The sequence below is a fragment of the Dryobates pubescens genome, chromosome 11 (assembly GCF_014839835.1).
Source record: "Dryobates pubescens isolate bDryPub1 chromosome 11, bDryPub1.pri, whole genome shotgun sequence".
NCBI lineage: Eukaryota > Metazoa > Chordata > Aves > Piciformes > Picidae > Dryobates > Dryobates pubescens.
In genome coordinates this window covers 25580791-25692061 of record NC_071622.1, presented here as the reverse complement: position 1 = coordinate 25692061, position 111271 = coordinate 25580791, and the positions used below count along the sequence as shown (strand labels likewise).

The window sequence follows — 111271 nt, the reverse complement described above, 5'->3', positions numbered from 1 at the left end:
TTGGGCGCCCTTCCAACCTCTAATGATACTGTGATACTGTGAGCAGGATGATGCTGTCAGAGCTCCCAGCCTGCAGCAGCAGTGAGCTCACTCCCTGATGGGGAAGGGAGAAATTTCTTTCCCTTGGTCTGAACTGATCTCCTGGGAAGGACATGGTGACCACAAGCAGGAGCCTGAGGGGCTGGATCAGGCCTGGCATGTCCCCACCTGCCCCTTCTCCTGCCCCACCTCTCACTTCTGTGGTTGGGACATTGCCTGAAGAGTTGTAGTTGCTGAAGGAGTGAAGAAAGCAGGAGGGGATTCAAGCCTTGCTGCAGGACAGGAAAGCTAAGCAAAGTCTTGTGAGAGGCAAAAGCAGAGCTGGAGACCATGACATATGGCAGTGTTGAAGCTAAGAGCTACAGAGGGCAGTAAAATACATTATGAGCAGTTTATTTATGTGAGATGGCAAAGACAGTAAGGGAGAACAGTGGCTTAAGACAGGTGTCTTATTAGGCTGGGAATTATATCCTTTATTTACCATTCTTCAGAAAAACTTTCCAGTAGCAATGCTTATCTCTTCAGCAAGGCGTCTTGCTTTTGTAAAGGCCCAGGCTGTTTGACACTGGACATTCTCCAGACTGCCTCCAGAGGAGTATCAGGAATTCCCCTCTAGGACTCTACACAGCTGTACCACAGCTATTTTTTTTCCACACGTAAAGCAACTGTTTGCCAAGAACCAGCATGCTTTTAGACTAGTGAAAACCAAAATAGAAGAAAAGGAAAGTTTCAGTTACAGAGCACAGCATGTCTCCATATGCATCAACTGTACTTCAGAAAAGATGTAACTCTTCTGAAGATGAACAGAATCCAATCATTTTAAAGATACAGCAATGCATAAATAGGGCTTTTTACAAAAGCTTTTAAAGTCAGTCTTTCAATGCAGTTGAAAGGCAGATGTCAGCTACAAAAGGACTATGCAAGTTTATTCTAAAAGATCTCCTCTCTAGAGACAGAATCTTGATTATTTAGGAAAGATACCTAGTGCAACTTACTGTAAAATAATGGTCTCATTTTAACTGTATTGAAACCCAGAGTTTTATTAAATGGCTGTGTCTTCAGGATTATCACCATCAGCAATGCATAGTGCTACTGAATTATCATAAACATTTTTCAGAGGAACAGGCAGGTAACTACAGCTGGGTTGTTTCTTGACTCCCACAGCTGCACACCACCATGCAGTTATAAGTGTCACTGTCTAAATTAGAGGAAAAATAAAAAGAACTTTAATTCAGAGAAATTCCAGTACTCAGCATCAAATTTTTGGTCTCAGAGATGAAATTTTGTGGCTGCCTGACCTTGCCTGGCAGTTAGCTCGCTAGCATCAATACTCCATGTATGGAGTCCTTGGTGTCTTTTCATTGCTTACCCACCAGGCTGTGCTGAAACTCTTCAAATGCCTCTTGCTCTGCTCAGAGCCTCCTGCAATGCATTCAGCTTGCTCCATTTCAGTGCTGTGGAGCCATTTGAGGTAATGAAGATGACACTTGTTTATACAGCACTGCAGAGATTGTGTCTATCCAAGACCAAGAGTGCCTGTGTGCGTCATTCATAGCTCTAAGTGTGAGATTGCATTCCCAACCAAAAATCGATGAGTTGTTGCCTTGGCAGCTGCTTGGCTTTGAAAAGGAAAATAGGAGAAACACAGATGATGTGGTGGGGGTCTGCTAACTTCTTTGTGGGACCATGCAGCAGTGAGAAGGTATTGGAATGGGTAGCCGAAGGGCTTTATAAGAGTGGTTTTAAAAGATGAATTGCAAAAAATAAACTGCAGATGAGGTACAGGAGACTGTGTGCATGCAGAGTGCTCCTGTTGTCAAGACTAAATTGGTGCTGGCATCAGTGGCTACTAAAAAAGTGATTTGTCAGCTCTCCTGGTGTTTCAATAGAAGTCAACGTGCATGTCATTCATCTGCAGAGAAAAATCCCAAGAAAATAACAATAGAAAGTTGCCACTGGAAGGTGGAGCTTGTGCCAAATGCAGACAGTTGGACAGGAATGTCCATTAAAAAAAATAAAAGTTAAGAAAGTAATAATGAAGACTTTTCATCCCATTTTTCCAATGCTAATATGTCATTTTCAGAATAACAATATCTTGTTCTAAGTTTAGCACTGTATTTCCTTTTACTGCTGTTCTGAAATATTTAGATATATTATTTTTAATATATCATTATGCCACTGAAACCACTTCAAGACTAGAACAGTTCAGTATCATTAAGTGTTTCCTTTTTGCCATGCTGCTCTCTTAATATAATTTCTATTCAGCAACAAAATGAAATTCTGACTTCATGTATTGATTTAGCATAAATAAAATTCCCACAGAACAGGAATTCAATTTCTTAAATGGCATTAATAAATTATTCCATAAAGAGCTTTGTCTCCTTACAAGAGAGTGAAACGTTTCCACTAGCAGGTAATGCCTTGCTCTGCTCCAGTCACAATAGAAAGATGTTTTTGGTGACTGTGCAGGGTGGACAAGGCTCACAGCTCCCTTTTGCCCAGCAGACAGCCCTACTCTTCTCTCCACAGCCCAAGTAGTTGAACCCTGTGTCTTTTTCTTCTGTAGATTTTGCTTCAGTCCCAGGTGGCAGCCTCTTCCTATGTGGCTATTCATATCAACTTTCTAGGTTTTCTCCTTATTTGGGATATTCAGCATTTCATCAATTTGAAGATCTATCTGTTTTCTGCAACAGTCTTGCTCTCCCATCCCAGTCCAGTTCCTCACCATTTTGGGTGACAGGAAGCAGCAAGAGTCCTGGCTGCTTTGTCAGAGAAGTGGAGCCCTGCTCAAGAGTGAGGAAAGGCAGTCAGAGAAGATGCAGTCCCACAGTGCCCAGACAAGGTGAGCACAGCAGATCTGGTGACGGTAACCATGATCAGACAGCAGCCCACTGAACATCAGGCAAGTACAAAGTGATGGAGCAAGTCTGAGGCCCAGGAGTCATGGTGGTGAGTCAGTCTCAACCACGAACATGGCCAGGTGCAGGCAGACCTACACTTTGAGTCCAGGGCCTTAATACCTCTTGTTTCCTGTCTGATGCCACAGTACATGTTTTTCTCATGGTCTTGGTTTCCACATTGGAGCTGCTGGTGATATAAAGTGCCCATGCCACCTGGCAAGACATTGTGGAGGTTGAATATATGTCATTGGCACTTATTGGAGCCTGTGACATGCTGCTGGCTCATACCAGAATCATGGAATTAACCAGGTTGGAAAAGACTTTTGAGATCATCAAGTCCAGCCTCATGAAGACCTCATACCAGGTTGGTAAGGTAGGAGATCTCAGCAGGTGAGTTTTTGTATTATGAGGCAGAATTCCATGGGTTCTACTTTATTGTTTCTGAAGACTGCTGGTGTTTTAGGTCTTTTATGTTTAGATTATAAGAAAACCACTGACCCTTATGTAATCAATGCCACAAGCTGAGTGTCAATCGAATATTTGGACTGAAACTGGAAATTTTGTTAATTAAAAGTGTTAGTTTATAATGCTCTATATGGATTTTAGCATTGAGTCAAATATACAGAGGTAAGAGAAGAGCAGGTTAGATCAGTTCATTGACTTACAGATAGGATGTTCGTGTATATTTTCATTCAAGACCCATTTCTGCTCTGCAAGCTACATCTGCATCTTCTGCATCCTAAGTGAATCCTCTTGTCATCTGATTAGCTGAGGGTTTATTCTGAAATTTTATCCTAGACAAGACAGGAAAGAAGCAGCCAAAGCCAGGTATCTTGTTCTCAACATTTCCAACTTGCAAGAGCAACTTTCTGACAGTGGTTTGTCAGAATCACAGGTTCAAGCTTGCTGATTTTGCATTCCAAATTCAGTACTCCTTGAAGTCATGAACTGTGTGCTGCTGCACAGAAATAGACAAGCAACACATCTCATTTTCTTGTCCCTTGTAGGACAAATGTGTAAAATGGCTGGATAATTACTGTTGTTTTCTGAGACAGCTGTCTCTCCGTTTTTAATAAATGAGAGAATTGGGATTTATTTATTTGTTTCCTCCCAAAAAGGAAGAAAACTCTCCTTGTCCCAGTAATGTATGCATCCAAGCGGCATTGCAGCTCATGACAGGCTACAGTACAAAGAGATGCTTAAGTTTTGGTTACAGTAATTTTTTCCATCTTAGTCACTTTGAGCTTTAAAGACCTTGAATCCCAGGCCACAGTTCTAGTCTAATACATAGATGGCTGCATGATTATGAGCTCGGTGTGTGAAATGGTGGTCTGAGTTTTATTCATAGGTGGGAAGGGTCAGTTTTAGTGTTAGGGCAATGGCAGCGCTCTGCAAGCTTAACTGCTTGCTGTTGGTGTAATTGGATCAAATGAGTGTGGATTGGTTTCATCAGGCCCATTTACTAGCTTTTGCATTCTTGTAAATGTTTTATTTGGGGGATACACCACATAGTTTTCCTGTATGATACTCTTCATAGTGAGGAGCTTTGTTAAGCCAAAATAGCTCGAAGCCAGAGGTAGAACTAGCTGCATGACAGGATGCTTCTATTAAGAGGCGCAGTTGGAGGACTAAGGCAGCTTGAACTGATATGGCCCACACTCATATGCTCTTTTTATAAGAAATGCTCAGGAGTCATCAAACAGATGTTGTTCATCAGCCATTTCAATCTCTTTTCTCCTCCAGAGTGTTTGGATGGAGCAGGTGGTCTTCTTCCCCTCCCCCCCGCCCCTTACATTTATGGGGTTTTCTTTTGCTGCAGTTCCTTTCTGCATTGCATTTGTTTTAATTGCATGTAGTACTCTATTAACTTAACTTCAAGCTTTTACTTGTAGCCAAGAATGTAAATAAACCAAGAGTTTGTTTAGTTTGATTCCTGGTGCTGCGATTTTTTTTTTTCATCCAACTGTCATTATGAATTAGTCGTTTCTTTGCTCAAAACCATCAAGTACAACAGCATCCAAGGTAAATACTCCAGTAAATCAAGTTTGATAAATGATATAGTTCAAGTTTTAAAAATCTAAGATAAATAGGAAGGAGAGAATATTTTTATAAGGTTTATTCAGGTTGCCTTGGCAAGAGATTGATCTACAGTAGACATCCCAGCCAGTACTTTCCCCTGCAACCTGACACTCTTGGCTGAGAGACATCACAAACACAAACGAGTGACCATGTGATGGTAACTGCTCTGAACAGCTACAACTGTGTGTGGAAGGCTCCTCTGAAGTGGTTCACAGGCAGAGATCACATAGAAAGGGCTGTTAGAAGGTAGCATGAGTAACCCAGCCCAGAAGCTAGAACAGGATATGCCTGCACGGCAGGGAAGTGGGCTGTATGCAAGAAATAACTGCAGGTGTCTGGCTGTTCTCTTGGACTTCTAAACTGGAAAAGGGCACATCAGATTCAGTGAGGAAGAATTAATTACCATTTTTTTTTAGACAATTATATAATTTTATAGCAGCATGCAAGGGAAAAATTGCTGCGCACACTAAACATTTCTATGGCAAATAAAATTGTGTAATTGGAAAGAAAATGTTCACTCCCTTTGCTCCCTCATGCTGGTTCTGTATTTGTCCTGTAAAACTGAAGCATGTGTATTTTGTAAGGTTGCCCTCTGATCCTCAAAAGATCAAGGCAGCTTCCTCATAGAGGACTGAACTGTGTAGGGCCAGCAGCAAATATCTGAGCATCCATTGTTTATCAATGACTGAATAAAACAGAAGGTTATACTAAGGAAGAAAAGAGCAAATTACAGTATGTCAGAGTTCAGCACTGGGAAGGAGAGCTCTGGAAACTGCAGATTACTTTTTCTGTCCAAAGAAGGGATGCTGCAAAATGAAGTGTGTCATCTTAGTCCTCTGTTAAAGAGCATTTTTGATGACGTTAACCAGGCTTTGGAGGACAGCTGTTATGAAGTGTAGCTCAAGAAACTGCACTGCCTCAAGGCCTTGGAGCAGCCTTTTTCACTTTTATGTCTTGGCTAATGAATAGGCTGCCCTTTGGCATCTGTTATATAAGCCAAAAGCTTTTTAAGGCCAATGCATTTCACATTCTCTTGAAAAACAAAATTTTTGACCCAGTAGGATAATATGTAAGCAATTCCCTGAGTTATAGCCTTCCCTGACTTTTCCTAGTTTGGATTTGTGCTCCACAACGCATGTTTTGAGCACAGGGAAAGCAGTTCCATGGACTGACTGCTTTTGCAATGCTACTTTAAAGTGTCCAGTGATGTCAATACAATCATACCATTCTTCTGAGCCAGGACTCTGTCCTATATGAACTGAAATTAGTGGGATTATTTCCAATGGTTTTGCTCTGCAGTAAGATGGGGATTCAATAAGAAAAGCAAGTATGAACAGAATACATTTTCCTTTTTTCCCTTATTCTTCATTACCAGAGAAATTGATGCTCACAAATACTTTTACTGCACAGAAATTTTCTCTCCTGTAATAAGCTCTTTCTTCTCTCCCAAAACAAGGGAAAAAAGCGAGGTCATCTACATAAAAATGTGCATTTGGCATACTGCTGTGCCTTGCAACAATTCAGTTCTTGGATTCTGGACTCAATATTTAACTTTCACATTCTGTTTCTTTGAGGAAAAAAAGATACAAATAATAATCTGTTGAAGTTTTACCTGGAACCCTCTGTTAAACTGGTCCTCAGCCAACAGAAATCTAAGAATATACTTTCCTTCTAATTTGGCTCTGAGATAAGATCCCTGCCAGCAGCATATAGTGAGGAAACTGTGTGGTTAGCTTTGATTCCTTGGCAATCAGGCACACAATTTGAACAGCAAGTGGGAAATTCCTACTGACCTGTTTTTCAGAAGTTTACACCTGTTTCTTTTTCAACGCTCTATTCCTCTGCCTCTGTTTTTTTCTCAGGTTTTCTTTTCATTTTGGTGCTTTGGTGTGGGTTTGTTTGTTTGTTTGTGGGGTTTGTGTGTCTATGCGTGCAAAAGATTAAAGCAGCAAGAGAAAGCATGAGTTTTCTCTTCAAAGTGGCCTCTGTTATACCAAGATTGAGTCCAGTAAATTAAAAATTGGCACATCATAAAAAATAATCCTGAAACCCATCATCACAGATACCACTTCTGCTACCTCATGACTTATTTTTGGATAGGGCCAATTACATGAGCATAGTTGGAGGACACACAAGTACCTGTTACAGTGTCAGAGTTAAGCAACAGGGAAGTGTAATTAAATGTGCTGTTCTGGTGGGCTTGAAACTTATTTGCAATCAAGCAAACCATTGAGCTTTTCAGCAGATTTGGCACTCTCCCCTCAGAAGAGGTCCAGTCCTGGGACTGCAGCCATGTTTCTCTGGCACTCCTGACTTAGGTGCTTTGCCAGAGACATGTGTGAGAGAATATGCAGGATCTGCTGCACCAAACCTTGCCTTGGCCAGGGTTGGTCTCTCAACTTTATTAGCACTAAATTTCACCTACGTTTACCCCCAAATTAGAAAACTAACAAGAGTGTATTACTAAGACAAACAGACTTTGCTTTTTCTGCATAAATAAAGTGGAATCATATTTGATCTTTGTTGCCTTGGATGAGGAGAACATGGTATGAAATGCCAAACCTTCCCTGGCCTCCTGTATGTGCCTGAAATGAACTCATTGAAAGGGAAGTGGAAGTGATGAGTCAAACACAGGTTTGCAAATTCTATTTATCTTCCATACAGCTAGGGCAAAAGTGTCAAAATCTTGAATATTATTAAGAGTCTAGGTACAATATGTTCACTGAAATGCAGGTATCTGAAGCTGCTGTGCAGTAGAGTGCAGCTTAGGAGCTCCTCAGCCAATGCAGAACCAGTGAGTTTGCAGCCATGAATCAGATGCAGCATAGCAATGTTATTCCAGCAGTCTCATCAACATTAATTAGCCTGGCTGAGAGGCAGGACAGATTTGCCTGGGTAGATTGAAAAGACAGAGCAGCTACAGAGTCTAGTACCTGAAAAAGTTTATTTGAAGAAGCATGGAAGTGCCTTCAGTGATGAGAAAATTGTACTGACTTCAGTGGTTGCCAGATCACACTATTTATTAGATCATTTGTCTCAAGACATATGCATAAAGTTGTACCTAAACCAGTTTTGCTCCTGTGTTTTTCCTTTTTGGTGCAGCTTCAAGAGAAGCGGGAGCCTCAGTGTGCTTGCTTGAAAAGCCTTTATCTATGACATTAGCAAAAAAAAGGTTAAGTTGCAGTAAAAAGGCTCCCTTTCCCATCTCATTTGCATGTACAAATATTAAGAATGGAAACAGAAGTAGGAACAGAGATGTGTATCAAAGTACAGCTCTCTAAGGTGGATTTGTACCCTCACCAATCTATAACAATTAGATTTTACTTTAATGCAATCCTGTAAACACACGTCTGCCAAACTATCTATTTTAGTTCAGATGTCTATATAGCTAAGTAACAGTGAGCTAAGTCAAGTTAAGCATATAAGATCACATGCATTAGCTTCCAGGAGAAAGGAATTTGGGAACATAATCTGATGCCAAGACCTTTCCAGGTAATGTGAGCCTCATATCTAATGGGGTTCTCTTGGATCAGAGCTGTTATTGCTGGGCACTTCAAGGAAAGAAGGCTAACCTGGAAGGACATATATCCTTTAGGGAACACTGATGGATGCTTAGCATCTTCCTTTGCCCTAGTCTTCATCTGTGATTCTAGGCAGGTAATTCTGGGAAATAAGACACAAAGGCTGTTTGGAAAGTGAGGAATATAATACTTTGAAATAGTGTTATTGTGAGCGTGTTGGCCTTGAAAGAGTGTGAAGTTATCTTCAACAATGGGGAACAAACAAGCATTTTAGCAAAAATACTGTTATGTGCTTGTTGTTGTGGGGATCAAAGAGGAAACAGTATATAAATGTGAGTAAGAAAAAGTGTTTTGTATACACATGCCTGTAACTGATGGGATCAGTAAAGAGCGAGATGTCCCTCTCTTATACCCTGCACATTGCACAATTCTATCTTGATCCCACAACAAAGTCTGTGTTTCACAGGTGAGAATCCTTCATAGCTATAGAGAATTCTTCACGGCTGTAGATGCCATGCAGCTGCTGCTGTATTATAAAGCACTCAGGGCTAGGTGCTGTGGTAGTTTGGCAGTATGAGTGCAGAATTAGGACTTTCAGTGCTGTCCATTAAATTTTCATGTCTGTTTCAGTTCAGTTAGTGGAACAAAAATCCAGGACTGAAGATCTCAACCAGGAATCTCTGGAAAAATACAGGGTAAGGTGTATAAGTAGCTCAGAAAGTAGCAGATAATGTGCACACTTTTGTGTGCAAAACCGTGCTGGATACATTCTGTGTTTAAAAAAAAAAAAAACCAAAACACAAACAACACCAAAAACCAAACCAAAACCAAAAGAAGTCAAAAAACCCAAACAGCCACACTAATAGGCAGACACATGAACAGGAGTGCTGATTCATGTCATTAATATGGGCAGGCAGGAGCTGTTGGAACATGCTTTTCTTGAAAACACACCTAAATGAAGAGGCTGTCACAGACATGTGCTTCATAGTGCTGGCAAGCCAGGTGTAACAAATTTCCAAGATGACTATTAGTGAGTACTAACAGCTAAGAAAAACATCTCTAATGTCTTGCTGAATATAGAGACTTAAGTGTCAGGAAGAACTGGAGACTGGTAAACAGAAGTGAAGGGCAGTTGGGATACAGGTGTGAAGCAATGCCCATTAGCAGGGAAACCATAAATGGCTTCCAGATGTAATGAGGTCCCAATTAAGTCATCTAAGAATCAGGAGTGGAGAGAGTGGAAAGATCATCTCATACTTCTTAGTGCAGAAGGGTTTTTTTGTTTCAATGTCAAGCTTTTTGTCTTGGACCCTGGTTATGTGAGATATGGCATTCCTGTCTTCCTGTGTTTGCTTGTCTGTGGATACATTGTACAATAATGTTAATTGCACTGGGAAAACACACCCACACTCTCCTGTAATTTTTTTTTCTTTTTTTTCTGAGTGCTACATTGTTCTTCATTTATGGATCAGTTGTAATGTAAATGGAACCACAGAGATGATGATAGGATTTTATTTCCTGCATGCAAGTGATCAGTGCCTGAGAAAATTGCTTTATTTCACTGGGGCTGCTTTGCAGAGCAGAAGTGGGAATTAATCAGGGCTGTTAAGAATTTTTGTGTACTTTACTACTCTGCTCCTTTCCAATTATCCAGAAACATTAGGCACATGATATAAAGGAAACTAGGCCTTTGAGCATTTTTAATAACTTTGAGTTATTTCGCTAGTAAGTCATTCATTTGTTTCATATTTGATTATTTTTTTTTTCCTTATTCCATTTTTCCACCTGAAAGTTCTCTCTGAATTCTAAGGGTTAAGGAAAAAAGGTAGATCTTCTGATGCTAAAGATTAAGACAAAGTTCAAAGATGTATAATTCACGTGGTGACTTATTATTTACAATGTTTATCATGGAAAGGTTAAAATGGTGGTCAGTTTAGCTACTTTCTGTTAGTCAGTTCATATAGGACTGCAGCCCTTGGTTAGGTGGTTAGTTTAGCTACTTACTGTTTAGTCTAGAGAAGAGAAGACTGAGAGGGGATCTGATTGATGTCTATCAATATCTGAGTGGTAGGTGTCAAGTGGAGAGGGCCAAGCTCTTTTTGGTGCTGTACAGTGATACAAACTTGAATATAGAAGACTTCACCTCAACTGGAGGAAAAGTTCATTACAGTGAGGGTGACAGAACACTGGAACAGGCTGCCCTAGGAGGTTGTGAAGGCTCCTTCTCTGGAGACTTTCAAAACCCACCTGGATGCATTTCTGTGAGGACTACCCTAAGTGATCCTGCTTTGGCAGGGGGGTTGGACTCGATGATCTCTGGAGGTCCCTTCCAACCTCTAATGTTCTATGAATTTTTTTTGTTTGTTTTTTTCCCCAGCAGGTAGCCCCACTCCCAGCTTCACCTATGGCATATAAAGATATGAGGTTCATGGTACTGATTTTTGAAAAACATTTTCTTGCACATTTAATAAGTTGGGTGTTTTTGGCTGATGATCATAAAGCGCTAAGGTGGTGGAGTTACCATCACTGGAGGTGTTTAGGAAGGGACTGGATGAGGCACTTGGTGTCATGGTTTAGTTGATTAGATGGTGTTGGGTGAGAGGTTGGGCTCGATGATCTCAAAGGTCTTTTCCAACCTGGTCTGGTCTATTCTATTCTATCCCATTCATGAAGCACGGAATCCAGGCCAGTGAATATGGTGACACTCAGACCTCCAGATAACATCTGAAACGTGGAGTACTTTTCCCAGAAAGCACTCTGCAAATCGTTGTTGCTGGTACCAGAACTCTGGCCAGTCAGGCACATCAGGTAATGTAGCTCCAGGTTAATAAGGCTTGAATACTTGTGGGTGGGGTGTGGTGGGTTTTGGGTTTGGGTGTTTTGTTTTTTTAAATCATTCTGTACTCCACACTTATGTAATTCTACAAGTTTTATTTATTTATGCAATTGATTTATAGTGTTAACTAAAATTGTGCCTGGGAACACTTTGGAAATGTCATGTTATTTAGGACCTGTGTGTAAAACCTCTGAAGGATAAGGGAATGTTCATTCTCATGAGTTTTCCGTCTGTCTTTCACGTGATGGTTTGCAATGTGCAGTAATTTTGAGTAGGTATTTGAGCAGTACTTGGAATCTCTGTCTGCAGTGTTTTCTGTGGAAGAAACAGCATCAGAAATGACATTATAATTTATTATGTTGTATTGGGTTTGTGTAGCAAGGTTTGGGTAGCAAGGAGACTACAAGAATGGCTTCTGTGAGAAGCTGCCAGAAGCTCCCTCTCTGTCCAATAAAGCCATTGCCAGCTGATTGCAAGATGGACCCACCTCTGACCAAGGGCAAGGCTATCATTGGCAGTGGCAGTGCCTCTGCATAGCTTATTTAAGAAAGGGGGGAAAACTTGCACAACAGAAACTGCAGCCAGAGAGAGGAATGAGAATATGAGAAACTCTGCAGACACCAAGGTCAGTGAAGAAGGAGTGGAAGGAGGTGCTCCAGGCACTAGGTGGAGGTGCTCCCCTGTAACCTATGGTGAAGACCATGCTGAGGCAGGCTGTCCCCATGCAGCCCATGGGGTTAACACTGGACCAGGTTTGCACCTGCAGCCCATGGAGAACCCCACACCAGAGCAGGTGAATGCCTGAAGGAGGCTGTGATCCTGTAGGAAGCCCATGCTGAAGCTGGTTTGCTGGCAGGATTGTGACCCTGTGGGGAACCCATACTGGAGCAGGTTTTTATAGGAATGCAGCTCATGGGAAGGGGTTACACTGGGGAATTTGTCTCCTGTGGGACACACCCCACACTGGAGCAGAGAAAGTCTGAGGAGTCCTCTCCCTGAGGAGGAAGAAAGGCAGGAAGCACGGTTTCTTCCTCACTGCTTAGGCAGAGAAGGTAGAGAATTTGGGAGTGAAGAAAGGAGAGGCAGAAAAGTTTTTTAAGATTTGAGTTCACTTCTCACTACCCAACTCTGATTCGATACTAAGTTAATTCCCCTGAGCTGAGTCTGGTTTGCCTGTGACAGTAAATTGCTGAGCGGTCTCCTTGTCCTTATCTAGACTTATGAGCCTTTCATCATACTTTCTCCCCTGTTCAGCTGAGGAGAGGGAGTGGTAGAACACACCTGATGGGCACCTGACATCCAGCCAAAGTCAAACCACCACATGTTCTGGGTTTCTGTGACCATTTCAGAGTTTGCTAATGTTGTCTCAACTGGGCAGACAGTAGAGGACTTCTGGGTTCTAGTGTTCCCTATAATATACTTTCTAGATAGTGCTTGTCATAAGTGACTGTTTCTGGTGTCTGTATCAGGCTCACAGAACCCCATGATCCCGTGGAGGTTCTTTTAGATTTGTGCACAAATGATGGTGTGACAAAATAACTTTATTTTCTGCTCTAGGAAACAGTTTTTTGCTGCGTCTGTCCTGCCCCTCTCACTGAAGCTTTCTTCAAACATAGCCTTTGTTATTCATGGTGCTTTGAACTTGAAATGCTGTTGGGCACAGCAAGAATAATCATCTGGAAAAGGAAGCAAAAGGTACATAGAGTAATAAATGCATTGCAGACTCCCAAGAAGCATGGGTAGTCCTCACCTGCTTGTGAGTAAGGAGAGTAGAAGTATATGGTCCTAGACAACAGTAAAAGATTTTGCCTTTTCCCAGGAAGCTTATATCACTTCCTGATTCATGTTACATCTTTTCACTGTTTGTCCTAGGACTTTAGCTCCAGGTTTTATCCCTTACATGGAGACAACAGCTTCCAAGTAGCTGTACCAGCCTCTGCAGCATTCACCTCTGCTGCAGACAGAAGAGCGCCCTTGTTCCTGGGCAAAAAGGGGTCAGCAGGCAACATTTAAGTCAGGCAGGGGTCAGGAGATGAGTCAGAATCAAGCCAAAGCCTATAAAAGCTTGTGCAGGCTGACTGTGGAGCAAACACTGTGCCTAATGTTCCCAGTGTGAATGTGCTTCAGATGCCCCCAGGCTTTAGACTCAAAAGTATTTTAAAGGGATTGTGTGATATATCCCTTCTAGTACTTTATGAAGCTATTTATAATAGTTGAATGTCAGGAGCTTGGGAGGGTTTTTTTTAAAAACAAAGACATTCTAGAAGTACTCTCTCTTCTCTTCAATCTTGTGGGGTTTTGGCAGATGGATAACCTGGAGTAGTCATATTACTATTTCAAATTGGCAGTCTCTATTAAAAATTAGTCAGGAGCTACCCTGCAATGTCTCCTGAGTCCAAGAGAGCTAACACAGATTTACACTAACATTACTGAGAAGAGAAATTGGCCATTTTTGGACATCAGCATTTCCTAAGCAAAGGGATATGTTGTGTCTCCAGTAAGACTTTATAACTTGAGGAGAAAATTAACTGCTGGGCAACAACTTTATTCTGTGCAGTCTGTGCAAGCTAATGCTATGTATCTTTTCTATTTAGTTACAACATACCTGCCTGGGGCACCTTTTACACTTTTGCTTGTATGCGCATTGTGTCTGAGCATTTTGTTTTTATTTATATCGGAGAGCTCTGCTGTCTGTTATATAATACATTACACATGAAGAGGTTTTTACAGTGCTTAGTAAAGTTCTGTTTCACCAAAATTGGATTCTGGAATTCTCAAGTAGGGCATTCTCTGCAATAACTTTCCATCATCCCTTCCAACATTCTTTGTCTCCTTTGAAAATCATGGATGATTAAAGGTCTGATGAAACAGCTGTTTGTGATCATATGATAGATATGTTTTCTAGACAGATGCTGAGCATTAGAAGCAGAAACTTTCTGAATTCTTTGCAGTGCTTAAAAAAGATAAAACTGAATTAATACTTTCTAAACTCTCAGTAGAGTAGAGCTGCTAAGCAATGTAGCCTTCACATATTTAAGTAAGAATTGGTGCAACTCTAAAGACTGATCACATGGCAAAAAAAAAAAAAGAAAAATAAAAAGCATGACTAGGAGGTGAAATTCTTTGTGTGAATCCAAAATTGCTCTAAAACCATTTAACAACTTACTGTACCTATAGACTACTGTGCAATTTATTTATTTTTTATCTCTGTTTGATTGCAGAAGTGAAGTCCCCTTGTGAAAAAGCATACACCTTAGCTGACTGCTACACAGCAGCTAGATGAAGGGTGGTGAATCCAGCACAAGTAGTCATGACATAGAGCTGATTTGCAGTATTGAAGACGTTAGACTTTGCAATTGCCTTAAAAATAAAATAAAATAATCAAAGCCCTTGCAGTCAATCAAGGGCAGAAACATCCCTGGTATCTGTTTTATGCAGTACCTGAAGAATAAACAAAGCTGCATCTCTCTGCTCACACCCCTTCAGGTAACATGCACAGACTCATCCCAAAGTCTGGCAGAGCCATCTGCTTTGTCCAAGGCCTGGCCTGGGCATTTCCACATCTCAGCTGGCTGTAGGTTTAGAAGCCTGCTGGCTCCTTTGGGTTCCTGCAGACACCTCAAGCAAATAGCCTAATTCTGCTCTCTCCATTTCCTGCCCCTTTTGCTGCTTTTGTTGCAGTTGTATGCTTCTGAAAACTCCTCCATGGAAATACAATCTCTGCTCTCTTGTTCCCCAGCTCTGTTTCACTCAGCTTTTGTTGTTTGAGGATGCTCTGGCTATGCACATGCACTGTGATGTATAGAGGAGGCTTGCGCCCTTAAATGGTGTATGTAGGAAAACTAAGGAAAGGTTTTGATCTTGTATGTGCTCTTGGTATCACTGATTGGCTCACAAGGGTTTGGTTTTTGTTGTTGCCACAGACCATGAGATAGAGTAAAATTTTGCTCCTATGCCAAACTAGGCTCTGAAAATAGCTGCAGGTGTTCAGTGCTTAAGGAGGAGAAATCTTCAGTGCTGTGGCTTGCTTTCTAGAAGGTGTATAAAGTTAATAGTCCAATTGTATAGGTAATTTGTCTCGGTAGATCTTCCTTTCTTTTTCTTTCCTTAGCAATAGGACCATGCAATATACAAGACAAACAGTCTATGAGTGGCAAATCTGTGGCTCTTTAATACAGACCTTGAAGAAAATTTCCTTTCATAGGAATCTACTTACATTTCATCTTCAGCCCAGTTTGGCAGTGAGGACTTTAAAAGTCTGACTGAAATGCAAAACCAAATAAAATTGTTTCCTGCTTAGGAGAAATGAAAAGAAAATAAAACAGGACTCAGCACCTAAAGAGGAACAGAAAAGTGTTCTGAAAAAAAAGAAAAAAGAGGGGATGGGGATAAAAAAATCAGATATGTAACCTGAGTATTCCTGTTTCTGAAAACATACTTCTGGGAGGAAAAGGGCTGTTTCTTCCATAACTATTTTAAATTTCCCTAAATATTTTAAATTTCCCTTCAACTAGAAACTTGTTATCTACAGAGATTTTTGTGTGTTTCTGTTTATAAAGGGGTATGCATTCAGTTTGTGTTCTAGCCCCTTATAGTAAAGGATGGTAAAAAGAAAAATTTAACCAGGAAGTGGAAACTATATCACAACACCTGCAAAAATAACCTTAACCAAACATTAATTATATATTCATATTGTTATTTTCTACAAAATAATAGCATTGGATCAGTTTAGATATAAGCTAGTAAATGTGTATGAACTGCATGTGTATGAACCCATGTATCTACCAGCTCTTCACATATCTGTTTATTAAGCTGCCTGCTTCATTACACAGGGCCTAAAGGATTCTTTTAATGGAAGCACTTGTAGTAAACCTAAGCATATGTATTGTAGATTTGCTTAGCTGATATTGTTTCTTTGTGTTTTCTTCAGGTATTTAATAATGAGCCACAATTTTCAATTCATTATATCACATACTTAGATTTGCCTTTAATAGGAGAGACAAAGAAAATGGGCAGCTGTGTAAGCCAAATGGTGAATTTCACTGAATTCAAGACATGTGAGTAAACCAGGGTATACTATGCAATTGTAGTCCTTGCAAAGCCATTAGTGCACCCCTGGCTTGGTGTTTAGAAAACGCTTTGGGAAATAGAAGGTCAAGTTACACAACCACTTGCATAAAGCATAGCTTCCCTGAGAAAGTTTCAATGGCTTTGTTTCAGTTTGGCTTCTTCCATGTTGAATCAGTATAATTTCTCCCAAGCTTGATGCAATTGTAATTGTCATAAAATCAGGAGGCTACTGTGGAGAGATGAAATACAATAGGTTTAGGAGTTGTTTTCCGTGTGAAGTATCCTTTAATTGTAAGAATCTCATACCACAATCATAGCTGATTAGCTGGTTGATTAGTTATCTTCTAAAGGATCATGTAAACATCTGGGGAAACAGGTGGTGCCTCTCCTCAATGCATCTGCAAGAAGTGGAAAGCTGCATTGAATGTCTGCCCTGCTTGAATCCAGAGACTTTATCTTTGACTGCCCATTAGCATTTTCCTGTAGCTCATCCTAGCTTCTGACTCAAATGGGATTGTGTCCTTATCTGGCGTAAATACTTCATATGCCACCCATATTCCTGGAACCACAGTTAGCTTGCCAACTGTTAAAATTTGAAAGATCTCTTCCTAAGATCTTTCTTAGCCCCTTGTGGATTAGATTTTAAAAGTTTCAAGCAGATATTTGATTTAGAACCTGGATGGACAAGCTCAAGATAACCGTGATCCCTTAAAGGCAGATAGCTGATGTGCTGTGAAAATAAGCATTATAGCAGAAGGCATCTTCGTGACTGTGCATTTACAGTAGTCTCTAATATATCTATGTATATTCTGGCAATATGGATGCCAATGTATTCTGCTACATAACCTTCTTTAGTAAGGAAATGGGTTTTGGGGGGGGATGCTGTGGTGATTTGGCCCTGGCTAGGGGCTAAATGCCCACCAAAGCCACTCTATCACTTCCATTCTTAGATGGACTGGGGGGAGGGGAAAAAATATAACAAAACCTAGTAATAAGAAAGAAGTAATGTAATAATAATGATAAGCACAAGCAAAGGCCATGTGCAGAAAGCAAAAGTGAAGAGAGAGGTTATTCTCTACTGCCCATCAGCAGATGGTGGTTGGTCTCAGTGAAGGACAGATGCCACCAACGAATATCTACCCCACTTCCTTCTTTCACTTAGTTCTTATATCTGAGCTGACATCATATGGCATGGAATACCCATTTGGCCAGGATGGGTCAGCTGGCTTGCCTGTGTCCTCTCCCAAGATCTTGCCCACCCCTCAGCATACTCTTGGGGTGGGGAAATGTTGGAAAAGCACAGCCTGGGTGCTTGCCCAGCAGTAGCCAAAACACTAGTGTGCTATCAACACCCAACTAGCAGCATTGCAAAGCACAGCACTAGAAAGATACTTTGAGAAGAATTAACTCCAGCTCAGTTAAAACCAATACAGAGACCTAACAGAAGCTGGGGCTGTTTAGTTTGGAAAAGAGAAGGCTGAGGGGAGACCTCATTGCTCTCTACAACTACCTGAAAGGGTGTTGTGAAGAGGCTGGTGCTGTTCTCTTCTCACAGATAATGAATGATGGAAGAGGGAATGGCCTCAGGCTATGACTGGGTAGGTTTAGATTGGACATTAAGAAAAAAATTTTCACAGAAAGAATGAATGTGCTGCCCAGGGAGGTGGTTGAGTCACCAACCCTGGATGTGTTTATAGGTGGTTTGGATGTGGTGGCTGGGGATATGGTTTAGAGATGAACTTTGTAGAATAGGGTTATTGGTTGGACTTGATGATCATAAGGATCTTTTCCAATCTGAATGTTTCTGTCATTCTGTGATTATGTTCATTAAGACACCTTTACTATAAAGTTGACTGGGAACCATAGAATCACAGAGTGTTAGGAGTCCATCTCCCTTCCAGAGTGGAATCAGCTATACCAGATCACACAGGAATGCATCCAGGTGGGTTTTGATTATCTCTAGGAACTCAGGGCATATGCTTCTTTATTAATGGTGTACTTTGTACTATGTATATAAATAAACCCCATCAAAAAGTCCATTTCTGATTTGTAGCTTGAAATTCACATCTTTAATAAAGTTCATTTCTGTGCCAAATATTTGCTTGTAAAAATATACAGGTTTGTGTGCAGCTTAGAGATTCTGAGATTCAGACGGTATAAAAGAAGCAGGCTTGGTTGCTTTGCTTACTAATGGGCAAAAGCACTGTCAGAACATTTTACAATAGAAGTTCAAGACAGACAGCAAGGCACCACTGTGGAAGCTGAGCTGATTGCTCATTATATTTATAGATAAGCATAAAGCAATGTGTGAAAGATTGCTTTAAGGGGTGAAGTATATGATATGAAGTACCAATCACTGTTCCCGAGAGCTGTTGAGAATACAGATTTAGAAATGAGACCCTGTCTTTAACAACTGCTTAAAGTACCAAGTGAGAATTCTCTCTTTTTTAAAGACTTCCTTTTTTTTTAAAGTTGTACCAGCCCCTATTGTGTGAGGTCTTTCTTAATTAATACCTACTTCTGATGAGTGATGAGGAACTCATGAGCTCTTGAGTAAAAGTTTATCGTAATGTTGCATAATCTGGTACCTGGAGTTGATAATAATTGGCAGTGCTGTGACTTCACCTAATTTATTATTTGACTGACTTTAAATAATGTTCATCTGAGGCCTGGTGTGCACTTCAATAAAGAGATGGCTTCCCAGTCAACCAGTTCAGTGCACCATGTGTTTAGATAATACTTGAAAGCTGGGTGATCCCTATTATAGCTATGTTTTAACATCGTCGTTTTCTGTCCTTGAGAAGTTCTTAGGCTTGTCTAAGAGTAGGAATTTGTTTTTTAAGAGGAAGTCTTATACAGCATTAATTATGATTTTGAGACTTTGGACTCCCTCTCTACTTTGCCTTGGTGAGACCACACCTGCAATATTGTGTCCAGTTTTGGGCTCCCCAGTTCAAGAGGGGCAGGGATCTACTGGAGAGTCCAATGGAGGCCTACAAGGATGATGAAGGGACTGGAGCACTGCCCCATGAGGAGAGACTGAGAGACCTGGGGCTGTTTATGCTGGAGAAGAGAAGACTAAGAGGGGATTTAATAAATGTTTATAAACACCTGAGGGATGGGGGTCAAGAGGGAGGGGACAGGCTCTGCTCAGTTGCATCTGTGATAGGACAACAAGTAATGGATATAAACTATAGCACAAGAGATTCCACCTCAACATGAGGAGGAACTTCTTCACTGTGAGGGTCCCAGAGCAGTGGAACAGGCTCCCCAGAGAGGTTGTGGAGTCTCCTTCATTGGAGACTTTCAAGACCCATCTGGATGCATTCCTGTGTGATCTATGCCAAATTCTATCATCCTGCTCTGGCAAGGCGGGGTGGACTTGATGATCTCCTGAGGTCCCTTCCAACCCCTGACATCCTGTGATTCTGTGACTTTAATTTTCATACTGTATTGAACCTAACATAATGTTTATAAGGCAAATGGACATCTACTTCCTTTTCCTCAACTGCAGCCTTTAGATATTATGAAACAGCTATCCCCACAGAATGTTTGATTTGTCTAAGTGAAAATAGTTCTGCCTTTCAACATGGATGTTGATTCTTGTGCTTTAGGAGGTATCACACAATTTGGGGTTTAGAACTGTTATGGGCCTCTTCCTGACAACAGTGGCAAAGTCTACTGAGTGGCAGGACTGTAAAAGGAGCAAGAAAGTGACTTAGTTTTTTTCTGGATTTATTGTGCAACAGGTTCCCTGAATTGATGGTTTATCCACTGCCAAATTTCCTTGTTAGTGGTACACAGAGAAAACTACGATGGATTCTGCCCCCAGCCTACCAGTTTGTTATACGACCTCTGATGTCTAATAAAATCCTTAAAAAAGGTAAAGATGTTCCTTGCACTACAACTACACACTGCTTAGCAAAAGGCTTTGCAGTCTTCTGGTCATACGTATGTGCATCAAAGCACAGCTGTTCAATAAAGCTGGACTTTTTCAGTTCAGTGATTGAATTAATGCATTTGAAAGGAAGAGAGGGGAAATGGTTTAAGGACAAACCAAACCAGATGGGAGAAGCTGCGGGTTAGGTTTCCCATCAGTTTCTTTTGGGTAAACCCAAATATGTAGTCTTAAATTTATGTTTTAACTTAGGAATTATTTTATGCTTATTTAATCTATAATTAAAAAGTTTTGTTTTGTTGGGGTTTATTGTTGGGTTGTGGGTTTTTTTAATGAATACTGTTCAATGTTTGTTTCCTTGAAAATGCTGAAACAAATCAATCTCCCAATTTTTCTCCTGTGTTTTGGTTCACATTGATCATGAATGTTGAATGAAATTCACAAAATGCTTATTCTTTTGAGCAAGTGTATTTTATGGTTAATCCTGGGAAATCCAGTTCTTGTACTGAATGCTTTGGCTTGTTTATTTCATGTTTAACTGCTGTTGCATGGCCAAGATCTGAGGGAAGAACGTTTTCTAAACTTGAGTTGTACTGGCCATAGAGTCACAGAATGATAGAATCATAGAACATTAGAGATTGGAAGTGGCCTCCAGAGATCAAGTCCAACACCCCTGCCGAAACAGAATCACCTAGGGCAGTCCATACAGGAATGCACAACCTCTCTGGGCAGCTTGCTCCAGAGCTCTGGCACCCTCACTGTAAAGAAGATTCTCCTCATGTTGAGGTGAAACCTTCTGCATTCATTTGTATCCATTGTTCCTTGTCTTATTACTGTGCACCACTGAAAAGAGCTTGTCCTCCTCTGCTTGACATCCACCCCTCAAATATTTATAGACATTGTTGAGATCCCCTCTGTCTTCTCTTCTCAATACTAAACAGCCCCAGGTCCCTCAGTCTCTCTTCATAAGGGGCTCTAGTCCCCTAATCATCCTCATGCCCATCAGCTATGTCCATATCAACTGATACAGAACAGAATCTGTCATACAACTTGATCTTAATTTCCCCCAAAATCTCATTGGTTTTTTGTGGCTCAATTTTATTTTTAAAAGTGTATTGAGATACCAATTTAGTCTCTTCCCCATATTGTGTACTAGATTTGGAAACATCCTTTTTTAATTTCAAATAGAATTTTTTATGAGAAAAGAGATGTTAAGTCTTTTGGATCAGCAGAAATACCCCTGTAATTCTAATTTTGGATTCTCAGTTGGTTAGATGATAAAAGCAGTATTTGCATGTGTTAGTTGATGGAGCTATTTTGATCCCAGTTGTAAAAGGCTTCACAGTCTGATGCTATATATTGCTCTGTTTACCTAGGGGATGATGCGTGTGGACAGTTGGAAAGGTTAGCGCTGTGGTTACTGTACTGAATTTTGTAGGGGACTCTAAATAGGGATGTAAAAGAGCTACACAGATTGTTTCAAACAGCAGTGCATACTGTGGTTTTGGCTCAACACATCCATGCCTTTCTAGATGAAAGCAGAACATAAGTTTGCTGGAAGCCAGAAGATTCATATATATATATATATATATATATATATATATATATATGTATATAATGAACTCTGACAGTCTGGAAAAAGAAAATTGGCTCAAAGCAAAGAAAAATGAGATTAAAAAAATTAACTCCTAGAAAAGCGATTTTGTCACTTGCAAGAATATCACACATGCCTTCATTGTTCCTATGTTCTTGCTAAGTTTTGAAGTAGAAAGTAAGAGCAGTCTGACTTCTAATGCCATAGGACAGAGAAATTTCAAGATATTACTACAAGAATTTAGCCAGGTACTGCTGCAGCTTGCTGCCTAAAACCAGTGAGCTTTCACAGGCTATGCTCTCTGGATGAGGTCAATCTTCTTGTGCATATAACAGCCTAAATTGAAGAGCTGCTATAAGAGAAGTGTTGGGAATGTTAATTCTTACAATCAACAGCCCCAGAAGGTAGTTCTTTCTTAAAACAAAATAATCAAGAAAATATTGATTAAACAAATTGGGGAACCAAATAAAAATCTGGATTATATGTTTTGATGTGGCAGTGCAGACAACTGCACTGAGAGACATTGAATCAGCAGCTGTGCATGGGCATAGCTGTCTCAGTGTACTGGCAGGAAATGAGTGTTTTGAAAAATCCACCCAGAAACAAAGTGTTTCAATAAATAAAAAGAACAACTAAATGCTTAAAGATTTTATCCTGGGTCTGACTACAAATGGATTAATATTTATTTGCCAGAATTCACAATGAATTTATGAGACACTTTTTCCTTCAAAACAGCTAAACACTTCTATTTGAAAAATACACAGAGGAGCAAAAAAAGAAAAACAATAGTTACACAAGCAAACTTTAATTATTTTTTTTTTTTGATCCATCTAACTCTCAATTCTTATTTAAATTGTAGAAACAGGAAAGCTTATTTCATGGGGCAAAGGGAGTAGGACAGACCTTGGAGTCCTAGTGGACAGCAAGTTCTCCATGGGACAGCAAAGTGCCCTTTTGGCCAAGACAGCCGATGGTATCTTGGGGTGTGTCACCTCAACATGAGGAGAAACTTTACAGTGAGGGTGATGGAGCACTGGAGCAGGCTGCCCAGACAGGTTGTGGAGTTTCCTTCTCTGGATACATTCAGAACCTACCTGGATGCATTTCTGTGAGGGCTACCCTGGGTGATCTTGTTTTGACAGGGGGGGTGGTCTTGATGATCTCTGGAGGTCCCTTCCAACCTCTAATGTACCATGATACTGTGACCTTTATTGCTGGTAGGGTACTAAGTCAAATAACATGTTAGATGTCACCAGTTCGTTTCAGCATATGCCTTGTAAAATTTCAGCAAAAGTGCTTGGCCAGATTGCTAACCTGGAAAACAAGGAGGGCTGGAAAAGGCAGATATCTAGATTTGTAGAACTATCCATGCAGAGGTAAGCCCAGCTGGATATCAGTAGATGATCTTTTTCTGAACTGTTAAAGGAATTTGTGATTGGAAAGAGCTGTTATCCAATACGGAAGTGAGTAAGAGGGGCATAGCAGCTGCATGCTATTTATGGCCTGTCCCTCCATGGGTCTTTTCCTGATACATTTGTTGACTTGTTGTCGCCATTCCTGCAAAATGTCTTTCCAGCATTCGCTGAATTATATTTTGATCTATACTGAGACACCATCTGATGCTTCTGTATTCTCACTCGTATGACTTTTAAGAAGATTTAATTTCACATAACCTTTCCAAAATTTTTCTCTCTGGAATCTGTCTACAGAGAGCTCTTTTCTTATCTGTCAGTGTTACACTTCCTTCATCTTGATCACATCTCCTCCTTCTCCTGTTCCTACCTGATCTAAACCCTGCTGTCATTCAACTGTGTCATCAGTGTCCACAGGACCTAAGTTTCTCAATCAGACCTGTGCTGTCCCAGAGCAAGGCTACCTGAGACCAACTTCCCTTCAGGCTTGCATCACACTAAATGTCACTTGTTCCATTTTATTATTGGTCTGTAGGGAGAAACTGGGTCATGTATTTTTGTCTGCAAGTTTTTCTTAGTTCTGGTATACTTCTGCTCAAGTAATTTTTCTCTTTAACTGCCAAGTGTCCTGTGCTTACAGTGTCAATCATATGTAAAACTCTTTCATTTCTCTTCTACATTTATTTTTTTTTCCTGAAAAAAATGCCCAAAAAATGTGCTTCCAAGGAAAGATCCAAAAGCTTTGTAGAGGACAGATGATAGATAGAAAGGAAAAAAAAAAAATCTTTCTCATCTTTAAGAGTTGTGAACATGTTAAGAGTTGTCACAGGATTGTTGGTCTGCTGGCTGAAGTTAAATTCCTGGAATTAATACTGGAATAAATGGTCCAGCCTTCAAAAAAGTTGAAATGTGAGGAGAATGGCAGTCATAATGGATATTTAATGAGCAAATTGTCAAATTAATTTCCTTTACAATTGGATAAGAGGACTGGGAGAAAACAGAGAAACAATAACTCTTATCCCTGTATCAGTGAAGTTCAAGGCAGTTGTCAGTTATTCACTCTTACAATGAAAAGCTACTGAATGGTGGTGTCCAGGTGGTACTCTAGACCCAAGTCCAGGACTATTCAGCAGCTTCCCTAAGAAACTAGTGCTGAACTTGAGCATCTTCATTAGCTTTACAAAGAGGAATTACATTGGGAAAAGAGGGGCTGCAAGTATGTTGGGGGAATTGAGGAAATGGTTGGAAGGTCTATCCACTATAGTTAGCAGTAGTAAAGCATCATCCAAATTACTTTGATGTGTTCTAATTGACAAGCAGCTGAATATGAGCAATCATTGTGTCCAGGTGGCCAAGAAAGCCAATGGCATCCTGGCTTGTATCAGAAATGCTGTGTCCAACAGGAGCAGGGAGGTGATTGCCCTCTGGTACTCCTCTCTGGTGAGGCCACATCTCTAGTATTGTGTTTAGTTCTGGGCATCTCAATACAAGACAGACATTGAGGTGCTGCAGCCAGTACAGAGGAGGGCAAGGAAGCTGGGGAAGGGCCTTGAGAATAAATCTTATGAAGAGCAACTGAAGGAGCTGGGGTGGTTAGTTTGAAAAAGAAGAGGTTGAGGGGAAGCCTCATCGCTGTCTGCAACTACCTGAAAGGACATTGTAGAGATGTTGGTGCTGGTCTCTTCTCCCAGGTAATTAGTGATAGAACAAGATGGAATGGCCTCAAGCTATGACTGGGTAGGTTTAGACTGGACAATATGAAAAAAGTTTTCCCAGCAAGCGTGTTCAGGTGTTGGAATGTGCTGCCCAGGGAGGTGGTGGAGTCACCAGCCCTGGATGTGTTTAAAGGTGGTTCGGATGTGGTGGCTGGGGATATGGTTTAAGGGGAAACCTTGTAGAGTAGGGTTATTGGTTGGACTTGGTGATCGTAAGGGTCTTTTCCAATCTGAATGTTTCCGTGATTCCCTGATTCTATTTCCATATCTGTCAAGAAGCGACAAATGTTCATTGAAAATTATCAGGTACCTACACTAGAAAAATCTGAATGCTTTGACGTAAGACAAGGAATGTGGGAGGGGAGTGTCTTAGGATATAAAAACTTCCTCCATATAGGAAGAGGAAGAACTTGTTCTTGGAATGATATTACAGGCTTAATCATAGCATGAGAAATGAGATGGACTTGGAGAGACTTCTCAAGTTCCCTTGCATTTCAAAATGTCATATGCTTTTAATGTAGGGTAAAATAGAATCATTTCAGAGGAAAACACAACTATATACATTGTATACATATAGAATAAAGAGAAAACTGTTATGAGATCTTTAAAAGAATAATTTATTTTCAGAGATGATTTCTTGTACAATTTCTGATATAATATTTCAGATATAGTATTGGACCACACATCCTTAACAATGTTGAACCTTTGTGAGTGAGGAGTATAGCTGGACATGCTTATTGCAGTTGATGATTTGCTGCTTAGAGATAAGAGGAAACAGACTTAGTCTTAAGCAGCTGAATTAATATTTGAAGCACACACATAAGTTGATTATCTACTATAGAATATATGTGGATCTGAAAAGACAACTCAGGTCTGTAGACAAATACTTCTTTCCTTCCCGCTGAAAGCATATATGCTTACATAGTCTATAAATGTCTGCAAATATCTATAAATAAATATCTATAAATTCTATCAATATCTGAGGGGTTGGTGTCAAGTGATGGGACCAATTGGAGGTGCACAGCAATACATAGAAGATTTCACCTCAACATGAGGAGAAACTTCTTTACAGTGAGGGTGATGGAGCACTGGAACAGGCTGCCCAGTGAGGTTGTGGAGTCTCCTCTGGAGACTTTCAAAACCCACCTGGATGCATTCCTGTGCAGACTACCCTAAGTGATCCTGCTTTGGCAGGGTGGTTGGGCTCAATCTCTTGAGGTCCCTTCCAACCTATAACATTCTATGATTATAAAGCAGATGGACTGATCCAAATCTATAGTCTGACTACCTTGAACGTTTGGAGTGGAAGACCAGATTGTTATGGGTGTTTTTCCTAAATCTTTCATGCAATGACAAAAAAGCCTTCTGAACTTCTGAATGTATATTTGAAGCTGTCCCAGTCCCATGCAATTAAACATCAGAAATCTGGTACTGCTGATTTATGCATTGTATAACTAACTGTTTAATTCTACACCACACCAAAGCACCTGCATCTGAAAATCATAATTTCTTCCCGTGGGCCCAGGAAGTTTTCATAAATTTAATTATCCCAGACTAATATTATCTTAATAGTACTGTTTTTGCTTTAAAGAAAAATCCTGAAGAATGGTGAGACGATGTAATGTTTAAAGAGACAGTAGAAGAAGAATTGATACTAGTGGTTGTTCCACTAGGAGTACATTTCCCATCTGTTATTTATGACATGAAGTGCCTCTGGGGACAGATCCGCTAACTATGTACATAGTAATACCTTTAATTAGACTAACAGAATAAATATTGCACATAGGCTTTGGGGATCTCATAAAAGCTTTACCCTGATGAAGAGGAAATTAGTGCAACTGTAGAGTGACAACTCAAACAGGATAAACTGGGAAGATCGATATCTCCCAACTTTTGTGCATTGCAGAGCTTTTGGATAAACTTATGACTCCTTTACAAGGTTTCAGGAAAAAAAACCTTCCTGTGAAATTGAGAAGCTTGAGAATGAAACTTACTTGTCAGTCAAATGACAAATGTCAGATGACCTTCTGCTATCATTGTGTCTATATCAAGATTTTATAAAGTCAAATCTGATCTCTTTTGTAAGCATTACAGAGACTAAGTTATTGGAGCAGAAAAATATCTGTACCTGAGACTATACTGCCTCTCTTCTAGGCTGCTCTGCCTGAGGTACAGAGCTGAAGCTTCGGGTTATGAAAGCTTTGAAGTTAAAGCATAACAGCCTCTTTGTTTTCTCTGTTTTCCTTGCCATAAAGAACACATAACAAGGAATGACAGAGCTCAGTGAATAGATGCTTTACATGGCTGCCCACTGCAACACCTGCTGGCAGCTGCTTGTGACACTACTGCAAATCTCTACTCATGTTAAAGGAAGGGACACAGAAGATCATTATTGAGTCTTATGTTTGACAATAGTCAGAAATACACAAGTGATGGTTGTGTTTTTCTCATTCTTGAACCTAGTTTTTCCATGCAGTTCAGCTAAAGCAATGTCTGCAAACATTAAGTCTAATTTTCCAGATCAGTACTTTGGAAGTAACCATGGCAATCCTACAATCTTGTCATCTTTAGCTTGTGTGGCTGGATTGGATGTTAGGAACAAGTTCTTTACCACGAGGGTAGTGGAACACTGGAACGGGTTGCCCAGGGAGGTGGTTGGGGCCCTATTCCTGAATATATTCAAAGTGAGGCTCAATGAGACCCTGGGCAACCTGATCTAGTTGAGGATGTCCCTGCTGACTGCAGAGGTGGTTGGACTAGATGACCTTCAGAGGTCCCTTCCAGCCCAGCCCATTCTACGATACAGTGCCCTTACGCTGATATTTCAGGCACAGTTAGGTGGGCAAGGATATTTTAATAATCTGTGGCTGTTGGTTATGCTTTGTAGCTTGTGTCTGTGTTGAAATATAAGACCACTTGGTCAGGCTCTAGAAGAAAAGACAACATGGAATTTTAAATTTTGAATATTTTTTATTATTTTCTTTTTTTTTGCCTGTTTGTGCCAAATTGAGGACTTCACCTCAGAAGAAGGTGGCAGGGGAATTCAGCTAGCAAAACCTCTGAGATTAATGTTTTGGGTGGGCTGAAGAAAGTATGCCCAAAGCAGTGGAGTCTCAATAACCTCTGCTGTGGAACCACTTCCATGATTTCCCAGACTGCCAGCTTGAAGCTGTGTTCTTTCTGCGTTCTGTTATCATTTGTATGTCTTGATCTATTAACATCATTCCTTAAACATGCACAAAATGGAGGACAAATGTTTGGTTTTTTGTTTGGTTTGTTTGTTTAAATAGTATCTCTCTAAAATGCTTTATTTTGTTTGTTTATAAAAGATCTACTTATCCCTTGATTTGTGGGAACTGGTCTTAGAACATATAGCACCCATCAGATGTCTTTCTGACTTCTGAAATGTTCATTTCAAAATGCAAGGCTTGAAAAAAAATAGCAAACCAACACACTTGTTTACACCGTAGTTAGAATACAATTAACCAGGTTGGAAAAGACCCTCAAGATCTAGTCCAACCCATCACCCAACACCATCTAATCAAACCACAGCACCAAGTGTCTCATCCAGTCTCTTCTTAAACACCTCCAGTGATGGTGACTTCACTACCTCCCTGGGCAGCCCATTCCAATGGCCAATCAATCTTTCTGTGAAGAACTTCCTAAAATCCATCCTAAACTTTTTCTGGTGCAGCTTGTGACTGTGTCCTCATGTTCTGGTGCTGCTTGCCTGCCTGGGAGAAGAGGCCAACCCCCACCTGGCTACAACCTCCCTTCAGGTAGACAGCAATAAGGTCTCCCCTGAGCCTCTTCTTCAGGCTAAGCAACCCCATCTCCCTCAGCCTCTCCTCACAGGGCTTGTGTTCCAAACCCCTCACTAGCTTTGTTGCCCTTCTCTGAGCATGATATGAAATAGTTGTGGTGCTTGTTTGTTTTTTAATTCCAAGAATTAATATCCTACTTTACCCACAAAAATGTCTCACAAAAATGTGAAAATGGCTCAGTTTTGTTGTTTAAAGCTTTATCTGCAACACCACTAGTGACTATTTGCATGAGATGCAGTCTAAAGCCTTATTAAAAGTAAAAGCTGAGCACTCACTGCAGTATTTCATTCTCTGTTTAGTTTTATTAATAGTTGAGGGCTTTCTTGGTAAAAGGTATTTTGATATTCATTACACAAGAAAAAAATTCTCCACACATATAAATAAAACTTGATGATGAAAAGTAGGTCAGTCCTTCAGTCTGGCTTTTAGCTACATCTTAAAAGATTTTTCTCTGCAGTGATTTGCTGATCCACTTATTCTTAATATCATAATCCTTAAATTTATAATCCTCAGTGATAGTTAATGATTGCTAACATCTATAATTTTCCTCATGCAGTGTCAACAGCACTGGGGATACATTTGGCCATGTGTTTGTATGTGGCTGTCTGTTTCAGAATCTGAGTATTTAAAGTGTATCTAATTTAATTACCAAACAGCAAATACACTGTCTGCAAAAGTCACTGACCTAGAATGTTGCCTCTAAGCTTTTGAGCACGGCTGATAGTGGAATGATGTAAAATGACATGAAAGCTGAAGACATAATTGCTCATTGTGAATCTTTTTTCTTTTTCTTCTTTTTTTTTTTTTCTTTTCAGTAGCTAACATTATTCCTAAGATGAAAAGTGACAGTTATATATTTTTGGCAACGTTTCCCTGTAGGAAAGGAACAAGCAACCTACTTATTTTTGCTACTGTTAGGGCTGACTCCAAATTATAGTCATAAAATGTTTATTTAATGACATTATGGAGTGAATTTTTGATCAGTCTCTACTCAAGTACTAATTTAGAGGTCTTATAGTCTAGGTATGTAGTCACGCAAAATGAGCTGTTAGAAGTTTATCCACAAAATAGCATGAGAGTTATTTCTAGGAGCAAAATGCTGTGTTTTGAGAGTATTCAGAAAAAACAAAGGGGGGGTGGGGAGAAAAAAACAGTGAAGCATCCAATATTCAGATGCTGCTTCTGAATATCTGGCCACACAAAACTTAAAAATGCCATCTGGTGACAGCTTTACCTTCTACACAGATTCCATCAGACTGTGTGCATGTGTGTGTCTTACCATTGCTTGCAAATTTACACTTGTAGCTGATGGGAGTGATGCATATGTGAAAGCTGGGAAAGCAGTTAGTGAGCAACCTCATTTTTATAAGAACTGATAAAATGTAGCAGCCAACAATCTTAAAGTGAACACAGAGCCTGAGCACATATTGCGGTATTTGGTGCTTGTACGGATGCAGGCTCTGTGTTGATTCCAACGCTGACTTTTAACAGTTTCTGATGACAATAAAGGTACATAAGCTGCAGTCAGCTCAGAAATCTAGGAGTCTCATCCATGTGAAATGCAGAAATATCAGCTTTAATGCTCAACAAGCTAGGAGTGCTTGTTAAAACTGGCTTCTGGTGTTATGAAGAGGGTGGTGGCATCAGCACCCTGTGAGGTCAAGCACAACAAATAGCTTATGTAATCTTATTGATCTGGGCATCCAAATCAGAATTTCTTTGTAGGTATGACCTATACCCATTCATTTGTGATAAAAAGATGGGGGAAAAAACCCAAACACTTCGACATAGAAGGTTTCACCTCAATGTGAGGAGAACCTTTTTTACAGTGAGGGTGACAGAACACTGGAACAGGTTGGAGGATGTGTGTATGTGTAGTCTCCTTCTCTAGAGGTTCTCTAGAGGTTTTCGAAATTTGTTTGTTTGTTTGTTTTTTAAGAATTTACTCCTAACAGTCATATTATGGTATTCATTTAACTAGCCCTGTGGTTTTGTTATCTTCCTCTTGATGCATGCCATCTGGATCCACAAGGCACTCCCAGTTAGAAGTTACAATCATTTGTACGTGTACCTGCAGAGTCTAAAATTGTGCAGAATATAAATCATCTCTTGTAAAGGCTGATAAAAATCTGAAGTAAGTACATAGTTCTAGGCCAGAGAAAAAAGTCCTGGGTGTTGTGAGAGAAGGTACCTTAAGTGATGTAATCATATTCTGCCTCTACTTTTTATGTGTGTGTGTTTTGTTTTGTTTTACTTTTCCTGTCAAATGCTACCAGTGAATGACTTTGTTTTACTAGCTCTGTGTTAAAATAATAAGAGATTCTGTGAAGAGCACAACCTGAAGGGAGAGATGGGAAACAAGCTGCCATTGCTTCAAGTCTGTATACTTGTGCTGTGGGAGCCATCCTCAGACAAAAATATGCTATGAGCTCTTTCCCACCCACGCACCTCAAGCTTCATGAAGCAAAGGAGACTGTCATGTGGTGGCAAGGGCCAGATTATCATAATGTGGGTGTGACATTTCTACCCCAAAATACTCTCCCGCCTGTTGTTTCGAAACTCCTTATTTGCACCTGCAAAGCAGTAATCTGAACAAATCAAATAGTTAGGCTTCCAAATGCTGTGTCCAGAGCCACCCACAGCTTGTCTGTGGGCACAAATGCTCTCTATGTAGGTAGGAAATTGCCTTTTTCAAATACATGTTCTTTTGTTCCTCTCTTTCCCCTCCCCCAAGTGTGTCATCCACCTTTGACTTAATTTTTTAATGTAGGATGTGCAGGGCCATACTTTTTTTTTTTTACATTTCTCTTGTGTGTTGGCTTGCCAAATCCTCAGCTTGCACAAATTGGCATGAGTCCACAGAAATCAAGAAAAGTATGTCAACTAAAACAAGCAGAAAATCTGAATTCATTAGTTAGCAGACCACAATATGTGGGAACTTCTGGAACAATCTCTTGTAATTGCCTTGAGGAGGTACAGAGATCTTCCTAGAGCAACTACAAAGACTCCCTTCAGATATTCCACAGGCAACAGATGGGTGATGTCTTTAAAGTACTGTCATTATTCTTCTTTAGCTGGGGTTGTTCAACCTGGAGAAGAAAAGACTTAGAGGGGACCTTATCACTCTGTACAACTACCTAAAAGGAGGTTGTAGTCAGGTGGGGGTTGATCTCCCCTCCCAGGCAACCAGTGACAGGACAAGAAGACATGGCCTGAAGCTGCACCAGGGGAGGTTGAGGTTATATATTAGGAAGCACTTCCTCGCTGAAAGGCTGATTAGGCACTGGGAGGGACTGCCCAGGGAAGTGGTGGAGTCACTGTCACTGGAGGTGTTTAAAAAAAGACTGGATGTGGCACTTGGCGGCATGGTTTAGCTGATGTCATGGTGTTAAGTCATAGGCTGGACTTGATGATCTCAGAGATCTTTTCCAGCTTCAATAATTCTGTGATTTTGTGATTCTTGTCTTCTACAGTTATATCCTGAATGTCTGTCTGAATGTTCTATTAGTTTTGATATCTCTCTAGTAGTTTGTGGCCTGCCTGTTCCACAGGGCAGTGGATGAAGCAATTTCCTCATGCCTTTCAGCGTGGTACCCAGCGGCAGACTGCTGCTCAGTGAACTGCATGGTATTTAAATGTAAATCTATTGTCATGAATGCTAGACTTATAATGACTCATTATTTTGAGGCAAATACAGTAATTAGCATGGGGTGTACTTTATGATAATTAGGAATGTTTTACACATCAGATGGTGATGTTGATTTTTGAGGGCAACCACCTGGATTCAGTTTTCACTAGCTAAAATTAATTTTTTTATATTCCTTTTTTTTTTTTTTTTTTAAATTCACTGTTTCAAAATGCCTATGGTAAAATATTTTAACTGTTCAATCTTTAAATAATAGATCCATGCAATCAATTAGCTTAAAAGAATGATTATTGGAATAACATACCATTAGCCATAGGTGATACTGCAGGTTAGATAGCGTATGTATCCTGTAGTTTATCTTGGGTCCAAAGTGAAACCTCCATTATCTGAATGTCCAGGTTAATGCTACTTTCCAGCTTTCTTACATCTGTCTGACCTTGTATCTGACCCTTTTGAGCCCACAATTGTGATGCCTAGTCCATTATAGACTTGTTTTTCATCATAAAGACCTAGTGTGACATTTTTAACACAAAACGAAACCAACCAAACTAAAATATTAAAAAACCTCTAAACCACCAAACAAAAATAACACAAGGACTTATATCCTCAAGTCTCATGATAATCTATTTACAACCTAAGATAGGTTTAAAGTGGTTTTGTTAGAACATACCATTTTTCAGGCTAGCTTGGAAGCAGCTGTTTCTTCTGGAACAAAGGCAGCAGAAAAGGTCAGAATATGGTGTCTAAGCTAGCTGCAGAGCTCAGGATCTTTTATTTCTGATTTACTGAGAAGTATAGACAAAGTTTCTATTGTAATTCATGGCTTAGTGTGAATTAGTTTCTGTACCTAAAGCTTTCCCCGAATATTTTTGTACCAGTTCAGATCCAAACCTGGTGGAAGAGAGACTAATTTTTGTTCCAGTGATAATGTGAAGGTAGTGCCATAACCAGCAGATGGAGAAATTGGCCAGTTCTAACAGTTTTATTATGAGAGCCATACTGGAAGCTGTGCAAGAGTCCAAGAACATCTAGACACTGCTTCCAGTTGAACTACTTACTACTTCTATATTTAACTCTTTCACTTACTGTATGTCACTTCACCATCTGGAAAGCAAGAGATGTTAGTGTGGTGTGAGCCTGTGCCAAAAAGTGAGTCTAACATATTCATCCTACCATGATCCTGAATATCACGTATTATTTCTATCACAGCAGTTCTTTGACTTGCAGTTCTAGAGGGTAAACCAAGGGTCCTTCTGTACTTGTTAAGCAGAAGTTATAGACTTGATGCAGAAACTGTTAGGTTAGATGTTTTGACCCATTTTATACCAGAAGGCAAGGGAGGAAAACAAGGACATTTGGAGGTAAAAAAATAAAAAAATAAAAAAAGGAAACCCAGCAACTACTCTAAAGCTTAGAACAAGCCCTTACAACTACCTTTGCTATCTTCAAGTGGAGTATTGTGTGCACTGGGGAAAAAGAACTGCTCTCGCACATACGGAAAGTGTATTCCTTCTCCTCCTCTGCTGCTGTAAAAGCAGTGCTCCTATTATGTCAAGGTCCATCGTGTTTGCTGCAACTTTGATATGCTTGACCTAAAAATATTGCAGTGCGTGAATTATTTACAATGACACTGTGGACTAATTTTTTAGACTGTCTCTGTTGCCTGTGGGCATTGCACTGGGTACATATGTATCATATTAATAAGAAAACATGAAAATTACCATGAAGCCTTTGCAGAGGATTTTGCAGCTTTTGCTACTAAAATAGGTGTGTTCTGTGGTTTACAGTGCAAGGAAAGACGTGTGCCACCCAGCATCTCCTGTGAGACATAGAATAATGGTACTTTTTTGCCAATGAACATTCTGTAAAGTTTGCAGAAGCTGACTTTCAGTTAAGTTGTATGAAATACTGCATATCTGTATGCTGAGAAGACATTTTTCTCTTTACATGAAAACCTGATGCCACTAAAATTACTTATTTTAATGCCCCATTGCTGCAGAGTCTGTTCTTCAGAGAAGTGTGGCCAGCAGGTTGAGAGAGGTGATTCTCCCCCTCTGCTCCACTGTGGTGAGACCCCATCTGGAGTACTGCATCCAGTTATGGAGCCCCTATTACAAGAAGGATCTGGACATGCTGGAATGTGTCCAGAGAAGGGCCAGAGGATGATCAGAGGGCTGGAACTCTGCTCCTGTGGAGAGAGACTGAGAGAGTTGGGGCTATTCAGTCTGGAGAAGAGAAGGCTCTGAGGTAACCTTCTTGTGCTGTTTATAAACTGCAAATAAGTGTAAATACTGTATGTTTTGTATACGTTCATTGCATTTCATATTTCTAGATTTCAGTGTGCTTCATTTGCTTCCAACTGAGCTGGTCTGGCAATTTTATTTTGGGGCAATTCTCCAAATTTGTCGGGGGGGGGGGGGGGGGGACACACACTAATTTCAGCCCACCACAACTGCAGAAACAAGTCCTGATTTTCAGAGTCCACCAAGGAACCTTGGTGTATTGCAAGAGTCTCTCCTAGACAGAATGCATACCATTGAGTCCTTTTTTAATATGATCTTTATCTGTCTGTAATATGTATGTTGCTAGTAACCCAAGCTCCCATTTTTGTAGAAATGAGTAAACTTAAAGATATGGGCTTATCTCTGAACAGTGGTGATGAGAAGTCATACATGTATAGCAGAACAAAGTATTAAAAAAGGGTTGCTGTCTCTGACCACTGTAGTATTCAGCCAACAATAGGCCTTGTCGCTTATTCTCTAATAAATATAATATAATCTTCCCAAACATCAATTTAAAATAATGCCCATACAAGTCCAGAATTTAATGTCATTGTGGTGGTTTGGTTCTGCATCACCTTACAACTTAGAATTTACCCCAAGGAGTGAATTACCACACTACTCAGAATTTGGAAGTTAAATGAAATTATTCACAAAAACAGGTGAAATCTAAAAGGTAATAAACATATACAAATAGATATATGTATATACAACTGGACAATAGCTCAGTTACCCCCCTGGACACAATGGTCCGGAGATCTGTTACCAGGTAACAAGTTCTCTCTTTTGTCCCCACCAATTTCTTTCCAATAACCCAAACAAGAATGATCAGACCAAACAAGCAAGGTCAGAAGCAGAGACAAGAGGGACCAGAAGCAAGAGAGAGAAAAGGAGCTGTGCTGCAAACCATATAGAAACTCTGCAGACCAATGAAATGAGATATACATATCTATGTTCTTGTCTAGCCCCTTGGGACTGTCCATCCCTTGGACTGTCTCTCAAATTCTCTGGAAAAACTTTTTCTTTATCATTTAATATTCAAACTATAATAGTGTGGTTATGTCTTTTGAGGAACTGATTTTTTAAATTATTTTTTATTAATTTTGCCTTATAAAAATCAGTCTCACTTAGAACTGAGGACTCATCCATTGCATGACTGAAATATTTTTATCATTTAAGTAGACTGATAAGACAAAGTTCAAGAAGCAACCAAAGGCTCCCATGGCAGCCTTGATGTCTGTATCCTGTTCAGTAGCTACATGGTGGAAGATGGATCAAACCAGAAAATACAGTATAGAAGACAAGTATGTTATGCAACTGATGTGCTAAGGAAACTTTGTAAATAAGCAGATTAAAGTATTATTAATGAGGAGGAACGATGTGAATACTGTGCAATCGCCTAACCTTTGGAAGCAGTTCTTACTGCAGAGTAACTGAATGGCATTAAGTCTAAAGGGTGTACTTACCTTGCATGACTGTGATGTGAGAAATATAGACTAGTCCTTCTGTGTATCTGACCAGGTTAATTAAGGGTTGGGAGGAAATGATGACAAAGTTGTGAGCTTTATTTACACTTTTATTTTCTTATTGCTGTCAGCAATCCTGAGAGTGTGACATAGGTACCCAAAGTTTACAATAATTTTACAATAATTTTACAATTCAACTACATTTCCATTATTATTTCTGAATATGCATTTCTCTGTCATCTTTCAAATCTCTAAAAGGGCAAATATAGTACTATTCATTGTCTAATAGTGTTTATTTAGGTACTTAATATCAGTTTTACGGAAAGTTAATCCACTTTTAGATATTACATTCGATCTGTTTCTTTGAATTCTGGCTCCCATTTGTATTTGTTATGACAAAGATAGAAGAAATCTTTGAACTACTCCACGGCACTTAGTTAAAATGAAATGTAAGTGTTCTTTACCCCTTAAGAGGGGATATACATGGTGTTCCCCTCATTGTTATTTATTTCCACAGATATACTGAATGAGAATTATGCTCTCAATGATGCTAGACTATGGGACAACAATATTCCAGAAAAGGCAACGATGATTTTTTTTTCTAGACAGCTAAGTTAAACACACTTTAAAACAAGCCAGTAAACTTGACCACCCCCAACTATATCTTTGACCAGAAAAATGCAATGTCTATATAAGAAGTGCTCGCTTCTCACTACTGCATTCAGAGCTGGTGTTCCTCTCAACAGCAACCGTAAAATGTGGGGCCACAGTTGCATTCATTGTTCAGTGAGCTTGTCCACATAGTTAAACCCACCGACAGCAATGAATGTTGATTGTGACCTTTTTGTAAAGCTTGGCAGGGTAGGGGAGAAACATCATGTGATGATTAGGTTGCTATCTTCGGTGTTAAGGCCTGAAAGCATGAAGTAAGGAGGAGGATGGTTAGCTGGAGGGTACAATCAACGGTCGATGGTTTTCACTTTAATTCCAAACTCACCGACAGCGTTGAATGTTCACTGAAGCAACCACTACAACAGAACTCCATTGACTTGACAGAATCCTCAAATGTCTGAAAGGAGTGGGGGGAAATAAAAAATTCACACAATTATTTAATCATACAGATGGTGCAACTTCAGTCTTTTCTCTCTTACCAACGCCCTTCTCTGCCCATCCTATTTCAGTCTTTGTGCAAGGAGCTGGCAGTTCCACAAACTTCTTTCTATGAAAAAGAAAAGATTATTAAGGCTTCAACAATATAGGAGGGGGATCCTGACACAAGTGAATTAATGTTGTCTGTTATGTCAAGAAACTGAACTTCATAGCAACCCAAAACATAAGATCCCATACATGTACAGAGCTGGCTAAAAGTGGTGTGAACAGTGCTGCCATTTGTAGATTGCAAAATTGAGTCAAATTTCCTCCACTGACATAGTTCATTTGGATTTAAATTTGCTTAGGACTGATGAAAACTACATTTTCATTTGAAAAACTTGAATTTCTCAATAAATGTCTTAGAGACAAAAGGCCTTTTTTTAATTATTTTTTTTTTGTTTCTCCCTTACAAGTTGTTGTACTTACAGAACCTATTCTGAGAGTTTCCAGGAGGAAAAAAGGCAAATGTACATCAAAGCTTGATGACCTAAATTTCTTTTCACGTGCTCTTTCAGGTGGCCATATCTAGAACTTGATTATAGTGCTTATATAGTGCTTATTCTTAAAAATTTCCTTTTCCCAACCTTCTGAGCTCTCCAACTCAATTGTCCTATTTTCTAATATAAATAAATAGAAAGTAAAGAAAAAAATGTGTAGGGTTGCAATTTTCATGTTGTAGGCGGAGGGTTTTAGAGGCTGAATCAGCAGGCAAAGCACTGTAACCCAGGAATTTTACCTTATTTGTACTTGTGAGCAGTTTCCCTGCAGAAATGTGGTCTTGAAGCTCAGCTGGCCTGAATTCATTTTTGCTAGGTTCACCCCTAGCTTGTTGCAGTGAAACTATGTGGCTGATTCATTGGCTTCTATGAATTGCTGATTTACCTTGTCCTTTGATAAAAGATGTCGTACCCTTTCTGATCCATTTATGACTATCTTTAAAATCTTAACCAAACCTCCCAAGATTTATAAAATTTGTACTTGTGTAAAAGGAAGCAACACTGAGAGTGCAGGTTGTAAGTGTGCTGCCTGTACCTATTTTGTAAACAAACACATACCAAGGACTTGTTTCTTTTCAGTAGTGGTTTTGCATGTAGAGGTATTTAACCCAACTGTACTTCTATCAAATATATCTAAAGGACAGAGTAATTAATATAGCCTACTGGAGAGCTAGATAATGGAATCAACTAATTTTTTTCTTTTACAGTAGATTAGATATGCTGTGTTTCAGAAGGCAGCTGTGATTATGAAGGCATCTAAATTATGACGGTGGTAGAAGCCCCATCCCTGGATGTTTTTAAGGCCAGGATGGACGTGATTCTGGGCAGCCTGATCTAGTGGAGAGTGTCCCTGCCCATGGCAGGGGGGTTGGAACTGGATGATCCTAGAGGTCCCTTCCAACTCTAATAATTCTGTGATAATGTAAATTCTAACCAACTGTGGCAGTCAACCCTCTGATACACCATCACAAGATATTTGCTGCCAATTCTTTAGCTCTGAAGTTTGGTGGGTTTGGAGTTTTTCTTAATTATTAGTTTTTTCGTCCATTGGCTTTTCTGTAGTTCAATTTCAAGGATGTTACAAAAGGAGTTCCTTACATCAGCATGAGTGATGAGGAAATAAGGCTCTCCAGCTCAGTAGTCTTTTGTGCATCTGCAACTGTTCAATATTGTTCTAGCCAAATGAATAGACTTTACAGTTTAGGGGGCTCTTACTTAACATCTGCCCTATTATAAGCTTGATTTCTGTATGATATTTCCTTCAGCCTTTATTCCTACACTCTTATTCCCTCCTTCCCTGTGTCACTTCATGTTTCAATATGAGGTCTCACTTAGCTGATACCTGATAGTTAGGATGGGGTGTAGGGGAAGGAGGGGGAGCTCTGTAGAACTGACAGCTAGGTAGACTGCATCTTAGAAGGAATTACTTCCACAGGTGCTGGCTATTCCCTCCCTACTTCCTGTAATGGAAAAACGTCAGTATGCCCTTGCTTACCTCGCCTCTGATGAAACAGGCTGAAACTTGTAAGTACAAAAACATAAAAAAAGTATTTCTGAGCTCCAGCCCTGACTCCTGATGTGTGCAGGGTAAAAATGCTTTCATCTTCTCTCATCTGGTTTTCATTTTAAAAAGAAATTTTACTGGTCTTAGCTAGCTGTTACAAATGCCAGCTTGATTTTCAATTTTATTTCAGATCTGCAGGCTTATGTGAGCATTCAGATTGCATGTGTGGGTTGTTTGGGGTTTTTTCATTGTTGTTTTTATTTAAGGTTAGTAGGTCATAAATAAACCAAAGCACTTTCCTTGCTGTGAGCAATAGGGTCATGGTGTACATGAAATACCGCTTTAAAAATATTGGAACCTAACTTGAATTGACAGAGGTACATGAGGAAGTAGTTCATTGTGCTGTTGTAAAGGCCATAGGGATTTGGACTGCTAGAGCTGCCTGTTTTAGGAATAGATTAGATATCTCGTCTGATGACCTGTACTTAATTTAAGTGACTGCCTTTGCCAGCTCTTCCAGAGGGCAACTGTGTGAAGTAGAGCATCTCATCTTCAGTCTTCAGTGCTTTTCCTCCTCTTGATGGCCTGACCCAAATTGAAGATATGGGTGTTGTGCTGCACAAACAATTACTTCCATCCTATGTGAACTGCATCTTTGGTTCTAATTAGTTAGCTTTTCCATTTTGATCTTGGTACCTTGAATCAAAAGACTTGTGTTCAACTTCATGGTAGTGGTTAATACTGGCGACTGTTACACAGTACATTCACGTTTAACAGCTGCTTTATGTAAAGCAATGAAAAAATCTCCCTACTTAGAAATGGTGGACAGAATTATGAAGTACTATTCTGCTCTGCTTATTGCCCCACCTCTTCCTTCTCCCTTCCCCACATAAATGCTTGATTATACATCCACGATAGATGTCAGACAAATCTGGCTTGCAGGCTACTTCAAACAGCTGCTTTAGTACTTGTAACAATCTTCTTGCATGTATAGCAGTGAGATTGTTTAGGGACAAATACTTAGATGAATCCATAGATCTCTGGTTTGGGAGGATTTTTACCCTTTTAGCCAATTTCACAGATCACAGAAAATTTATTGAGGCTGGAAAAGACCTCTGAGATCATCAAGTCCAGCCTATGACCTAACACCACGACATCAGCTAAACCATGCCACCTACTGCCACATCCAATCTTTTCTTAAAGAAAATTTCCCTAATGATGCATTAAAGCAGCCTGTCCAGATTGCAAACTGATTAAGAGTATATTAACCTGTTTGTATAAGAGATACTCTGCATGGCTTATGGTGTCTTTTATCTTTTGCTGTCGTTGAATTGATACTGGAAGGTGGAGTGAAGACTTTTCAAAAGTAAATATTCCTTTGTATAAAAGGAAGACAACAGAACAATAGTGTTGATACTCATACAGCTATATTGTTGACTACTTCCACCTCCCATTTGCGTTCTCCTGCACTCTGTCAACAGGCTTTCTGTTACACACTTGGGGACAAAAAGAAGTGCAATGTGTGGATGCATTTTTAATGTGTTGCAAGAATGAATTCCAGTGGTAGTTTCTGAAAAAAAAAAATGGCACTAACAGCCTTGGAATCAGATTCTTGGCTTAGTGTAAACTGACAAAGCTGCATTGACCTCAGTGGCATCTGCATTTACACCAATCGGTACCTGGATGCTCATCTGGAAAGAGAAGTGAAGTAGAATGATCAGTTATCAGTTCTTACCACCTTTTCTACTTTTTGTGTTGAGTTCCTTTTTTCTTTTTTTTTTTTTTTTTAAATGAAACCTTTTCTTAAAAGACAAATTTTCATGTTGTGCTGACATATTTTTTTTTTAACATGCAATAAATTAGCACTGTGTTACCATTTGAAGGGGGAACTTTAAGCTAGATCCTGACTGGAAAGGCTGAAAGTAAAATTATTACCGTTGGATACAAAAGAAAAATAATGACAAAGTCTATATAATGCATAGGATTGCTAATGAGAATATAGAGCAGAGGCATAAACAGTTCTTCCTCTCTTGTCTTCTGTCACTTCTGCTTGCAGCTTTCCTCTCTCTTTGCTGGGGCCTTGCCAGGGTATCTCTGTTTTGACTACTGTGTGAGGTAATGAAGAAGAGGGAGGGAATGGGGGAGGAGCTGAACAGGTCCCTTGGGTCTCCGTTCAGGGGGATCTGAGGAGTTTCTGTGTTTCTTATAAATGGTAAATATATCTATAGTATATTTTGAACATATTCATTGCATTTCATGTTTCTAGATTTTAGTTCACTTGTAAATAGAGCTTCATTTCCCTCCATCTCAAACTGAGCTAAGTCCGGCAATTTATTTGGGGGAGTAATTCCCTCAAATTAGTTGGGGGTTAAATTCAACCCACCACACACTAAAACTAAATCTAAGTATTGACACTGTTGTACTTCCACTGAAAGGAATCAAATCCAGCTAACTAAAAGTTATTAGAGATTCAATGCACTCTTAGATGACTTTGAGTTATATGCTGAAAGTTAAAATACTGTGTGGCTATCGAGAGGAAGTCCTTTTTCTGACAAAAATAAAAGTGTTTCTTCTGTGGTCTTAAAAACAGCAGGAACAGAGTCCAATAACCTTCATTGTGGCCTAAGCCCCACTGCATTCTGCAAGCACTACCTGTATTTGTTATTGCAGTGTGTTGGAGTAGAACATTGGCTCCTAATTCCTAATGCAGTAATTTTAAGGCCAATGTTTTTCCAGAGATCAAATTAGACAATCACAATGTTTTCATCTTTCCTTCAACCTATGGAAACATCTTTGTAAACCTCTGCTTGGGAAGGAAAAAAAATGTAAATAAATAAAAAGATGTTTTAAGGAGTAACACTGGAATACAGCCATTTCTGGAGAAACGTAGCAGCTGCATGACATCTTGAAGCACTATTGCATGCCAGCCTGAGACAGGAGGGAAAAGTGTTTACATGCTGCACTCTATAAGGCTGCTTTTTTTGTACATTATGATAGGTAGAAATCTGAATTTATGCAGGATTGCCTTGATTCTTGCTGATGAAATAAGAGGAGGAAAAATTCTTGGCACACTAGAAAACACTTTTTTTTTTTTTTAAGGCAAAATAATAACTACAAGACTTTCTAAAACTAAATCAGAAATCGTTTGACAGTCAGAGCCATCACAGAGCAATCTGCAGTTCCTTGAGTCTTATCAGAATTCTGCTGGCCAACACACGACTCTGCTTTCGAAACTAATCCCGTGAGACGTTTGTTGCATCTCTGCAACGCAGGCTAGGAGCTGGCGTGCTGATTAGCCAAGCTAATTTAGGAAAAGAACAAATGTGAGGAGAAGCAATGATTTTAGTTCAATTAAATATTTGATTGCGCTTCCAGAAATAATTTAATTGCAGCATTCAAAACTGTGCTTTGCCCATTAGAATTTTACCTGATCAGTGTTTTGGTAAATTCTGATAGTAAAGACACTTCCAACCCAAAATGTAATGTAAAAATACCCAAGCATAGCTCATCTTTTTGCTTACTGCTTTAGACTTAAGTGTACTTCCACCGAGACTTTTATATCTGACCTATTGAGCCTGAGTCTGCAATTTATTACTTCATGTTACAGGATCACAGGATGTTAGGGGTTGGAAGGGACCTCAGGAAATCACTGAGTCCAACCCCCCTGCCAGAGCAGGATCCTAGAATCTAGCACAGATCACACAGGAATGAATCCAGACAGAGCTTGAATGCCTCAGGAGACTCCACAACCTCTCTCAGGATCCTGTTCCAGTGCTCTGTGAACCTTACAGTAAAGAAGTTCTTCCTCATGTTGAATTCCTGTGCTGTAGTTGATATCCATTACCTCTTGTCATATCACAGGGTGCAAGTGAGCAGGGGCTGTGCCTTCCTTCTTGACAGCCAGCCCTCAGATATTTATATACATTTATTAGATCCCCACTCCAGACTGAAAAGCCCCAGGGCTCTCAGCCTCTCCTTGTAGGGCAGTACTCCAGTCTTTATCATCCTCATAGCCCTCTGTTGGGCTCTCTCTAGTAGACCCCTGCCCCTCTTGAACTGGGGAGCCCAGAACTGGATGCTATATTCTAGGTGGGGCCTCACTAGGGCAGAGTAGAGAGGGAGGGGGGAGGATGTTGTTTGTCCTGTTTAAAATTATAAGAACCTTTCCAATGCAAAAGATTGTGGCACTGGACCTATAAGCTTTGTTTTTTGTTGAAAGCTAAGGAATTGGTGAATAAATTCTAATAGTGCCTGCAGTTTCCCAGCCTTTTGGATGACAATTCTCTACACTTTGTTGCTGGAACACATTACTATTTATGGAAGATATGCACATATTTCAGTGTCCACAAATCATACACAAACATCTGTTCTTTAGATCAGTAGCTGGAGTACAGTAACTGCTCTTTACATTAATAGCCAGGAAATAATGCTCACTCATTGACATTAGGCTTAGACTTTAATTTGTAGCAGATATATCAGTAATTTAATATTTTTTGACAATGTAAGTCAAAACAGTACAAGCTGCAAATGCAGTCAGAGTTCTGTGTGGCTTGTATCTGAAAAATATCAAATGGAAGTTGTATGATAGAGGGGAGAAAAGACCAATGTGATCAGCTCTGCTAAAACAGGAGTTTCTGTTAGTCATCCTCTGTACTCATTACTGCCTTTGAAGGGAATTTCTTACTCTCCCCTTCCTTAGGCAGGCATCCTTTTCTTATTTGATGAATCTGGTTTGTGTGTACGGTCTACATTTTTGTCTTAGTAATATGATCTATTTCCCATGTGAACCTGCAGGCAAGGTTCTAAGGCCAGTAACTGTGAAGCTATGCTCAGAAAACATATGGTATGTGTGGAAACCAAGACTGTGGAGAAGCTAAAAAGATGTGGAAAAGAACAATGTTGGATGATAGTATAGATGGTGGAGGAGAAGGCAGGGGTGTGAGTTTTATTATTTTCTCTCTTCAATCTCAGTATGTTTACATCAAGTCTTTTCAGCTATAAAGAGAAGAATCTTTAGGGTGTAAACTACTTAGAGTTTGTCATATGTTCAAAACCAGATTCCTTGCTTGTGTTTTGATCTCTTTTGTCTTTTTAGTTTATCAGAATGGGGAGTTGGTATTTAGGGGATAGGCTTAGATATGTCAGCATAGCAACAAAATTTTCATAGAAAATATGTATAAAAATGGAGTTTATATCTTGTCTTTTGGCTTCTTCACCATGACTGTATGAAATGCATATATTCAGAGAAAATTTGTTTGGGGAGGTTTAAATAATTTTGTTTAATTTCTGCGTCTGATTTTTAATTATTTTTAGAAGCCAGCAGAAAAGGTGCTGTTTAAGTGCAAGTTAGCTTAGGGATTCTCTATGCCTATCTTGCTGGCAGAGCAGAGTGCATTAGCAGCTAGCTTTAATATCCCACCCCCCTCTTTCTAATTCACTGTAGGAATGGACTGCAAGAATTATCAAATTCAAATAATTATGTTCCTGCTGCACAAAGCTTCTTTTGATCAAGAGCAAGTCATTTGAACCCTAATGTTTAGTGGGTAATACTTAAAGCCTCATAAAAGTGTAGTGATGGGTAATATCTCATAGTGCTTTGAACATGTGAAGTGCTATATAAACAATATAAGGCTATTGCACACAGCTCAGGCTATTAGCATTGGAGGCACACTGACCCAGGCCCTCAGAGGGGAAATGTCTTCACTGGAAAAGAGGCACCTTTTTGTGTTCTGGCTGCCTTCAGATTAAGTATTGGGAGCTCTCTAAACAGTATGCAGAGAAGTAAAAGAATGATTTTTTCCCAATATTGTGTTTATTAGTAGTGGGTAATAATTATAGAGCAGTCAGTTAGAACCATGATTCTGAAAATGTCAGGAGCGTAAATCATTGCCTGTTTGCGTTATTTTCATTACTGCAATAGTATTTTGGCATTCTTGCTTTTTTTCTTTTTCTTTTTGAAATGTCTGTATGCAAATCGATTTGTTGCTACCATAGTATTTTTCATGTGTAATCTGAAACAGATGAAAGGCTATGCTTTACCTTTGTTCCTAAAAAAATCACTGTATTGTACAGAAGTAAGACCTCTAATGCAGTTTGAGACTATACTGAACGCTCCCTGGGTGTCTGTCTATAAATGTTGGTGGAATCGTGCTCTTAAGATACCAACATAAGTTAAGAAAATAAAGGGGCACTTGTTAAACAGCTGATGTAACATCCATCTATTAGAGCTGAGAGTTCTGCTTAGATGAAAACAAAATTTTCTTAGGGTTGGTGGAATTGCCTGATTTGCTTCACTTTGATTTTTCCATCATACTTTCTATACATTCTGACAAATAAAGGCAATTGCTTAGGTTCCACACAGACGTGCCTATCTCACAATCATTACAATGGGCAGTCTAGGGAAGTGGAAAAGCTCTTTAGTGAGAAGAGGAAATTCCTTGAACACTTTTTTATGCCAGTCATTGCTCCAGATTAAAAACAAAAGAGGTTGTTTGGTTTTTTTGTCCAGAGTTGCCAAAACATTCTTTTTGCCCGTTGGTGGTGTAACTTTTAATTTTCAACAGTAGAGACCATTCTAAAGAATTGGATTTTTCTACTTGCCTGCTTTTTTTGTGTGTATGTCTTGAACTAAGCTTTTAGGCATGTTAAATGATGTAAACAAGTTTGGAGTTTTGTTACTGTTATCTAGGAACAACCATTCAAAACAAATATGCTATTGACTCAGTCCTACAAAGCTCTGAACACATAACAAGCTCAGGCTTTGAAGAACTGGGCACACAGTTTAGATATTTAGCATAGCAAAATCCATTGCAGTGCAATTGCTTGTGCTGGGTCCAATGATTTATAGCATAAATCCAATGCATAATCCTGTGTATTTAGGGAGCAAATGCCTAGTTCACTGTTTTCTATTTTAACTTTTTTTTTCCCTTTCTTTTTTTTTTCCCCCCCTAATTTCATATAGACCAAAACAAGCGATGTCTTTTCTGCTCTAGCAAAGACATTTTTAAGTCATGTATACTATTCTAAAGAAAAATGGCCCACAAGAAATAGATGCAATATCCCAGGAACTGTTATAAAAGCCTTATCTTTATTGTTGAAAAATAGTGCACCCTTAATGTTTTTAATCTGCCTGCATTTTTGTGGCGCTGTCTACATCTTCCTCTTTGTCCCTGTTGAGCTCAGCTGTTCTTGCAAAAGCTCTTTGTGCTCCAGTGACCACTGCAAACTCTGAACGGACAAAATTAAGCTGGACTCCTAATTTATTTTTCTAACAGTAAGTGAAAGTTGAAGGTGGTCATTGGCCCAAAAACCTATGGTGAAAGCAAAGATGGTTTTATTGGAAAAGGGAAGTGATATTTGGTCTCCTTTTCTCTCTTTCAATCCCCTTTTGCTAATTTCTTACAACGTTTTTGCTTTGTCCCACATCTCGGAGTCCCAGGAAACTGCAGATTCTACAACCCTGGGGTTTCCCTTTTTGCAGCCATCTGATGTAGTAAGGTAGGGTAGGCCAGGAAATGTTTAAGACCTCAGCTGAATCTGGTTTGTGAGTCCAGATTCTGTCTCTTAAAACTGGGAAGAATGATTGGGAGGTTGGCAATGAAGTAAATGAATGAATGGGGTGGGGGAAAACATGAACAAGAAAAGCTAGGGCGAATTATTAAACCATACCCCTTGCTTCAGGTATTCTTATGTGTGTTTTAATATATGCAAGCACACACGCAGACAGTTTAATGCAATGGAAGAAAGGGAACTATCTCTTCCTGTTGGAAACTTAAGAGCATCAGATTTGTATGTGTGTAACATCTAAAAGGTTCAAGTGTAATCAAAACATAGTTCTACACAACTGAGTATTGCTTCTCTGACGTACCTAATACACTTAGCACCCAACCTGTAGTAAATTAATAGCTTTTGGAGTGGATTCATTTCATTCAGTCAGAACTTTCTCTGAAAATCTCTAGAGTTCCCCCATTACCATTGCAGTAACCACTCTCAATCAAAAAATCATAACCTGAAAAATCATAGGTGATATTGGTTATCCTCTGAAGATTTATTTCTATATCAATACCTCCATGGATTTGTAAAACCTTTCTTGTTTAGGTACCTGCTGATTTTTCTTGCTTAAGGTAACTGGGGAATTTCATGTTCACAGATTAAAGTTTCTGTGCTGCTTAATGGTCTTCTGTTTGTACTTTAGAAAGCTCTGAATTAAATTCTATTAGGCGTGAAGGCTCCATCACTTAAGTCCTGTGGTAACTTCACATTCTGAAGACCTAATGCAGAGACATTATGGTGACTTTTAGCAGATAGGATGAACTTCATTCTTAGTGAATATGACCCAGGTGCTAAAAGGCTATAACTGAGAGTGCTAGGTTAAAAGCACAATCAGCTTGGTACATAAATATTACATGACTGTACCTTTAATGGGTTCCTATCATAGACTTGCTTTGTTTAAAGATTTCTATAACCCTGCTGATTTATTGCATCTTTTCTAGAAGTATGCTGTTAGCAGGATACTCAGCTGAAGCACTTTCAATCACGTTGGAGGATCATTATACTTTCACTTGAATAACTAATTAGCTGCAAGAAATTAACCACTGCTGTTTAGCACAAAAACACTTCCAAGAAGGGCTTTCATTTTTTGTTGTGGAAAATTACCTCAGGCACTTGAGGAGGTGGACAGAAGCAAGAAATAACAGTCCTGCTGCCTTTTAATATAACTTTTGTTTCCAATTCAACCAGATAACTATCAGGGAACACAGCTGTCTGAAAGGGGCACTGCACTCAGACTTAGGATGAATTTGTTCTCATCTTTCTGGTACCATGAATCTGATGACTAACCTCATCTCGTTGGTTGAAACAGGTTGAAGATACTACATGCTGTGTCTTAAGGCCATGGGAGACAGAATGTTAGACTGAAATAATAAATTAATGAATAGGAAAGAAGGAAGATTATAACATGGCCAAAGAAAGGCTATATAAACATTCTGTTTATGTATCTGGAACTTGTTTTTCTTGTGAAATGTGGATTATGATGAACTGGCACAAGAAGGCCTAATCTGAACACCTTGCATAACAGCTCAGTAGTATTGTCAGATGCTATTCATAGCACTGCTAAAATAATGTGAGACAGGGAAATGAGGAAGGAGAATGAAGAGCAGATAAAACACTTAACGATTTGCCCCACCTCTCCTAGGGCAAAATCTGGAAAGGAATAGAGGATGAACTGTTTCTTGGATCTAGATTCTTCACTAATATATAAAACTCATTTAATGAGACAATAACAGGTTGATTACTTTTTTCCCTCTGGAACTGCTATTTGAAGCCCACTGTTTGAGAAATATGCATATAAAATACACTTCAAAACTATAAAACTAAACTAAACTAATAATAAAGTCATTCTCCTTCTCTTGCCGAACCACTGAATTCCTAAAGTGTTTGGAGAAAAAAAGATAAATATTGTCCACTGATTTAAGGGCAAAGGGGAGAGGAAGCTTACTGGTATTTCTTGCTCCCCCCCTTCTCTCTACCTACACTTTCAGGTTTAGAAAGTTAAGTTTTCAATATGTGCAAGAGAGATGTGGTGATACTGAAACACTGGGAATTATTCAGTGCAAAAAAGGAGTGGGTTACTGTAGTCATGACAAACTCCTCCTGAATATCAAAAATAAAGGTAGTGCTATCCCATTCCTATAATACTTTTAGCACTTTCCCTCTCTGTTCTTTGCTTTCTTTCCCATGCTTACCCTCAAGAGTCTATTTCGGGTGCCTGAAGATTAGGATCAGAAGCTCATTCAGCTGTTTATGAGTCTATTGGACTACCTGCATTGTTTAAGTGTTTACTGCAAATATTCACATAAACTCGGTACTTGCTGGATGTGCTTTTCCTCCTGGGTGTTGCTTTCATTGTTGATCTTTCTTCTTTTTTGTTTGTGGGTTGTTGTGGGTTTGGGGTTTTTTTTTGTGGTGGTGTTGTTGTTGGGGTTTTTTTGTTTGGTTGGGTTTTTTTTGCTTGGTTGGTTGGTTGGCTTTTTATATTGGCTTATCACAATACAGGAGAGAATAAGGTTACATATGACTTTTTGGAGAAGAGGGGAGTTGCATGCTAGGAGACCTAACTTGGAGTGAAAGAAAATGGCAGAGCTGCCTTCTAGAAAGAGGATATGAACAATGTTGTAACAGCTTCAATCAAACCCATGATAGCACTTTTCTTCAGGAGCTATGGGACAGACAATTTCAGCCTGGGCATGCTGCCACTTAAAACAAATTGTAACAAACATAGGCAGCCAAGAGCTTGTATATGAGCACCATGTGTGTGTTTACCAGTGTGCAAAGTCACCACTTCAGGATTGCTGTGCCTAAGAACTCATTAGGAGGAGGGCTCAGTGAAAGTTCTTTCAACTACCTTCTAGAAAATTTTCTGCCAAGCTTTTTAAAAACAAAGTGTTATCCTGAAACCACATGCAGGGATTTCAGAAGAAGGAAGGGATTTTAAAGATCCATTCACTTGACACAGGGGAATTTCTACTAAAAATTCCAGTGCTTTCTTAGGTGTATCACTGAAAAGTGCAATCCGAGTACAAGGATGTCACAGAAATGTGTTAAATTCAATGCGATGCGTCTTTCAGGTGAGCAGTATGCAATAGCCTAAGATTCTTTAGGCCTAGTAGTCATGGCTTATCCAAACTATGTAGACATTCACACTTTGTAATAATTGCAACTGAATAGCAATAACTGAATATAAAACCATTATCAAACCTCCAAGTTACAGGCTGTTGACAGATTCCTCAATTTTCCTTCCCCTTTTAGGAACACATACTGTGATTTACTCCCATTACCTAATTTTGTTTTATTTGCTCTTACATTTTGATCTTTAACTCTTCAATGAGCTTAATGTGTCCTCAAATAAAAGTTGCTGACTTTGAGAGTAGTTTGGACTTCTGCCCACAGATTCGGTTTGTCTGAATTCTTCCTCAGATCTAAATCTTGAAATTCCTTCCCACTTATATACCCTTATTCATGCCACACCAAATGCTGATAAGCTAACATTTAGGTATCAGCTGTCTCTATGCTGTGGGAAATATATGGTCCTTCATAGACTTGTAAACTAAAAGAAATAGAAAATGTATAATCTCAAAAAACCCTAAACATCTCATGGGAAGACAATGTAAGACTCTCCCTTAAAGGAAAACCTTCAAACTACAATGAAAGCAAATAGGCAGCTATGTCTCCCTTGCATTTACACTTCAGTTGTTGGATGACTTCACAAAACACAAAGACTAGTCATGAAAAAAATCATGAGAATAACCCTAGACCTCTTTCCTGAGAAAATGCCTATACAAAAAAGTAGGTTAAGACAAGACACTAAGGGAAAGACAAAGAACTATCACTTTAAGTGGATTGTAAAAAAAAGCATGTAACTCTGTTCCATTCTTTCCATTAGGAAACTCCAATGTATTAGTTAGTTTTCTATTTCAGTAGCTGTGCATGCATGTAGTTGAGAAGATGAAGCAAATGAGAAAGTCGCTTGGGTTGCTCATGCATTTGAGAACCCTTACTTTGATTTGGCCTATGCTGAGTAAAACCAAATGTGAAAGCTTGAGTCCAAAGGTACATTCTGGGTGACTTCAGATAAATAGAAAGAAAGTTTTACTGTGAGAATTGTAAAGATTTTCCAAATTAGAGAGTCTGTGTTTGGTACCCTTGAATAGTACAGTAATATTATATTTTTTTAGTATTTTTTCCCCCTTCCCTCTCTTCCCATTCTTTCATTCTCTGCTGAGGACACAAATCAACCTCATTTGTCCTTCTTTAACCTGGGTCCAGTTCTGGGCTCCCCAGTTCAAGAGAGACAGGAAACTGCTGGAGAAAGTCCAATGGAGCCTGGGAAGGTGCTGAGGGGCCTGGAACAGTTCTGTGAGGAAGAGAATCTGAGAGACATGGGGCTGTTGAGCCTGGAGAAGGGCAGCCTGAAAGGGGATCTGATCAATGCTCAGCAAGTGCTAAGGGATGGGGGGCAAGAGGATGGGGCCAGACTTACGGTTCAATGGCCATGGGGTGTTCAGTTGACAGTTGGACTTGATGATCTTGGAGTTTTTTTCCAACCAAAACAATTCTGTGATATTTTTTTTCTGATTTCTCAAGTTGTAAGTCTGTAAACTTGTCTTTATGCTGATGAGTAAATATATTTCTGCAAAACTGTACAGTGCATAAGAGTTCAAAGTTTGTACATCGCATCAATTGATTCCATTTTTGACATTCAACAACAAAAATTGGCCTCTTTTCCTCAAATGGTCAGCAGTTTTTCCTACAGTGCTGGTGAACTGGAGTATCTATGGTTCAAAGCTCCTTAGATGTCTAGAGATTGAGTAAAAATCTGCTGTCTTTAAAATGACAGTGACTTACTGGTGTTTTACAATGCTGAATCATAATAGGTATATTGTATTAGTTAAAAATAATTTGTACTTTGCAGATTATTATGTTTCTCATGAAAATTAGTAATTCATTGCATTATGGCTTTTTTGTGCCTAACATGTTTGATATATATTCAGAATGTTTGAGAGGTGCATAGTCAGAAGCTGAATTACAAACAAGTTCTGCATTCTCTTGGCTTTGGTGCTCTGCACAGGATTTTTTCCCCCCACTGTCTTTATTAGAAAAAAAAAAAAAAAAAGAAAAAGAAAAAGAAATTAATGTAGTCTTGGAACTTAGGATCCTATGCTTTCTCATTCTTTCTTGTGCTGTTTTGAGGTTTTGTATAACTCTAGTATCAACTATTCAATCAGTGTCTTTGAAAAGTAACCTACCAGGCTGCCAGATACCTGATGTAGAGAAGCTAGATGGTGCCAGAAATCAGTCACTCTGTGCTAAATATTGCTGCTGGCTCTACTCCCTGTCTCTCAGAGTCTGTAGAAGCCTAATCCTCTGTTCTTCAGTGAAAAGATGGCAGGACTTAAAACTGCCATCTGAAGTTGCTGTTATGTAAAAATGTCTTGCCATCCTGAATGACTAAGGAGCTAAAGAGGTCTCTGGTCTGAAATGATAGCAAGGCTTTGTTTTGTTTCTTTTTGGTATCTTATATTATGTGGAATGCCTTTACGCTCAACTACTATGATATTTGCCATTCATTTCTTCACTTGCCAAGGCTTGAGTTCTGAATTTCTGAATTCTGAAATTCTCATCTTTTAAACCAAGTGTCTTGCTGACAATCAAGCCTTCAACATCAAACTGCCTTGCATATGCCCAGGCTGCCAACCAGCAGAGTACCTACAAAGGACTTCAGCTATCCCCAGCTTTCACCACCCAGCTGGCAGACTGAAATTTTAAAATAGTGTAGTATTAAAACTAAAGTCAGGAAAAAAAAGTAATGCTGAAGCTAATGTGCAAACAAATCTTTTCACATTGGTAAATGTATCTTCAAGGAATTCTTCTTTGGAAGTTCTTTAGTAGGAGGGTAGTGAGACTCTGGAATAGGCTGCCCAGGGAGGTTGTGGATGCCTCCTCCCTGGGCGTGTTCAAAGCCGGGATGGATGAGGCCTTGAGCAGCTGAAACTATTTGAGAGCAACCTGATCTAGTGGAAAGTGTCCCTGCCCATGGCAGAGGGGGTTAGAACTAAATGATCCTTGAGGTCCCTTCCAACCCTGACAATTCTGTGACTGTGAATTTACAGGTTTTGTATAAACCAAAGACCTTCCCAAAAAATACCAAGAGCCATTTGGTTGTGTAAGAAAGGGTAGAATGAATGAATTTTCCAGTCATGCTTACAATACACAAACAATTTTTAGTAAACATTTAAACCATGATTATTTCATTAGCCTAGTGTAAACCTAATTCAGCATTATTTTGCGAAAACAGCTTCCACAGCTGGCTTTTGTGCTTAACTGGCACATAGCACCTAAATTAAAAACCTGACTCCTCAAAACTCCTCTATTTAGTGCTTGTCTTGCTATGGAGATGCTCAGCTACCATGATTACCATGGTTCAGGCCAGGTTGGTGCTGAGCACCCATCTGCAGAAGTGCCCTACTGGCAATACCTCAGCCTGTCCTGCAGAAAAGGCTGCAAGAGTGTGCAGGTCCCTTCCCTTGCGTTTTCTGCTTCTATGGGAAGTCACAGGATCAAATTCTAAAGAGCAGGGAAAGTTGGTGCCTCTACCAAGATGCAGCTGAGCATATTCTCTATTGCCATTAAACTGTCCTTTTCAAATTCTGAAAGCTTATTGAGGAGGCATTCAAGAGCATCTCTCAATCAGAATACCCAGTTGCAGGTATGCCCTGGGTGAGTAACCTATTCCTTTTGAGAAAGGCAGTAAAAGTGCTGCTCTTTTGGCAGTTGGAAGAAGAGCTATTTCAGGGCCGGACTTCAGGAGTGAGCTCCTGGTCATATCACTGTAAAGACAGCAACATTAAATTCAGTTTCAAGGCTGCACTTCTAGGCCTGTGACTCTTACTATTCCCCCCAACCTAATTTAGGATCAGTCTCTTCAATCTGCTGGCTTCAGAGAGTACTTTTATGTGCACAGTTCTTTAAGCAATATATATAATCTACCTAGATATAAATCTGTATGGATATTTTTTTGTATAGGTGTTTGGAAGAGAACTGCAACATGTATTGTTTCTATAACACCCTTTGGTTGCTCTAACCTACCTTCAGGACTTCCCCCTGCTCCCAAATTGGGAAATGGGTGTAATGATTACTAGTTTTGTTTGACTCTTCTTGTTCCAAACTAAGAGACTGATGTTTTCTTTGCTGAATCTTTTACTTTCTTCTTGGGTGTAACTTGGTATAGCTCCTTCTAGTGAAATGACAGCTCCTGAGTGATGTGTGACGCAGCACAATGAAGAAATCTGTATGTGGGATGTGTTTTCTCTATCTGGATAGCTCTCCAGGAAGAATTTTAGCAGGTAAACCTGAGCCACAAAGTCTGTTTCCATTATGAAAGGATTTAGCTTCAACTGCTAATTCTAGACATCTAATGTATGAACCCAGTATTTATGTATATGACTTTGAGAGCTGAAAATGTTAGCATATGAATGTGAGGGACTGAGAAGGATTTTTAGAATGCAACTTAGCTTTTAGCTAAGCTACACTCAAAAGTATACCTGAAAAAATAAAATAACATTCATATGTCTCAAACTGCAGAGTTGATTTCTGTTTGTTACTCTGGCAGCAAGCTGGAGGGTCCAGATGAAGACAGAAGGCTCATTATATTCTTTTCTGGAGTTAAAACTATTTCTACCAGCTTGTTTTAAAATTATTAACATGGAGAAATACCAGTGGGAGCAACCTCTTAACTGCCAAGATTTTCCTCCTGTGTGTTTAAAACAGAGAAAGAGGTTTTGATAACCTTTATTTTGACAATGTTGTGATTCACTTTTGATGTATGGGAGTCTTAACTCTTGCTCATATGCAAAGTTGAACCCTAAAGATGCTATGCAGTTTTCTTCCTCTCAGAGTAACATCTAGAGTCTGGCGGGGGGGGTTGGTATTTTCTCTTTAATTGAGGTTGCCTAAGGAGGGATTTTCTTTGTGGAAGGAGTTAACTGCATGTTGAGTTTCCTTGTTCAGGTTCACCTGCTTGGGTATGTTGTTCAACTGCTTTATTACTGAAACTTCATTTTGATATCTTTTTTTCATTATTCAGAAAATCAGGTAATTGAAAATCTAGTTACTCCTTTCCAGATGCCTTTGGGGGTGCTGGGAAAAGCTAATTGCAAAAGTACTCTTTGGTATGAATCTTGCTGGCTTTCATATTGTTTTTCATTCATTACTTTATGACAATGAAGGAGAACAAATGTTGCTTATGTAAAATGAGGCAGAGTGCAGAAGCATGAAAAACATGCCCATTCTTGTGGGAGGTGTGGTGTGATGAAGAGCTTATGATGAAACGCAGTTGAAGAGCATTTATGACTAAAATGGATGCTGCCTAATACAGGTCTGGTAAAGCCTCTGGGTTTGATTGTGTGTTTCTTCCCTTCACCGTCCCTGCAGATTCTCCCACCAGTGCATCACTGCCCTACATTTTCTCTTAGTGGGGGAGGAAGAATTTATAGGGGAATACTATTTGCCAACAGAAACTTGCTTCCAGCTGGACTCTTAATAATAAAACTTAGAAATGTGTTGCAAAAATACACTACAAGAAGGGAAAAAAGAGAATTAATAGCCTCAGGAGCTATCCTTCTGTTGTGAACTGTGGCAATGTAGATTGCATCACAAAAGGTTATGTCTGTGGTTTATGATGAGTGGGTAATTATAAACTGAAGATAACTCAGTGCACTGCTTATATAATTTCTTGTTAAACTTGTCACAGATATTCACTTAAGATGTGATTCTGTTTGGTTTTGGCTTTTTCATCATTCTGTATTCTTATTGTTCCTGGTTTTCTTATGTCAGGCAATAGAGGCTTGGATTTTTTTTTTAATTATCTTTTTTTCCCCAACAAACAGAATGCAGGTGTTTTTCTAATGGATTGAAAAGTCTTTTGGATTTGTTTTTTTTTTCCTCTGCAAGTATGGTTCCTTCATATTTCTTTCATATCGGGTATATGAACAGAATAATAAAAACTAATAATATTTTAAATGCCAGGTACATGATTAAAAATGTCAGAATTTGCAGCTTCAAGAGGTCTTTGGACAAGCTCAGCAAATAATTCACAGATTATGTTAATTCATGTTCGGTCTGGAGAGAATCCGTGGCAAATTGTCTGATTATAGCAGTAACTATTTACAGCAATATGAAAACTCTTGTTACTGTGATAACAGTAATTTTATTCTAATTTGTTTGATATTCATATCATTAAATCTACAGCAGTATTTAAAAACCATAGGTATGGTGTCACTGTTGCAAGTTGCTCTGCAGCCCTATGCATTTGAGTGATGATAAACAGTGAGAAGCCCAGAGTGGACATCATAGAACCATAGAATTGTCAGGGTTGGAAGGCACCTCAAAAATCGTCTGCTTCCAATCCCCCTCCTGTGGGCAGGGACACCTTCCACTAGATCAGGTTGCCCAGAGCCCCATCCAGCCTGGCCTTAAAAACTTCCAGGGATGGGGTTTCTACCACCTCCAATAATTCTCACTTAGTTTTAATTTGTGTCTAAATGTAGTTCTTTCCTTATTCTGTAGTACTAATCAGTGAGCTTCCATTGACGAGGTCAACAAACATATCAGTAAGTTTATGAAAGGAGCAGGAATAGAGGGGAAGTTATTCTAGTATTCCCCCAGTAAGAATTTTCAGTTTATACCTGAAACACAAATCACAGCAAGTGACTAAGCATGAATTAAATTTTTCATGTAACACTGCATGTTTTCAAGCAGGTGTTTGAAAACAATACTTAGTATTTTCACCTTTTAATTAAAGGACAGATATCAAAGTCTTCACTGGCCCGACTAAAGGAGACAGCAACAGATCTCCAGTTCTTAAGTAACCAAACCTAATAATTTTTAATAGATAATTCTGCATCTGTCATATTCACTTATCAACAGTGAGTTGTTCCAGGGGTAGTTTTGGGCTAATCAGTACAACATCAGAAGAGGTTTTCAAAAGGGCCTAATGTTACTTTATTTTGCAGTCAATGAAGTTAAATGGTAATTTTTTATGCTGACTTTTAGAGCTGAATTTAGGGAAGACTAATTACTTCTGTGCAAGGAGGATTTTCAGACTGAATCGTTAGGAAAAAACTATCAGTACTTGGAATAAATCCAACTCAGGCTAAGTGCAGCAGCTTCTGAAGAGCCTTTGAGGCAGTTCTAGTGAATGATATTAGTTTAACAGCAACTACCTGTTAGTAAAGCAATGATGAATGTTGTGTCCTGAAGGGTCAAACCCCAAAATATGCCCTAGCCCAGACAATGGGCTAAGCACCAGTAAATGTGCTAACCTGGACATTTCCTGGGGTCCAGATAAACATGTAGCACATGTGATTAACTTTGCAACACAGATGTGAACTGTGTGTGCCCCTGGCCATGTTTGGATATGCCCCATCCTATAGGGCCAGTGATTAGGGTTCTGTGTTACCAAAGGGCATTCATTGTCATGGGGCAATATTTAAACCAGCCAAGAAGTCAGGCAACTTGCCATGTTCTCACCCAGCAAGAAAGAAGAGTCAAATGCTGACCAGGTAGCAGCTGAAGGGCTTGCACTAGCAGACCAGCTACACCTGAGCCTTGTTCTTACCATAAAGAGCCAAATGCTGACCGAGTCACAGTTGAAGGGACTGCACTAGCAGCCAACCACTGCACCCAGGCTTTGCACCTGGACCAAGGGAGAAAGGGGAAAAACCTCCCAGAGAATTGAATCCCAGAAGAGGCTACAGCCTGGCAATGGAGCACACAAGAGTGAGGCTTCCTAGCTCTCTCTGAGCTGAGGACTGCTCAAATTATAGCCACAGCATCTGGGAAGATACCAGACAGAGGAGCAAGCTGTGAGTACCTGCCTAATATGCCGTGGAATCCCTTTTGTGGGAAACCCACAGATCACAGCACTTGCATTTCCAATTTGAATTGCTGTATTGGAAATGCTAGATCTGTGTTTAAATCATTTAGCTGTCTTTATATGTGGAATGTAATACCCACAACTGAATAGAACCTGTAAATACACTGTGTGAAAAGTTACAGTGGTGTTTGAAGATGCCACCATGCAAGATATTAAATTATAAAATATATAAATATTTATGGTTTGTTACATGTATGATTAAAACAATGGAAAACCTTAAAAGTGTCTTTACAGGATCATCTGTGGCTACATTCAGTGATCGTTACTAAGTCACTTAACAGACCATTATATAGTGGTCTGGACTAAACTGAGAACATTTACCATGGGGGTAGTCTCTCATATACCACAGATTCTTTTACAAAGGACACCATAAATCATGAAGAACAGTTAAATGCTGGCATATAGCTAGATGTTCTTTCACTTCAGACATTGGCTAAGGACATAAGCCTGTATGTGGAGTTATTTAATAAATGTTAAAGTTTGTCTTGGATTATTACTGGTGTGTCAGCAGAGGCTGGTATCTCTGTTCTTGGTGGTATTTAAGAATTGATTGGTCAAGGCATCCAGTATAGCACAATGTCAGGTTTTGGTTTGAATTGAGAAGGGCATTGGACTATTTGAGGTACTGAAATCCCTTCTGACTACACTTGCTTCAGGAGCCTCTCTGATTTCAGTTGCTCTGAATATATATTAATGAGGCTTGATAGAAGGGCTCGAGACACTTGATAAAGATATTTCAGACAGCTCAGGACTTTAGAGTAGATCTTTTATGTGGTTTTGTCAGCTGTTTGAGAACTTTTATCTCCAAAGGATGCTCTGAGTTTTCTGTTCTAAAGGTCAAGAATAATAAATGTATCTTTTATACTATCGTACTGCTAAATGTTTTGCTGCTGTAAACAGAAGTCTTGGCTATGTGATGAAGTACGGCAGCTATCTGAGGAAGAAATTTTAGTGGAGTCTATATTTAGACTTGTCTCTTGTAGCTATTCTTTGGCAAAGAAAGAGGGTGATTGATGAGAAGTACAGTGTACGAGAGTACAGTTAAAATGTAGACAAACTGACATTATAATACAGCATCTCATTGGGTGATGTAGTGTTTTGACTATATGGCTTCAGCAGGTGTGTAATTTGCCTGCCATTAAAGGCACAAAAAGCAATAACGTGGAGACAGGAATACTGTAAAATCTCTGGGTCTGCACTTGTGATGCAGATAAAAAAGCCCCTTGAACCTGTAGTGCCAAAAGGAGGGCGAAGTTACCCTTCTTCCTTGAGGAAAGCAGGTTTCGATTTTGTGGAATTTGATTTCTTTCCCTTTGCTTAACAGACAGACATTTTCTGTTTAGATTGTTTGGCTTGTGTCACTGCAAAGATCGCAGGCAAAGGAAGGCTGCTTGTGTTTTGCCTAACTCACGTCCAGTTCACGCATTCAGTACAGAATTCACTATTGTGAACAGTCCTGACTATGTTTTCTTTGTGCTTATTTGCTTCTGAATATGCTTCTTTATACTTTTAGTAAAGTAGCACACAGAACTAATTTCACCAGAAGCTATTGGTGTTTAGCTGTAACAGAGTTACACATAGTCCTGTGACTGCATCCCAGCTATAATATCTCATTTGTTTCCTCTCAGTTGTTGCAATGTTCCCTGCCTTCTAGACTTGTCCTTTCCCTTAATGTATTTTTAATTTTTTTCCCCCTTTTCTTTCTTTCCCCCTCCATTTAAAATTATAACTGACTTTGGGTATTGAACTTAGAATCACAGAATCATACAATTGTCAGGTTTGGAAGGGACCTCAAGGATCATCTAGTTCCAGCCCTTCTGCCATGGGCAGGGACACCTCACACTAGATCAGGTTCTTCAGAGCCATATCCAGCCTGGCCTTAAAAACCTCCAGGGATGAGGCTTCTACCACCTCCCAATATGAATCTATCCGTTTCTATTTTTATTCCATTCCCCCTAGTCCTATCATAACCTGACATCCTAAAAACTCCTTCCCCAGCTTCTGGTAGGCCCCCTTCAGATACTGAAAGACCACAATAAGGTCTCCTTGGGGCCTTCTCTTCTCCAGACTGAGTAGCCCCAACTCTCTCCATCTATTTTCATAGCGGAGGTGCTCCAGCCTGCTGCTCATCTTCATGGTCCTTCTCTGGACATGTTTCAGCATGTCCAGATCCTTCTCGTAATAGGGGCTTAACTGTGGGTAAGCACATGTTTCTGTACTCTCAATAAGCCAAATGTTTAATGCACCTTATTGTAATGTATGCTGTAATTGTTTGCCAAATTGAAGTGAGTTTTTAGAAACAGTTCCTGATCTGTAAGGACCTTGTAAAATGTGCAATATGTTAATTGTGAAGTTTTGTTTTTTTAAAGCATGTATTTCAAAAGAAAAGAAAAAGGCTGTGTAAGTGAAACTTGTTTAAAGTGTTCTGCCATTTCTAACAGGAGACTGTTGTGAGAGTTGCATTCTATTGACATAAAGTAATAATACAAATGAAAGAATGAAGCCGTTGTAATGTGCACTTTGAACTGGTGCATTTGCTATAAGTCTCATATTATACCATATACACGCTAGCTGTTTCCAGTTTTGGTTAAGTGGATGGACTCTTCAGATCATTCATGCAGTGCTAACGAAGTTAAAATCCAACTTCTATTATGGGAATAAATCATATCTAAATAGTAATAGTCCCTAAACAGATAGGTAGGGTTTTCAGAAAGGCTCTCCATAGTACAAGCCTCCAGTTTGAAGTGTCATAAATGTGTGCATGTATGTATGCCTTTCTTTTCTCACTTGTAAACAAGGCATATCTACAATTCAATGTATGTTTCTGTGCCAGAAGATATGTGACATAAATCCGCTTTATATTGAAGGTAAAAGAAACTGCAGAAAAATAGAGCAACTGTATTAATGTAGAAACTTTGGATCTTAGCAGCAATTCTTTATTGAGAACTATCTGTATCTGGTGTCTGTCATGTGTAGCTACCTCTTTGAAGCAGTCTTTCAAATCTATGATCATCAAAATGGCATTCTACTGATCCTGTGAATTGATGTAACAACTCCATTTCTTTTAAAAATCTAGTGCTAGAATGTGCAAAAAGACATCTTATGACTGCTTTGGTTTTGGAAGGAATCTTGAGCAAAACAATCAATAGCATGCCAGAAGGTTGCATTGGCCAAGTGAAAGCTATTGTCTGTGTTTACCGCCTGAATATTAGTGAAGAAAGATTTCACTTTAAACCACACTACAATCAGTACTTTTCCATTTTGGCAGGAGACAGAGAGTGTTCTTCAAAGTAGTGTTTTCAGTGGCTCTAAATAAATTTCTTTATCAGGTATTCCAAGAATTTTAACTAGAAATTATACCTATGAGTTAGATGTTTAGGAAGGTTAGGTTTTCTCAACTTCTAACAGCAAATCCAACAACTACAACCTTGGAGCATGTTGGGGAACTGTACCATTTCTAACTTCATTTCTTATCAGAAGTGTCATATGTAAAATGTCAACATTCTGTGTCAGGACAGAAGTAGTGCAAAAACCTGGCTTTCCTTATTTTCCTCTTCTTGTATTTACTGCTAGTTTCTTCTTTTACTGTCTTGACAAAATAGTAATACCTCATTTTTCTTAGTTTCTCTTTCTGCTTGATAGTGCAACAAAAATCAAGCACAGAAATGACATTTCTCATATTTTCAGTTCCTACTGCAAGTGTTTTTTCATTGCTGTCTCAAGGAATCATTATGTATAAAATCTTTTGGCTTAGTATGGCTGCGCTTTCTCACTATAGCTGCTCACAGAGATTTGAACAACCTATTGTGTACCCACTACTGAAAAAGAAACCTACAGTAATTCAAATAACTAGAGGACTCTGACTTTTTGTACTGAACTTTCCAAATGCAGTATTTTGGAAAAAGCCTTACATGTGTATCTGTGCGCATAGCTCATGGCTTATTGTGTACCATTTACACAGACGTGCAACCTACAAGTGTGTGTTTGGGGTAAATTCACTTCTATTTCCATGAAAGATAAAATTACAGGGAATGTCTCTACTGTAAATGTAGGATTTACTTATGTCAGCTGCTGAAAATAGTGCTCAAAGGTGCTATCCACTTCTAAAATTCTTATCAGTTTGCTTGCAACTTGAAAAATAATTTTTCTTAGCACCCTTGTCACAAAAACTTGGCCTGGCAGATGAGGAATTCTTTCCCATGGATTTTGCAATCCATATAAAACTAGAATATGCCTAGGGTTTAATCACCTATACTGGAACCTCCTTGAGGTTAGTGGAAGTGTTTGGAAGAATGCTAAGAGTCAGGAAGAGCTTAAGCTGCTCACGAACCAAATTGCTAAAACCTGTGAAGGGTCACAGACTTTGAAAGAAAAGCTCATCATTTTAATGTTATAGACATAATCTTCAGGTCTTTAATTGCAACAGGTTCTAGTGGGAAATTTAGGGGAAATACTAGAAAAATTTGCAGTGTATTTGCCTCACACTACCCCACTTACTTGGCATTTATGTTCTTTACAGAATCACATAAACATTCAGGTTGGAAAAGACCCTCAGGATCACCAAGTCCAACTGAGAGCCCCACTCTACAAGGTTCACCCCTAAACCGTATCTCCAGGCACCACATCCAAATGACCTTCAAACATATCCAGGGTTCTTCATAAAGCTGAGGGGGATGGGATAACTACCAGGTGATATTTTTTTTTTTTAAGCACAGAAGAAACTTTAAATTTAAAGATATTTAATAGAGTATTTCAGAGATAGGTTCAAACCTGTTAAAAACTGAATATGACTATCAGCCTGAATAACAGAATAGATCTTATGACAAGTGACTGAAGGAGCTGGGGCTGTTTAGTTTGGAAGGAAGCTGAAGGGAGACTTAATAACACTTGGATTGAGTGAAACCAAAGAACTATTTTTGTACTATTTCAGTGTATGTTCTACCAAGGTTGAATGTGCACATGTTCAAATTTTTTCAACACATTCGCAACTGGTCTGAGGGCTGATCCTGGATTCCTTCCACACCTAATTATTCTGTTAAACACTGCGGATATTCTTATTATGGATTATCTTGTTTTAAATCATCACTGCAGACATTTTAAGTTATTTTAAATGCTCTAATGAGCAGTTGTTGGAGGGCAGAAGACTTCTCAGGTACTAACCATAACTGCCACTTGTGACAGAAAAGGAAGGTCAAATGTGGATTTCTTTTCTTTTCATGAACTGTGTGGCCACTTCTATTTCCCTAGTCTGCTTAGCCTGAAAATGGCTTGGGTTTGTTTGTTCTGTTTTATTGTGTTTTGTTTTTCCAAGCTCTAGCTGCAGAAACACAGGGCCTTGATTTCAGATGGTGATATTAATGCACTGTTGTAATAGAAATTTGTAATCAGGATTATAGTAACTAAAGCACTAGCATATGGCTTCCACTTCAAGATAAGAAAAATGGAGATGATGATTCCTGGAATCCTGCTTTGTTGGAGAAAGACTATCAGGGCAAATATGATCTTAGGAGTATGGAGTAAAAGAACCTTCTCTTCCTTCTGGGTATGTAGAGTTGAACATTTGCTTTGCTTTGTGGTCTAGGTTTATTACTGAATGATCAAGCAAGCCTCTCCATTTCTGAAATGAGGCTGTAGCTGTATAGCTTTTAAACTCAATTAGCCCTCTCTTCTGTTTTCTCCATACTGCATCAAATATAATGGAGTTTACTTGGCTGTATGGGAAAAGGAAGGCATGGGGGTCCCTGTAACCATTCCTCATAGTGCACTAGAATGAAATGGCCCTTTGGCAGCAGCAGGTACCTCTCCTGAATCTAAACACCTAAATTGTGCTAAAAGGTGGGATACTGGGAAGAAGGGGGAAAAAAAGAAAAAGCATTCAACAGCAAAGAAATAAGTGAGTTAGCTTCCACTACCTGACATGAGACTCCTCCACAGTAGAAAGAATACATAGCCGGCTGTGCTTTGTGTAATATCAGCATGATAGGTTGGCCCAGTGTGTTTCTTCCACATAGTGGTCTTCTGAAGCTTGGGGGCTTCTGTAAAATGCAATCTTGAGAGAAAGTAATCTTATCACAGCAATTACTAATACCCAGAAAAAGTATCCCAAGGAAATTGCTATGCACAGGAATAAACCCAGATTAGAGTGCATTTAGCAAAGCGGTAGAACTGCTGTGTCACTGTTTTAAAGAGAAACAAAAATAATAAAATAACAAACTAAGACAAACCACCTAACAGCCACCTTAAGGGCAAAACCTCTTTGTTAGACTTCAAGCACAAGAAAATACTTGGTCTGTTTTGAACAGCAGTGTTTTTATAACATGCTTTTGTTAGATCACAGTCTTCTCTCTCCACTGTTTGATCTAAAAATCCAACTGTGTTAATTTAACAAATTAATGTAATTCATTAAGCTTGTAATATGATTAAAGGTATTGATGGGATTTTATAGAAAAAGGTTTTTTGGTTTTGTTTTGGTTTTCCCTCATTCTGTTGGGAGTTTTTTCCCTGCAATTGCAGATGTGTACAGAATGTGTGTAAACCTGGTTGAAAATTCAACCTCCTTCCCCCCGCCCCTTTTTTCCCCCTTCCCCTGTGAGGAAAATGCAAGATTTTGTAATAAATATATCTTTCAATACATGTTTTTCTGGGAAGGCCTTTTGTGTGAGGAGAAAATAAAACCCACACAAAAAGAAAACACAACAAAACCCCAAGACCCATTGCTGCCCCATGGTTAATAGCCTGGTGGTTTTGGGGTACCTCCAGAAAGTCAGAGCTCTGTTGTTGTTGGAGGATGGCCTGGAAACCTGGGTTTCTCATACATGGTGTGAAAGTCTTAACTATCAGAATACTATCTGTCTGGAAAGTGATCATGATACTTAGCTTTTCTCCTCTTTCCTGTGTATGTGGACCACCTCTTCTCTAAAAGAGAATTATAATATAGAGGTGCTGGCATGAGTGAAGAGGAGGGCAAGGAAGCTGTGAAGGGCCTGGAGAATAAATCTGATGAACAGAGACTGAAGGAGCTGGGGATGTTTAGTTTGGAAAAGAGGAGGCTGAGGGGAGACCTTATTGCTCTCTACAATTTCATGAAAGGACATTGTAGAGAGGTTGGTGCTGGTGTCTTCTCCCAAGTAATTAGTGTTAGAACAAGCGATAACGGCCACAAGCTGCAACCAGGTAGATTTATACTGGATATTAGGAAAAAAAAAATTTCCAGCAAGAGTGGTCAGGCATTGGAATGTCCTGCCCAGGGAGGTGGTGGAGTCACCAACCCTGGATGTGTTTAAAGGTTGTTTGGATGCGGTGCTTGGGGATATGGTTTAGGGGTGAACCTTGTAGAGTAGGGTTCTTGGTTGGACTTGGTGATCCTGAGGGTCTTTCCCAACTTGAATGTTTCTGTGATTCTGTACTTCTCTTTAGTCTTGTTACAGGTTAGGGGACTAGTGTCCTAATTGTGAGTTTTTCCAGAGAATTTGAGTCCAGTGGTATGGACAATCTCAAAGGGGCTAAACAGAAAAAAACATTTAAAAATATATATATATAAACAAAATTATTCCATTTCTTTGGTTCTGCAAATTTCTGTATAGTCTGGGAGCACAGCTCGTTCTCGCTCTTCTCCTGTTTTTCCCTCTTTGCCTCCTTTCTGAACTTTGTGTTCACCTTTCTCCACCATTCATTGTTTAGGCTATTGGTAAGAACGTTGTCTGGGACAAGAGGGAGATAACTTAGCTGGTACACGGCTCTCTGGGCTTTGTTCAGCAGGTGGTGTGGGGCTCCTTTTGTGTACAAGGAGGTTCTGTAGAGAGCCATTGTCTATTTGTATATGTGCATCTGTTTATTACCTTTTGTATTTAATCTACTTTTGTTAAAATTGTTTTCATTTAACTTCCAAATTCTGAGTACATGTGGTTATTTACCCTTTTAGGGCAAATTCCATATTCTGTGTGGTGTAAACCCACTGCAAGTCTAAAACAGACAAAAAATTCAAAATATCTCTGCAAAAGAGATTTCTAAGCAGTCTTAAAAGTAGTGGATAGATACATTGTTTGTGTTGTCTAGTAAAGAACAGCCTCTAATAATAATGGTATAGCATTTACCCCAGCAATGAAGTGAAACTGTACCTGTGTAGAGAGAAATGTACTGTGGCTTAAAAGCAGTGTTAGAAGCAAAGGAAAATTCTTGCCTTTATTCCACTGAGTCTTGCAAAGAAGCCATATTGCTCTCTGTACACTTGTGTATGTACTTCATACTTTGCTTTACAAATAGTGAAAACTAGAACTAATGTTGGCAATGTGAGGGTTGCTTAGAAAAACACAAAGCCAAACAGAAAACAGTGTGAGGGGAAAAAAAGCCTGGTCACACAGCCAAAGTGTCTCTTTGTGGAAGAATAACAAATAATCAGTCTAATATATCTGAAACTCTCTTCCCTTCATACAAAAACATGTAAAGCCAGAAGGTGATGGTAACTTTTAGAACTTGATTGTTTTAATGTTCATCACTTTAATGTGGTTTGGGATGTGCTTCTGAATCATTACTTCGCAAAAAGAAAGAGGCAATTCTGTCCATCTCCAGATGGGGTTTCACCTTGTTTAAAGATTAGTGTTTTTCTTCTTTATGTCTTGGAAAAGATCCTTTTAAATTAGATTCTGCTTTCCAGATTAGCTGCTCTTCACTTTTAATTCAAGGGAGCAAGAGAAGATAGCATTGGGTTGTATTTGATCTCTTTGAAATATTTCAGTCTGTCTTTAAAATCTTACAGCGCTGTAACTTTCCCTTTAAAGGCTGCTGTGACATTCAGATGTTTGTTGGCTGGACTTGAAAGTATACTTTGGATACTGTTTAGAAAAATCTAGTGCCCCATAAGTGCAATGCACAATAAAAGGAAGTAATGCTCAAGATCTATTGTGTATGGATTGCTGCAGACTGTTGTTTGGGGTTTTTTTTTCTCTTTAAGGCTTTCAGCTCACTGTCCTGGAGAAAAGGATTTTTCTACATTATATTACAGTTATCTATGTAAAAAAAATAATTTCAGGTTCTTTTTGGGTTTACTGTGACGTGTTTTTCACAGATTTTAGTGCTGCCCTTTTGCCGCATGTGCAGTGAACAGCTGCACTACTGAGTTCCTGCAGATGTTGTCAGCCACTATGATTTTTGTAGCTGCCTCTGTGATGTTCAGTCATGGAAGTCTTGATTTAGGAAAAAAAGAAAATAATAATTATGTTCAGGCATAGATATCTTTAAGTGTCCTGACTGAGACCTGGAAAAACATATTGTGGTATTTTCTGGCACTCCCTCTACTGAGCTGTCTGGGATGGTTTTATTCTGTCTCTCCTAAATACATCAGATAAAGTTTTGGAGCCATCCAGTATTTGTACAGTTCCAAGTTTCTTTTCATATCTACAACAATTCCGTTAAGGTTATCTCTTTTAAAGTTCTTTGTACGTAAACATCATCAAAGGCCACGCACCCTGGATTTCTACTCTGATACAGTCCGTTAAATAAACACAGTATTACCAGCTGACTGACTTCTGACCTTGGTTTTAGTGAGAGTTTTAGTGGGCTCTTAACAACTACAGGTATGGCTTTTTTGACATTCTGATTGGGGGGTGGGGGGGAGAAAATTCTTCTTATCAGATGATCTTTGTTTTCCTGATTCCATCATGTAGGAACTTGCCTTAGAGGAGAGCCAATCTCCTACTATTTTCTTTACTACAAGTTCAAAATACCTATTCATCTGAAAATATTAATTTTAAGAGGTGTATTCCACCATTGAAATAATCATCATGGCACTACTATTTTGTATCTGTATTTTGGTATAAGGCTTTCATCTATTTAAAATAGATAAGTGACAAGATAAATTTCAGAAAGGCAGACCTGTATCAGTGTGCTTATCTAGGAACTAAGTCAGATGTTATGGCTGTATCACAGTGTGCGTTTGCATGTCTGGAGCAGGGAATTAAACTCTAGTATCAATCTTTCCTGCGTGTGTGCTACACAGTTGTTTGCAGGATTTGGTATCTTTGTACAGGTTTCAGCTGCATTTGATGTTCTTTTTGCTCTGGGAGAGTAAAATGGATTTTGTGCCATGTCCTCGAAGTCTTCCTGATTTTTCCCCATCTCTACCAGCAAATCACTGTGTCATAGGTATATATGCAGGAGTTTTTTATCTTTTTTGTGGCAGTTGCTAAATAATGCTGCCAGCTTCGTAGAGTCGGAATTGTAATCATTGTTTGGGTATTGAGATTTAGAAGGAAATAAATAACAATCAGCACTGCTAGTCAAGAGCTGAAGTGAGGTTTGCCAAGGGAAGGGAGAGTAACAATAAAGCCAAGAATTGATCATGTTCTCTGTGCTGATGCACAAAATTGCCTTTGTCCCCCTGTTACAGGCCACCAAGAAACTTTGACTGCAGGCCCCTCCCTTCCAGTTTTGGATAATTAGAAACACAAAGATGATCTTCACTCTTTACAAGCAATTTTTCTGGCACCTTCCCTTGCTAAGATAAAATGGAAACCATAAACTAATGGTAAATGTCAACTAACCACCAGACTTGAAAGGATCAGCAGCTGGCTTCTGCTTATGAAGCAGAGAAACTCTGTGGGAGGAGACATAAAGAACCTCCCCAAATAACTATTCTAGAAGCAGGGTGGGGAGACTGCACTGAATATGTGTCTTATTTAACCTTTAGAATTCTTTTGCTGTTCTTTCATCATAGAATTGTTTCAGTTAGAAAATACCTCTAGTTTTGAGTCCAAACACTGACCTAACACCACCATGGCCATTAAACCATGTCCTGAAGTGCCATGTCTAGAAGTTTTTTTTAACACCTCCAGGGATGGTGACTCCACCACCTCCCTGAGCAACCTATTTCAATGCCTCACCAGTCTTTCAATAAAGAAATTTTTCTGAATAACCAATCTAAACCTCCCCTGGTACAATTTGAGGCAATTTCCTCTCCCTCTGTTACCTCATACCAGGGAAAAGAAACGGATATTCACCTCACTACAAATTCCTCTCAGGTAGTTGCAGAGAACAATGAGGTCTCCCCCACCTCAGCCTCCTCTTCTCCAGACTAAACAATCCCAGTTCCCTCAGACACTCCTTAAAAGACTCGTTCTCCAGGACCTTCACCAGCTTCGTTGCCGTTCTCTGGACACACTCCAGCAACTCAATGTTGTCCTTGTAGTGAGGTGCCCAAAACTGAACGTAGTATTTGAGATGTGGCCTCACCAGTGCCAAGAGCAGGTATTAGACTTGCATGAAAATGTAAAATGGCAATTGATTTTGTTTGAGGTAAAGGCATCAGACAAACCGCCCCACCCCCTCTGCCATCTAAAGTTAATTTCTGATAAGAAATGGAGCTGTATCAATTTTGTGTCTGTTAAAAATCTATGGCATGAACACTTTTGAAAGGTATTTAATGAATAATTGTTTGCAAAGAGCTTGTGTGCCTTAAATTAGATGCAAGGTTTCAACACAGCAACATTAACATCGTTAGAGTAGTACTGAAAAGGCAGCACTTAAAAAAATGCATCTGCCACAAATCTGAAATGAAGGGTTTGTTTTGAATACAAATAAACACAGGGGAAATGGATTGGCTGATAGTCACTCATGATGTATAAACTGAGATCAAAAGTAGTCCACAGGTTTATGCTAATGTAAATTGAGAAAAATTATAGGTTGGCAACACTGTTTGACCTAAATCCATCTGAGCAAGGCAACTAATGCTTCTCCTGCTTCTAATAATTCATATCCACTGTTGAGGAAAGACAAAAGGGTTGTTCCAGGATATTTTTTTAATTTATTTTTTTTTTAAAGTAACTTGTTTTTCAGTAGTTTGTTGATCACACAGAAAGTGCTGATATGGAAAACAATATACCACCTTAGTAGTGCATGGCACAATTGTTTTTAACTTCAAAAAGATTCAGGGTTGAACAGACTAGAAAGTGGGGAGGGAAAAAAAGGGGTGTGTTTGGTTTTTTTTTTTTTCTCTGAAGGTAATAAACTGTAAGATATTTAACATACCTGAAAAATGTCACAGTTTGGGTTTTGATTGGAAAACTTGTTATGGCTAGATGCAGATTTTGCTGGGCATAGATGAAATTGCTCTCAAGGAACACCAAATATTGTTCAGTATGGGAAGATTGGTTTTGCATCTTTAACAACTCTCATACCAAGGAAAAAAAAGAAGAAGGGAAAAAAAAAAGGAAGAGTAGAACTACAACTCTGTTATTCCACCTGCTCTCCTTCAGAAATCTTCTTTATTTGTTGACAACTCCCACCACGGAGCACTTGTCCACAGTTCTGGGAATTACTACTACCTCCCCAGGACAGGAGTGAGAAAGTGGAGAGTAAGGGCTGGAAGGGTACCAGCTGGAGGATATTTGTGTCAGATAAGAATAACAGGAAGAGAGAGAGAAAAAGAAATGCTCAGCACTTTTGGCTTTTTAAAAGTGGGGTGCTTGCTGTTATGTTTTAGCTATGTCTTGTTTCCAGACTGCTGGCTTAGTCAGCCACGTCTTTAATTTGCCTGGTCTATAACAACTGCTTCAGCTGCTACCACAGAAAGAAATTATAGTTTCCAAGCCTTCATTTCAACCCTCTTACCTATAATCCTCAAGTTCCACTCTGTCTGACCACTTGAATAGGCTTGGGTTTTTTTGTTTTTTTTCTCCTTTTATTTTCTTAATTAGCAGATCTTTTGGGGGGCCTTTAAATATGTTTTGCATATACAGAAATACTAAACAGCTTAGAAACTCTTGGTGGGATGAAAAACATCCTGCTGGGAATATAAAATGGCACACTGTGTCTCGAATAATCATTTTTATAATTGAGATTTTCATGTGCTGTATTAGAAGACATCATTTACCTAGGGTCCTGATCTTATGAACAGGAAAAGAGGGGGAAAAATAGTTTAACCATTTTAAAATTTGTTTGTTTCATTCAGCTACTGCACTGTTTTGCTGATTCTTCTGAAGGAAGCTTATGGGTTTGGCACAAAATACACAAAAGCCTGAGATGAAAACAAGCGTTCGTATATTTCTCTGCAGTCTGCGGTTGGGATGTACTTAATTGATTTGCCCAAATGAGTCAGGTGGAGTTTCATAACGATCTTTTCCTTGTACCTGAAAAGCACTGGGCTGCCTGATCGTTTGGCTGATATGGCACATTGTTAATGAAGTGCTAATAAACAACATAATCTGGGGAGGTACATGCTTCTGTGGAAGGTAATAGCTCTCACTTCTGCAAGTATCTTAATGTAATCGAAGCAAACAGCTTGCTCTAATCATTTGCTAATTGTATGGCATGACCAGCTAATCTCTGGGATGTACCTTGGAGACCCGATAATACGTTTCATTGACTTCTGAGGAACTGACACAGATGATGTTGGTCAAATTGCCTTCAGTTCACTCCTTTTGCTGGTCTGCAGCTCTGTGGTGACTTGTCTAGAAGACAAAGAAATAAAGGACTTTGTTTAGGATATGCTCAGCAGATCAACTGATAATTGGCCAGGATCACAGGATGTCAGGGGTCGGAAGGGACCTCCGAAGATCATCAAGTCCAATCCCCCTGCCAGAGCAGAACCATAGAATCTAGCACAGGTTGCATGGGAATGCATCCAAAATGGTCTTGAAAGTCTCCAGTGAAGGAGACCACAACCTCTCTGAGCACCCTATTCCAATGCTCTGTGACCCTCACAGTGAAGAAGTTCCTCCTCATGTTGAGGTGGAACCTCCTGTGCTGTAGTTGATATCCATTGCCCCTTGTCCTATCACAGGGTGCAAGTAAGCAGAGCCTGTCCCCTCTCTCTTGACACCCAACCCTCAGATATTTATAAACATTAAATCCCCTCTCAGTCTTCTCCTCTCCAAACTAAACAGCCCCAGGTCTCTCAGCCTTTCCTCATAGGGCAATGTTCCTGTCCCTCAATCATCCTGGTAGCCCTCCATTGGACCTTCTTGACGTTACTGAAGGAAAAGTTGCTAGTGTTGTTACAGACCTCGATGTGTATTTGCGATATTTGTATTAATTATTCTCTTTGGATTTCCAGCTGAAATGTCTTGAGCTTCAAGTTAGCTCAAAGTGAACTTAGATTATTCATAATGAGACACAGGGAAATGAGCCTTATATTTTCAACAATTTCAACATCAGATACATAGGTCTGTGATATTTTCTTTCACACTGTTCTGGTTTGCCGTTCTTGTGAGACTATTCAAACACATAAAACAATAAAAATTTGCCAGAAATTTTTGCAGTGATACAGATAAATATCAATAAGATGCTTCTCTGAAAAATCAAATATTCACAGGATGTCAGGGGTCAGAAGGGACCTCCGAAGATCATCAAGTCCAATCCCCCTGCCAGAGCAGGACCATAGAATCTAGCACAGGTCGCACAAGAATGCCTCCAAATGGGTCTTGAAAGTTTCCAGAGAAGGAGTCTCCACAACCCCTCTGGGGAGCCAGTTCCAGTGCTCTGTGACCCTCATAGTGAAGAGGGTTCCATCTCATGTTGAGGTGGAGCCTCTTGTGCGGTAGCTGATATCCATTGCCCCTTGTCCTATCACAGGGTGCAATCTGTTTGCATCAGACTTTTCCCACAGTGTACTTTCGAGTTACTTCTCTGTCTTAAAATCATGCCTCTTAAATGCTCAAATACAGGTTTAGGTAATGGTGGAACCTTTATTGGCACTATGCACCAGTCTTGACAAAATCTACAAAAATCCTGCAGTTTTTCAATAACTACAAAAATGTTCCAAACTTAGTCTGCAATGTCAAAGGCTCCTAAGGAAGTACATACATGTGTATTCTCTCTCCCTGAAGTGCAGTGGGTTGGGTGATGGGATTCCCAGTGATTTCTAAATTCTTGGCATTTGAGATTGAATTTCCCTGAGCTCAAGTAACAAATATGAGTTGCTTGTTCAAGCCACTTTATTAAACTGGACTCCTCTAACCAAGCCTTATGTCAAGTACGTATGGTGTATTAAATCTAAAAAGAAATATTTCCAAATGTATACTTTTCCATAGTTTAATGATTACTTTTTGAAGAGCTTGAGGCCTGCAAAACATGTAATCACACCACATCTGCTTAAAAAAGGATTGTACTGTAATATTAACTTTTGTGCAGTTTCATGGAAGACATTTTGAGGATTTCAGATCCATCTTGTTTAGCTACACTTTCTCCATGACAATTAATGGAGCATTCTTCAAACAGCTTTGAAAAAACAAAAATCTCCCATTTGTTATTTGTCTGGTTTATAGGGCATGAAAAAACCCCCGCTAACCCTCAGGGAATTAAAGCACAGTGCTTTAATTACATAATGCCCATTAATGCTAATAAATTTTATGCTAAAGACCTATGCTGTACCAGTGCCAACTAAAATATAAGCCTCCTTCCTTTTCAAACCCTGTGGCATGTAATGCCTGGACATGTGGTCATTAAAATAAACTCAGTTGCAATGACAGACATGAAACAAAGACACAAGATTCCATCTTGACGTTTAGTAGTTTTCACAAGTTGAAATTGTTTTAGGAGAAGATCTTCAAGTAACCTTTAAAAGCATTCAAAGAGGAATAATGTTAGCTGAGTGAGGGAACAGGCCACCATATAAGTGAAATCAAGTGGTAATATTGCTCAGCTGCTGCAGAGTTTCTATAAACTTATGCGATTTGAGTTTTCGCAGAGGTTTCCTTTGTAGTGGTAGCCTGAAGAATGAGCTTACCAGCTGTGTGAGAAAACACATTTGTAGCTCTTGTTTCTTATTTTGCCTCTCACATAGTCAATAACTGCAGCCCTTTTTGTTTGTACTTTTTGTTTGATTCATTTTTTTGGGGTGTTTTTTGTTATTTGGTTTTAGGGGTTTGGAGAGGTGTTGGGTTTGGGGCTTTGTTGGGGGTTTTTTGTGGGTTTTGTTTGGTTGGGTTTGTGGTTGTTTTGTGGTGGTGGTGGTGTTTTCCTCTTTTTCAAATATAGCCCTGCTGTTAGTAGTCTTTTCAGAGTCTGACCCCAGGACTAAGCCTACTTCTGCAGTAGCTGTGGAAACAGACATCAAATCACTCTAGATCTATATGTTAAAGTGTAGCAGTTCCTCTTCTCCCTGTGGGTGGAGAATGGAAGGACTTTGAGATCCCCTTTATGAGAGTTTGAAGGAAAACCAGAATGAGTAGTTAAGAGGATCAGACTAGTAGTTGTAGACATTTTTTCCACTTCTCTGTAGTGAGCCATTTAGAATCCCTTCATACTAACAAAGCAAAAATATGATGGTAGTTTTAATTGGTTGAGAATGGAAACCAAATGGGAACATCTGCATGAGGATGGCATTTAATCAGAGCAGATGAGAGGATTCTATGGTTGCAGGAATGTGAGTTGAGAAGCAGCTGAGTGATGGTTGGAAGGTAAAATGCACAAAAATCTGTCTGGCTATGAAGGCTTAGGACATAGCTAGACTTAGCAAGTGGGAGGATAGTGGGATCAATCAAAGGGATGTGAAGGAATTTAATGAAAAATAAATATTGTTACAAATAAATGTGTAATGTTCAGCTCTTGTTCCTATACTCTCTGTCCTTCACCTCCAATACTAGGAGAATAGTGTTGTTTCTCAGCACAATCTTTTTCTTTTCACATATTTTTCTTCACTATCCCAATCCCTGCACACTGATCACTGTTATCTCCCGAAATGATTTTATTAGTTAGTCAAAGGATTACCAGTCCTTTCTCTCTGAAGTCTATCATCAGGGCAGTCTTCAGAACCAGACAAAAGGAAAGAGTGAGGGCTGTGATGCAGCTGATGGGTTCAGAATCAGAATGTGCCACATTCTCATTGCCTGGGTCTGGGTGAGCGGGGAAGATGCCACAGTACATGGCTGGGCTGAAGGGAGGGAGGACACGAGGGTTAGGAGAGGACTGAGAGCTGAACTTGCTGTCTGAAATGCTACAAGAGGACTCTCAGGGGCCCCTTGCCCTGCAGAGAGCGAGCTCTCAGCAGCAGCATTTTATTCTCAATCACAAACCTGTCAATTCAGGGCTTTAATCACTTTTTTTGTATTGTCATTACGTAATGTTTTCTATGTTCTGTTTATACTGCCTTAGTGTTTCTGCTGGAAGTCTGAGAGACCAGCAGAATTTAGGTGGCTCCACCACCAGATATGTATAAGCAGACTCGCATTTAAGTAAAAAGAGCCATTATAAGCAGAAGGTTTATAAGAATGGTGCATGTTGATGAGCAGGAATTATCAGAGCTCAGAATATTTTGAAAACCTTACTGATTATTAAGCTTTCATTTTACACCTTTACTACACAAATTCCCAGTTACACTTAGCTACTTTTGCCACTGAGTCCTAAGGGGCTGGGATCACACTTAAATGATAATTCTTAATGTTATGCTGTTGTTGTAAATCTAATTTTTACATTTGTGAAAATTCAAGTTTCTCACTAATCTTCCCACAATCAGTTGCACTGTTTTTCAAATTCCTGACTACTTTCAAAGAGAAATCACGTTCTTGCTGCCGTTTTTTTTTTTCTTTCTCTGCTTGCCTGTGTTCACCTTGCTGCTGATCTCCCTGCTCATAGCCAGCCAGTTCCAGCTCAGTGATGAGCGTCAGTCATGACAGCGTAACAAGCCAGAAGTAGTCAACTTACTATGAAAAGCTTGTAAACTTGGAAGTGCATAGGTGCCAGGGTTTTAAACTCATTGCAACTTTATTAATGATGCCCTGGGGGAAGAATCTTTTAATAGTAAACACATTCAAACAGATCTGAACTAAAAAAAAGCTGAACTTACTTCTCCCCCACACACACACTTTACATGCGTTCTACAGCATTATCAGGAAATGAGCTCACAGTAGTGAGCTTCTACTTTGGGTCATGCTAAACTGAAGATTCTCCATCACTGAACATGTTTGGTTTTTTTTTTTCCCCAGTTTTATGGGAGCTTCCCTCCCCCCCAGCCCCTGTAGCACTTTGTGGTTTAAAAAGTGCTGTGTATTAAACAGCATCTGTTGAACTTACTGAATAATCAAATATGATTTTTTTTTTTTTTTCCTTGAAGCATTAATTCCTGCTCTGCTTTTTGAACAACACATGTGTCAGGGCACTATTCTTCTCCCTGGTAGTTCCTACACGAAATCTATTTTCCTTGAGAAAATGGAATCTTTGTGTCTTTGTCTCCTCACTAGCTTTCAGGCATGTTTTGGCAGGAGCTCCGACTGTCGAGGCACTGGAGAGGAGGGGCCTTGCACTCATTTGTCAGCTTCTCTTGCATCTGTAATTTTTGTCCACTCAGCAGTACTAGAGGGGCTTAAAAAAGGGGGAGAGAGCTTGTAGCTGTTGAAAGTCAAACTCTTGAAATAATTGCCACACTGTAACTGTCTGGGAAAGGTGTGTGTGGGGGGAGAAACTGCAAATGTTTTGGCTAAAACTAGCTTTAGGTTTAACATTTTAGCAGCTCTCCCTTTCATGCTACTGCATGTCTTTTTCCCGTACATCCTCACAGGCAATGCTACTGTGTTTTTAGACCTGGTTTTTTGCATGTTGGAAAACTGTTTTTGGCTTGGTTTTTTTGTTGTTTGGGTTTTTTTTTTTATTATTTAATGGTGATGAAAATCACTGGTGTTCAAGATCTGGTTGTTTCCAGACAACACCTTAGTTTAAAATCTTCTCAAACTTTTGTCTTGAACTTCCTCTGCAATCTTCCTTCACAGGCCATGCACACTTATCTTCTTGTGTATTTTTATATTATATGTAAGAAAACCCACATATTCATCTCCTTTTTATTTTATTAGAAGGCAGATCCCTTCATACTAAATAAAACAATTTTCTTCTTCAGCTTCTTATGGAATGTTAACGTTGATCTCTCATTTCAGTAGGCTATTTAAGCTTAGGGCTCATACTGTGAGCTGTTAATTAATCAGTGTGACAGATGAAGAAAGTATCCAACTATGAAAGAAAACCTTACTTCAGTGACTAACAATAAGGATGCGAGCCCCAGTGATTTAAATGATTTCTTTATTTTTTTGTGAATGTGTGATAAGGAGTCCTAAGCTGTTTGGTTTTTTCTTCAGTTTGCGTCTCTGCACAAACATTAAAGGGCTCATCAATATTTTGTCTTGAAAAGTCTAGACAGGAGTTAAAAGAGCCTCTCCTACAGTTTGAAGAGATCCGGTTTCCCATAATTAATAACAGGAAGTAAGTAAATAAGGCTTTACTGACAAATGAAACTGCAACAGTAACGTGTACCCAGAAACATTAGCTCCTAGCTGAGAAATGCAGCTGAGCTCTGTTTTAGTGCACAGGAAAAGATTGCTGTGGAAGCACATTAGAGCTTTGCTCAGATCTCATTCAGTTATGTGATAGCAGGCTAAAAGTCTAAAAGTAATGATGATGCATTATAATTATTGAGAGTGATTCCTGACCTTTGTTTACATCTGTGTTTATAGTCCAAGAACTCTTCCTCTGTCATTATTTAAAACTCTTTGAACTCAAAAAGACATTTTCATGTTTATTTAAAAGCTACCAGAAGGCATTTCAGACATTTCCTGGAACAAACTGTATATATATATTTTGGGAAGATAAGAAATGAAAGGAAATTTGAGGAAAAGCTTTTAATTTTCTTCCTTTTTGAAGATTCTGTTTTCCCTTCAAAGATACGTTGTCAGAAACTGGTTGGAAACCCTTCCCTCCCCCTCCCCTAGACCTCTCGTTAAAATCAGTTAAACAAAAGGGGGGGAGTTAGACCCTCATCTCTTCTGTACCAGTGTAAAACCAGAGCAGTGCTATTTATCTCACTGAGCTGTTAAGGTCATTTCAGAAACTCCACATTGCAATGACAAAAAACTCAGTCTTGCCCTTGCTTGCCATACTTAGGACTGTCTTTGGGTTTGGGGTTAACATTTATGGGAGCTGGGGGAGTTGAAGAGGGAAGAAACGGAGAAGATTTCTCTGTGTGTGGCTGGGGGAGTGTGGAGGGACAGCTCTTTTCCTGGAGAGCAGCAGTGATGGAGTGCAATGTTCAGGAGCACCTGAAAGCACACTGAACTCCATGCTTCTGCTGGACTTAAGTCTCAGCTTGTTGAATTATGGGTTCATGGTCTGACATGTCAGCTATATGATACAACTGTGTAATACAGACTGTAAGTAATCTTAGTGCTGACCTTGGAAAGAGAAGAAAAATGAATTTGCTTTGCTGATTCTTAGATACACTAGACAGTAAATTTCTACTTTAGCTATTTAATTTACAGTTAACTACAAGAATTCTTTTTTTTTTTTTTTCCCTGTCGAAAGCCCAACAGCTCATCTACTAAGACTGACAAGATAGGCCAAAATAAGCCTGTTTGTAGAGCTAATGTTTTTTCCTTTCCTCTACATTTTAGAAGATTAACAGTCGCTGCTGTACAGGAGCATGGTGATGAATACTAAATAGTCTGTCCATAAGGCATTCTGGAAGGAATTCAGTAAATTCAGAGAAGATATCCTAACACTATGTCCCATAACTTTTTTTTTTTAAACCCTGACTGTAGCTAATATGAAAGCAGCAGACCCTATCCAAAGAGAAGACACAGTTTGTACAGTACTTTGTCAGGCTGAAAGGTTTCCTGGCAGATATTCTATTATTTTTGACTGATTAAACATGAAATTTGAGTACATGTACGTAACTTTAATCACATTTTTTTCCATTCAAGTCAATGACATATTTCCATAGTTACTAAATGCATTTCCTCTCCTGCTAAGTAGCGAGTTCTGTCAGCTTGAATCATAGAATTGTCAGGGTTGGAAGGGACCTCAAGGATCACCCAGTTCTAACCCCCCTGTCATGGGCAGGGACACCTCACAATAGGTCAGATTGCTCAGAGCCACATCCAGCCTGGCCTTAAAGACCTCCAATGATGAGGCTTCTACCACCTCTCTGGGTAACCTGTTCCAGTGTCCGACCACCCTCTTGGAGGAAAATTTATTCCTAACATCCAGTCTGAATCTACCCATTCCTATTTTTGCTTCACTCCCCCTAGTCCTATCACCACCTGACATCCTAAAAGGTCCCTCCCCAGCTTTCTTGTAGGCTCCCTTAAGATACTGGAAAGCCACAATGAGGTCTCCTTGGAACCTTCTCTTCTCCAGCCCCAACTCTCTGTCATACAGCATGCCAGCATCCAGCTGGACTTACAGCTTTTAAATGAGACAGCCTATGGAACATGGTGCTACTTGCACACGTGTTTAGGTTCTTACTGCAAATAAATATCTCATATGTCACTTCAAATGGCTGTTGTAATAGGAAAGAGTGAAAAAGACAGTTGTTGTAAAGGCGTGCTTTCCGGATAACTGTAAGATAATGTGCCAAGTTTTTTTTCCTTTGGCTCATAACTGTAATAACTAGTTAATTCCTACATCTCTGGTGAAAAAGATCTCTTTCCTTACCACCACCACAACAACAGGTTACATTATGCAATAAAGCTTTGAAAATGGTGTGAATTCTTTGCTCATTTGGGACCTTTGAAATTCGAGTCTTTATAACACACATACTAGATCTAGGGCTAGAAATTTCTTTCATAAAAAACAAAACCAAAACAAAAACCACCAAAAACCCCAAAACAAATCTGCAATATCCAAGCAATTTCAATAAACTGAGCGTCTTCATTATCACATCCCAGAGACAATTTTCCTAACAAACCTGATCTTTGTGTGCAAATTTTGATGCGCATTTTACATACCTAAGGATGTTGCTTTCATGTTTAGGGCATAAGGTGATCTATCTGTGGACAGCTCAAAGCCTTTGAATTGACAGATTATTCATTACTGTGATCATGTGAACCAGTACCTGTGGATTTATTAAACATGTATTTTCAAGAGATTAAAAAGTATAGTAAACTGTAGAGTAGGGTAAAATAAGGTTCCTGGTACAGACCTAATTTAATCTGAAAAAAGATGCTAATATGAAAAATTGGCAGTCCTAACACGTGGATATTTGCAGCAGAACTTTATAGGTGCAGAATTTCTAAGTAAAACTCTCTTAGTAACTAGCAGTTGCCAGGATGTCATCTATCTCTCCTGTTTATGTGGTGTTGGAAAGATCATCTTTTGCCTTTTTCCAAAAGGATGAAGGCTATTTTTTACATGGCATCACCCAACACCCCCACCCCCCCCCACCCCCATATTAAAGTCACAAGATTCAGAATATCTGTAGGTGCCCTGAACATACTTCACCTTTTAAGAAAGTCTTTCTTTTTGTCTTCTAGGATTTTTAATTACTTCAAGCATATTTTTACTTGTGTGTGTGTCATTGGACCTGATACATTTCTTCCCTAGCATTTTTAAATATTTTAGGTTGTCCAATTTATTCAAGGGTAAAAAGAAGTTTATTTCTGATTCAGTTGTAGGCTCCCTATTAAAAAAAAAAAAAGTGAAAGAAAATTAATTTGCATTCAACTTCAAATATTAAAGTTTCTAATTAAACTCCAGACTCTTATTTAAAAATTCTAATGGTTTGTTTTTACAGTGCTTCACATTAGGGTAGGAACTCTTCTGCAAGAGTCTTTAATCCACTGAAGCTGGGAAGCCCTACTTATTTAAGAAATAAACTAATTTTGGCCCACAATTTAAAGAAGGTATTCATTCTTCTTGTTTAAGAGAAATAACAATCATGCAAGCAAAAATACTGTAAATTGCTGTGAATGTGTGAAAATAGGTGCATGCAGATGAAGTATGACTTATAGAAAGTGCCTGAAATGTTACTCTTCCTATGAGTAATATGGACTAGCTCTTGGAAAGCTCACCCTACTGCGTGCAGAAGCTCTCCAGACTGCCAGTTAGCAGTGTAAAAGAAAATATATTCTTGGCTACCAGCAGGTAATAAAAACTGTGGATTGTCAATAGGATATGCAGGTTCAGCCATTTGATTTTTCGAAGGTGTTCACTCTAGAGATTAATTTTAAACTCTCAGATTCTTGGTTGTAAAATATGGAACAGAAGACACCTGTTAATATTAAATGATAAAAAAAAAATCAAACAAACAAAAATGAACCAAAAAACCCACAAACAACTCTGTAAAGGGACATATGCTTACTGCTGCAATTATTTCAGCAAAAAGAGATGATGCTATGGAGTGAAGAAGGTTCCTGGCTCTATGAAGTCTTTCCGTCTGTCATACAATCTAGAAGGAGGGCCAATGCCCTGGGAGTCCTCACTGAGCTCTCTCTACCATGACAGTCAGTAATAGTGCCCCCAAAAAGGGGGGGGACAAATGTCAATTCTCTAAATGCTGCTTCTGCAAGGAAAAGCTTTTGTTTTATGTACTACAATGATTTAAAAACAAAAGTAAAATTTACTGTGATGCCCATCAGAGATTTGCTGACATACGCCACTCTCAGTCAGAGGAGGAACTAAAAACCTGGCCAGAGAAGGGCTGTGAGGATGATCAGAGGGCTGGAGCTCCCCTCCTATGAGGACAGGCTGAGAGAATTAGGATTGTGTTCAGTTTGGAGAAGAGAAGGCTCGGAGGAGACCTTATTGTGGCCTTCCAGTATCTGAAGGGGGCCTACAGGAAAACTGGGGAGGGACTTTTTAGGGTGTCAGGTAGTCATAGGACTGGAGGGAATGGAGCAAAACTAGAAATGGGTAGATTCAGATTGGATGTTAGGAAGAAATAATAAATAATATTTGAGGGCTGGGTGTCAAGAGGCTTTGCTCATTTGCACCCTGTGATAGGACAAGGGGCGATGGATATCAACTACAGCACAGGAGGCTCCACCTCAACATGAAGAGGAGCTTCTTCACTGTGAGGGTCACAGAGCATTGGAACAGGCTCCCCAGAGAGGTTGTGGATTCTCCTTCTCTGGAGACTTTCAAGACCCATCTCGATGCACTCCTGTGTGACCTGTGCTAGATTCCATGGCCCTGCTCTGGCAGAGGGGTTGCACTTGACAATCTTTGGAGGTCCCTTCCAACCCCTAACATCCTGTGACCCTGTGAAAGAATTTTGCCTCTTGTTCTGTTCCTTCCTCAAAAGTCACTCTGACACTGGTGACAGAAGAGCACAAGTCCTGCTGAATGTTATTGCTGCTGCCAGTGTTACGCTCTGCTGTAGAGACATTAGTTCATTGAAAGGATTTATAGCAGTTCATTTTATTTATTTATTTTTTTAACCTGGAAAGGAGTTTTAAATAACTCTGTATCCAGCAAAAACCATTGTACTGCATGGCAGAGTTCTAACATTCTAGAAGAGTACTCTTAACTGTTGGCACTTATACGCATGCGTAAACAAAATTTCTCTCTGCACACACAGGTAGTACTTAGGGAACAGAGACATGCTCTGTATTGCTTTTGTTACTTTTTCAACTGGTTAATAACATGTTAATAGCAATGTTACTGAAGTTCTTTTTAAATGTGCAATTATATCTTTTTAGTGATTTTTAATACAATTGTTACACTGATCCTTCTCTCTTGAAATATATAAAGATCTTTATAGAAAGATACCATAACAAAAAAAAAAAAAAATCAACATCCTAAGTTGCCAGAATGATTTCAAGTATATAAAATGTAGCATGTATTCAAGTTTTACTGATTATTGCATCCAGTTTGGGCTCCCCAGTTCAAGAAGGACAGGGATCTACTTGAGAAAGTCCCACAGAGGGCTACCAGGATGATTGAGGGACTGGATCAATGCCTGATGAGGAGAGGCTGAGAGACCTGGGGCTGTTTAGCCTGGAGAGGAGAAGATTGAGAGGGGATTTAATAAATGTTTATAAATATCTGAAGGCTGGGTGTCAAGAGGGAGGGGACAAGCTCTGCTCACTTGCACCCTGTGATAAGACAGGGGTAACAGATATAAACTACGGCCCAAGAGGTTCCACCTCAACATGAGGAGGAACTTCTACTACGAGGATTACAGAGCATTGGAACAGGCTCCCCAGAGATGTTAAGGAGTTTCCTTCTCTGAAGACCTTCAAGACCCATCTGGGTGCGTTCCTGTGCAAACTTTGCTGGATTCTATGGCCCTGCTCTGGCAGGGGGGTTTGACTTGAAGATGTTTGGAGGTCCCTTCCAACCCCTAACATCCTGTGATCCTGTGATTGATGGTTTTTATCATCATTATGTCTAACCTTGATTAAACTTCTGTCAATTCAAATTGGAGCCCAGAAAAGACTTTCATCTATCTCCATATTTTATTCCCAAGCAGAGTGCCATATGCTTGTTTCCACTTGCTAGGAGAAGATAACTATTTGTTAAATATTTGCATAACTCTTTTGAATCATAGAGACCTTTCTAATTTAGTGGGATTTTGTCTTTGTAAAGAAATAACTATATCTTTTTTTAGACAATATTCTCTCTTTTTTTAATGATACTCTAATATAACCACCAGCATTTTTTATTTGGAGACAACATTCTAGTGCTAAAACCTAACATAAACAAGTCCAGTATGTGATTTGTGGTGAGAAAGTTATTTTAAGAAATTTGTCTTAAATATTAAGAGAGCTCAAAATTCATACAGATTTCATTCTTTTTTTTTTTCTTCATTCCATGTGCTAAACAAATCCAACTTTCTTTCTTCCTAAGTTTGTACCTAGTCCTCTTAAAAGATTTAAAGTGGAAGGTGGAGGCTGTGGTGCTTGCTAGGCTATTATGCCAAAGTGCTGTGAAACCTGTGAGAAATCTCCTGCAAAGCCTGGCACCCAAACAGTGCAGTTCCATGAGTCAGAACGTGGCAGCCTGCCATAATTTTGGTAATGGTTGAAGATGCTTTTTAACAAGAGTAGCATCTCTAAAGCCTTGTTATTTATAATACTCTGGTGAAGGTGTCAAAGACCCAGGAAAGGTTTATGAAGTTTGCTTTGTTAGCTGTGTATTCATTTAGCTCTGGTCATAAGCAGAGGCAGAGAAGAAACTTATCTCATTTGGTTTGTTCCAGGTATCACCTGGATGTGATGACAGAGCCTTGTGACAGTGAAAGAATTATATTAAATCTTATCCCTTTCCCTCTTCCCACCCAATTGCACTAATCAATGTCCAAAAGTTATCATACCCTGAATAACTCTCTTGCATAACTCTTAATAATTGCTCTTATTAAAAAACAAATCACCAAAAAGAAGTGGATTTTGGTCCAGGATGCAATAATCTTACTAACAGAACTGACTACTTTAACTGGAGGGCATTTTGATACTTTTTTATATGGTTTTACTAGATATTTAATTTGAAAATCTTCAAAATGCTCCAAAATAGACTGCAAGCTTTTTACTAGAAAGCAAAGAGCAGATACTGTTGCAAATAGTATTTCTTGCAAAAGTTCCTGTCAAATTGTGCATTTCTTTCTTTCTTGGGTTGCTAATTATGCTGAGCAACATTAAAGTACTTCTAGCCCACTACATCAAACAGTAAACGACTTCATGGGAGGCCACATTGTTGTTTTGCCTGTATGAGGGTGAGATAAAGTAGAATATGTTGAATGTGTGTGAGCGCTCAGTGCTAGACTGGCAATTTCTGTATGTGAAGGATTTCATTTAAATGATTCATTGCATACCATTCACTGCTATTTTTTATAAACTGATAAACTTCATGGCTACAGGTAAGCAGAAAACTCACTTTTTCCAGCCCACAAAACTTTGAGTTCAAAACTAGTTCTGTTCTACATTAAATTTGAGAATTAGAGGTCTGTCTAAAATAATCAAATTGCTGTTGAATGGGAAACAGCTATTGTGGAGCCAATGTGTCTGGTTTTGACTATAAACTCCATTTTAATACACCTATTATTTTGACCTTGCTTATTCCTGCAGCAAGATCTGATCACTGTTTTCTGAAAGAGTTTTCATTAAAAATGGTACGACACCACATGAAGTTTAACTATACGAATCGCCGTCTTTCAGCTCGCTAGAAAAGCTGATATTCAAGGACTGCACTGCTTGTGAATTGGGAATCAAACATGAAGCAAAATCTTCTTACGTTTTGGTGAGGAGCAGCACTTGATCCTTTAAGGATACAAATTCACTTCAAACTACACGACACATCACATCACATTACTAACAAGTGCACTAGCAAGGCTATAAGATGAAATGCCACTTTCTGTTAAGTTAAAAGTAGAATCCATTTTTTTCCATTTCTGAAAGTTCTATTCCTTCATATAGTTGCTTCTGCAAATGAAAAATGGCAACAGCCCTGTACAGAAGTGGTCTATGATTTACAGAAAAACAGCTTATGCCGAGTAGTGTGGCACAAAAGATGCTAATCACTTCATAAGAGAATGTAGTACAATCATGTGGCCGTTAGAAAGGCCCAAAAATTTAGTTAGGCAGTCTCTCATTTCGAAGTAGAGAGAAAGATCACAGAATCTCAGGATGTTAGGAGTGGGAAGGGACCTCCAAAGATTGAGTCCAACCCCCCTGCCAGAGCTGGACCATAGAGTCTAGCACAGGTCACACAGGAACGCATCCAGATGGGTCTTGAAAGTCTCCAGAGAAGGAGACTCCACAACCTCTCTTGGGATCTTGTTCCAATGCTCTGTGACCCTCACAGTGAAGAAGCTCCTCTTCATGTTGAGGTGGAACCTCTTGTGCTATAGTTGATATCTATTGTCCCTTGTCCTATCACAGGGTGCAAATGAGCAGAGCCTGTCCCCTCCCTCTTGACACCCAGCCATAGATATTTCTATACATTTATTAAATGCCCTATCAGCCTTCTCTTCTCCATTCTAAACAGCTCCAGGTCTCAGCTTCTCCTCAAAAGACAATGCTCCAGTCCCTCATTTATCCTGGTAGCCCTCCATTGGACTCAGTCAAGTAGATAGAAGAATAAAATTTAATCATGGCTATAGTTTTATTTTAGCAAGCTCAACAAATATGGTGATCTTTTAGGTGGTAAAAGGTATTTGGGAAGAAAATACAGATAGAGAATATATGGGGTTTTTTCAGATTTGTTAGCTGTATTGTTTTCATCTGCATCATGGTTTTGTTTACTGCTGCTAGGTTTTGAGGGTGTGCTTTATATACCATATAGATTCTTTACTACTGTATAGCACTGTCCAAAACATTTTCCATTTACTTTATAATAGAATGAGCAAAGGGAAATAATCTTAATATGCCTTCCTATGGCCTGGTAGTCAGGGAATAAGCAGAGATTGCATTGTTCTGTATCTGTAACAGGAGGCCAAATAAACCTGGATCTGCTCTGGGCTTTGCCAGTAACTTGTCTCCTTCCTCAATAAGTTGAAAAGCAACCTTGATAAAAATGTTTCAATCAATACTAGTAGTTTTTGTTTATTAGATATTTTAATTAAATTCAGGTGTCTGTTGGAATTGTGTTCTATATAGGGCTTCAAGCAACTAAAAAGCTCATCCATAAAGGTAATGCAACAAATGAAGAGACTTTTGTCCTTTATTCTGTAATTTGATAAATTGCCTTGTTATAGAATTTTTGCTGTTTTTTTTTTAATATCTTTGACACAATTTTATTTTCAAGAGCTTGAATCAGTGAAAGAAGAAAAAGACATAGAAGCAAGAAATAAGATTCAGTGAGGAACATAACCATAGCTCACAAAAGCTTTTACTTATAATAAAGACCGAAGTTATAATTAGCTTTTTTGGAGTGTTTTTCACTCCAGCTGCACTAGACAATACTCTGACTTGCAGTTAGTACATACAGACATATCTGCTTATTTTCCTTTGCATTGCAGCATGTGTACTTCCCTAATTGGCAGCTGGCCATTTGTATGTGGAAAACAAGCAAGAGGCAGAGTCTGAGATTTCAAATGTCTGCAGTGCACAAAAGTCTTACTTAAATATCTTCTGCCTTCACTAATATAAGTTTGAATGTAGTTCTTTGGGTCTGTAAGGCTAGCCACAAGTTACAAATAATCAGAGTCCAAGTTAGAATGCTGACTACTCTTTCAAGGCTTCATATTAGGACCAGCCATTAGCTTCAGTTAATGGTAGTAGCTCTTTGTCCAGCAAAATATCCAGCAACAGTAGATTTAATAAAGCCACTGATTTTTATCTTAATCCTGAAACTTTAATCAAAGTGCTGAGATACTCCTCTCCCTCCTAATGCAAAATAGAATTGCAAAAGAATTCTCTCTTGGTTTTTTTTTCTCTCTTTTTTTTTTTGTCCTGTTTTTTTTTTTTTTTTTTTTTTTTGGTGTGCATTTGAACTTCATGGGTAGGAGCAGGATGACTGAATACAACATTCTAGAAAATAAATATGCCTTCCCCCACTCAAGAGCTAAAAAATTACAATAATCCTACACTTTCTTGCAAATCAGAGAATAACTGACATAGTAACAAGAGTTTTATCAGACATTGTATTACTGCCCTTTTAAATGAATATATTGCTAAGCTTTTTGGGATCATTTGGCATTATGACTTTATGATGCCTAACTAGGCCAGCATGGTCACACTTGCAGTAAACACAGAATCATAGAATTGTTAGGGTTGGAAGGGACTTCAAGGGTCATCTGGTTCCAGCTCCCCCGCCATTGGCAGGGACACATCACACCAGATCAGGTTGCTCAGAGCCACATCCAGCCTGGCCTTAAAAACCTCCAGGGATGAGGTTTCCACCACCTCCCTGGGCAACCTGTTCCAATGTTTCACCAGTCTCATGGGGAAGAATTTTTTCCTAACATCCAACTTGAATCTACCCATTTCTGGTTTTGTTCCATTCCCCCTAGTCCTATCATTACCTGACACTGTAAAAAGTCCTTCCCCAGCTTTCTTGTAGGCCCCCCTCAGATACTGGAAGGCCACAATGAAGTCTCCTTGGAGGCTTGTCTTCTCCAGCCTGAATAGCTTCAACTCTCTCAGTCTGTCCTCATAGGAGTGGCGCTACAGTCCTCTGATCACGAATGAATTCTGTCTCCTTTGGAAACTTTTGCTACATCTTCAAATGTCTGTTGCTGCATCATAAGTGAAACCTGTCATGAGCAGAATCAACTGTAATTGTAGATCTTCTCTGAGAAGTCAAACATTTCCACTATAAAAAGTCAAGTTGCTCAAAATTATTCTACGAAACCAGAAAGATTTAACCCACTACCTAAATTCTAGAAGACATTAACTTTTGAGTTATTTTTTAAGCCGGGGTCTTCTATACTTTTCATTTCTATCATGGGGGCTTGTGAGAGTGGGCTGTGTTAACCCAGGACAGTGTCTTAAGACCATAGAAAGCTAAAATCTTTAAAAAGTGCTTTCAGGCAGACTCAGTTTAGGACTTCAGTTTCCTAAAGTCATTTTTTTTTCCAGTGTCTCTCTTTCCATTTAGAGAATGAGAAGTGCTTGTAGTAATTTAGGCGCTACTGATGATGGAGGGAGGTACCTAACATTTTCTATAGTAATAATTATAGACAGAAAAGTATTGTGTGTTTTGGAGAGTGTGCCTGCCAAAATAAGGAACTGAATGAATAGATTTTAAGTATTGAAAAGCAATGCATTTCTAGACAGAGTACTTGAATTAGATAAACAGACTCTGAAGACTTTCTGACACAGACCGTCTGCCACAGCTTGCATGAATTTCTGCTGAATGAGTACTAAATCAGAACTGAAGAGAGTTGATAGAAATATTGCCAAATTAAACAAACAATTTTTAGTACTGTAAACCCAAGGTGGTAATCAATGAATACAGTCACTAATGATTTAATCATTAGAGATGATAGGAACAGTGAGACACTGTATTAAAACCAGAACATTTGATCATCTCCATTTCAGTTTTGCACTTTATGGTTGTCACAAATTAGGGAGTTCAGTAACTTCCCTGCTCTTATCAGCTAGATTTGATTGTGTTGAGTCGTGATTGTGTTGAGTTTTTATAATCCACTGGTTTACTAGTCTATATGATCTCCATAGGTTTAAACAAAATCTCCACCCAATACAGCTAACCCTCAACCCAGCTTAGCTATGAACTTGCTCAGTTCCTCCCATAAGGAACTTACTCACTTTCATAAACTAGAGCACATTTCTTCATTCTTTGCCCTTTTGTTTTCCAAATTAGTCTTGATCCTCTATACAGGTTTTGTTATTGGAAAAAATAGAGGTAAACAATTAACTACTTTTTTTTTTCCTCATCAGTAGCCTCTTGAATATTTTTGACATAGATGTTGGTGTGAAAATCCTGATGCCGTGTGATCCACTTTGCTTTCCTTGCCCACTCACATCGAACTTACTTCACCCTAGGAGCTGGCTGGTAATTGTGGTGACACTAAAGAAAGGATACATTTCAACAGAGTTCAGAAAAAGCTAGATGGTGTAATTGAATCTCCTTTATCAGTCTCCACAGAATTCTCTTTGTCTTTTCTCATCAGCCAAATCTATAATGCCTTGTTACACAGCTCTGATTCTGGCTTTACAGCTTTGAGGGATAAACTAGTGCCTCTGCCTGATCCAGCTCCAGGGATTTCTGATGTGAAATCAAACCTTTTAGATTTTTAACTCCAAAAATAAAAGGCGAGTCTGATTTAAAAAATGCATAATCCTACGTGTTTTGCAAATTTTAAAACATCTTTGTCCTCTTTTGTTCCACCAAAAAAAAAGAAGCTTCTCTCCTAAATATGTGTTTATTTCCTCATCTTCTTGCCCTGGCAGATAAATACAATTTATTTTCCCAAATGCTCAAATAAAGCAGTTTTATTTTAGGCAGTGGGTTAAAAAGCAGCTAGCAAATAGTTAACTATCTGCTGAGTTTTTGATTTTCTATGGTCTCCTTTCAGATTAAAATCAGTTTTATTAACAAATCTCTTATTGAATATTTGTTCCTAATAGGGATTTTTTTAATAATAAAAAATGAAAATACCTGTTAAGGTCAGTGTTACAGGGCAAGGGGTTAATCGTCCTTATGAAGAAATAAATGTAAAAGAAGTGCTTGAATAAGGAATGTTATTAAATGAAATCTGAATTTTTATTCAAGAGGTCAGAGAGAAATGATATGTTCTTTCAGCATCACTGAGACTGATTAGTGCTGGCCTGTTGAAGAAAAGACTCCCCATTTGTTTTGAAGAGAGACATTGTAGATATTGTAAATCTCAGTGAAAAGTAGTTACCAGCTCTGAAGGCAAAGGTGCCCAGAGCGTCTATTTGCCTTATAGCAAATTTCTGCACTTGTTTTTAAGCAATCTGGAAGCAGTTTGATGATGAAAATAATAAGTATTCTCATGAAAAGGTCTGTTGTACTTTTGCTTTTCACTGCCATGTTTAGCAAATACATTCCTGATTTATCAGTATAGGCATTGTGATAAATAAGAACTGGGATGGCACTTGTCTGCTTGTCATTCTAAGAGTAGAATAAAATGTGAGCCTTTTCTGAGGCTATGGGAAATAAGTTTTCAGTACACGAGATGTTCTGACTTTTAACTAATAGGTTGAGTTCTACAGTGCCACCATCTTTTAAAGATTAAATCCACATGACTCTATATGGAATACAATATCCATTGTTCATACTTCTTGAATGACTTGGAATCATGTGTTAACATGATGAAACCAGATGGGATGTTCAAACACTAAACTCCATTCAGTGCTACCCAGATGTCTTTCCTAGAGATGGGAGAGGGATCCTCCAAACAGCAATTTCAGGAAAGATATTAACTGTCAAATTTTGAGCAATGGATTTAAGTGATAAATATCCTCTATTGGTTATTTAGTAATTGCTTATCTGCTTTTAGGTAAGATTGATTTGATCTCATCTTATCTCCTGGTTTCAAATGCGAATGCATCAACTGATCCAAAGGTTTATTCTTTTTCTCCTACTTAAGTAAGTGCAAGGAAAAGTAACGTGGCATTTACTCTAGGACTCACAGGGTTTCTTTTCATGGCTCAACTACCACCTTACAAAGAAGAAAAAATGGAAAAAGAGGGCAGTAGAAAACAAAGTGGGTAAGTCAAAAGCAAGCTGCAAAATGCAGCAACCAATTAAAAAAAACAAAACAAAACAAAACACCCAAACAGTTTGTCAGCTGGTTAGCCATCACTCAGAAAGATTGTATCTCTAAACTAGATTAATAAACTGTACGTTTAGTTCCATTTGAAGAAAACGGCTATCCTCTCGTGTCTTAAAAAACCTAACCCAAACAAAAACTCTTCAGTTATGCTACCTTTGACCCTTACACAAATTCCACTACAGTGGGTTTGCAGCAGTGTGGAGAGTCTGTAAATGTGTTTAGACAGCTGGGACAGTCTGAGGCCTTCTTAAGGAAATAGAAAACAATACAGAAGGTCTTAATTCAGAAATATTCTCATATATTGAAGAATGCCCAATATCTTTCAGTGCAGGATGCCTTTTTCAGTGAATGTTATTGCTTGTCACAAAATAAAGTGTGAGTTTTCAAACAGAGCAATTGAGGAGAAGTAGATCTCCCCCATGTTTCTCTTTCATGCTATGTTAACCTTACTTATTTTACATTTGTGCAGTAGAACAAATGCCAGCCAAGCTAAGTTTCTAAATTTAAAAAACACTAGATGACAAATCTTTGGCAAGGAGGGATATACAATTCTAGTCTTCATTATGCTTACCACCTCCTGTCATAGAGAGCTAAGGAAGAAAGGGAGCAGGAAGCTCATTAAGAACTTGTAGCCAAAGGCCACAACCCCCTTCTCCCATAAAAGTCTCAAATTTTCTTGACTGTCTGCTCTCCCTTTGTAATGTCCAAAACACACAGTGAATCCTGAGGGCATCCAGCAGGAAATCATTGCTGTCTGTTCTGTGTAAATCCCAAATAAAGGAAGAAAAGGACAGGACATAGGCACTACATAGTGTGTAGCTCAGCAGAGGCATTGGAGGAAAACAGAACAGAGATGCAGGCCTCAATATAATAAAAAGTTAGTGAATTCAGCCAGGTCCCCCTGGTGATTTCAGCAGCCTTGATGTTCTCATAACCTGCACGTGCAAGGCATCAGACTCCCTCCACCAGGAGCATGTTACAAACATGGTGGAGTCCTAAGCCATTGAAGCCTGTTGGATTGATGCTAAATGTGATCACCTGTGTTAGCTGCTACAAAATGACCTGCATGGGGACAGGTGCGTTGCCATGACGCTTGGGGAAACAACTCAAGCAATTATGCAATCAAGAAATATATTCCTAAACTTGATACACAGTTGGTGTTAGTTCCTGTTTCCTTTGACATTCTTCTTTGTTAAAGCTCAGGAATTCTTGATTTGTACAGATTTAAAGCAGTCTTTCTGAAAAATATTCCTAATTCCCCTTTGAAAAGGACCCAAACTTCTATAGCTCTTTAAGTAACCCCAAGTTTTACTTCCTTCATTAATGTGAGCAATAGATTTCAAAACTTTCCCATGGAAAAGATCTTAATAAGTTACCCAAATTCTGCTTGAAAAATTCAGTGACGATACTGGTTCTGATAGAACAGTCATGATGCGTGACTTTCTAAATGATGTTACGTAAACTTAATTCCCTGAATGTATATGTGCAAAACTGGCAAAGGATATTGGTAAGACGGATCACTTTTTCTTTTTTTTTTTTTTAATATCATTTTGTAGAATTGGAAAGTGAATTTAACCATAAAATGAAACAGTTTAACTTAATAATACTAATACCATTTAAAAAGAAAACTAAACCAAACACACATGAGCCACCAGTGGGGTGAGGAAAGAGGAAGCTTGGATTTAGAAACAAAATGTCAGATGAATCCCACAGATTGAAGTACCAATGTCCCATAATTTGACTTACTGAAATTTCATGAGACAATGTTTGCTTTACTGCATTATTCTATGTTTTGAGGAAACTGGTAGCTCATTTTGAAAGCAGCAAAATAATGAAAACAAGACTAATCAGATTGCAAGCTGGGTTTTTTTGTTTGCAGTTTCCACTAAGGGTAACATTACAGGTTTGAAGTTCTAATCTTTCTTATTTCAATTTAATAAAAATACCTTCCTCACAGGGGGGTGCTATTTTATTTGCATTTATGTTGTTAGGTAAAATAAAATCTCATCCTATATAGGGTAACTTTCCATATTTATCTCAAACAGTTCCAGTTTTTACATCTTTATGTTCTGTTTTGCAGAGTGGTTTAGAGAAGCAGTTTGGAAGGGGTAGAAAAGATGAATAAGAAGCAGCTCGCCAGCAAATGGATTTCACATAGAGAATCTGTCTCTACTTTTAGAAATTTATGATCTGAAAGTCTGGAGCACACCTGAGGTTCTGATCTTGATGGTGCACAGGATCTGAAGGAAGAATTTTTCTCTTCCATGCCTGTGATATACTAGGAAGTTGTTTACTGGAAGAAAACTGGTTTTTAAATGTTACGCAAGACTGAGGTATTATATAAGAATTACAGAAGGAGACACCTGTGTAGGTTTGGGGTTTGGTGGTGTCTTCTTTTTTTTTTTTTTTTGTTTTGTTTTGTTTTGTTTTGTTTTGTTTTGTTTTGTTATGGCTTGTCTCAACTACATGGAAAAGAAGTTCAAAACCAAGCAGAGTTCAAAAGCTGTTTGCTTTAATTTCCTTTCTTCAGGTAAAATGAGTAGTGAAGGCTTTAGGAAAGATCGTAAGCTAGAGGATGAGAGAGGTATGGATTCACAGAAAAAAACAGGGTTGGTAGGCAATTTCCTGTATTTCAGGTGCACTTATTGCATATAGAAGGGATGAGTAATTCTTATGGGTAAGGAAGAATAGTGCCCTACTTCTATCATGCCTTTTTTCCCCCTCAGATTCAGTATGGTGTGTAATAATTATTTAGTTTATAACTTATAGAAGCTTTATATGATTCTTCTCTGAGACACATGATTTTGATCTTCCAAAATAGCAGAATACTAAAGGAATTTTTGTGTTCAGTTCTCTATTTTTTTTTCTCTACTTAAATTAGAAACTTGATTAAATTGCAAAGAATTATAAAACCAGTCCCCTACAAACATTACAAACTTCATCTCAGAGTGTAGTCCTGAAAAAGATTCATAGTAACCATCTATGGGAAGACAAATCAAACCCCTTTGTCCAGACAAAGGATTGTGAAGTTCTGTAAATATAAGTACCCAAATGTCTGCTTCTGCTGATATACAATAACCTCAGAGGTGATGATCTTCATGAGGTAGCAGGAGAAAACAATGTGAAAAATTACTTCACTCTATTTATTTCAAGTACAACTCTTCAGTGCCGCTTCCTTCACAGAAACAATGTCTGTTTTCAGTCTACAGTAGTTGAATTTTCAGCTGTGCAAAAAATACAATTATGACAAGTACACTTGACCTTCAGCGAAATTAAATAGAGTACCACCTGCACTAAATATGTCTTGTAAACAGTGTCAGGAGCAAAGGGATACAGTGTGGCTAGAAATCAAACCCAACTGCATAGCTTACTACAATAATAACATTTCAGGTTGCTTTAAAGTTTTGGCTTCTAATTGTACCCTACTCTTAAACAAGGGGTGTTGATGAGTTGTTAGCAGCTGCACTGTGAACAGGAGCACTCTTCATGTTGAGATGGAGCTACTCAGCTCTAGGAACAGTCTGTCGTGCAAAACACAACTTTTCATTTTTTATCTTGATTCTCTTGTAGTGAAAATGTTATGAATTCAAAGACTACAAGAAAACTTTTTCAGGGCATTTCCCTTAACCTGTGCCTATACCTAGACTAAACTAGTATAGTAAGATTTATGCTTTGTCTGAAAAAAAACCAAAAAAGTCTACAAAACTGAATCCCTTAAAACTAGCTAGATAACGATGATGGCCTAAATTAATTTATACACAGATGTCATAGGGAAACAACAAGATATTCTTTCACAACGACACAGTGTACTGCAGGCTGCTTGTCACATCTGAAAGACAATCTATTAAATACTTCAGTCTAGAGCCACACACATCTCTGTTGTGGGAGTTCCTAACATGTAAACCCTCATCAGATCTCTTTTTATGCAAATCTCACCCTGAAGTACTACTGTGCCTAGAAAAGGTGTTATCCTGGGCTACTCTGACTAGACAGTTCTGACTAGTAAGGTTCTACATAAAGACTACCTGCTGCTGTTGACTTCTTTCAAATGAATCCTTTTCCTTTCCTTCAGCTTAATGAACATTTTGCAGCATAGCTCAGTGAGGACAAAATGTGGGCGAAGTCTGTTAATTAAAGCTTCTAAACATCTAAATCATAACTTCTAAATTTTCTTTAGGCGTGGTTAGCTTGTATAGATCACAAAGTGTAGGAAACGTATACTGGACGGTCTTGTATTTCCAGTAAGTTTTACACCTTGATTGTGCAGAGTGCATTTTAGTACAGGATGTCTTGTGGTGGAAAACTGATGGATCTTAAAAGCCAGATCCACATCTGAAGAAGTCATCAGTCCTGCAGCATAATACAAATGGGGAAAATGGGTTCCTTGCCCACGGTGGCAAGAAACGCCCATGGCAAACTTTCCAGAAATAACACAAAAATCTATAATGGTCTTGAAAATTATAGTACCAAGCTTATACATTATCCCCAGCAAAGTCAAATTGCAAGCCCTCAAAGATCTTAGCAACCATCTACTAAATATAAAGCACAGGCGAATAAACGTGGGGGGTGTGTGTGCCATCCTTTATATTATATGCATCCTGACAACTGAAGAATTTATAGTATCTCACATTTAATAAACATTTTACCACATTATTTTTTGTAAATCAAAATGGATATTGTATAGACCTTATGTAGTATAGGCATTTTAATTATTAGCATGTCAAGCTTACGGGTTTCTTAAATTCATGTCAGCCCAAATATAATTAATAACTGTACAAGGCATCAGTTTTGTTTTGGTTTTTTTTTTTTTTTTCTGAGGAAAATCAGCTGAAGTGCCTTGGATGTTTTGTAGCAATGGGTTCTGGTTTTGTCTCCCATTTCCATAGCAAAGAGAATTAATTTAAGAGAGATCAATGGCGTTGCCAGCATACGTTGCATACTCTTGCTGTAATTCACGGTGCTGGGGAGTACGAGACATGAGTTTAAACTTAATCTTGTATCTTGTTGTGTAGAATTATGCAAATGGAATACCCTCACAAGGAAGCTTTTGTTTTTATTAATTTAATGCAGTATTACTAATAAGGGGGAAATGTGTAAAACAAATCATTGTGTGTACTTAGCATAACAAAAATGTGCTAAGCCTTGACATGGGTGCATGTGATGGATGTTGTGTAAAATGCTCTGTGCACTTTGCAGCGTGTGAAACCTGCACAGTCTCTCCAATAATGGTAAAGCACTTGCAAAAATGTTGCACCTGGAGCACGGAGGAGTGAAGAGGGCAAAGGTCAGCATTAGGCATTAAGACACTGACTAAACAGACTTTACACTCGGTGAAAAGTCCAGACAACCCCTGCAGTGTCATCTTACAACTCTGGTTTTCTTCTTTTCAGGACATAGTAATCCATAAATACACTCAAGTCACCAGCAGCTTAGCTCTCCCCCCACCTCTCCCCCTTTCTAACTCTCCTTTCGTTTTTAATTCTTACATAAAGATCTGAAATTTTAACCCTTTCCATGTCTTTAAATCAACATTGTGAACTGCTTTTTTTTCCTACTGTTGTGAAACTGTTCATCTTTTTAAATTCTCTGCTTTATAAAATGTTTTCTTAAAGAAGTGGTTTCAAATTGAGTGAAAAATAATACTTGTAAACAGGAGCACGAACTTCGTGCATGGATAAGAAATTCTGTTAAAGGAGATCTTAAAAGGCAGTTATGAAATTCTCTAAACAACTTAAATCCATTCTTTTTTTTCCTGGAGCTTCTTAACTAGATACTGTTTGTAAAGTGCTTCTAGGCTGTAGTAGAGTATTTGTTTTTACAACTCCCTCTGAGCTTTTTTTTTTTTTTTTTGGATAGATGAAACCAGTTTCAAGTGGGATGCTGCTAAAAGCAATAATCTTCCTTGCCATTGTTTCGTGGTTGGTTTTCTTTTTGATCAAAGAAAACCTCATCAATTTCTCTAAACTGGAAAAATGTAGAGGTAAAGCACAAAGAGGTGTTTGTACTTTTATCATACAATTAAGTCTTTCAGTTTTGCACCTACTACACTTAGCTGAAATCATGAGAACAAACTGATTTTAATCATTTTATCTGATCCCACTGTCCTACATTGCATGGCTCTACCCAGGAGACTGGGTAGACTCCTAATATAGTCTGGAGCCTTGACAGTAAAAATAGGCTGGTGAAACACAGCCCATGAATCGCACATACCCATGCACATTTTTATGACTTCCTCTCCTTGTTCTGAGCCCTGCAAAAGGCTGCATTTCCACGCAGGATAATTCCCTCTTGTCTGTTTCTCTCTGCCCTAACCCTTCTGCAAACCCACCAAGGCAGATCTGCCACATCTCCTTTTACTTAGTTTTTGCAACTTCTGAACAGCACTGAAATAAGATAACTGAAAGTCTTTCCTTCATACTTCATACTATACTAGAATGTTGATTAATAGATCATTCAGTAGAAAATTATTTTTTCTTTTTTCCTTTCACAAAGAGATCATTCATATTTATTCTTGCCAGGAAACCAAAGTTTTTAGCTCCACGTGTGTGATGCGGTCACTTCAGTGAGACACATAATGGTGGCCTGAAAAAAATTTTCCATGAAATCTCATGATGACTTCAGGCCTGCTCATTACTTCTCCTATGCAGTGAATTTCAGAGTTGCTGCCCAAGGGTTTCTAACTCAATCTGCTCAATGGTGGGAATCAAAGAATCGTCAATAGAAATAGAGAGGTGAACCTGGGACAACTTAATGACCCCCAGCAAAGTCATTTAATTCTCATGGCAAATGGTTCTGTAGAAATTGCAGACCTATTTCAGCACAATGCTTTAAGCATGTGTTGAACTTTGAGCATGGAAGAGATTTGCTAGATCACTTTCAGGCCTTAGAAATAAAAGCATGCTCAACACTATTACTACATCAGATACCTGCACAAATACTGGAGGTACTAAATGTGTAGTGCTTAAGTTTGGTACACCTGATCATGCAGGCACCATAGCACAATCTGTTAAATAAGCCATTACTCTACAGAAGTCAGCATTTTAATGTTAGGCACACACACACAAAAAGTGAGGGTTCAAGTACATGAAAAACATAAGAAAACTAAGATAGAAGTGATTTATGTGAATATCTTCAGAAACAAACTTCATATCTTCTCTAGTTATGGAAATATCAAAAATTATTTGATTTAATGGCAGGAGGAAAACTGAGTGTTTCTGTCTGGCATTTTAGATTCTTTTCAAGTATCTCAGCTGTCTTCAGTACTCTTTGCTGTGGTATCACAATGCTGACCTCTCAAGAATAATCACAAATTCAAAACCTGAATTGTACTAATATGACATAGATGAGAAGCCAGGCAGTTAAATGATTTGCCCAAGGCAACAAAGCATCTTATTGGAGAGCTGAAAGCAGACCTTTTACCATGTCTGTCTGGCCAGTCCCAGAGTCTGGGTTTTGTTTTATGTTCTCGGGCATGTTTCTTCACGCATGTGTTACTTGGACAGCATGCTTGACATATAGCAAAGCCCATGCTGCCCACTGCATTTTCTCTAGGATTGTTTTCCAACTTATATTTAAAGAGTGATTGGGATTTTAACAACTAACTGTTTCAACTAAAGAAAAGAAGGCCATCTTATTGAAACTGTTTTCATAATTACTTTCCAGAAATAATTTTCTAGAAGACCTTGGTTCTTTCTTGCTTCAAGCTTGTAGTGACAATACAAAATCACCAACCACACAAGCGCCATGCAAAACTAAATTGTGAATACTAAATGGAATTTGCATAAAATGTAACAGGAATAAATCTGTTGCTAATCTTTTTGCCTTGTGATCAATCAATAAATAAATAGTCAACTAAATAAACTATGTTTTCAAAAAATCCCCCAACCAGAAGAACCTCCAAACTCCCCCCTAAAAAATCAAAACAAAACCCCAAACAACCCCACATCCCCTCAAAAATGCTCTTAAAAAATCCCCAAGCCCAAAACCCTCCCAGCAACGCAGTAAAACCCCACAATTGCTGAACAAAGCCAGCCAGGTTTTCCCTGTATTACTTTGAATTAGTTTTTCTCCTCCTCTTTTCTTCTAAAGGATTCATTTGACACACTTACCTTATCCATGGGCTAGGTAAAAACATATAGGTAGGACCTCATGCATCTTTTTCATACTCTACTTGCTAAAGCTTGTTAAGTACCCTTATCTTATTTCACAAGTATCTCACTAAATCCAAATATAATGGTAAGGAAGGCTGCAGTGATGTCATCTGTGTGCATATTTCTGCAGCTAATGTTTGTGTGTGGTATGCACAGTATTTGCAGTCTGTATTTTGCATGTAGACCACAGGAACAAGTGAGACCATGCTCATCAACCCACATAGAGTGAGTGGGTATGTGTGTGTGTCAAATCTGTGTAGGCAGACTAATAGCAAATGAAAATTACAGACATTTTAAACATGAGCATGTTGTACAGTTGAGAAATTATTTTTCTGATTTTTTTTTTTTTTAAATGTTGGGGTGATTTTTGGTTTGAGAAGTTCCATATCCTTCATGGCTTTTTACTTCATTAGAAAAGGCAAAGCAGTTTGTGCTTTAATTCACTTTTGTTCTTGTTGTTCACACTTTGCTTGAGGTTTTTTTGGGGGAGTTGATTTGTTTTGTTTTAATATTTGGCAATTAAATGATGCTGAGTACCTGTTTCTCTAGTGTGTAATAAACGTATGCCTTGGTGCATGCATTTGTAAAAGAGGAACTTGTAATGATTTTTGCCTGAATGCGACAAGATTTCCTGCTGTACAAATAATATAAATTAAATATTCTTAATTATTTTAGCTCATGCTAGAAAAAATTCAGGACAAAGGGGAGATTGATGCAGTGTGCCTTACAATGGCCCTACTGATTTCTCTACTGGCCCTTCCTCTGCACATGGTCAATTAGAATTGAAAATCCTGTGCTGATTTCATTCGCTGGAATTTTTAAGCAGGTCAGGAAGAAAGATGTTATTGAAAGGAAAAGTCTCATCTAAATAAGAAAAGAACACGTGGCCATCTGGTCTAACTGTACCATATCGAAAGTAATTTTGGCTCAGCTGTAGTTTGAGCTTTGCAGCAGTTTGCCAAAATATCAAACAGAAACCTGTTTACATTAAAACACTCTCTGCTCTTTATTTATCAAAATGCAATGCACAGTTCTCTTCATGCCTGTAATGGATGATCTCATCTGACCCTGTTGCCTTATTGAGACTGCCTGTGTTCCTGGTAGGCTCTCTAGCTACTTCTGTTGTGGAAAGGTGTAAGTGAAACAACCAATCTTCCGAAAGTTTTGGAAGTAATCCTGAGCACTTTGTTCTTACAACTGAAACTTGCACTTCTGCTTGAACTAGGAAAGGCTCAAACAAGCAGATACAACAGAACAAGCATGAGGAGAAGAGGCTAGAGGAGAGTTTAAGAAATCAGAACTTGATGTCTGTGCAAGTAGCAACATGGAGTTTGTGCATAGAAAAAAAATGGAGGCCATAGGCTAGGAGATGAGCTGTAATAGACATCATTTTTTTAAGGAAAGGAGTCATAAATATGCATGATCTTCCATGTTTGCTTCATTTCAACTGTTTAGAAGTTCAATAGACACTCATATGTCAGAATTTTTCACATTTAGGTAAATAAACCCTTTGCTTAGAAAACATATAGCCCCAAGTCTCAGGTGCTTGGACAACAGCAGCTGATGGATAACACCATATTTACAGGCTTTTGTATCTCCTATGTACTTTATGTAGAGCTTCTGAACACATAGCATTCACAGAAGTCAGGAGACCTTTATGGGAGAAGAGGCTAGAGTGTTGTACTGAACATGGAGGCAAGGGTTCTTTACTCATAGGCTCAGGTTTAATGCTTAACTCTTATCTAATTAGTCATTATTTTGACAAAGAATATATACATTGCCACTTGAAATATCACTTCCAATGCAAAGTACTGTGTAAACCACTTCTGAAATTCAGAGGAATTTTCGCATAGGATTTCAGTCTTTAGAAAATATTGCTTATTGTCATTATCTCAAGAAAATAAGAATCACCAATTCAAAATGCACCAGCAAGCATTATTTTGAAACACTCTTGTGAAACAACAACAACACATTTTATTTTTTCAAGTATAATATGCCAGGAAAAGTAGAAAGGCAATTAGCATATTAATATTAGTGAGATTGTTTATATACATATGCATGTAATTTACAAGACGATACTTCTCATATATGACCATTGTGTTGAGCTTGCGTGTATATATTATGTAAGGTACATAAAACATTCCTTCAGGAAAGTATTAAATCTCTTGCCTTAAAAAAAATCAAACAACACAAAACCAAAACCCACAGGAATACAAATCTGACTGCAGCTCTCAATTACTGTTCTTCATTTCTTTGAAATCTCTTTTCTGGAGTCTTTACCTTGCCTGTGGATGTTGTCGCCACTACATGCAACCTTTTGTTCGTATGTCTCTGCTACTGTTTGGAAAGAAAGGGGAATTTAGGACTCAGTCTATGGGATAGCTGTGCTGGATTCCAGTTTTCATAGTGTTTATTACCAATGGCAAAGGAAAAAAAAAAAATCCTGTCTTTCTCTTAAGTTACCTGTTAGTGTGGCTATAACACAGTTTAAATCTTTTCAAGGAGTAAATTAAAAGCTCTGTATGTGTGTGCAAGTACATTTGTGTGTAAAAAAAAAAAATAATTAAAAATTAATGCTTCTTCATGAAAAGTCCATAATGAAAAGCAAAAAATTAATCATCATGTGTAAGAAGACACAATTTGTACCAGAAATGATGCAATTCTAAAGAACTTTTAGAACACAGGTCCGCACAGTATGTATTTTAAAATCAAATAGAATAAATGCTTTGAATCTCCCTTTTCCCTGTATGTCGCTGCTAACCCCACCCATAGCCACACCAAAGGGAGAGAAACTATTTTGGGGAGTACTGCATTCCCAAGACCAACTTTCTGGCACAATAATACTGGGCCAGTCGGTGTTTCTCTGGGCTCTGGGAACAGGAAGGCTGAGGGTTGCAAGGCTGGCTAACTACTCCGCTGCCATACTCCCCACGGGTTGAAGACAACCTACTTGCAAAGCAAGTGGCTTAAAACTGCCACAAAACTGTCTAGGAGATCTTGCTAATCTCTCTAAATCCATAACATGCTCAAATATTTCAGTCTGCCTTTCAGATGTATGTCTCTGTACGTTAACTATTTCCCTTTATGTAGCATTTTGTATAGGCAAACAAAATCTTAACCGCCGTAGCTCTTGAACATTAAGTAATGTGATGCGCGAACTTAACATAAAATACTATGTTGGCTGTAAACGTAATACAGAAACCACTGTAAAATCTGAAAGTGTGGCTGCCCCTAGTCACACTGTGTTGGAAAGTGTGTGCACATATGTGCATGCTTTGTACAATAACACATAGAGATGTTTACAAAGTTTCTTATTTCGTATTTTTTGAAATTTGCAATGAAGTTGAAACCGAGCCTGGCCGACATAAGGAGGAAAGGCTTGTGTTTGTCTTTTAATCTTTCTGCAGCATGGTGCAGACTTCTGTCTGATCTGCACATAGCCGAGCAAGGGGCTTGCCGTGCATTGCGTGCAGGCTCCTTGATTGTGGAGGGGAAAAAAAAAAAAAAAAGAAGAAAAAAAAAAAATCTGGCTGGAATCCAGACAGGCGAGCGCAGTGCTCTGTTGATCATTGTGTCTAGCCTTCAGGTGTCTCAGCTCACAGTGGGCGGTGGATGGGGGGAGGGGGAGATAACAGGAGGGCAGACAAAGAATAAAATGGTGTATTTTGCATTTTTGAAAAATAATATATACCAAATTCATGTCAAATCCCTTTTTAAAAGAATGCTGCTTTTAATGTTCCTTTCCCCGCATTGGGAGCAAGCAAACATCTGTCCAGGAAGATTTATTTAAGCCATAATTAGTAGCGTCTGGAATCTTTCAACAATTTCTCCTTATTGCACTTAATTTTTTTAATTTTTTTTTTTTTTAAGAGGCCTGCTCATCTTTCACTTAGAAACTGTTTTCACTTCATGCTTTATTAGAGATCCAGCCCAACCAGGACTGAGTCAGATTTCTATTGTCTTTGCTTTTTCCCTTCTGATCGTAGTTTTCAGAATCTAACTTTTAGTAGGGGAGGGGGGATGGGAAGGAAAGTGAAGGCGGAGGGTGGGGGAAAGATCTTATTAATGGATTTATGAACATGTGGAGGGAAGAAAAAAAGGAACAAAAACACAGATCAGTGCTTCTTATTATACAGTTATCCATTTGGGTTCAATTTCTTTTCGGGAGAAGAGGAAGAAAAAGAAAAGCTCTGCTTTGTTTGTTGCTTCTGTTTGAGAACTCTCATAAATCTTGCCCAGAAAGCAACTTGAGCTTAAAGGGATCTGGCCAGCAAAGCACTAGGAAGCAATTGCAATGTATCTTGCTATGGATATTCTCTTCTTTCTGCCCCCTCCATTCCCACTGCCCCCTCCACCCCAACCTTCTGATACTATGCTGCAAAAAGCCCCACACCCTTTCCCACCCCACCACGAATCTAAGTGAATGCAAGCCACAATCCAGAGGGAGTTAAAGTTGCTTATCAAAAAGCCTCTCCTTGTGCTGAGTGAGTCCAGATATTATACTAGTTGTGTTTTTTCAGTCCAGCCATAATCCTTTTCCAACACTCCCCCCCGCTGGCTCGCTTCTCCCCCTCCCCCCCGTGGAAGGGGTGGGATGGGAACCTTGCTCGACTTCATTGTTCTGAATGTAAGAGCTATTTGCCCCAAAGTGTCTTTGCTGTCTTTCATAGCTAATTATAATAACTGTCAGATGTCTGGAAAGTCTGGGCTGCCCTTGCTGGCGGAGTTAAAGTTTGCCTTTATTTTTTTCCCCCTTGGGGACAGATCAAGCCTGATTAGACACAGAGTACAAATAAAAGTGAACAACATACGTGTGTAGGGCTTTTTGTCTTTGTTTTTCTTTATGAACAAAGCAGCATGCTGGCTATGTCAGGAAGCATTGTGGCATGCAGCATGCATGCAGGCACTGCCCTGGAGGATAAGTGTTGGGGGTTTTTTGTTGTTTTTTTTTTTCTTTTCTTTTCTTTCTTTTTTTTTTTTTTTAATTGAAGTGTGCAAGAAGTATTTCTGAATTTGAATAGCACTTTAGATCCGTGTTCATCTCGGAAAAAGTCACCATCGATTTAGTGCACGAAGCAATCCGACAATTGTAAGGTATTTGCCTTTCCAGGTGAAAATAAAAATAAATAGACCCCGTACTCACAGTTTTGTTGTGCTGTGCAGGTTGCTGTCTCCTTCTGCAGAGACAAGGAGGGTCAGAGGATGTCAAAGGTGCAGAATCCCAGTTTAATTCAGGAGAAATACATAAATGTGCTTCCTGAAGTCGCCTGGAAGTCAGCCACTTGTGCTCAGACATCCCATTGCTGCTCTGCACACTATACTATCTGCAGTTCTGAATTGAACTAAATACTGCCCATGTGAAAGACAGGGGAAACGCAGTCATGTGGGACACACAAATCCACTCTATTGGCTCCGAAGGCACAACTTCAGCATTCTTGCATTTCCACCATTGGTTAACAGTTCAAGCTGAAAGAGTCTAGGTCCTCCTAGTGAGTCCGTTTTCCCTTTATGTGTGGAAGAATGACTGTAGGATTTTACAGTGACAGGATTAGTTAAGAAAGGGACTGAAGTCATCCCTTTGACTGAAGCTGGTGGGTGGGGATTGGAAGCTGTGCTTTTCTCAAGTTGACGTTTTTCCTTTCTCTGCCTGCTTTCTGTGTGTCAGGAAATGCTTGCAGTTAACTCGGGCAGTGTCGAGAAACTGAAGTGACTTTCTTCAGGTTCAGGGCTATGGACTTGACTTTGAATAACACAGTGTTACAGATCATACAATGATTTTTGCAGGAATACCTCTATTCTGGCTGGCTAAAATGTAGTTATTTTCTCTTTTCTCTTGCTCTCTCTTTTTCCCTTTTTTTTTTTTTTTTTTTTTCAAGCCCAGAAAGGGCTCTATCAGGATCATCTAACTTGAGCTTTTCATCATATAAACTACACAAATTAATCCATATCTAAAGCCTAGACTAATAATCTGAGTGATAACAGAAAACAGATTTTATAGAACTATTGCATCTCTAGGGAATGTTACGATGTGGTCATAACAATATTTTGAAAGAAGCAATAAATCTATAATTGTGATATTTAGCAATTTTGTGAATAATGAAACTATAAAGATTAAATATAAGAGAAGAGGACTGACTATCCCCTATTTTGGTGTTCTGTCATTTGCCTGATATAGTTATGCCAGTGTGAGCAGTAATTTGAAACGCTACTCAGTCATGTGTGACATACTTCTCCAATTAACCCTTATTAAAAAGACCTTTCCCAAATCCCAGTGCATGTTTTCCTAGAATCACATAAAGCAGAGGTATGGTAGATTTGTCAGAGTTTGTATCCTTCCTCTTCTCTGGGAAGGTTTATTTCCTCTTCTGTGTTTCCAGGACTTTGACTAGTGTAGCTCTAAATACCCTGAATGTGTGGCTCCTGTTGGTGGACCGTTGAACTTAGGGTCTAATTTAGCAGTTGAAGGGCTTAACTACACTTGGAATTTTACCAGAATAATTATTCTGGAATAGTAAATTCATTATATGCCTGTGGTGTACGCAAACCCAAGCACAGACAGTCTGCACTGCTGGCATTTATACTGCGTACAAGCTCCTATTCAGCAGCTTATGCCTGGCTGTGGGTGTCAGGATAACTTTCTGTTTGTAGCAGTCAATCCTGCTCAGACCACCTTAAAACAATTCTTCTTCCTCATTTGGGTTCACCCTCTTAAGCTATTTATAGACTCTTATCATCACCTCACTGACCACCCTTGTCATCACTTAGCTGAACACCATATTCCAGGTGTAGCTGTGTAAGATAAGGAACCATTCCTCTGTAACCTGTGACTGGTATCGCTGCAGCAAATCAATATGTGTTTGCTTGATATGTGAACAGGAAAAATAGATACATCTTTAAAATATACTTGCACACCTGACAAACAGGAGTTCAAAGAAGATGAAGACACCATATGCTCTACTGAGTTAAGAAAACATTTGTAAGGCCTTGTGAGGCCCACTTTGTAAATGTTAAGATGGAATTATAGAATCATAGAATGGTTTGGGATGGGAGATGTAGAGTGTTTATTTTTCTTTAGCAGGATCACTTAAAAATAAGTGTAGTCATAATACAGAAAAGGTGAGGTTTGGTTTAGTTGTTTGGGTTTCTATCTTCATGAAGAAAAGTAATTGTCTGGTCTGGATAAAATAAGGCAATGGCAGTAGCATCAAAACTTTCTCTCCTCCCTCCAAAAATGTTTTCAGCTCCATCGGGCTTTCCACATCTGGACTCCAGAACATTGAAGGGTGAGAACTGAAAACCCTGGGAGACATTTTCTTTTTTCACTGTGCTGGTGGTCTCCATAATTTTGATTACTTTTTTGTTGTTGTTTAATTCAATTAAAGTGGGAAGAAATACTAATAAAAGAATTCTTACTCTAGAGAGCAGTAAGCTCTTTGGTTTTAAGATCAGTACATGATCTTGTCTTAAATACATCTTTTTTCATGAACATTGATTTCTGGTTTAAAATGCTGAAAAGCCATTAAAAGAGAGAGAATAAACATCTGAATTCATTTAAATCTTTCCTTAAACAAATAATGAGCCAATTTCAGGAAAAGTTAGAGAACCTGGAGTAAAGTTTTGGTTTTTTTTTTAACTGCACTTCTTGAGATATGAATCAAAGACTTTGGTAATACAATCAGACATTTCTGTTATTCTTATGGTATTCCAGGGACCATATTAACACTTAGCATTACTGTTGTCTAAAGAGGGTAGTGCATCAAAGTGCATCTTTACATGTATTCATGTATTTCAACGGATGTCTTTTATTTTTCATGTCATCTTCACTGAAAAACAACAACAACAAAAAACCCCAAACAAAACGTTTGACTACATCATGTTCACTCTCCTTGAAAAATAGACTGTATTTTTCCCCCATTATTTTTTACTACAAAAGAATTCATAACTCTGGGAGACAAAGGATGAGAGCATTATAAAATTACCACACTATGGAAAAGAATATTCTTTGGAAATTCTGTCATTGTGGTGACACTTAAGAAGTGAGACAAGATGTTGCTGTATCACAGGTCTCTGAGAGTCAAGACTGTACTGTTACATGGTCCTTTATGACTACATCCATCCATTAACAGAATAGATTTTTCTTTCTGGTTCTGGTTAGGGATTCTCAACTCTTTTCCTGATGTAGCAAGGTCTGGTAAAGATGCTCAACTCCTGCCTAGTACAGGTTCTACTCCTAAGAATTTTCCCTGTCCCCTGGCCAGGAATTCTAGGAAAGAATAAAAAACAACTCAAGTTAGATATGCTGGTCACTAAAACAGGTTTTTTTCATTTTCTGGAACTGTTAGAGAGTATATAGTACAAGGAGGTGAAAGTTGGATGGCCTTCATCTTCTCATATGGAGTGCATGCCAGAACATCTTTACAAAACAGCTACTTATTTTTTTCTTCTGTAAATTAGTCTAAGCTCATTGACTGAGAGGACGAGAAGATTTTCCCCTTTCTAGCAATGTGTTCTACATTTAGAAGGACAAAATCCAAAAAGACAAATTTCTTTCAGAAATGCTTAGAAGAGACACTTATGCAGTTTGCATATTGATGTGGTGTATTATATAAATGGATATTTCTGAAAACATTTTAAGTTTCCTTAGAAAATTAGATGCAATTCTGATGTGTGTATGATGTAGATATCGTGTTGCCCAGCACTTTTAAGCCTTTCCATTTTTCTTTCTGTGGAAAATAATTGAATGTTACTGGATAGGCTGTGCATTTGCTTGCAGCTTCACCAGAGAATTCTTGCTGTTCTACGTACCTTTGCTTTTTATAATTCAGCAGTAGGTGGTATCTGCTAAAGTTTAAATCTTACATTAGTCACTGCTAGTAAAATTCCCCAGTGTTGGTAATGCATAAGAAAATAAGAAATTGGTTAAAAACAAAACAAAACAACCCAGGAGATACCGCGGAAGCTGGAGGGGGGAAAGCAGAGAATAAGCAAAGTCGTTGAAAATCTTTGAGGGCAGTGCACAAAGGGCACCCAAAAGCCATTTAATGGAAAGGAATTACCAGAGCCAGGAAATAAATATTCTGGAATTTGTTTTATATCCTAGCTAAGAACAGCCTTAAACTAGCAAAAGGAGTTTTTCAAGTGCATCTGGTACAGGAGGGCTGTGAAGGAAGGTTTGTTCTCATCTTCTGCACCAGGAGGGGAGAAACTAGCTGAAATGTTGTCTCAGCAAGTCATCTGTGCTGTACATGAACCAGCTGGCCAGGCTGCAGTAGTTACCATTTCTCTAAGGAAAAACCACTAGGGAAGTTGTTCATATCAAAACTGATTTTGTGGGGCTTTTTTGAATCTATGTTTTGTTTTGTTTGCAGGTTATTTTTCATCTGATTCTTTTCTTATTCCTCTGTCTCTTATTTAGGTAGGAAAAGTGAATGAAACCATATGAGATATCGGGAAGATTTTCAGCAGGCAAAGGGAAAGCTGGTGTACTGTTACTAGTGAAAGTCAGAAGAATTCATTTCTGTTTTCTCTGCAGGACATCTTTCTGCTTAGGGTCAAGTTTTGGTGTATATCTAAGAAAATCTGGCTGCAATTTAACTACTACAAAATCCAGATTCAGTACTTTTTTGAACTACATGTATGGAGATACATTCATACTTGGAGCTATTATTTGTTTCATGTTTGTAAATCTGCTGTTGGTTATAGGACTTTTGGTGAGGAATTGTGATCACATCAATTAGCTCATTCAGATAAATTGATAACATTAGGGAAAAATCCAGGATTTTCAGAAAAGCTATTCTAAATTTTTTTACAAGCTCATACAAGTAAAATTTAAACCATCCATTAAATAATGTACTTGTAAGAGAAAATTTCTAGATAAGAGAGAACATTATGTAAACAGGGGTTTGGTAACTGCAATATTGTCATTGGGATGAAATTGAGTGACCCAAATGTTTTAAAGCTTGCTCATATTTAGAGTGCCATAGAATTATGATGACCAGAAGAACAGGTAGAACTAACCATGCTTTTAAGCATAAATACCTCAGGTTTAAAAATATACCAAATTCCTTTGACCATTAAGTTGCCACTGAAATGAAAGATAACTGAAAAATTTTGATATTGCATCTTCATACTCCAGAAAGTCTGGAAGTGATTTCTTTTAAATGTTACTCTTTTTTTGGTGTTCACTTGTTCCCAAAACTCCTGTCAGTAGAAACAAATTATTTTCCCTAAAACACACAGACTTGAAGCCCAGCTGGCCCAATTTTCACCAAAACCCATGATTCTGTAGGGGCAGTGTGGCCTGGTGACCATAGAAGGTCAGACTACATTTACAAGGTTACTCAGCTTTTCCTGGTTTCAGGTAAGTTTATCCATCCCAGAGTAAGCCATAATAGTATACAAACATACATATTTTGTAATTATCTACCAAGCTGCCATTTTCTTACAAAAGGCTTCAACTGATACTTGATAATTTAATTTCCTACTGCTGTAAGATATTAAATTGGTTCCAAAATCTGAAATGCATCAAAATCTTGTGCACTCCAGTATTTAGTGAAGAATGGCAGTATTTAGGAGTTCACATTCCAGATGTAGAAGTCTTTTGATCAACAAGTCACACGTGCTCAAATTTTGAATTATTTTTTAGTTTGTTGAATATATAATTTCCTGTGATCATTCATATCTCTTTTCACAGAGGAAATACATAAATATTTAAGCATTTCACACTATATGTAACAAAATTAAATAAAGCATTGCCTCCATTGTTTCACCCCTACAGCACTGCCTGCAACTTAAGGGCAGTTTAATTGGTGAGATTAAGGAAGGAAACAAGTCATTAGGAGTTGCAACTTCGTTTTCAGTAAAAACACATTAAAACTAAGATGTGTTATAGCTTCTTTTTGGTATTTTGGTTTTCTTGTTGTTGGTTTGTTGGGTTTGGTTTTTTTTTAAGACAAATATAGCAAGTCTTGGAGATGGCTTTTTTCATTTTCAGATGTGATCTAAAGAGATCTTCCATTTCATTGATTCATTATTTTTGCCTGATATCTCAGTGATTTAAGGATTAAAATAGTAGGTAGTTTTCCCCGTTTTTCTATTCCAATTTTGGGTGGTCCTAAATCAAGATAGCATCAAAAGGTTTGTTTTGTTTTGTTTTGCTTTGTTTAAACCATCTGCTTTCCACATTTTATTCCTTAATGAAATAATTTATTTTGTTGGTGTTTGGTTTGGTTTGGTTTTTTCTTAAGAGATGTGAAGACTGCATAAAAGTAATACTAATGCCATAGTTTGCTTTGCAAGAAGCCAGACCTGTTACTTTAAGGATGTGCATTTTTCTTCTGGTAGCTTATGAAAATTTAAGTTAAAAGAATTTAATAATTTAAGCAGCATAGTTTAGTAACTGAATGTTGAAGAATGCAGGAGTTTGAAATTGCCAGCAAAACACTAGACATTTCAGAGAATATAGTTCAATACTGCCTTCAGGCACTGATCCTTGTTAGGTGCATGCAGGATACAGATGCTTTCAGAAATAGATTGTGTAGTTGAACAGAACTCTTTCTGTAGTAATAATATTTTATCTTTAACTATATATTGTATTGTATATTCTATATTGATTAGTTGCACTAAAGACCAAAAAATTCCTTTACCAAGAGAGTTTTGATCTTGTTTGAAGAAAAATGTGTAGTCAGTGGGGAGGAAAACAGGGAGACAGGGTGGACTCAATGCAAACTGCAATTGTTCAAGTAATTGCAGTTGACAAAGTATGTTCCAATATTGTCTGGAAATAAGGAGGGAAATAAAATCCTGCCCTGTGCCCTGCTAAGTGTCTACCTACTTTAAGTAGTCTGTCTCTGGATTGGTTTTTGTTGTTTCAATTTGTTTTGTTGTGTTTTTCTTTTATAGAGCCATCATGATGGCATCTAAATATCCTGTTACTGTCCCTTGCTCTACTCCTTTTTTTCCTTCCCACTGTTTAATTATGGACCTCACTTGCAGCTTATAACAATCTAAACTGGAAGTTTCTTGCTTGAGGGACCTTGGCTGAGATCCTGACCTTAGTGAAATCAAGGACAGGAGTGGGTTTCAATGTCTTAAGTGGCACCAGGATTTCACCCCTGGCTTTATTTAGGATACCTCTGGACAAAGGAAACAAGTAAGAATAGAGTGCTTGAGTATTAAGCCAATTATCTCTTTTAATTAGGACATGTATAGAGAACTCTTAAGGTGAGGTAAGGGTGAAATCTGATGAATAAATTATTCACAGTAAATAATCTACCCAGCTCTAATTCTGAGAGAGATAAAACTGCAGTG

General features: G+C 38.8%; 1 long non-coding RNA gene across 2 annotated transcripts; it reads right to left on the bottom strand.

Annotated features, from left to right (window-relative positions):
- Window positions 1-36380: 36380 nt before the first annotated feature.
- LOC128897546 (uncharacterized) lies at window positions 36381-104473 on the bottom strand. 2 transcript variants are annotated; one of them, XR_008462443.1, is made up of 5 exons: window positions 104106-104473; window positions 71251-71364; window positions 63835-63971; window positions 37277-37348; window positions 36381-37192 (listed from the first exon to the last, which is right to left on the bottom strand). It is a non-coding gene; the product is annotated as an uncharacterized LOC128897546 (long non-coding RNA). The 2 variants fall into 2 exon arrangements; XR_008462442.1 differs by lacking the exon at window positions 63835-63971 and having other exon boundaries at window positions 37277-37498.
- Window positions 104474-111271: the final 6798 nt, after the last annotated feature.